Source organism: Cibotium barometz, chromosome 2 (genome assembly GCF_041138505.1).
Source record: "Cibotium barometz isolate CiBa-2024 chromosome 2, ASM4113850v1, whole genome shotgun sequence".
In the NCBI taxonomy this organism is placed as follows: domain Eukaryota; kingdom Viridiplantae; phylum Streptophyta; class Polypodiopsida; order Cyatheales; family Cibotiaceae; genus Cibotium; species Cibotium barometz.
In genome coordinates, this window is record NC_141047.1 from 54,168,856 (window position 1) to 54,313,034 (window position 144,179).

Below are 144,179 nucleotides of genomic sequence, written 5' to 3' on the forward strand. Positions count from 1 at the left end.
CCATTTCTTCATGGACTCTATCACCAAAGTTATCCACCACACCAATTAATACTCACTGGTAGTGGGTACCCAAGAAGGTCCTCATTACGCAAGGTTACTATGAGGGTGCTACTACCATGTGGATTTCTAAGAGATCCCAACTTACCTTTCCCGCCTCGGTGCCACGAAAGGCTCCAACACACAGATACACTATCTAGACCTCTCACGATGGCCTTCACTAACATAACCATAAACCCATAAGGCCACGAATAACATCCAAAGGAGGCCACAACCGAAGAAAAGACATTGGAAAAGCTCACCTCGTCCTCCTTAAGCCACAACCACACAAAGATGGGTACTAAGGATCTTCTGAAAACCGTAAAAATCCCTATCATCTCTTCATAAAACATGGTAAGAATATTATTTTTTGTAAATCATAATGCGTAACATCTTTGATATAAAATCCAACACTAAACTAAATCATTCACCATGTTTCTTTAAATTATTATCATAAAACACAGAATCTTCATAATAAAAAGCCATATCATCTCTTCATAAAACATGGTAAGAATATTTTATGTTGTAAATCATAATGCATAACATCTATGATATAAACGTCAACACTAAACTAAATCATTCACCTTTTTTTCTTTAAATTTTAATCATAAAACACATAATCTTCATTAATTAATAATTAACAAAACGCATGCAATAATTAACAGACATTCAACATAGATCTTTACATCAAAGATCTCTGCATCATGGTCCCCCGTAATGATCAAGTCATCTACATAGATGACAACAAGCACAACTCCTTTATGACCATGTCTCACATACAATGAGAAATCTGCATTGGCTACATGAAAGCCAATAGTGACAAGATATTCAGAAATCTTTTCACACCATGCTCTTGGTGCTTGCTTTAAGCCATACAAGGCTTTCTTCAACCTGCAAATATGCTCGGGGTGACCCACATCCTCATAACCAGCTGGCTGCAACATATACACCTCTTCTTGCAAATCCCCATGCAAGAATGCAACATATACACCTCTGTAATTAGTGAATATTGATCTTTTCTATAATTTCTCAATGATTCTCTCTTCTCAACCCCTCTCAAGCTTGAGAAGCTTAATTGGTATGGTTTTTTTGAATACTATTGAAGTGAATTGATGAATGTTAGTGAAGAGTTACATAATTTAATAAATGCTATTGAAGTTAATTTCCATTTATGTTTAAATTCTAATAGTTTTTATGTAATTTCTCTCTCTCACTCAAGAAATGGTCATACTCATGACCCATTCTCAATCCAAATCAAGCTTTTCATAAAGCTTTTCCTTAACCCAAGATTAAGCTATACTTGAGGCCAAATTAATGGTTTTTTTTTCTATGCTTTTAGTTTATGTATATTAATGATTCAATCCATTATGGATTAATGATCCAATTAGAGATCATTTTAATTATTTCCTTAATGATAAGCTTTATCCCTTAGAAAAATTGAGATTTATCAGTCATAGCAGCGGAGCTATGGCAAAATTTTTATAAAAATTATGCATAAAATAATTTCATTCAAAGCATAAAAAGAGGACTTCCTACCATATTCTAGGAATTATCATCCTAGATTAATTGAGAGATATTCATTGTAATCATAGAGAAATTGATTTTTCTATTATGCATAGTTGATTTTCATGCATAGAGCTATGCTTAAAAGATTATTATTTTAACATAAAAGTGTTATTTTTATCATATTTGGGTTTCATGCATAGAGGTATGCATAAAGGATTATTATTTTAACATAAAAGTGTTACTTTTATCAAATTTTAATTTTCATGCATAGAAGTATGCATAAAGGATAATTTTTTTATATTAAAAGTGTTACTTTTATCATTTTTAATTTTCATGCATAGAAGTATGCATAAAAGATAAATTTTTTTATATTAAAAGTGTTACTTTTATCATTTTTAATTTTCATGCATAGAAGTATGCATAAAGGAAAATTTTTTATATCAAAAGTGTTACTTTAATCATTTTTAATTTTCATGCATAGAAGTATGCATAAAGGATAATTTTTTTATATCAAAAGTGTTACTTTTATCATATTGGATTTCATGCATAGAGGTATGCATAAAAGATGATTATTTTAATGTAAAAGTGTTACTTTTGTCACAATTGAATTTCATGCATAGAGGTATGCATAAAAGTTGATTATTTTATTATAAAAGTGTTACTTTTATCATAATTGGATTTCATGCATGGAGGTATGCATAAAAGATATTCTTTTTATACTAAAAGTGTGATTTTCATCATAAATGGATTTTATGCATAACTTAGATGCATAAGAGAAATTCTTTTATTCTAAAAGTGTAATTCCTACCAAATTGACTTTATGCATAAGAAGATGCATAAAAAAATTAATTTTTAATTCAAAAGTGTCGTTCTCATCTAAATTAAATTTATGCATAGGAAGATGCATAAAAGATTGAATTTTTAATTCAAAAGTGTCATTCTCATCTAAATTAAATTTATGCATAGGAAGATGCATAAAAGATTGAATTTTAATTTAAAAGTGTCATTTTCATTTAAAATGAATTTATGCATAGGAAGATGCATAAAAGATTGATTTTTCTTCGGAAGTATTAATCTCCTTAAATGGAATTTATGCATAAGTAAATGTGTAAAGAAATCTTATATCAAATATAAGAATTCTCTTGTATTCTATAAATAGATATGAGATGTGATAGGATGTGATAAGAGGTGTATAAGAGGTGATAAGAGGAGATAAGATGAATTAAGATGTGATAAGATGTGTATGGGATGAGGTAAGAAGTGTATGTGATAGGATAAGATGTATATGAGTTGTGATAGGGCGAGAATGGATGTGATGTAAAAGATTAGTTGTGAAGGTATATGGGGTTATATGAATGCGAATGTGGAAATGGATGTATGTATGTGGATGTGTGGATGTGGAGATGAGAGTGTGGATGTATAAATGTGAAAATGGATGTATGTATGAAGATGTATAATGTGGATGTAGATGTGGATGTATAGATGTGAATGTGGAATGTGGATGTGGATGTGGATGTATAGATGTGAATGTGGAATGTGGATGTGGATGTATGTATGTATGTGGATGTAGATGTGGATGTATGTATGTATGTGGATGTAGATGTGGATGTATAGATGTGAATGAAAATGTGTATGTGGATGTATGTGAATGTGGATGTAGATGTGGATGTATAGATGTGAATGTGGAATGTGGATGTGGATGTATGTATGTATGTGGATGTAGATGTGGATGTATAGATGTGAATGGGAATGTGGATGTGGATGTATGTATGTATATGGATGTGGATGTATGAATGAAGACGTGATAATGGATGTATGCATGTGGATATGGATGTGAATATATGATATGTGATGTGAAAGAATCTGAAGTGAAGAGATGGAAAATGATGTGATTGGATGAGTACACATATAAATGGAATGTGGAATAAGTAATGTGGATTAATGAGGGATAATGTGGAAAAATGAGAGTTCGATTTAGAAACTGTATTTTGTGACTGTTTGTAAATGACTGTTTTATGTCAAGAATGCTGGGGAAGCATTTTGACCATCTTATGGATTAAGGTCATGAAGACCTAACTGTTAAAGTTGCAACTGCTGACGGAGAGTCAATGGAGGACGTCTCGCATAGCAAAGTCGGCCGAGGTCTTGACCAGCCTCGGTTCGATTAAAATGGTGAGCTTCCGGTACGGTGGATGAGGGACCAAGGAAGCGGCCTATGAGTGAAGCGCTAGGTCACATGCGAAGGATCCTAGAGGGTGCTGACCATACGGTGCTCGGGCTCTGGGTCGCCTAGGATACCCACGCGTGCGTCGAGGAAGATATTGGAACAAGGAGTAAGAGTTGTTTTGTGAAACCGGGCATGGATCTGGTTGATTGACCTTGCTGGTCTTTAATGGATGAGTCCATGGCTCTTTATATGGATCTGTTGGTTGATCTTGCTGATCTTCAACGAGAGTCCATCTTGATTTTTATAAGTGATTATATTGTCGAGTATTATGGGCTAGGAACTATTGAAAAGGCCCCTGTGTGGACAGGTGGTGAGCGTTCTAGTTGCCAATGATGCCATAGATACTCTGATGAAGGAATGATGGGAAATTATGAATCAACTGGATAAATTGGAAGATTGTGATCAGTGGTACTATGGTTTCATTAAAGGATTGTTTTAAAGTTAGCTGATGCTAAGAAAAAGGCAATTTCATATTGGGTGTGTAAGTGGTGTGGCTAGTTTTATGTTTGCATGAACTTCCGGCTAGGGGGCCTTGGAACTTTTTTCCTTGGTACCCGGGACAAAACCTAACCAAATTCCAAATTGGATCCCATCACTACAGTGGTTGGGCGGTTGGCTAACCCATGGGATCGGATGGGGTTAGGCTGGACTGATGGATCCGTAAATCGAGATTTAATTTCTATTATTACGATAGATGAAGTAAATCCCGGATAGAAATTGTTCTATGGATAGGAATCAACGGCTGTGCCTCTTGATGGGAAAAAAAGCGTTGATCCCAATGATCCTAGTGCAAGTTCTTCCTTGATTTGACCAAGTACCGTTAAAGGTGCAGTCAGATCAGTTGATCCGTAATGATCTTGACTACATTAGAGTAAAGAGTTATCCTGGTGGAATCGCCCATGCTTTTCGGGTAAAGGAAGTTTTTTCGGTTTCGGTTTTGGACAAACCGACGGATTAGTCTCTTGTCCGGATATCCGTGGGCGAGGCCTCGAGTGTGAGACCCCTACCCATGCATGATGTGCTACTTCTGCTGCTAGTACCAAATCCGTTGCGCGGTGGAGATTGGGATCTCATAGTTGGTATCAGAGCTTTTTGGTTAATAAGGATCAATCGAGAAGCCAAATATATCAAGAATCAAAAAGGTTGTAATTGTGTGATATAATTCATACAAATTGATATTCAATCTAAAAATTCATAAATTAGTAATTGGGTCTTCAAATGGAAGTACCGCAATTATATAGAATCTTGACTTCTTGAGGCCTAGACATGATGGTATTTACCTTATAATTCCAAGGGCCTTGACTACCCGTATATACCGAGAGTATACTACAGCTCTTTACTGACAGTATATACGAGTAAATCTAAGACTTGAAATTATAAGCGTTAATGCTATCTAGATGATGAATTCGAATGTGGTTGATATGATTTTTAATTCTATTTGAGAATCGATGAATTGAGTTGGATTCTGATTGAAAAATGATGATTTCCAAAATTTAGTTGAAATGTAATAAGCTGAGTGAAACCACAATGAGGATGAATGGGACGAGTCCCAGTGATGATATTCATAACTGGAATGATGATAATGATTTCAGCAAATCACTATGAGATTAGTGGGTTGTGCTGTCAGATTGCTACTGTTAACACTTGACCCGGTAGATCAAGTTAAGGGATGACAATTTGAGAACTTGCTTAACTAAAATTTCCCGTGGTGGAGGAATGTTCAGAAGGTATTCTGTTGGGTTGACCAGAATGTAAGGAACCCCAGAATAATTTGGGTCGTAAGAAAAAGAGTTGTTCTCTTCCTACGAGATGAGGACATCTCGTGCTTTTTTTTGTGGGGTAGAATGTAAGAATTTTCCCCAGTTTTTGAGGTATTCAAAAATAAGAATCTCCTCTCTAATCTTATAACTATTCTCTCTCTAATATATAAACTTTTGACAGAATCATGAGACGAGGAAATCGTAGCCATCAGCAGCCAGACCCTGTCATTCACTGAAGATAACGAACTTGATCCTGATGTTCGCAAGGCTCTTCATAGGACTCAACCAGGACCCTTCAAAGGAGAAGGGGAGAACCTGGGTGAGACTGTGGAGAAATGGGTGGAAGCCATGGAAGAGTATTTTGACGTCACAGGTTATAATGAGCTGAGCAAAATAGCTCTTGGCCGGTTGAAAATAGTGGAAACAGCCAGGGTAGCATGGAGGAACCACTGTGACACCAACCGTCTAAATAGAAATACCCAATCTTGGAATGACCTAAAAACCTATTTGAGAAAGAGATTTTGTCCCCCTAGATTTTTGGAAACCAAAATGAATGAATTTTTAGAACTAAAGCAGGAGAACAAAACCATTGAAGAATATCACCAGGCCTTTGCTCTTCTACTCAAATACTCACCACTTCTAGATGAAGAACAACTCATGGCTAGGTTCATTCGGGCAATGAACGAACCTTTGGACACACTGGTCAAAAATGCCAAACCAGTGTCCATGGCTGAAGCAGTAAAAATGGCAAAGGATTTTGCCAAAGCCTTTGTAGTAAAGGTCCCGCCAAAACCTGCACCCTCTAACTTTAAAAGATTCCAAGCCCAGGAAGGTACTTCAAACTTTCCACCTCCAAAGAGGCAGCAAGGACCGATTCAGAATCAAGATGCAGGAAGACTCCAAAGTGAAGGAAGATCCTTCCCCCAAAATACTTTCTCAGGAGGACCATCTATTTTAAGGATGCAGAACAATGAGCCCAGAAGTGAGAACCGGTGTTTTGGATACCAAGGTTTTGGTCATCAGTTAAAAGACTGCCCAACTCCTGCCATGTCAAGGGGACAGGGAAGTCTAGGACCCCGAATTCAGAGACCAATTTCTTCATACTAGTCTAATCAGGGTCCGTCTCACCCAAGCAAGGGTAACCCCAGAAGAACTCCAAATTAACCGTCTGCCTCTACCCACCAGAGTAACCTCAGAACTCCTTTCCAGAACAGGGGCAACCAAAGAGAAAGAATTCCACCTCAGATTGCAGCAGCCAGAGCAGTCACAATTTCAGAAGAAGTAGAAGAGGAAAGAAGGGCAGATCTTTACTGCAATTGAAAAACCAAGGGCTTAACCGACAGTTCTCAAGTCATCCATACTCCAGCAGAATACCAGGGAAAAATCGACCGTTCACTTCCAAGGCGTAAAGTTGAATGTGATTGAAGAAGAAGAAGATGATGAAAGAAATCATACTCCAACTGCGAGATGAGGACATCTCGCGTTTTTTAAGTGGGGTAGAATGTAAGATTCCTCTCCCAACCCCTTTTTGATGTCTAGTATCTTCCCCTGTAATCAACCCTCTTCAGAAATATAAAGACCTTGTTGCTAACTATTTTAGCCTAGAGAGAGAAAAATTATTCTAGAGAGAGAATATTCAGATTTTGAATATTTTTGGATAGAAAAATATCTCTTATAATTCAGATGAGTTCCCCTGAAACAAAAATTCAAAAAGAATTTTCCAATGTGCAATTGGAATTAATTGGAAATAGGTATAAAGAACCTTAGTCTAAGGGTCTAGATTTTTAGAAATCTTTAGACTATGGTCCAATTAAGGTTCCTATGGGCCAATAGCATCAATCCATGTGTAGGGAGGAGATAAATCCAATTTGTAAAAAGAAGATACCCAAAAATGAGTAAATGCTCACATAAGGTGAAGAGTTGAAAATGTACAAGGTTTATTAGTAAAAAACTATGAGCAATATGAAAAATATGAGATATTTTGGGTATCCAAAAATGAGTAAATGCTCACATAAGATGAAGAGTTGAAAATGTACAAGGTTTATTAGTAAAAAACTACGAGCAATATTAAAATAATTCCATTATGACACATATGTAAGGAAGGGGAATTCTTTAAAGGAGGTGCATATTTCACATAAGATGAAGAGTTGAAAATGTACAAGCTTTATTAGTAAAAAACTATGAGCAATATTAAAATGATTCCATTATGACACATATGTAAGGAAGGGGAATTCTTTAAAGGAGGTGCATATTTCACATAAGATGAAGAGTTGAAAATGTACAAGGTTTATTAGTAAAAAAACTTTGAGCAATATTAAAATGATACCATTATGACACATATGTAAGGAAGGGGAGTTCTTTAAAGGAGGTGCATATTTCACATGCTTGAATGAGTTTTAAACTCATAAAAATTGAGATATTTCATCTCTCCTCTCTCCTCATTCAAGTCTAGTTCCAAAAAGTTAGCTTAACTGACCTAAAAATGGTCAAATATTGACCAAACTGATTTAGAAAATTCTAGAATCAGTTTGTTTGGTTAGGAGCTCAATTTTTCCTATAAATAGAAGCCTCCCCCTTGTTGAAAAATAGATAGTGTTTATGCATCGTTACTCTACTCCACCTAAGCCAAGAACTGTGAATTCATTTAATAATTCACTAGTTTTTGGAGCTTCCCTCTTTCTTCAATCCCCATTAGTGGCTCCATCAACATACTTAACCAATTGATTGGTTGGGGGCCTCTACCGTGAACAAAGAATCAAGCAATTTGTAAGGTAATTAGTGAATATTGATCTTTTCTATAATTTCTCAATGATTCTCTCTTCTCAACCCCTCTCAAGCTTGAGAAGCTTAATTGGTATGGTTTTTTTGAATGCTATTGAAGTGAATTGATGAATGTTAGTGAAGAGTTACATAATTTAATAAATGCTATTGAAGTTAATTTCCATTTATGTTTAAATTCTAATAGTTTTTATGTAATTTCTCTCTCTCACTCAAGAAATGGTCATACTCATGACCCATTCTCAATCCAAATCAAGCTTTTTATAAAGCTTTTCCTTAACCCAAGATTAAGCTATGCTTGAGGCCAAATTAATGGTTTTTTTTTCTATGCTTTTAGTTTATGTATATTAATGATTCAATCCATTATGGATTAATGATCCAATTAGAGATCATTTTAATTATTTCCTTAATGATAAGCTTTATCCCTTAGAAAAATTGAGATTTATCAGTCATAGCAGCGGAGCTATGGCAAAATTTTTATAAAAATTATGCATAAAATAATTTCATTCAAAGCATAAAAAGAGGACTTCCTACCATATTCTAGGAATTATCATCCTAGATTAATTGAAAGATATTCATTGTAATCATAAAGAAATTGATTTTTCTATTATGCATAGTTGATTTTCATGCATAGAGCTATGCTTAAAAGATTATTATTTTAACATAAAAGTGTTATTTTTATCATATTTGGGTTTCATGCATAGAGGTATGCATAAAGGATTATTATTTTAACATAAAAGTGTTACTTTTATCAAATTTTAATTTTCATGCATAGAAGTATGCATAAAGGATAATTTTTTTATATTAAAAGTGTTACTTTTATCATTTTTAATTTTCATGCATAGAAGTATGCATAAAAGATAATTTTTTTATATTAAAAGTGTTACTTTTATCATTTTTAATTTTCATGCATAGAAGTATGCATAAAGGAAAATTTTTTATATCAAAAGTGTTACTTTAATCATTTTTAATTTTCATGCATAGAAGTATGCATAAAGGATAATTTTTTTATATCAAAAGTGTTACTTTTATCATATTGGATTTCATGCATAGAGGTATGCATAAAAGATGATTATTTTAATGTAAAAGTGTTACTTTTGTCACAATTGAATTTCATGCATAGAGGTATGCATAAAAGTTGATTATTTTATTATAAAAGTGTTACTTTTATCATAATTGGATTTCATGCATGGAGGTATGCATAAAAGATATTCTTTTTATACTAAAAGTGTGATTTTCATCATAAATGGATTTTATGCATAACTTAGATGCATAAGAGAAATTCTTTTATTCTAAAAGTGTAATTCCTACCAAATTGACTTTATGCATAAGAAGATGCATAAAAAATTTAATTTTTAATTCAAAAGTGTCATTCTCATCTAAATTAAATTTATGCATAGGAAGATGCATAAAAGATTGAATTTTTAATTCAAAAGTGTCATTCTCATCTAAATTAAATTTATGCATAGGAAGATGCATAAAAGATTGAATTTTAATTTAAAAGTGTCATTTTCATTTAAAATGAATTTATGCATAGGAAGATGCATAAAAGATTGATTTTTCTTCGGAAGTATTAATCTCCTTAAATGGAATTTATGCATAAGTAAATGTGTAAAGAAATCTTATATCAAATATAAGAATTCTCTTGTATTCTATAAATAGATATGAGATGTGATAGGATGTGATAAGAGGTGTATAAGAGGTGATAAGAGGAGATAAGATGAATTAAGATGTGATAAGATGTGTATGGGATGAGGTAAGAAGTGTATGTGATAGGATAAGATGTATATGAGTTGTGATAGGGCGAGAATGGATGTGATGTAAAAGATTAGTTGTGAAGGTATATGGGGTTATATGAATGCGAATGTGGAAATGGATGTATGTATGTGGATGTGTGGATGTGGAGATGAGAGTGTGGATGTATAAATGTGAAAATGGATGTATGTATGAAGATGTATAATGTGGATGTAGATGTGGATGTATAGATGTGAATGTGGAATGTGGATGTGGATGTGGATGTATAGATGTGAATGTGGAATGTGGATGTGGATGTATGTATGTATGTGGATGTAGATGTGGATGTATGTATGTATGTGGATGTAGATGTGGATGTATAGATGTGAATGAAAATGTGTATGTGGATGTATGTGAATGTGGATGTAGATGTGGATGTATAGATGTGAATGTGGAATGTGGATGTGGATGTATGTATGTATGTGGATGTAGATGTGGATGTATAGATGTTAATGGGAATGTGGATGTGGATGTATGTATGTATATGGATGTGGATGTATGAATGAAGACGTGATAATGGATATATGCATGTGGATATGGATGTGAATATATGATATGTGATGTGAAAGAATCTGAAGTGAAGAGATGGAAAATGATGTGATTGGATGAGTACACATATAAATGGAATGTGGAATAAGTAATGTGGATTAATGAGGGATAATGTGGAAAAATGAGAGTTCGATTTAGAAACTGTATTTTGTGACTGTTTGTAAATGACTGTTTTATGTCAAGAATGCTGGGGAAGCATTTTGACCATCTTGTGGATTAAGGTCATGAAGACCTAACTGTTAAAGTTGCAACTGCTGACGGAGAGTCAATGGAGGACGTCTCGCGTAGCAAAGTCGGCCGAGGTCTTGACCAGCCTCGGTTCGATTAAAATGGTGAGCTTCCGGTACGGTGGATGAGGGACCAAGGAAGCGGCCTATGAGTGAAGCGCTAGGTCACCTGCGAAGGATCCTAGAGGGTGCTGACCATACGGTGCTCGGGCTCTGGGTCGCCTAGGATACCCACGCGTGCGTCGAGGAAGATATTGGAACAAGGAGTAAGAGTTGTTTTGTGAAACCGGGCATGGATCTGGTTGATTGACCTTGCTGGTCTTCAATGGATGAGTCCATGGCTCTTTATATGGATCTGTTGGTTGATCTTGCTGATCTTCAACGAGAGTCCATCTTGATTTTTATAAGTGATTATATTGTCGAGTATTATGGGCTAGGAACTATTGAAAAGGCCCCTGTGTGGATAGGTGGTGAGCGTTCTAGTTGCCAATGATGCCATAGATACTCTGATGAAGGAATGATGGGAAATTATGAATCAACTGGATAAATTGGAAGATTGTGATCAGTGGTACTATGGTTTCATTAAAGGATTGTTTTAAAGTTAGCTGATGCTAAGAAAAAGGCAATTTCATATTGGGTGTGTAAGTGGTGTGGCTAGTTTTATGTTTGCATGAACTTCCGGCTAGGGGGCCTTGGAAATTTTTTCCTTGGTACCCGGGACAAAACCTAACCAAATTCCAAATTGGATCCCATCACTACAGTGGTTGGGCGGTTGGCTAACCCATGGGATCGGATGGGGTTAGGCTGGACTGATGGATCCGTAAATCGAGATTTAATTTTTATTATTACGATAGATGAAGTAAATCCCGGATAAAAATTGTTCTATGGATAGGAATCAACGGCTATGCCTCTTGATGGGGAAAAAAGCATTGATCCCAATGATCCAAGTGCAAGTTCTTCCTTGATTTGACCAAGTACCGTTAAAGGTGTAGTCAGATCAGTTGATCCGTAATGATCTTGACTACGTTAGAGTAAAGAGTTATCCTGGTGGAATCGCCCATGCTTTCCGGGTAAAGGAAGTTTTTTCGGTTTCGGTTTTGGACAAACCGACGGATTAGTCTCTTGTCCGGATATCCGTGTGGGCGAGGCCTCGAGTGTGAGACCCCTACCTACGCATGATGTGCTACTTCCGCTGCTAGCACCGAATCCGTTGCGCGGTGGAGATTGGGATCTCACAAGTTTCATTTCCATATAGTGCATCCATCTCCTCATCCATAGATTTCTCCCAACACACATTTCCAATAGCCTCATCAATGCATGTGGGCTCTACAACCTGCACAACCTTTGCCATATATGCATAGTGATGTGCCGCATAACCATCATAGGTAAATCTCTGCACAGGATTTTTCACTCTCCGAGATCTTCGCAGCTTTTCATTCATGGCTTCCATAGCCTTCTTTACACCAGGTGTTCTCATAGCTGGGATCCCAAGCTCCTCATCAAGGCTCATATCTGAGCCACTAGACTCTCCATCAACATGAGAATGCCCTACAGAAATGTCAGGCATACCAAGGGGCTCAACCACTTTCTCTTTTCCTTTACGTGATGTAGTAATCATGTTTGCAGGGCTGGTATTATGACGCAGCCTGCCACTCCATGGTCTATCAACAGCCCCACTAGATGAGGACTCTCTGGTCCACTCAAAGACTGTGATTCCTGACCTGCATTCTGTGCAACCACACTTCCACTCACATCAGCCTCGACAGCTTCTTTTTCAGCAGCATACCAGCTGCTCATCTCATCAAAGACAACATCCCTGATTACCCTCAACTCACATTGTCGTGACGTGTGCGGTCTAGCCGAGAACACACTGGGTGTCTGGCTGTGAGAGTAGTGGTTGAACTTCAAGGGGCATCACCAGTAAAAGCTAGAACCATCATAAATCAAATACCAATTACAAATAGGCTTCACCAAAAAAGACAATATTAGATAATTTGGGAAAAATCTCATACTTTGGGAATTACCTTTTCAACATAGTTTTGGCCATATCTTGAGCATATTAACTCCAAATTTGTCGGACATTATAGATTTAGATCCTACTCTTCAAGATCTTTCTTATGATATGTCACATGATGGGGTTTTGACAAAAGCTTGGATAGGTTCACCATGATCCCATTTTTCAAATGGGAATGGGATTTTTCCCAAATTATCTAATATGGTGTTAAAAACCATCAAGGCACCTTGTTCACATATCTATAACCAAAACTAAAAACATCACAGCCTGCTGTCATGACATACCACACTTAGGCAACACACATACATCATAGCCAACATAGGCATGACATATACCATGTCTTCACAAATCCCAAAACCCAAAGAAAAACAACAGTTTATTACTCAAGACATGCTGCAGCTCTCCATCTTTATCCTCCATAGGCGGTCTTCTCATATAATTTTCCACTTGTCTGTCTTCATGATGCATTAATGGTCTTCAAACTGCTGTCCAAATTCTCCCACAAGACATTTCTCCTTCACGTAGAATTTCACATTGCTGCTATCCTCAGATCACTCACAAGTGGGTTCCTCTACACGCTGTGCCTGCATCTCCATGTCTTCATGCAGTTCTCTCTCATAGCACTGAGACGGTCTTCTGTATGCAGCTTCATGACAATTTCATCTTTACAAAAATTGGCCAGCCTTTCCTATAGACCATCTTACAGGCCATTCCATCTCCACACAGAATTCCACAGCACCTCCTTCCTTTCTGAGCTACCTGCAGGATTGCGCCTCTTCAAGATCTACACAATCGTGCTCTCCTCACGTAGCTATTCCATTGTTCCTTGTATGCCCTCTTGACTCCCATTTGGTCATCACTCATGACCCCGCTCTCTTCCCACTAGTCTCCGCAGATCTCTTAGCCGCAGTACTGCGCCTAAACCTGTATGCTACAGCCCGTTCAATCTCCACGTATTCTCATGCACATCCAAAGCAAAGCTCTCTTTCTCAATTACCTGCAGATCCTCACAGCATGCATAATATGGTGTCCATCTCCACGTAGCTATGCAGAATCCAGCCTGTTCCCTTCACAAATCCCAAAACCCAACAGCCTTCATGCAACCTATTCGGGCTCAAACAGAGAGAAGAATTATTTCACCAAAGTCGAGGGAAAAGGTGTTTGCAGACAGCTGCCTGAGAATCCACGATTCGCCAGCTTCTACAGTTTCTTAGAAGATGCGCTGGCGGCAGCTGAAATCTCCACGCCCATGTTTTTTTGGAAAAAAAAATAGCCACCATGCTATTCCTTTCACACCAATGTTCCTATGACTTTGGCCCATTACCTTTTATTGCCCATCATGCCTTCCACACTTTCAAATGCAATCTCCAAGTGTCCACTCATTTCTTGGATGTGCACATAATTCAAGGCGACCAAACAGCTTAAATCAACCCAGCAAACCTCTCACCGGACAGGCCTGCAACAAGCTCAAAGCCAACACCGTCCACCCTGTACTCCTGGCGACGCCCTCAAAAGCAAAACCCTCCACACGCCATACATCCCATATGTACACAGGAATTGAATCCCATGCATCTGGATTTGCATTTAATGGCCTCACATGCATGGTTTCACACCATAGACGTGCCGTGGCACGACAACGTGTAGCAGGGTTATAACACCTGTATCCCTTTTGATCAAGGTAATATCCAATAAACACACATTTTTCAGCTTTTGGATCCAGCTTAGTTCTCAGCTCATCTGGCACATGCACATATGCAATGCATCCAAAAACTTTCAGATGAGACAAATCTCTGGAGTTACATCATGTATGGCTGCAGTTGGAGTCCTGTTCATGATGTATACTGCTGTAGAAACAGCCTCAGTCCAATAGCAATACGGCATATTCTTCTCTTCCATCAATGCTCGTGCAATCTCAGCAATGTGCCTGTTTTTCCGCTCAGCAACTCCATTTTGCTGCGGAGTGTATCTGCATGTAAACTGTCTCCGAATACCATTCTTCTTCAAAAAATCAGAGAACTCATTGGAGAAGTACTCTCCCCCTCCATCTGACCTTAGGCACTTGACATATTTCCCTATTTGCTTTTCAACCAAAACTCCGAAATTCTGAAAGTGAGTGAACACCTCACTCTTCTCTTTCATGAAATATACCCACACTTTCCTTGTGTGGTCATGAATGAAAGTCACATAATACCTGCAGCCTCCCATAGATATGGTCTTTGTAGGACCCTATACGTCTGAATGCACAACATCTAGTGCATTTCTGCTGACATATCTGTTAGGTGGAAACACATGCTTTGTTTGCTTCCCAAATTGGCATGCTTCACATATTTTCTGCATACCTATACTTTAAATTTTGGCAGCCCTGTCACAATTCCTTTTGTCTGCATAGACTTCAATCTCTGCACATTTACATGTCCAATTCTTTTATGCCATATGTCTGTGTCTGCAACAACTCCTGAACCATTTGCAAACATCGCAGCACTCATTTCAAGCATGTCTACATTCAATGTAAACATTCTGCCCACTCTGTTGCCTTTTGCAACCAACCTGCACTTGTCTTTAAAATCTTCAACATAACACCCATCAGGGTTAAACCGAACCTGCAAACCCTGCTCAATCATCTGGCCAACTGAAACCAGATTCTTTGTTATGTTTGGTACATGAAGTACATATGCAAGGTACTTCACTTTGCCATCCTGCATAGACAATGGCACATCTCCAACATGGGCAATTGGATGAGTAGTGTCATCCCCTGCTGTTTCCACAAAACCTGGTCTTTCCGGGTTTTTCATCTCCTTGAACCACTCCCCATGACTCGTCATGCGGTTCAAAGCGCCTGAATCCACATACCATACATTATCTTTTTGTGCTGCATCAACATTTTTAGACATGGCATTCACAACATGCTGCATAACAAACAACCTTTCATTATCCTCATTATTTCTGCTTGAGGATGCATAGTTGTTTTGCTGCACTTTTCCATTTTGCATGTGAGCCTACTTCTTATAACATTCTGACTACACATGTCCAGGCTTACCACAATAATAGCATTCACGTGCATCATTATATTGCCTTTGCCAATTTCCACGGCCTCTTTGACTCCCCCTGCCTCTGAATTTGCCTCTTCCACCTGCATGTTGTTGTTGTTGTTGTTGTTGATTCTGGGACTGTTGTTGCTGCTACTGCTGCTGGCCATAATTCTGATTACCTGTTCGGCCACCTCCTTGACCGCGTCCACGGACTCCTCTACCTCGTCCTCTTCCTGAACTCGTGTAGAAGGCCTGTTGCTCTGAACTGTTTTTGCTTTGTGAAGACTGTTGGTCTTCACCCAAGCTCTTCTCTTCGATTATCAGCATAGACACCAAATCTGTAAAGTTGGGAATGTTTTCCCGAGTCTGAATGGACGTCTTGAACGCCTTCTATTGTGGCCCGAGACCACTTAGACAGACTTCCACCTTGTCATCATCATCTACTGACACACCAATAGATGCAAGGGATTCCACAATACCCTTTATCTTCAGCGCATAGTCATTCACAGACATGCTCTTTTTCTCCACAGTATGAAGTTCATTCTTCAACTGTATCTTACGTGCCTTGGTGTTTGTTTCATAAAGCTTTACCAAGGTGTCCCACGCCTCCTTGGGGGACTTGGCATCCTGAATGTGCCCAATCATGGTGTCCTGTATACTATTGGAAAGCCAATACATAACCTTCTTGGCTCCTTGGTTCCAGTCTTTAAACTCTTTCACATCTGCAGAGCAGTCGGATTTATATCCGGTATCTCTAGTGCCTCTTCATGCTCATCTTCTATGTAGTCCCGATAGCCTTTTCCCATCAGGAAATTCATCAACCTGGACCTCCAAGCATGGAAGTTATTCTTATCCAGCTTCTCAGCCACAATCTGTGTTATGCTATCATTAGACATCTTGCCAAACACACAATTTTACCAAAAACTGCACTCTGGTTTTTCTGCACAAACTGCTGTATTTTCTGCACAGCGGTACTGTAGTACTCTCAAATGTCACAACCAGTGACTTCAATGTGCATACATACACCCAATGGAAACTGTAGACCTCTTTGCATCACCCACAATGTCTGCACAGTCAATCTGTCTTCCTGCAGTTCTTAAAACGGAGTTCTGCAGAGAATCGATGACTTACCCGCTGTGCTCAAAATCGCCTGCTTTCTGAAAAACGGAGGTCCAGACGCGCCCGAAACGCATTTTCGGCTCGGAAATTGTAGTCCGAAGGACTGTATAGTTGCCCTATAGCTTTACTCCCGCGAAGAAAGCTCCTCAATCAGAGATCGTTTGCCGGTGCCTCCCGTAGAGCTCCCGACAAGGGTGTAGTCACCAACACAATAGGGAAGAGTAGTTGAAGCTCTTACCCTCGTACCGTTCCTGTGGTTCTCTTGCTTGCAGCTCAGCCCTTAGCACGAACCAGACTCTGATACCATGAAAAGATGCAGGGGGGAAGAGAGCTTGAGCTCTTGCAAGCACACACACACACTCACAAAACCCTAATAGAGAACACACAAGGTGAGAGGCTGAAAATCTTCTTCTTCTCTACTCAACACTCAACACACCATATAAAAGAATAAGAGTACACACTATATGAAAGGTACTCAACTAAATACATACACGGGTTCTCTATAGTGTGAACCCGACTAAATGAGCTAGCGCTATAACTATGCCAGTCTCTAGAATGGCTGTCACACAGCCTGTCATCCCACTGGCCGCATATCACCCAAGATCTCACCAACCATGCCAGTGGTGTAAGAGTGGGGCCTATCCCCCAGGCGGGTCATCAGTGTCCATCGCCTCACTAGATGAGCTCGATATCTCAACATACCCCAATCCACATCACATCAAATTACATTCATTCACATCACATCTCATTCATTCACATCCCGATTCACATCACATCTTGATTCACATCACATCACATCCCGATTCACATCACATCACAACAAATCCATTCACATCTCATATTCATTCACATCCCGATTCACATCTCATCCATTCACATCCTGATTCACATGACATCACTTCTCATCCATTCACATCACATATCATTCATTCATACTTGTCTGACTCACATCACATCTCATCACATCTCATTCATTCACATCTTGATTCACATCTCATCCATTCACATCTCATATCATTCATTCACATCCTATTCACATGGGATCACATCTCATCCATTCACATCACATATCATTCATTCATACTTGTCCAACTCACATCACATCACATCCACCCAGTCACATCCATCACATCACTGTGATGAATATGAACGAGAATAGAGGCGATGAGATGTGATGTAAATTGGATAGATATGAATGATAAGAAATGTGAATGAATGATATGGGATGTGAATGAATGTGATGGCATGTGAGTTGTTAGGATGTGTTAGTGGACATCATTTCTAAGCTAATGAATGCCTGGTTGCTAAATTTGGACAAGGATTGAAGAAATTAGAGCAAATTTACTACTGGTTTTTTTGGTTTTTCTGGTTTTTCTCAAAACAGAGAAGGGGGTTTGACAAAATTGATATGTACACATGTTGGTTGGTGTTGATACTCAACATTGAGTTTGTTTAGGTGCCAATGCAAGTTACCCACACTTGATTGAACCACTACATTGTAATTTGGAGCCTTGGAAAGCGTATCAAAACAGGGTATCTTGGGCTGTGTGAGCCAGTTCATTTTGGATGCATGCAGGTTGATTTTCTACATCAAAATTGAAGTTTGTTGACTACTTTGGAGTATCTGGAATACTCATTGGAGTGTGGTTGAGCTGAGGAAGGCTCGTTTATAGATTTGGATGTGTGTGGAAGGTGTATTTGCATTGAGCAATATGTCGGATAATCCAATACAAATTGTTGGTGAAAAGTTGGATAGGAAGAACTTCCAGGCATGGAAGTACAGGTTCAAAAGTTTTCTGAAGGGAAAAGGTTTTTGGAACCTCATTACAGGTGCTGAGCCAGAGCCGGAACTACCTCGCCAACTTACACAGCAACAGGTCAATCCTACAATAATATTTTGGACCTGCGTAGACTTCAGTCGGCTATATATTCAGATGACTAATGTGCTTATGCCATATGTCAATATCTGCCAACAATGACACATATTCCATACGCAAACATGGCTTCCTTTACCTCAGGTATGTTCACATCCAAAGTAAACATACTTTTGTTTATGTTACCCTTTGTTGCAACCAAGCAAAAAAAAATTTTGAAGTCTTCCATAAAACATCCTTGAGGATCAAACCTCACTTGTAGACCCTACTCAACCATTTGTCCAACAAAAACCAGGTTCTTTATAATATTTGAAACATGAAGTAAATCTTCCAAGTACTTCATTTTGCCATCTTGCATAGACAATGGCACTTTACCAATTCGCACAATGGGATGCGCAATATCATCACCTCTTTCTGCATAGCGTGGGTCTTTCATTTTTTGCATGTCTCTAAACCACTCAACATGACTGGTCATGTGGTTAGAGGAACCAAAATCCACATACCATATGTAAGATTCCTCCTCAGCCTGAATATCAAATAAGTCTCTCTTTAGTCTTCCTTGGTGACTTCTACAACATACCAAACCAATTGATTATTTGGGGGCCTCTACTGTGATGATCAAACAATCAAGTAAATTAGAAGGTAAAATGTGGATTATTATCTTTTTCTTATTAAAACTCCAAACGCTTCTCTTCTCAACCCCTCTCAAGCATGAGAAGCTTTAATTTGAATGGATTTTGATTACTATTGAAGTTCTTTTATGAATTGTAATAATGAAACACATAAATTTTTATTTATGCTTAATTTTAATGGTTTTTAAGCATTTCTCTCTCTCCCCCCAAAGAAAGGTCATTCCTATGACCTATTCTCAATCCAAATGAAGCTTATCATGAAGCATTTCTCTAATCCAAAAGTAATTTCTATGCTTGTCTAATTGGAGGCCAAAATAATAGCTTTTTAATGCTTTTATGATATTTATTTCATAGAGAAATTACGAATCATTCCATAATTGGATAATGATCCAATTAGTGGTCATTCTAATCATATCAATAATATTAAACTTCATTCTTTCAATTAAATTGAGAATTATCAGTAATAGCAGTGGAGCTATTGTAACGTCCCTCCCAAGCCATGTATGTATGTGTCTCTTTTAATATAGATTTCAATAAGAAAAGAGAGTGTAATGAGAAAGAGTGAGACAATAAGGCTAGAAACATTAGAAAAGTGTTAGAATAAAAATATTAGCTCCAAAAATCCTAAAAGAAATAAGAACATAAGAATAGTTCTATTAAGAGATAAGTATCCCCATTGTAACGTCCCTCCCAAGCCATGTATGTATGTGTCTCTTTTAATATAGATTTCAATAAGAAAAGAGAGTGTAATGAGAAAGAGTGAGACAATAAGGCTAGAAACATTAGAAAAGTGTTAGAATAAAAATATTAGCTCCAAAAATCCTAAAAGAAATAAGAACATAAGAATAGTTCTATTAAGAGATAAGTATCCCCAAAAATAGAATTTCGATTTTAGATGATAAGAGGTCATGTTTAGAGTACTTTTACACATTTAGAGTCCATGCATACTAAAAATGTGGAAAAACAACGCGTTTCCAAAGATAGTGCGTTTGCGGCTATATACAGACGTTTTTGCCTATTCTGCCCGCGTTGGCTTATAGACCAGATACCTTCCCGTTCTTTTGACTGGTTACATGACCATATTCTGAGTTTTTATCAGAGAGTTATGGCCGAAACAGTTCGCTGTTTCTGTCAGGGTCTCTACATAGAGAAAACTGTGAGAAGACAGCAAGTAGCCTCAAGGTAATCCTAGAGTTTGAGATGCTTATATCCCTTCATTCTTATCTAATATCTCAGAAAAGAAGCTTAGATTGCTATAGTATTTCGGAGGAAGAGACCAAAACTCCATAGCATTTCTTTTAGAGAAAGAATAGTATGCCGTAGCCCTGTAAGAGAAGGCTATTTTGCCATAGATCTTAGAAAGAGAGAAGAGTCACAGTATGAGTAAGAGGAGATAAATCTTGGAGATGATTGGATGATTTCAATCATAAGAGAAGGTATTAGAAGACTCTATATTCTAAAGCTCTTGTTAATAACGAGCAACGGCAACGATAAACGATAAATTTCTATAAGGTATATACATATTTTATTTTTCATTTACATATCATTCTTAGGGGTTGAGGTATGGCCCCGGCTTCTCTATTGATTGTTACAGTAATCTATTTGATTGATTTACCATTTAAAGTTTGTATTCTTTTAAGCAATAGCATATGCCTGAATAAAGAATGTCTTATCGCAATCTCAAGTTGAAATGCTAAAATCTTTGTGAAAAGGATTGTTTTCTTGAGAAGGTAACATGGATTCTAGTACTATGGTTTAGTTGAATAAATGGATTGCTATCTTGGTTAAATTAAGGTACAGGTACAACTTCTCCCTGCCTTGACGCTGCCCCGTTCTTGTGCTTGTATAGCCAGACGGCGGAGACGTTAGTAAGGCCCGGAGTTGGCCCATGGTATCCCTCATACCATTGGGAGAATGAGGTTTGCCGATTGAGGCAAGTGATTGTGATGATGCTGCCTAGTTCTGAGGGCCCAGGCTAGTGCGGTGAATTAGCCCACCCTAGTGCGCAGACATCCCTCTGAGGGGCGGGAGGATCGAGCGATGGAGCCTGAGAGGGCGACAGGCCGGCTTGAGTCCTCGCCAGCGGCCGACGATGAGGTGTATGGTCCCGTAGGGTTTTGCCCAGCATGTGGAGGCTGGAAGGCCGAATTCTAGATCATCGGCGGTATAAAGGAAAAGAATAAGAGAGCCAGTTTGGCTTGTATGAAATTGATTCATGTTTAAACTTTGTTTTTATAAATATTATCTTTGGCATTATTGTATTGTGGAAAAAGGCAAAGGCTGTTTTAATAAACCTTGTGAAAGGGCCTTAATTAAGGAACATGTTTGTTTATGTCAAACAGTGTGGTAGGATTAATTAGAAAACAAATTGACGCGTGAGTAGGGTGGAAAGTGGGAGGATGGAATGCCCCGACGGCACCATCCTACGGACGGGTGGACCCGATTAGTCGGGTAGCTTTCCAACATATTAAGTGGAAGCCCTACGTTAGATAAATAGGTTCTCGAGCAATTCTATTCTAGAAGACTAGGCCAACGGCTGTGCCTTGCATGGATGAGGAAAAAAGCGTTGTCTCTAGGAATCAAGACTAGTAGTTGCCCAATTTATGATCAGTTTACCTATGGGTGATTTGATTTTAGAAGACCACGCTCCCCCTGCGGGATAGAACTAGGTCTTACCTATGAATCGTATCCTTGAATCTCTGTATGGTCAAGGTGTCGATGAGTAGGAAATTTTCTCTAAGATAAGACTTAGCAGACTATCTTAAGTGTTTCTCCCATTTTTAAAGGGAGGAACCTTACAAGTGGTATCAGAGCCGATCTTAGTTCCTAGGATTTGTTTTTCAAAGGTCAACTATCAAAGGGATTAAAACAAGTGATTGTTTATCATATGAGGACGAATCAATCATCTCTACTGGCCATAGAAGTGATTTGAATATCCTCACATGTTGAGACAATCATCCTATTAATTTGTGCTTGTATCTTGGGGGTGCACACGCAAGATATTTGTACAATAAATTTGAGAAATAAGATTGGGGAGAAAATCTTTTGTAAGGAAAAACATAAAGTGATCAAATTAAGAAACTAGTGAGAGACTGAATGACTAGAAGGATAGACCGAAACTTGTTTAGAGAAATTTTCAGGATATATCTCATCAACTTGCATATTATAAATTATTAAGATTATAAGTCCATTAAGGTTTGAATAGTTGACGTGTGAATGCCATCCATTGGATGCTTTACACTAGGACGATCATCCAAGATCTTGAACCCATCTCAGACAAACATGAGTTTAACTTCGGATGTGTAATTCCCAGAGGATCATGCTCTTAGATGTGTCAATCCTGATAATCTTTGGATGTGTTAATCCCAAGATACCAGATGTGTAATTCTCAAAAAAATGAAGATCTCAAATGTATTAATCCTGACTGCCTTCAAATGTGGTGCTATGATAAGTATTTGATAGTTTTGAACTTTTAATGGATACAATGAAAGAAGCAAGCTCACCCTTGCTCGCGTCTAAAAATCGTAAGAAATGCCGAATTAGTTGGAAGCACTATTGTCAATCTAACCACAGTTGGAGCTAGAATCAGTATGAGATGCCATGAATGTACACCTTCGTGAAAGGTTTTGTTCTCTAGGATTTCGAGAGGATAAAATGAACGAATTTTTGGAGCTAACCCAAGAAGGAAAGACCCTAAAAGAATACCACCAAACTTTTGTTAAACTTCTCCAATTTACTCCAGAGGAGATGGATAAGGTAACTCTTCTCCATCGATTCATTTGGAAGCTTAATCTACCTTTGAATAACCTCATCAAGAATGTGAAACCATCCTCTATTTCAAAAGCCATAATTATAGCCAGAGACTATGATAAAGTCTTTATATAGAAAGTGTCGAGAAGGACATGAGTCCTTCCATGTTAATCAAGAAGAGGTCCCCTAATTCAAGAGGAACGTCAAGCCCACCCTTGGCTACAAGGAATCATGAGCTAGAGCAAAAATTAGGTCAAAAAATAGAGATAGCAGGGTTAAAGATAATCGAATTCAACAAGTATTTCTATAAGTAAATCAAAGAGGATTGGTGTAAGATTCATGTGAAGTAATGTACATGATGAATAGAGGTATTCTACAAGACGATTCTAAGATTATGAAATTACTATCATAGGTTAGATTACGTAAAGAATTGATTCTCTTATATTTTTCTACCATGATAATTTGTTAAGTACCATATTACATGGGGGTACAGAATAAGGAATTCGAAGGTTCATATTATATGAGAGGTATATGGATGCATGAATTTAGGATAATAAGGCCAATTAACTTTAGAATGGTAGACATTTTGGAAGCACAACAAAATGAGCCAAGCACATGAAATAAATGACTCTTTAGGAACAAAGATTTTTACCTAGTGTGGGGACACCACTTTGAAAGAGACAAGAGGATTTACTTAGATACTACCCTGGCTCGCGAGATGAGGACATCTCGAATCTTTTAAGTGGGGGAGATTGTAACGTCCCTCCCAAGCCATGTATGTATGTGTCTCTTTTAATATAGATTTCAATAAGAAAAGAGAGTGTAATGAGAAAGAGTGAGACAATAAGGCTAGAAACATTAGAAAAGTGTTAGAATAAAAATATTAGCTCCAAAAATCCTAAAAGAAATAAGAACATAAGAATAGTTCTATTAAGAGATAAGTATCCCCAAAAATAGAATTTCGATTTTAGATGATAAGAGGTCATGTTTAGAGTACTTTTACACATTTAGAGTCCATGCATACTAAAAATGTGGAAAAACAACGCGTTTCCAAAGATAGTGCGTTTGCGGCTATATACAGACGTTTTTGCCTATTCTACCCGCGTTGGCTTATAGACCAGATACCTTCCCGTTCTTTTGACTGGTTACATGACCATATTCTGAGTTTTTATCAGAGAGTTATGGCCGAAACAGTTCGCTGTTTCTGTCAGGGTCTCTACATAGAGAAAACTGTGAGAAGACAGCAAGTAGCCTCAAGGTAATCCTAGAGTTTGAGATGCTTATATCCCTTCATTCTTATCTAATATCTCAGAAAAGAAGCTTAGATTGCTATAGTATTTCGGAGGAAGAGACCAAAACTCCATAGCATTTCTTTTAGAGAAAGAATAGTATGCCGTAGCCCTGTAAGAGAAGGCTATTTTGCCATAGATCTTAGAAAGAGAGAAGAGTCACAGTATGAGTAAGAGGAGATAAATCTTGGAGATGATTGGATGATTTCAATCATAAGAGAAGGTATTAGAAGACTCTATATTCTAAAGCTCTTGTTAATAACGAGCAACGGCAACGATAAACGATAAATTTCTATAAGGTATATACATATTTTATTTTTCATTTACATATCATTCTTAGGGGTTGAGGTATGGCCCCGGCTTCTCTATTGATTGTTACAGTAATCTATTTGATTGATTTACCATTTAAAGTTTGTATTCTTTTAAGCAATAGCATATGCCTGAATAAAGAATGTCTTATCGCAATCTCAAGTTGAAATGCTAAAATCTTTGTGAAAAGGATTGTTTTCTTGAGAAGGTAACATGGATTCTAGTACTATGGTTTAGTTGAATAAATGGATTGCTATCTTGGTTAAATTAAGGTACAGGTACAACTTCTCCCTGCCTTGACGCTGCCCCGTTCTTGTGCTTGTATAGCCAGACGGCGGAGACGTTAGTAAGGCCCGGAGTTGGCCCATGGTATCCCTCATACCATTGGGAGAATGAGGTTTGCCGATTGAGGCAAGTGATTGTGATGATGCTGCCTAGTTCTGAGGGCCCAGGCTAGTGCGGTGAATTAGCCCACCCTAGTGCGCAGACATCCCTCTGAGGGGCGGGAGGATCGAGCGATGGAGCCTGAGAGGGCGACAGGCCGGCTTGAGTCCTCGCCAGCGGCCGACGATGAGGTGTATGGTCCCGTAGGGTTTTGCCCAGCATGTGGAGGCTGGAAGGCCGAATTCTAGATCATCGGCGGTATAAAGGAAAAGAATAAGAGAGCCAGTTTGGCTTGTATGAAATTGATTCATGTTTAAACTTTGTTTTTATAAATCTTATCTTTGGCATTATTGTATTGTGGAAAAAGGCAAAGGCTGTTTTAATAAACCTTGTGAAAGGGCCTTAATTAAGGAACATGTTTGTTTATGTCAAACAGTGTGGTAGGATTAATTAGAAAACAAATTGACGCGTGAGTAGGGTGGAAAGTGGGAGGATGGAATGCCCCGACGGCACCATCCTACGGACGGGTGGACCCGATTAGTCGGGTAGCTTTCCAACATATTAAGTGGAAGCCCTACGTTAGATAAATAGGTTCTCGAGCAATTCTATTCTAGAAGACTAGGCCAACGGCTGTGCCTTGCATGGATGAGGAAAAAAGCGTTGTCTCTAGGAATCAAGACTAGTAGTTGCCCAATTTATGATCAGTTTACCTATGGGTGATTTGATTTTAGAAGACCACGCTCCCCCTGCGGGATAGAACTAGGTCTTACCTATGAATCGTATCCTTGAATCTCTGTATGGTCAAGGTGTCGATGAGTAGGAAATTTTCTCTAAGATAAGACTTAGCAGACTATCTTAAGTGTTTCTCCCATTTTTAAAGGGAGGAACCTTACAGCTATGGTAAAATTTTTGTAAAATAAACACATAAAACATTTTCATTCATAAGATGAAAAGAGGACTTCCTACAATATTCTAGGAATTATCATCCTAGATTAATTGAATGATTCTCATTCTAATCATGGAGAAATTGATTTTTATGTTTATGCATAATTAGTAAATTAGAAAAAAGAGAAATTTCTAGTAATTTATTTTTATGTTAAAAGAGTAATCCCCATGACATTGAAAATCCATGTATTCCAATGATTTAGAGAAAAAAAAATGAAACGCTAAAATAATGTATATTTTATGAAAGATTTTAGTTAAATATATCTCCTTGTATAGATTAATTTTTATGATGAAAGAGGAATTACCACCATATTGAAATTCAAATATTTAAATAAGGAAATTATAATTCCTAGTGCAAAGTAATTAATGAAGATTTTTTTTAATTTCTAAGAGAAAATATAGTTAAATTTTTCTTTTTGTATAGATAAATTTTTATGATAAAAGAGGGATTCCCACCATATTGGAATCCAATTAATTAAATGAAGAAAGTGTAATTCCTAGTGCAAAGGAATTAATGGAGATTTGTATTTAAATTTCAAGAGAAAAATTTAGTTAAATTTATCTTTTTGCATAAATAAGTTTAAATGATAAAAGAGGAATTTCCACTATAATGGAATTCAAATGTTTAGATGAGAAAAGTGGAATTTTTAGCTTAAAGGAATTAATGGTTATTTTTATGTAATTTTAGAAAGAATTTTAATAGATTTAATATATGGAAAAGAGGAATTCCCATGATAATTGGATTGCACTCATTGAAATGAAAAAAAAAGGATTTCAAGTTTATTCAAAAAAATAGGTATTGATATATTTAAGTTAAAAGATGAATTTCTATGATATTTGAGAAAAGATGGATTTGAATTGAATTCTAATGTCAAAAGATGGATTTGAATAAAATTCTAATGTCAAAAGATGAATTTCCATCATAATTCTACCTAATGAATTAAGGTTGAGAATTTATGTGGGAAAAAGAATATCTTGGATATTTGAGTTGGTAAAATCACTAAATGGATATTTACGCAAAAACTAGATGTTTAGTTGAAAGGAATCCTGGTGGTAGAACTAAACTGAATGAATTTAGTTAGACTACGAGAGGTCAGACAGTAAACCTTATTGTCCTTCTCTCTCGAACTGAAAGAAATATAAAAGCTTTGTGACCAATTCTAGTTACTAAATCCAAAGAAATAGACTACCAAAACTAATCCAGTTTTTCCCTGACCAATCTCACCAAGAATCTAGTTGGATAAATGGATAAAATGATGGGTAGATTACCCTCACTAGAGATCAAGGATCCTCATTATGAAACTGGGAATTATTGGAAAAAGGGTCTTTTTGGAACCGATCTCAAACTGGAATCTCACTTGCATTGGAAACTCTATTTTTCATTCAAAGGACTATTTTACGACAGAATGCTGGAGGAAGCATTTGGCTTATGTTTTTCTAAGAGGAGGCTCATTGGAACAGCAGGTAGGGAGTTGTCAACAAGGGACGTCGCCCGCTGGCGCGGCAAAGCCTGCGAAGGTCTTGACCAGCCTTGGTACGGTTAAAATGATGCGCTTCTAGTATGATGGGCGAGCGCCGACGAAGCGGTCCCTGGTGAAGTGCTAGGACACCTAAGGAGGATCCTAGAGGGTTCTGACCAGGCGATGCACGGGCTCGCAGTTTTTGCTAGGACACCCAGGCATACGTCAAGGAAGATATTTGGTGGACAAAAAGGAAAGGTTTTTGGGAACAAAAATTTGATACTGGATCTCGTTGGTTGGCCAGCTAGTCTTCAATGGAGAGTTCAGATGATGCATTTTTGTAATATAATGGAGTTGGAATTTTGGAAAAAAATGATCGAAAATATTATGATTTTATTCAAAGATAGTCTTAAAGCCAGTCGAATCTGTTATAAATGGCAATTTCATATTGGGTGTGTATGTGGTGTGCCTATTTGATTTTTGTATCAATCACCAGCTAAGGGGCCTGGGAACTCTTTTCCTCGGTCCCGGGCAAAAACCCAATCAAATCTTTATAAAGGAATCCCACCATTTCAGTGGTCGGCTAACCCATGGGCGGATGGGGTTAGGCTGGATCGGAGGATTCCTGAGAAACAACTAGATACGATTAGTTACGTTAATCAGTTTAAATCCTAAGAAGACCTTGTTCTATGGGAAGGCATCATTGATTGTACCTCAAAAATGAGGAAAAAAGCAGTGATTCCATGGACCAAGTGCAAGTCTCTTCTTGATCTAACCATGTGACTTCAGGATGCTTGGTCAGACGAGTTTAATTTAGTCATGACTTGACTCGTTAGAGTAATCTCCTAGTTAAAAGAATTTTCACCTTTGTGGTGGCAGAATCGCCCGTGTGCCTTCCGGGCGAGGGGAGTCTTCCAGGCCCTTCTAGGAGGGACCGCCTCCCGGGCGAGCCTCTCGTTTCCTGGACATCCGCAGGTGAGGCCTTGAGTGTGCAGGACCCCCACCCCACATGGGAGGACAACGCTACTTTCGTCGTCACAACAAGAGCTCTGGAGTGGGCGGGCAGGGACCTCAGAAGCTGGTATCAGAGCATTGTTAAAAGCTAATAAGGATAAACAAATTCTTATCCAAAATGGATAATAAAACTCATAAAAAGCATTTTTTCATAATGTATTTTCATTCCATAAGCTTCTTTAATGAAGTATTTTTTAATCAAAGAAATTGTTTTTATAAATGAAAGTTCCCTATTTATCTGGCATTCTCGACCTCACCCAGTCTCAAGATATGACTGTGTTTGCCTTCGAGCATCTCATCTCTTCCGCTTCAACTCGAACAAGTTAAGCAAGACTCGCACGCCATTTCAAGGATTTATATTTTCCTGACCCAACGGAGAGACAACAACATAAGTGGTTTGCAGGGCAGAATGTCCACGCCTCTTGTGACCGGCGTGCAATGCTGTGGCACAACCTCTCATTGTTGGCAATGATTCTGTTGAAGCTGAAAATGGTGCGTGCATGGTGTCATTCTATATCGTTCGATGCCTCAGAATTTCAGACTTTCATGCCAAGTCTATAGACTCCTTAGTTGCTTTATTCCTAAGGAGAAGATAATAGCTCCCTTGTTAGTAAGTGAGCGTTTGTATCAGGGCATGGCTATGGCCTAGTACCGTCGTCTTATGTGTCTCCCAAGGAGATTTTTAATTTTGGAGCCGAGCTGCTCTATGTACATATTGCAACTTTTATATAAATAAAGAAATGTTTTGTGGAGAAAAATTGCCTGTTGTATAAGTGATTGTTTATGGACGAACTGCTAAAGAAAAATCTGTTATCAGACATATGTCATAGACCTCCAATAAGATCATTGTCTTGTTTAAGAAATTATTTTTTGAACCTCTTAAGTCTTATGATCTCATGGATGATATCAAAATAAAAATTTAATAATATATAATTTTTAGCAAAATCATGAGACGAGAAAACCGTGGGCGTGAGCCAGACCCTCTCTCTGAAGATGATGAGCTTGACCCTGATGTTTGCAAGGCTCTTCATAGGACTCAGCCCTAGGACCCTTCAAAGGAGAAGGGGAGAACCTGGGTGAGGCTATGGAGAAATGGGTGGAAGCCATAGAAGAATATTTACGTCACAGGCTACAATGAACGGAGCAAAATGGCTCTTGTGAGGCTGAAAATAGGAAACAGCCAGGGTGTGGCATGGAGGAACCACTTTGACACCAGGTAGCACTATACGTCCATGGTCAGGACGCTTGAGACATGTTGAGAGTGTGAGCACTGGGAGTAGTGTTGTGGATAAAGGGAAAAAGAAGGTTGAAGGAATTGGCATTAGAGGTTATGAGATGTCAAGTTCACAAATTTTGGATGAGGAACTTGGCATACCAGTTTTACACACACCATATGCAAGGCAGGATAAATATGTGCCCCCACATGCTAGAGTGAAAGGTGTTCAAAGTGATCCGCATGCATTGCGGAGATCCCAAAGGGTTAGGTATCCAGTTGATAGGTTGACATATCGTGACTTTGCTATGCATTACGCATATATGATCTCTTTGGTGAATCATGTGAAACCTACATGCTATACAGAAGCTATTGGGAAGCATGTATGGGAGAAGGCAATGGATGTTGAGATGGATGCATTGGTCTGTTGAGATATCAAGCTCATCTAGTAAGGTGGTGGACACTGATGACCCGCCTGGGATATAGGCCCCACACTTACACCACTAGCATGGTTGGTGAGATCATGGGTGATATGCGGCCAGTGGGATGACAGGCTTTGTGAGTCGTGACAGCCATTCTTGAGAGTGGCATAGTTATACTGCCAGCTCATTTAGTTGGGTTCACACTATAGAGAACCCTAGTATGTATTTAATTGAGTACCTTTTCATATTGTGTGTACTCTTATCTTTGTATATGGTGTGTTGAGTGTTGTGTGAAGAAGAAGAAGATTTTTAGCCTCTCACCTTGTGTGTTCTCTTTTAGAGTTTTGTGAGTGTGTGTGTGCTTGCAAGCTCAAGCTCTCTTCACCCCTACATCTTTTCATGGTATCAGAGCCTGATTCATGCTAAGGGCTGAGCTACAAGCAAGAGAAACATAGGAAGCGGTACGAGGGTAAGAGCTTCATTTACTCTTCCCTATTTGTGTTGGCAACTACACCCTTGTCGGGAGCTCTACGGGAGGCACCGGCAAACGATCTCTGATTGAGGAGATTTCTTCACGGGAGTAAAGCTATAGGGCAACTGTATTATCCTATCGGACTGAATTTTTTGGGGCCAAAAGTGCATTTCGAGCGCGTTAGGACATCTGTTTTTTGGAAAGCATGCAATTTCGAGCACTGCGTGCGGGTAAGTCATCGATTCTATGCAGAACTCTATTTTAAGAACTGCAGGAAGATAGATTGGTTGTGCAGACATTGTGTGTGCTGCAAGGAGGTCAAACAGTTGCCATTGGGTGTATGTATGCACATTGAGGTCACTGGTTGTGACATTTGAGTGTAGTACTATACTGCTGTAGAAAATACAACAGTTTGTGCAGGACAAACCAGAGTGCTATTTCTGGTAAATTTGTGTGTCTGGCAAGATGTCAAATGATGGCATAAACTAGATTGTTGCTGAGAATCTTGATAAGAACAACTTCCATGCTTGGAGATTCAGGTTAACAAATTTCTTGATGGGAAAGGGTTACTAGGACTACATAGAAGGTGCGCAAGCATAAAGAGGCACCAGAGATACCAGAGATTAATCAGACTACTGCTGATGTGAAAGACTTCAAGGATTGGAACCAAGGAGCCATAAAAGTTATGTATTGGCTCTCTATCAGCATACAAGACACCATGATTGGGCACATACAGGATGCCAAGTCCCCCAAGAAGAAGGCATGGGACACCTTGGTAAAACTCTATGAAATGAATACCAAGGCACGAAAGATACAGTTGAAGAATGAACTTCATACTGTGGAGAAAAAGTGTGGAGAAAAAGAGTATGTCTGTGAAATACTATGCATTGAAGATCAAGGATATTATGGAATCCCTTACATCTATTAGTGTTTCAGTAGATGATGATGATGATAAGGTGGAAGTCTATCTACATGGTCTTGGGCCTCAATACAAGGCATTCAAGATGTCTATTCAGACTCGGGAAAACATTCCCAATTTCACAGATTTCGTGTCTATGTTGATTATAGAAGAGAAGAGCTTGGGTGAAGACAAACAACCTTCACAAAACAAAAACAGTTCAAAGGAATAGGCCTTCTACACAAGTTGAGGAAGAGGATGAGGTAGAGGAGGCAGTGGATGTGGCCAAGGAGGTGGCCGAATAGGTAATCAGAATTATGGCCAGCAGCAGCAGCAACAACAATAGTCCCACCAGAATTCACAACAACAACACGTAGGTGGAAGAGGCCAATTCTCAGAGGCAGAGGTCGTCGTGGAAATTGGCAAAGGTAGTATAATGATACACGTGGATGCTTCTATTGCGGTAAGCCCCTGGACATGTACAGGCAGATTGTTATAAGAAGCAGGTTGACATGCAAAATGAAAAATTGCAGCAAAACAACTATGCATCCTCAAGCAGAAACAATGAGGATAATGAAAGGTTGTTTGTTATACAACATGTCGTTAATGCCATGTCTGAAAATGATGAAGCAACACATAAAGATGATGTATGGTACGTTGATTCAGGTGCTTCAAACCACATGACAAGTCATGGTGGGGAGGGGTTCAAGGAGATGAAATGTAGATACACTCTGTAGCAAAATGGAGTTGCTGAGCGAAAAAACAGGCACATTGCTGAGATTACACGAGCATTGATGGGAGAGAAGAATATGCCGCATAGCTATTGGGCTAAGGCTATTTTTACAGTAGTTTACATCATGAACAAGGCTCCAACTACAGCCATACATGATGTAACTCTAGAGGAGAGTTTTACTTGCAGAAAACTTGATTTGTCTCATCTAAAAGTCTTTGGATGCATTGCATATGTGCATGTGCCAGATGAGTTGAGAACTAAGGTGGATCCAAAAGCTAAAAAATGTGTGTTTATTGGATATTCCCTTGAGCCAAAGGGATACAGGTGTTATGACCCTGCTACACGTGAGTTGAGGGGGCAAGCAAGGATGTTGTTTTTTATGAGATGAGCAGCTGGTATGCTGCCGAAAAAGAAGCTGTTGGGGTTGATATGAGTGGAAGTGTGGTTGCATAGAATGCAAGTCAGCATTCACAGTCTTTGAGTGGACCAGGAGAGTCCTCATCTAGTGGTTCACTTGATAGACCATGGAGTGACAGGCTGCATCGTAATACGAGTCCTACAAATGTAAGGGGTACATCACATAAAGGCAAAGAGAAAGTGGTTGAGCCCCTTAGTATGCCTGACATTTTTGCAGGGCGGCATACTCATGTTGATGGAGAGTCTAGTGGCTCAGAGATGAGCCTTGATGCACTATATGGAAATGAGACTTGGGATTTAGTGCAATTGCCTGAAGGCAAGAAAGCCATTGGATGCAAGTGGGTGTACAAAGTAAAACATAACAGTGATGGAAGCATAAGCAGGTACAAGGCTAGATTGGTAGCCAAAGGATATGCGTAGACATATGGCATTGATTATGAGGAAACTTTCAGCCCAGTTGCCAAGATGGCAATAGTGAGAGTTATGATAGTAGTGGCTGTGTAAAAGTAATGGTCTTTACATCAGATGGATGTAAAGAATGCATCTTGCATGGGGATTTGCAAGAAGAGGTGTATATGTTGCAACCACCTAGTTATGAGGATGTGAGTCACCTCGAGCATGTTTCCAGGTTGAAGAAAGCCTTGTATGGTTAAAACAAGCACCAAGAGCATGGTCTGAGATTTTTGAATATCTTGTCACTATTGGCTTTCATGTAGCCAATGCAGATTTCTCACTGTATGTGAGACACAGTGATAGAGGGGTTGTGTTTGTTGTCATCTATGTAGATGACCTGATCATTACGGGGGACCATGATGCAGAGATCTTTGATGTAAAGATCTTGCTTAGATAGAAGTTTGAGATGAAGGATCTGGGGGAGCTCAAATATTTCTTGGGCATTGAGGCGATTAGGTCACCACATGGTATTGGATTACTGTAGAGAAAGTATGGCTTAGACATGTTGTCCAAGTATGGTATGACCGGCTGTAAGCCTATCTCAGTGCCATTGGATCAGAATGGCAAGATGAAAGCAAATTCAGGAGAGATTTTGGAGGATTCTACTATGTACAGGAGCATAGTAGGAAGCTTGATCTACATGACAATCACCAGGCCGGATTTGAGCTATGCTGTTGGGTTGGTGAGTCAGTTTATGCAGGTTCTTAGGAAGCTGCATTCGGATGCATTGAGATGCATACTGAGATATGTGAGGTCTTCTTTGCATTGTGGACTATTTTATAAAACTGGGACAGAGATATGTGTACACTGGTACACAAATGCTGATTGGGCTGGTACTAGTGGCTTCATGTTTTCTTTGGGGAGTGCTGCTGTGACTTGGAGCAGCAAGAAGTAGCCTACGGTTGCTCTATCCAGTATACAGAGGCCGAGTACAGAGGTGCTGCTACTACCACAACATGTGAGGTAGCTTGGTTTGAGAAAGCTACTTGTAGATTTGGGTCTATCAGTGGTGGATAGACAAGTTGTCATTTTTTGTGACAACATTAGCAGTATACAGTTTGCCAACAACCCAGTTTTTCATGCTCGCACGAGGCATATAGAGGTCCACTACCATTTTGTGAGAGAGAAGGTTTTGGCAGCAGGAGACATTCACCTTGTTTATGTCAGCACACAAGATCAGGTCGCTGACATCTTCACCAAAGCGTTGTGGAGAGAAGCTCCAAATATTCAAGGCTTCACTTGGTGTACATGAGATGGAGTTGAGCTCGAGGGGGAGTGTTGAGATATCGAGCTCATCTAGTGAGGTGGTGGACACTGATGACCTGCCTAGGGGATAGGCCCCACACTTACACCACTGGCATGGTTGGTGAGATCATGGGTGATATGCCGCCAATGAGATGACAAGCTATGTGATAGCCATTCTAGACACTGGCATAGTTATTGTGCCAACTCATTTAGTTGGGTTCACACTATAGAGAACCCTAGTATGTATTTGGTTGAGTTCACACTATAGAGAACCCTAGTATGTATTTGGTTGAGTACCTTTTCATATTGTGTGTACTCTTATCTTTGTATATGGTGTGTTGAGTGTTGTGTGAAGAAGAAGAAGATTTTTAGCCTCTCACCTTGTGTGTTCTCTTTTAGGGTTTTATGAGTGTGTGTGTGCTTGCAAGAGCTCAAGCTCTCTTCTCCCTTGCATCTTTTCAAGGAGGGCATTTTCTTGACTTTGTGCACATGCTTGGCTGAATCTCGTCCCTCAAGTGATTGGAATCCTCCTTGCTATAAATTTTTCTTCTTTAGTTTGCTTCTAAACCTAATTAACCATGGGTTATTGAGAAAGTAGTGGTGGGGATGAGTTCTTGGTTGGAAGAGGAAGTGTAGAGGACATTTTGGTGTTTTAAAGGCTAAGGCAACACCATTCTTGTTGAAATATACAAGTGAATAGGGTGTGTGCGGGAACAAGTGAATAGGGTGTGTGCGAGAACAAGTGTAGAGGACATTTTGGTGTTTTAAAGGCTAAGGCAACACCATTCTTGTTGAAATATACAAGTGAATAGGCTAAGGCAACACCATTCTTGTTGAAATATACAAGTGAATAGGGTGTGTGCGGGAACAAGCCCTTGGCTAGAGGCTATAAAAGAGAATCTGTAAATATGAGAGAACCTATAAAATGTTGAGAAGAATCTGCTGGGAGAGAATAAAGTGTAGCATGAGGAGATTTAGGAGGTGTGGAGATATTCTGGGAGAGGTGGAGAGAATCAAGCAAAAGAGGTGGAGTCAATCAAAGAGAAATCAGTGGGATTAGATGCTTGTATGTAAACTCTATAAATTGAGGCATTGGCCTAATGAGAATTTGGTGGTTTTTTATTATCCATGCCTACATCAAGCTATCAATTAATTGCTCATTAAAATCACATCTTAGTTATTGTCTAACCTCTTTGTTTTAATGATGTCGATTCTAGCATTTAATCCACCATAGCTCATCACATTGCTATAATTTTAACATGGTATCAGAGCCTAGCCTAGAATCTATCAATTTGTGAGCCCATTATCTTGCTAATCACTTGGCTAATTAGGATTAGTAGCTAATTAATATTTTTTTCTCTTTTTTCAACTAACCTCTCCACCCCTAGCCAGTGGAGGGGCTTGATCTCCCTCCAGGTGCAAAATTAGGGCAAGCCCTTCTAGGCATACATAGCTAACATCCTTGTGCTCTAGCCCATCCAAACAAAATTGCAAATCGCCAAGCATAACTGCCAATTTTTGCTAAACCGTTGGCACCTTTTTTCAGAAGAAGATTTGATATCTCTGCTGCTCCAGAACAAATTGCTCTAATTCCTCTTGGCCCTAGGGGTTTTCAAGGGTGCTCTACAAGATGGTCAAGAGAGAATTTGATTTGATCAAGTCTAAGCTCTTCATTAAATCTGCAAGTGACTTTGGTAAAACAAAGATTAAGCATTCAATGTTTGGTCAAATCTTATGTTTCTTTGCTTAATCCTCTACTAGACTAATTGCTATTGATGGACTTGAAAGGACTTGAGCTCATTTGAACTCTAAGGCCTCAGATCTGGACTCCCCACATACTCTATTTTTTGCACACAAAACAGAGGATTAATTTGCTAATCAATGATTAATCAGTGCTAATCGCTATATTTTGGTGCAATTGAGGGTTTAAATTAACCATTAGGTATCTGATACAGATCCCTATACCTTTAGATTGCAATTCAAAGATGGTTTGATACTCCAACCATTCCGTACAAATTGGTTAACCTTGATTTAATGGTGATTTTATGCTGATAAATCTGTTGTAATCATCTCCTAAACACCAGATTAAGTTGTAAAAGGGTAGACACTGCCATTGAATCTTGAAATTGGATCAAGAGGTAAGACCCCCTTTCACATTATCATGAGTACCGCACAAGGAATAGCCAAATTTATTGGGGAGCAGTTTTACACATGGCAGAGAAAAACCATGTATCTGCTCATGAGGAAAAATCTGTGGGGGCTAGTTGAGGGAACAGATGAATGCCCAGAGGTGAGAGGGAAAAATGAGTGGAAGAGCAGGAATGAAAAAGCATTGGGACTTATCGCACTCAGTTTAAATGATGAAATCATTCATCACATCATAGGGATACAATGGGCAAAAGATGCATGTGATGAACTCAATAAATTATTTGGCACACAAGCTAAAAATTCAAAGATAAATCTGTTGATGAAATTTTACAAATTGGATATGAAGGAAAGTGAGCCTTTAATCACACACTTGAACAGATATAAAAGCATTAAGGAACAACTGGCAGCTATTGGCAAAAAGGTAGAAGATGATGAGGCACTAGCTCTGCTTCTGAAGAGTGTGGACAGAGTTGAATATGAAAACATTGTAGCAACACTAAAGAATGTACCTGAATTGAAGCTACACGAGATATAAGAAGCTCTACTAGAGCAAGAGAGTAGAGGCAAAGAGAAGAAATGGCTCGACTCAACAACAGGAGAAGAAAATGCATTCTTCACCCAAGGAGGATTCTCTTGAGGGCGAGGATGAGGAAGAGGCAGAGTAGGAGGAAGGACCTTCACTTGCCACAACTATGGAAAGCCAGGACACATGGCAAGAGACTGCTACAGCAAACCCAGTGGAGAAGGAACGACATCGGCAAACTTCATGGAGGCTCCCAAGGAAGTGGAGTCAGATCATCTTTTCAGAGAGAGAGAGAGAGAGAGAGAGAGAGAGAGAGAGAGATACCCCACAACCCAATGTAACCTGCCCCAATAAAGGAAAACCACCTCTAAGCCACTGATGATATAGGCCATGTGGTAAATGTATGTGTGAGCAATTTAGTCAAGGTCATGGGCACTTATAGTAGCCTTGGACACATAGAGAGAGAGAGTGTCAAGGATTATGAGTTTAGGGACTTGAGGCACTGGTCGCGAACTATCAAGTAATAAGAGGGAAACTTGGTATAGGGTCGAGGTGTGCTAGAAGTATCACTTGAGAGGAGGTGTTGAGATATACAAGTGAATAAGGTGTGTGCGGGAACAAGCCCTTGGCTAGAGGCTGTAAAAGAGAATCTGTAAATGTGAGAGAACCTGTGAAAAGGTGAGAAGAATCTACTAGGAGAGAATAAAGGCTAGCATGAGGAGATTTAGGAGGTGTGGAGATATTCTGGGAGAGCTGGAGAGAATCAAGCAAAAGGGGTGGAGTGAATCAAGGAGAAATCAGTGGGATTAGATACTTGAATGTAAACTCTATAAATTGAGGCATTGGCCTAATGAGAATTTGTTGGTTTTTGATTATCCATGCCTACATTAAGCTATTAGTTATTTGCTTACTAATTGTTCAAATATACAAGTGAATAGGGTGTGTGCGGGAACAAGCCCTTGGTTAGAGGCTGTAAAAGAGAATCTATAAATGTGAGAGAACCTGTGAAAAGGTGAGAAGAATCTGCAAGGAGAGAATAAAGGGTAGCATGAGAAGATTTAGGAAGTGTGGAGATATTTTGGGAGTGGTGGAGAGAATCAAGCAAAAGAGGTGGAGTGAATCAAGGAGAAATCAATGGGATTAGATGCTTGGATGTAAACTCTATAAATTGAGGCATTGGATATATTAATTTGCTAGTTTTTGATTATCCATGCCTACATTAAGCTATTCACTAATCACATCTTAATTATTTACTAATCACTTTGTTAATGATATTGATTCTAGCATTTGATCCACCTTAGCTCATCACATTGCTGTAATTTTAACTTGGTATCAGAGCCAAGCCTAGAATCCATCAATTTGTGAGCCAATTATCTTGCTAATCATTTTACTAATTAGGATTAGTAGAAAATTAATAATTTTCCCTCTTTTTCAAGTAATCTCTGCACCCCCAGCTAGTGGAGGAGCTCCCTCTCCCTCTAGCCTTAACAATAGGCTAAAAGCTGCTAGCCTCATCTAGCTACAAGACCCATGCTCCAGCCCATCTACTCAGCTCGTGGAATCGCTGTCGAAAATCGCCGATTTTGCTGATTAAGAAGTGCCATTTTTCTGTAGGAGATCTCAGATCTACACTCACTCAAGGTGAATCAGCCTAATTCCTCTTAGCCCCAGGGGTTTTCAAGCATGCTCTACAAGCTGGTGAAGTGAGAATTTGATTTGATCAAGTCTACAGTGAGATCCAAGCTCAGGTGACTTTGGTAAAACAGAGATTAAGCATTCAATGTTTGGTCAAATCTTGTGTTTCTTGGCTTAATCCTCTACTAGACTAATTTCTATTCATAGCCTCCTTGTTGAAAGGATTTGAGCTCATTTGAACTCTAAGGCCTCAGATCTGGGCTCCCCGCATACTCTGTTTTTTGCACACAAAATAGAGGATTAATTTGCTAATCAATGATTAATCAATGCTAATCACTATATTTTGGTATAATTGAGGGCTCAAATTAACCATTAGGTATCTGATATAGATCCCTATAACTTCAGATTGCAATTCGGAGTTGGTTTGATACTTCAACCATTCCGTACAAATTGGTTACCCTTGATTTAATGTAATTTTTGATGATTTTATACTGATAAATTTGTTGTAATCATCTCTTAAACACCAGGTTAAGTTGTAAAAGGGTAGACACTACCCTGGAATCTTGAAATTGGATCAAGAGGTAAGACCCCCTTCACATCATCAATCATGAGTACAGCACAAGAGAGCCAAATTTAATGGGGAGCAGTTTTACACATGGCAGACAAAAAACATGTATCTGCTCATGAGAAAAAATCTGTGGGGGATAGTTGAGGGAAGAGATGAATGTCCAGAGGTGAGAGGGGAAAATGAGTGGAAGAGCAGGAATGAAAAAGCATTGAGACTTATTGCACTCAGTTTAAATGATGAAATCATTCATCACATCACAGGGATACAATGGGCAAAAGATGCATGGGATGAACTCAATAAATTATTTGGCACACAAGCTAAAAATTCAAAGATAAATCTATTAAAGCAATTCTACAAATTGGATATGAAGGAAAGTAAACCTTTAATCATACACTTGAACATATATAAAAGCATTAAAAAGGTAGAAGATGATGAGGCACTAGCAGTGCTTCTGAAGAGTGTGGACAAAGGTGACTATGAAAACATTGTAGCAACACTAAAGAATGTATTGAAGCTCACGAGATAGAAGGAGCTATACTAGAGCAAGAGAGCAGAGGCAAAGAGAAGAAATGGCTCAGGAAAAGAAAAAGCATTCTTCACCCGAGGAGGATTCTCTCGAGGACGAGGATGAGGAAGAGGTAGAGTAGGAGGAAGGACCTTCACTTGCCACAACTGTGGAAAGCTAGGACACATGGCAAGAGACTACTACAGCAAACCCAGTGGAGAAGGAACGACATCGGCGGCAAACTTTATGGAGGCTCCAAAAGAAGTGGAGTCGGATAATCTTTTCTACTAAGAGAGAAAGAGAGAAACCCCACAACCCAATGTAACCTGCCCCAACAAAGTAAAACCACCTCTGAGCCACCGATGATGTAGGCCACGTGGTAGATGTATGTGTGAGCACTTAAGTCAAGGTCATGGGCACTTGTAGTAGCCTTGGACACATAGAGAGATAGAGTGTCAAGGACTATGTGTTTAGGGACTTGAGGCACTGGTCGCGGGCTATCAAGTACGAGAGAAACTTGGTATAGGATCCAGGTGTGCTAAGTTAACTTGAGGGGAGGTGTGCTAGACACTGGTCGCGAGACTATCAAGTAAGAGGGAAACTTGGTATAGGGTCCAGGTGTGCTAGGAGTATTCACTTGCGGGGAGGTGTTAAAATATACAAGTGAATAGGGTATGTGCAGGAACAAGCCCTTGGTTAGAGGCTGTAAAAGAGAATCTGTAAATGTGAGAGAACATGTGAAAAGGTGAGAAGAATCTACTAGGAGAGAATAAAGGATAGCATGAGAAGATTTAGGAAGTGTGGAGATATTTTGGGAGAGGTGGAGAGAATCAAGCAAAAGAGGTGGAGTGAATCAAGGAGAAATTAGTGGGATTAGATGCTTGGATATAAACTCTATAAATTGAGGCATTGGCCTAATGAGAATTTGCTAGTTTTTTATTATCCATGCCTACATTAAGCTATTTGTTAATTACTCACTAATCATGTCTTAATTATTTGCTAATCACTTTGTTAATGATGTTGATTTTAGCATTTGATCCACCATAGCTCATCACATTGTTGTAATTTTAACACTAATCATGTCTTAATTATTATCTAATCTCTTTGTTAATGATGTTCATTCTAGCATTTGATCCTCCATAGCTCATGACATTGCTCTAATTTTAACAATTCCTTTCCAAATTTCATTAAAATCTAGGAGGTATTCTTCTTATTTTGATTGAAAATGATAGTAATTAGTGTGAGTATTAGTAGTTTCAATGCATGATTAGTGAAGTGTTTAATGTCAATGAATTAAACATGTTAAGACGTATTGAATATTAAAATTTGGTTGAAATATAATCATGTTTAGGAAATTAATTAAGTATTTTACCTAAACACGTTAGATTATTAGTTAACAAAGGAACTTATTTAATTATGAATCATTTTTGAAATTGTATTTTAAAAAAGGGAACATAATGAGCAAAAAAACTATGTTGAATGGTTGGTAATTATTGGATGAGTTTTGTTATTTATTAATTAATTATGAAGATTATGTGTTTTATGATATTAATTTAAAGAAAAAAGGTGAATGATTTAGTTTAGTGTTGACATTTATATCATAGATGTTATGCATTATGATTTACAACATTTAATATTCTTACCATGTCTTATGAAGAGATGATATGGCTTTTTATTATGAAGATTCTATGTTTTATTATGATAATAATTTAAAGAAACATGGTGAATGATTTAGTTTAGTGTTGGATTTTATATCAGAGATGTTCCGCATTATGATTTATAGAATAAAATATTCTTACCATGTTTTATGAAGAGATGATAGGTATTTTTAAGGTTTTTTAGAAGATCCTTAGTGCCCATCTTTGTGTGGTTGTGGCTTAAGAAGGACGAGGTGGGCTTTACCAATGTCTTTTCTTTGGTTGTGGCCTCCTTTGAATTTTCTTCGTGGCCTTGTGGGTTTACGGGTTATGTTGGTGGAGGCCATCGTGAGAGGTCTAGATAGTGTATCTGTGTGTTGGAGCCTTTGCTGTCACCGAGGCAGGAAATCCACATGGTAGTAGCACCCTCATAGTAACCTTGCGCAATGAGAACCTTCTTCTTGGGTACCCACTACCAGTGAGTATTAATGGGTTTGGTGGATAACTTTTGTGATGGAGTCGATGAGGAAATGGTTTAGGGGGCAGGACCTATGGCACTGCTGGCAGTTAGTAGTGTTAGCTAAGTTAGCAAGGTTAGCAGGTGCCATTGGCATGACTTGGCATGTTGTGGAGTTTGTTAATGATGAGGGTTTGTTGGAGAGGGGTTCTTGATAAAATATCGGCCTCTTTTTTGTGATACAGTCTTATCTTTTCAAAGCATCATGGAGGTTGGGTATGGTGAAGAGGATGATATGCCTTGTTGCGATGGGATCTGTGGATTCAGCTCTTCCTTTGTCATCATGAGAATCGTAACTTGCTCTAAGGCAAGTTGTAGTGTGGATGTCCTTCCTTCCCAACAATCAATGTGACACCGATTGTGGCCCATTCATCCTCTTCCAAGGAGGATTTCTTCTCGCATTGTCTCTCAGGCATGACATAGAACTTTATTTCCAAGGGGTTATTTTCGATGTGACATTGAGGCATTTAACATAATTTGAAGCAATGCTAGTGACTATGGTCGGGTGTGGAGTAGAGTCGGTTGACCTAGAGAGTCCCATGTGTCATAGGACATTAAGTTATGATTATCACCCATCGATCCTAAGGTAGTAAAGAGCGTGTTTTTGGGTTATGCACAGGAAAGAAAAGCCTATAAATGCTATGTGCCATCTACACATGAGACACTGATAAGTAGAGATGTTGTTTTTGACGAGTTAGCTTTCTGGTATGGGAATCTCATTGCTGTGCCTACTGATGGATCAGCCAACACAAGTAATGCTGAGAATACCCCTGCAGTTAGTACATCCATGAGTGGTCAGCCAGATGATGTATCATCTACAGTGAGTCCTTAGTCTGGTAGATTACGAAATCGCACTCCTACGTCCACTGACACGGACATGTCAGTGGGGGAAATTGGATAAGGGAAAAGAAAAAATGTTTGAAGATGTAACAGGACCACTTACTGCAGGTTATGAGTCGTCCAGCAGTGATAGCTTGGACAGTGAGTTGGGGATTCTGTCTGTCATAACGCCAAGTGCTAGGCAGAATTGTTATGTGCCGCCTCATGAGAGGCAAGCTCAGAGTGAGCCACAGTTGAGGAGATTTGAGAGGGTCAGGAGACCCGTTGACAGGTACTCTTACACTTGATATACAATGCATCATTATGCTTACATGACAAAAGTGACAGGTTTTAAAGAACCCAGTAAGTTTGATGAGGCAGTTGTTGCAGATGAGAAGTGGTGTGCTGCCATGGATGAGGAGTATTCAGCTTTGGCTAAAAATGGAACATGGGATTTAGTGCAGTTGCCTGAATGGCAAAGTACCCACTGGTTGCAAATGGGTGTATGAGGTTAAGTGCAAATCAGATAGGTCATTAGAGTGCTACAAGGGCAGGCTGGTTGCAAAATGGTATGCGTAGCAGTATGGTCTTGACTATGAGGAGACTTTCAGCCCTGTAGCTAAAATGGCTACTGTCAGAACTGTCATTGCATTGGCAGTAGCTAAAGGCTGGAAGTTATGGTGGCAGATGGATGTGAAAAATGCCTTTCTAAATGGTGAGTTGCAGGAAGAGGTTTATATGGAGTAGCCTGAAGGCTATGTGCATCCGGATTTTCCAGCACATGTATGCAGGCTGAAAAAGGCATTATATGGGCTGAAACAAGCACCCACAGCATGGAATGCTCCAATTAGCAGTAGCTATTTACAGTGCAACATGGGTTTAAGTTGGGTGATGCAGATCACAGTTTGTTTGTGAAGAAGACAGATCATGGCTATGTATTTCTGGTTGTCTATGTCGATGACTTAATCATTACTGGAGATGATGAAAGCGGGACTGCTGAAATTAAATCATGGTTGCAGGCTGAATTCAAAGTCAAAGGTCTTGGTGAGTTGAAATATTTTCTAGGAATTGAGGTAGTGTCATCACCTCAAGGCATATGGTTGCTATAGAAGGAGTATGCTCATGACATGTTACAGAAGTATGGTATGGCTGCAAGGCTATGCATACACCCCTAGAGCAAAATGTCAAGCTGCAGATTGATGTTGGAGCTGAAATAGAGAATGTAACCATGTATCGTCAGATGGTGGGCACCTTGATTTACCTTACTATTACATGTCCTGACTTGAGTTATGCTGCTGGGCTGATTAGTCAGTTCATGCAGAAGCCTCGCAAACCGCATTTGGATGCTATTAGGAGAATCATGAGATATGTAAAAGCTACGACAGATTATGGGCTGTTTTATGCATATGGGAAACCCCTTAACTTAACAGGGTATACTGATGCTGATTGGACTGGTCGTGCCTATGACAGAAGGTCAACCAGTGGCTATGCATTTGGATTGGGCAGCAGCATGATCACTTGGCAAAGTAAGAAATAGCCTATAGTTACATTGTCTAGTATAGAAGCAGAGTATCGTGGTGCTGTTTTAGCAGCATGTGAAGTTACAAAAGCTGTTGATGAATGATTTTGGGATTTACTTGGATAGCAAAGTGAAGCTATATTGTGACAATCTGAGCAGTGTTATGCTTGCGAGCAATCCTGTCTACCATGCACGCTCGAAACACATTGAGGTACATTACCATTTCATCAGAGAAATGGTACTTGCAGAGCAGATTGACTTGCTGCATGTGAAGACTGAAGACTAGGTAGCAGACATCTTTACCAAATCACTTGGTAAAGATAAGTTCATCTATTTTCGACAGCTACTTGATGGTTTGAGCTTGAGGGGGAGTGTTAGAAGTCAAGCTCAGTTCCTGTGTGTCTTTATGTTGTGTGATCATGATCGACAACAGCTAGCTACTTGCAGATTTGGGTCTATCAATGGATAGACAAGTTGTCATTTTTTGTGACAACATTAGAAGTATACAGTTTGCAAGAAACTAGTTTTTCATTTTTTGTGACAACATTAGCAGTATACAGTTTGCAAGAAACTAGTTTTTCATGCTCGTACGAAGCATATAGAGGTTCATTACCATTTTGTCAGAGAGAAGGTCTTGGCAGGAGATGTTGACCTTGTTTATGTTAGCACACAGGATCAGGTAGCTGACATCTTCACCAAAGCATTGGGTATAGAGAAGCTCCGTAGATTCAGGGCTTTGCTTGGTGTACATGAGATGGAGTTGAGCTCGAGGGGGAGTGTTGAGATATCGAGCTAATGGGTGATATGCGGCCAGTGGGATGATAGGCTATGTGACAACCATTCTAGAGACTAGCATAGTTATAGCGCCAACTCATTTAGTTGGGTTCACACTATAAAGAACCCTATTATGTATTTGGTTGAGTACCTTTCATATCTGAGCACTCTCATCTTTGTATATGGTGTATTGAGTGTTGAGTAAAGAAGAAGATTTTCAATCTCTCACCTTGTGTGTTCTCTATTAGGGTTTTTAGAGTGTGTGTGTGCTTGCAAGAGCTCAAGCTCTCTTCTCCCCTACATCTTTTCACAAACTAATCCGACCGAACTTGTGAGTCACTTGGTCAGATCAAGGAAGGAGCTCGCACTTGGATCATTGAAACCAATGTTTTTTTCCCCATCGAGAGGCATAGCCGTTGATTCTTTTTCCATAGAACAATTACTATCTAGGATTTGCTTCATCATCTATCGTACTATAATAGAATTGAGTCTCATTTTACGGATCCATCACTCCAGCCCCATCTAGTCCCTTGGGTTCGCCAACCGCCCAACCACTGTAGTGATGGGATCATTAGGAATTTGGTTAGGTTTTGTCCCGCGTACCAAGGAAAAGAGTTCCTAGGCTCCCTAGTCAGATATTCATGCAAATTTAACGCCAGTCACACCAGTTACACACCCAATATGAAATCACCTTTTTTACAGATTCAGCTATCTTTAAAACAATCATTTAGTGAAACCATAGTGTCACTGATCATAATCCTCCAGAATATTTGGTTGAATCCTAATTTCCAATCATTCCTTCACTGGTGTACCTATGGCATCATTGGCAAACCAGAACGCTCACCACGTGTCCCTCAGGGGCATTTTTGATAGCTCCTAGCTCATAGTACCCGACAATAAATTCACTTACAAAAATCAAGATGGAATCTCTGTTGAAGATCAACATAAGATCTCAACCAACAGATCCATATAAAAGAGCCATAGAAAACAACTCTTACTCCTTCTTCCAATATCTTCCTCGATGCACATGTGGGTATCTTCGGTGAACCAGAGCCCGAGCATCGTATGGTCATCAGCACCCTCTAGGATCCTTTGCAGGTGACCTAGCGCTTCACTCATAGGCCGCTTCCTTGGTCCCTTATCCACCGTACCTGAAGCTCACCATTTAAATCAAACCAAGGTTGGTCAAGACCTCGTCTGACCTTGCTACGTGAGACGTCCTCCATTGACTCTTCGTCAGCTATTGCAACTTTATCAGTTAGGTCTCCATGACCTCATTCTCAAGATGATCAAAATGCTTCCCCAGCATTATTGACATAAAACAGTCATTTAAATTAGGTCATAAATACAGTTTCTATAATGAACTCTCATCTTTCACATTGTTCCACATCTCATCCACTCGCATATCTACCCATCTCCACATCACATTCATTCACATCTTATCCATTCATATCTACCCCAATCCACATCACATCACATTACATTCATTCACATCCCGATTCACATCACATCTCATCCATTCACATCTCATATCATTCATTCACATCCTGATTCACATGACATCACATCTCATCCATTCACATCACATATCCATTCACATCTCATCCATTCACATCACATATCATTCATTGATACTTGTTCAACTCACATCACACCTCATCACATTACATTCATTCACATCACATCTCATTCATTCACATCCTGATTCACATCACATCTCATCTCATCCATTCACATCTCATATCATTCATTCACATCCTGTTCACATGACATGACATCTCATCCATTCACATCACATATCATTCATTCATACTTGTCCGACTCACATCACATCACATCACATCCACCCATTCACATCCATCACATCACTGTGATGAATATGAATAACGAGAATAGAGGCGATGAGATGTGATGTAAATTGGATATATGTGATGATAAGATGTGATGTAAATTGGATATATGAATGATAAGGGATGTGAATGGATGATATGGGATGTGAATGAATATGATGGCATGTGAGTCAAGTCAATGGAGGACGTCTTGCAAAGAAAGGTCGGCCGAGGTCTTGACCAACCTCAGTTTGATTTAAATGGTGAGCTTCTGGTACGGTGGATGAGGGACCAAGGAAGCGGTGATGGCACGGAAGCGGTAGAGCTATCTACGCCCTTATAGCATGCCACACTTCCACACACGCATGCAGACACACCAGAACACCGGACCAAAGAGCATGAACAAGACTTATATTTCAGAAAGGACCTTGACCTTTACAGAATTGGATATCCGAGATATCCCAGACACCAGCTTTATCAGCACCCACTCAAAATCAGCCCGCTCTAGCTCCTGGTTGCTCCCAAATTCCTTCGCTCCTTGCTTCTCTGCAGAGCCGACCTCTTCGTTCTCTGCTCTGCTCCTCAGCTGAAGGTCTCTCTGCTACACCACCAGCACACTGCTAGCTCTCAAAGCAAAACCACAGTAACCTCTTCCTTTGTCGCCAACCTGACAACCAGCCCAATATCCAGTCAAAGCAAAAGAACCTGCTTGCGTGCTACCAGCCCTTGCCGGCTTCACAACAACCCAACTCTCTCTCTCTCTCTCGCCTGCACACAGCCCTCAATTCCTTGTATTCAAAGCTTTTTAACAAAACCTCCCAACTCTCTCCTTTGCACTCTTCCTTTGTGTACCAGCCCGTCACCTTACAGCCGGCGCCTTCTACACTAGCTCCTCTGTGCTCCTGGCTGCACACGTCACCCAAACACAAGGGTCTCCACACCTCAGCTTTCAACAAGACCCCCTCTTTACTATCTTCCGCTCTGGAGCGCCCCCAGCAGCCTTTGCAAAAGCGGCCCCTTCGCTCGTCTTCCAGCTGCGCCAACCCACTGCGCCCATCAACCCATAGGCGGCTTCCACACGCATCACCACTTCTTCTCTCCTCGTCGCGCAGGCCTGCAGCACCTGCGCCCAAGAAATCCCCCTCAAACAAGACCGCCTACCTCTCTGCTTGTTCCACAAGCGGCCTCCTCCCCCCGTCTGCTTCCAGCAGAATCACCTGCGGCTGCTCCAGCCACCACACACAAGGGGCCTTTGTCCTCTGCGTTCAATGAGACTTCCCCCCTCTTGCAACAACTCGGCGGCCTTCTCTTTTCCAATTGCGCCGACTCACCAGCTTCGCCAGCTTCTGGATGGCATGCGTTGGCAGCCCCTCATACCTCCACATAGCTATACCACATTATTCATTGTTTTTATTTACTTTATTTTGAAAAAAAAAGGTCACCATTGCTTTTCACACTCATGCCCAAAGCACATGGCCCCTCATTACCTTTTTCTGCCCTTCCTTCCATACACGCTTCAAAAAAGTTTCAAGTGCCCGTTCTTTTCTTTGACGCGCCCACACATATTCAAATACTTTCTTCAGCAGCTTCGTTCCGGACGAGCCTGTGCTTCCAGAATTTCAACATTGTCTCTGCACATACACCTCCATCAAAGCCCATAGCCTGATTGCCGCATCCACAATGCCCACACCGAGTCAATGGGTGCTCCCACGACTTTACCACAACACAAACAGCACTCATGTACACATGTACAAGTTGAGTCTGAGGTTCTCCAAAAACTTCACACATATTTAGCAACCCCCTTTTTTCTGCTGAGACATTTATGTCCAGCAGCTGCACAATCAGAAACCACTTATCCCCCTGGATCAAACAGAAACCTCGGTGCATCTACCTTCCAATCCTTCAAGCATTTTCTTCCATCAAACAACCATTGATACACCCTATCATAATCCTCCGCTTTCAGCAACCCCCTTTGCTCTTTATATATGGCATCATCACCATATTCTACTGTTGTACTTCCTCCTCCATACCAGCTCACACAGTTTTGTGACGGGAACATCCATCCCTCACCTATACTCCCCTCTGACACATCTGACTCCCACTCATAATCATATGCCGAAATAACACACATCTGATGATCAACTCCCACCTCACGGTCACTCAATTTCCAACCCACATCATTGGCTTCCAACCCTTCCTCTGGACTAACTGCCAGACTCGAACTATAACCAAACCACTCATCCATATGCTGAACATCAACATGCAGCGTGTCCACCATACACTCACTCCCCTTCAGCCCATCAACGTCACACACAGCAACTTCATGCACTGCAGACTCATCGCTGTCGCTTTCCTGTAGTTTCTCCAGCTTCAAGACCATTGGCGATCCTTCAAGATTCTCCACATCTTGCACAGGCATCTCTACCAAGTCCAAGCTCCCCAAACTGCCAGGCAAAGTATCTTGGTCCCCCTGACCAACAACAATAGCCTCACATGCATCCTTACCACTCACAACCGACTCATTCTCTTGGGCATGACAAGGAACACACACCTTATGATCAGTATCCGCACCTGCGAAATCTCTCACACCATCAACCAAAGGAGCATCCAGCTCACCATCAGTCATACCATCACTCCCTTCTTGCTGCACAACTGGCATGCAAGTAATCTTCTCCAAGGAAGCCAACTTCAACAGATCATCTAGTGCACTATCAAGTACACTATCCAGCTCACCATCCACACTCTCACCACAGGCTGCAATATCCAACTCATCACCCGGATCATCCATAGATACTCCACCCATAGTATCTTCACTAGTAACACCTTGATCATCACTCTCTACCTTGACTGGCTAAAGTACTGGCACCTGCAAGTCATTACCCTTCTCTAAATCAAAGAGATCACCCAAGCCAAATCCATACTCAAACTCATCAGGCTCCACAGCACTAGCAGCATCACCTTCACAATCCACAGCATCTTCAATACTTCCATCCTTCTCCTCCTCACCTTCTGAAAGCTCTTCAGGGCTGATTCCAGAAACCTTACTCTTCTCCATTCCTAACAGATTAATCTGTCCCATACCCTGCTCTGCAAATGTGACCTTATGGGCTTAACAAACACTGGGCTGGATTGCATCCTTCATCTGCATATTAGGGCCAATCACCTTATCACTCATTCCCAAAGACAATTGATATATGCCACCATTAGCTTTGGCTGGTCTCTCACATTGTGGATTGATATGACCCCACTCACCACAATTCCGGCATTGCACATCACACGGATACCCTCTCCCTCTTTCAATATCTGCTGAATTTCTTTCAGAACCAGATGATGCATCAGTCTTGCTTCCCATAACACCCATGCCTCGTCCTCTTCCTGTGGACTCTATCCAATTCACGCTTAAAGACTTCATGAGGTCCACTGCTTCATGAACCTCCCTCTTCAAAGAGTCCTCGTGTTTTGGAACAACAGCAGCTTTTCTTCCAGGATGCATACTCTCAATCTCTGGCACTTTCACAAACCTCCTTGGCTCTTCCTGCATTCCCATCTGCCTCAGACGCTTCACCTTCCACTCCTTCTCACGAGCAACTCTGACAGCCTCCTCAAAGCTATCCAGGTTCTTCAGCTCCACCTTCAAACGGATCGTTGGCTCCAAACCAGCCACAAACCGCTCCCTCTTTATCATCTGCGGGGGTACTTCAGGAATCAGAGCCTCACACCATAGACTCCACAGTCTACCAAACTCTATCAGATACTAATCCACATCCTGACTGTCCTTCTGCTGAATGTTACACAACTCCTTCCATACTTCATTCGGACTCTTCACATGGACAAACTGTGCCAAAAATGCAACTCTGACTACACGGTACTCAAGACCCTGTCGATGAACATTCCTGTGTGTAGTCACAAACATCTGCAGCCATACTTTTGCATCACCCTGTAGGCAATAAGCCAAAATCCGAGAAAGGATCTCCGGGGTTGCCCTGTCTTTCATCAAGGCTGTAAATTCCATTTTCTCCAGAAACCTGGTTGCATTCTCCTGTGGCAATCCCCAATACTTCGGAAAATCCTGAGCCATTTCCAAATCTTTCTTCACACAGCCCTGTTCTCTTTCACAAACCAGAGGAAATCTGCTCCTCTGTGGAGGCACCAAAAAGTGATGGCACGGAAGCGGTAGAGCTGTCTACGCCCTTATAGCATGCCACACTTCCACACACGCATGCAGACACACCAGAACACCAGACCAAAGAGCATGAACAAGACTTATATTTCAGAAAGGATCTTGACCTTTACAGAATTGGATATCCGAGATATCCCAGACACCAGCTTTATCAGCACCCAGCCCGCTCCAGCTCCTGGTCGCTCCCAAATTCCTTCGCTCCTTGCTTCTCTGCAGCAGTCGACCTCTTCGTTCTCTGCTCTGCTCCTCAGCTGAAGGTCTCTCTGCTACACCACCAGCACACTGCTAGCTCTCAAAGCAAAACCACAGCAACCTCTTCCTTTGTCGCCAACCTGACAACCAGCCCAATATCCAGTCAAAGCAAAAGAACCTGCTTGCGTGCTACCAGCCCTTGCCGGCTTCACAGCAACCCAACTCTCTCTCTCTCTCTCGCCTGCACACAGCCCTCAATTCCTTGTATTCAAAGCTTTTTAACAAAACCTCCCAACTCTCTCCTTTGCACTCTTCCTTTGTGTACCAGCCGCCACACAAGGCTTCCTCCACTATTTGTTGCTCCAGCCCGTCACCTTACAGCCGGCGCCTTCTACACTAGCTCCTCTACGCTCCTGGCTGCACATGTCACCCAAACACAAGGGTCTCCACACCTCAGCTTTCAACAAGACCCCCTCTTTACTGTCTTCTGCTCTGCTCTGCAGCGCCCCCAGCAGCCTTCGCAAAAGCGGCCCCTTCGCTCGTCTTCTAGCTGCGCCCATCAACCCATAGGTGGCTTCCACATGCATCACCACTTCTTCTCTCCTCGTCTCGCAGGCCTGCAGTTGCGCCCAAGAAATCCCCCTCAAACAAGATCGCCTACCTCTCTGCTCGTTCCACAAGCGGCCTCCTCCCCCCGTGTACTTCCAGCAGATGAAAGATCTGGGGGAGCTCAGATATTTCTTGGGCATTGAGGTGATTAGGTCACCACATGGTATTGGATTACTGCAGAGACAGTATGGCTTGGACATGTTGTCCAAGTATGGTATGACAGGCTGTAAGCCTATTTCCGTGCCATTGGATCAGAATGGCAAGTTGAGTGCAGATTCAAGAGAGATCTTGGAGGATCCTACTATGTACAGGAGTATAGTAGGAAGTTTGATCTACATGACGATCACCAGACCAGATTTGAGCTATGCTGTTGGGTTGGTGAGTTAGTTTATGCAAGCTCCACGAAAATCGCATTTGGATGCAGTGAGACGCATACTGAGGTATGTGAAGTCTACTTTGCATTGTGGACTATTCTATGAGACTGGGACAGAGATATGTGTACATGGGTACACAGATGTTGATTGGGCTGGTAGTATCTCAGATAGAAGATCTACCAGCGGATTCATGTTTTCTTTGGGGAGTGCTGCTGTGATTTGGAGTAGCAAGAAGCAGCCTACGGTTGCTCTATCGAGTACAGAGGCCAAGTACAGAGGAGCTGCTATGGCAGCATGTGAGGTAGCTTGGTTGAGAAAGCTACTTGCAGATTTGAGTCTATCAGTGGATAGACAAGTTGTCATTTTCTGTGACAACATTAGCAGTATACAGTTGGCCAAGAACCCAGTCTTTCATGCTCGTACGAAGCACATAGAGGTCCACTACCACTTCGTCAGAGAGAAGGTCTTGGCAGGAGACCTTGACCTTGTTTATGTCAGCACAGAGGATCAGGTAGCTGACATCTTCACCAAAGCATTGATGGGTACAGAGAAGGTCCGCAGATTCAGGGCTTCGCTTGGTGTACATTAGATGGAGTTGAGCTCGAGGGGGAGTGTTGAGATATCGAGCTCATCTAGTGAGGCGATGGACACTGATGACCCGCCTGGGGGATAGACCCCACTCTTACACCACTGGCATTGTTGGTGAGATCTTGGGTGATATGCGGCCAGTGGGATGACAGGCTGTGTGACAGCCATTCTAGAGACTGGCATAGTTATAGCGCCAGCTCATTTAGTCGGGTTCACACTATAGAGAACCCGTGTATGTATTTGGTTGAGTACCTTTCATATAGTGTGTACTCTTATTCTTGTATATGGTGTGTTGAGTGTTGAGTAGAGAAGAAGAAGATTTTCAGCCTCTCACCTTGTGTGTTCTCTATTAGGGTTTTGTGAGTGTGTGTGTGCGCTTGCAAGAGCTCAAGCTCTCTTCCCCCCTGCATCTTTTCAGGGTAGGTATGAATGGATAAGATGTGAATGAATGTGATATGATGTGTGGAGATGCGTAGATGCGAGTGGATGAGATGTGATGAGGGTAAATGAGGAAAGATATGATGAGATAGAAAATAATGTGATTGGATGAGAATGGGTATACATATGAATTGGACGTGGATTCAGTAATGTGGATTGATGTGGAACAATGTGAAAGACGAGAGTTTACTATAGAAACTGTATTTATGACCTATGTTAAATGACTATTTTATGTCAATAATGCGTGCGAAGCATTTTGACCGTCTTGAGAATAAGGTCGCGGAGACCTAACTGATAAAGTTGCAACAGCTGACAGCGGAGAGTCAACGGAGTACGTCTCGCGTAGCAAGGTCGGCCAAGGTCTTGAGTGACTAGCCTTAGTTCGATTTAAATAGTGAGCTTTGGGTACAGTGGATGAGGGACCAAGGAAGCAGCCTGAGTGAAGTGCTAGGTCACCTGCAAAGGATCCTAGAGGGTGCTGACCATACGATGCTTGGGCTCTGGGTTGCCAAAGATACCCACACGTACATCAGGGAAGATATTAGAACAAGGAGTAAGAGTTATTTTCTGAAACCGGGCATGGATCTGGTTGATTGACCTTGCTTGTCCTTAGCGGATGAGTCCATGTGTGAGATCCCTCTGCCCTGTCCACGCACTAGACTCCGATAGCTGATAGCAGCGGAAGCAGCCCCCTCACGTGCGGGGTAGGGTTTCTCACTCGAGGCCTCGCCCACGAATGTTCGGGCACGAGACTAAGCTGGTGGTCACTCCGAAAACTAAAACTAGGAAAATTTTCCATGCTTGGAAAGCGGGGACGATTCCACCTTTTTGAAAATAACGTTTTTTTCTAACGAGATCAATTCTAAACTATCCTTCACCTGAATAAACCAGATAGAAGGAAACTATCATCACTGATATAATTTGATCATCTGAGTAATTTCAACGCTTTTTTCCTGATCCAGATCAGGCACAACCGTTGATCCACTCAATTGAGAAATTTATCAGGGAATTAACTAGCTAATCGAATCCTAGCGTAATCCTAAGATTTTTCAATTTGATTATTAAAACTCCACTGACTCCAGCCTACCCCATTCGGCCCATGGGTTAGCCACCACCCTACCACTGGAATTGGTGAAACCAAATAAGTACTCACCCACCCATAATTGAAATGCCTTTCTTAACTTTAGCTTTAGAAAACACATACGCACACACCCCTCTTTAAAACTTTAATATAAAAATAATCCATTCACAAAATAATATGGTCACAAATTTCATAATTCAAAATTTCCATTCATTTCCTTGTTTCACAAAAATAGTACCACTCTGGACTCTCCGTTGGGACCAACTGGTCAGCAACGAGATCTAGTAAGAGATTACAATAATAACTTCGTCACTCACCATACATATATATATCTTCCTCGACATACGCATGGGTGTCCTAAGCACCGCAAGCCCGTGCGTCGCCTTGTCAAAACCCTCCAGGATCCTCCTTAGGTGTCCTGGAACTTCATAAACTAAAACAAAGTAAAGGAATCTATGGTACTATAAGTAGAGCCCTAACACTGGTACAGCCCGGTGGCCTGAGCCTAACCAGGCGGACCCGTTTCCCATAATCCCTTGATCTGACCAAAAATTCTCTATTGATTTAGGATAGCAGCTTCCTACTTGATAGCAAATGGTAGTGTCTGGAGCAAAATCCAAGGTACCGAACATACGATTAAGTAGAAAAACCACCATCCCCCTCCTAAAATGCTCCATCCCCTTCATCCTCTGTTGCTGTATTTATTTCTCAAAATCTTTGCAGCATCAGCCAAAGGTCTTGACGTATGTACTAACCATCAAATTTTGATGCTTAGCCATATCACCTCTCCTGCTGCTGCAACCACAAGCGACAATGCCTCTTGTCCTCCTATCTGCATATCCACTGCAAACACACCAGATTCCACTGGAACTGCATCCTTAACCTCCTGCAATGTCTGCTGTAACAATTGATTAGACAGCTTCATATTCTCTGCCTCAAGCTCTTTAATCCGCATGACATATTCCTCATCCAGTTCAGAAGTAAACATAGCCTTCACCTCCTGAGATAAGGCTTTGAGATCCATTCCTCCATTTTCAATAGCAAACCTTCCCACAATTCTAATGCATGCTTTGTCACTGCTTTCTTCATCACTTCAACTTGAACCTGATTCTCTTCCAAGATTTCCCCTTCTAACTCTGATAATGCAACAATCCGAGACTGTAAAAACTCATTCTCTGCTTGAACTGCTGCCACTTTGTCCATTGTCTGAGTCCACTCAGACCTGCATTCTTGCTTAAACACCTCTGTCCACTGTCTGAACAATGCTGTGGAATTCCACACACCCAACAACTCCTCCTTATGTTGCTTCCTGAGCTCAACATTCTGCTCCTTCAAGTCCTCTATTTCCTTGCGCATGTCATCCAATCCTGCTGCTTCATTGTCAGCTACCTGCTTTTCCAAAACCTCCATAGCAACCTTTTGTCTCTCTCCCTGCTTAGCTTGCTACCTTATATAATGCTGTACTAAGTATAACTTGGTGATGACCTCTTCAGGTCTCATGGCTACATCCAACCCTGTGGATATGATCATCTGAACTGCTGGTGCTACAGGAGTAGATGGTATAGAACTCCCTAAAGCTTGTAGTGCCAATCCGCCAGCGCCCTTTCATTTTGGCATCTTTAACTTATGTCCGCCGATAGCCGATTCAGGCTTGCTACCCACTGCTTTATCTCCATCAAACACCACTAAAGAAGGCTTCTTTTTAGCCACTACCTCTAACACCTCCTGCTCTAAATATCCGGCAGCAAGCAGATCCGCTTCATCAGTTGCCTTCAGGCTTGACCCTGCCATGTATTGCAGCTTTCTCTTGAGGTTTCCACCATCCACAGGCTCATTCATCGTCGCCTTCGGCTCTGCATGAGTAGGATTGGAACGAAGCCAATCCCTATATGTAAATAACACGGCCATGTATGGGGCTAAACGGTCCACCGAAACTTGCCTTCTTTTATCCCGAAGCCCTGCATAGAACTGCAATTTCTCATGAAGAAAAGAACCCCAATCAATACTCAATTCTTTTTCTGCACTGTGCAGCACTGCATAAGATTCCTTACTCATATACAAACTTTTCACCAACAGGCACACCTTGGATAAAAACTAGGTACATTGCACTTGCCTCTGTGGAGATGCATTCCCAACCATGAAATACCCCTTTGTACCTTCGGGAGAACCAAACTCCACCCTCATCATCTGGTCGGTCACTTTTAGGACACTAGAATCCTTTGTATAAGGTAAATGAAATGCTGCTGCTACATAGTCTGGTGTTACCTGCACCTGTTGTGTGACAAATCCGCTGTTAGATTTCAGGTAGTCAAACTGCTCCTTAAAATCAAAATCCAGGTGCACACTAACCTTGACAATCCTTGGATTGTCCACTGTACCCAGATCTAAATCTTGCAATTCATCTTCTTTTACTCTAGAACTCTTTCCCAGAGTATGTTAATACAACGCCTCTGCCTGCTTAATAGATTCTCCAGCATCCTTTTTCGGAGTCCTTGCTTTGAACATCCAAAATCTGAGAAGTTGTTTCATCCCTTGAGATTTCCTTCAGGTCGGACCCTCTTGGACCTTCCAACTCCACTTGAGCACACTGAAGATTAGATTTCCCTGTGAACCAGTACCTGTCCATAATGTCAATGACATCCACTTCAAAAACAGGCACTACTATCGGATTTGCTTGAAGATAATCCTCTTCCTCATCATCTGTGACTTTCGATGCCAACTTGATTGCTTGAGCATATAGAGGCTTAATTTCCTTTGCTAAAACTGCTTTATCAGTCATGCTAACCTTCTCTGTTTTGTAGCCTTTCTTAAGAGCAATTTTATCCTTCTCTTAGTCTTGCTTAAGTTTTGCTGTGTGGAACTAAGGTCTCCCCAATAACATTGGGTAAGCTCCTCGTGTGTCTTCCAATTTTAAGACCACAAAATTTACTTTGAATGAAAAACCAACACCATATTGGGGAATATGGGAATTTCCTACAAGTTTGGGACACGTGGTCAAAAGTTTGGATTAACCATAACTTGAACACCACTAATCCAAAATGAGCGCTTTATAGCTCTTTAGATTCCATTTTTCAAGCGCTTTCCAACGATAGGTCATATGATAGGGTTTTGAGAAACTTACAAACATGTTATCTATGTCCCCTTTTTTAAGTATTCAAAAATGGAAATTGAGAAATTCCCAAATTCACTAATATGGTGCTAACGAGAAATCAGTACCTCTTGGTGTCATAACATCCCGATAGGCCGGACCTTCCTCTCATCTGCCTTTCCGCACTTGGAAAGAAGCTGGTTGCAACTCCATCTGCTTCAATTTTAGAAACTCCCCTTTAGGTAAGATGTTCACTCCGGAGCCTCCATCTAATAAAACCTTAGTAAAGCCCTTCCCCTAAAACTTCAGATTTATGGTAGGAACTCTCCAGTCCACATCTCCAGGTGACATGTTGCATACTTCTACCTCTAATGCTTCTGGCCTCTTCCTTGCAGTTATCACTTTGTCTTTAGTAAATATTGGCACTATGTTGAGCAATTGATCCAAAGTGATATTTAAAGGAGTATGCAGTAATTCTTCAAAGAGTGAAAGTGAACCAACCTCATCCTTCTTCTTTTCATCTTCCCAAGCTTCTTGTTTCTTCTTCTGTATCTTCTTCAACTGTTCTGATGAACTGCTCTCGGACATCCTTTTGTTCCTCCCAATCTAATGGAGACTTCAACTTCTGAGATCTAGTTACTCCCATCACGAGACTTCAACTTCTGAGATCTGGTTACTCCCATCACGTCAACATTATCTTCTTTCTCTATGCAATTGGAACAGTCACATGCCATTTGCATTGCTGACACTGATTTCTCTTGTAAACACTTCCTTCCTTCACTCTTTGGGATATTCAATGGCAGACTCACCACATGCTGAATTTCTGTTAACACAAGGTTAACCTGTGGAGCAGGATTCTCTTCCTGACTAGGCTGTTGGTGTGGAGCCTAATTTTGATTATCATACTCATTCCAATTATTCCCCCATTCATTCCGCCAAGGAACTCTTCCTCTTCCTCTTGCCCAGGCAAAGAAAATGTGGTAGTAGATGCCCTCAGTAGAAAAGCCTCCTTGCTTGCAATTACTGTGATATCAAATCCTTTAATTATTGATGCAAGAGAGAAGATCATGCAGGATAGATTCTTTGGCCCTATTGCTACCCTACTTATGTAGGAAAGCAAAACTCTAGGAGTTGAACAGAGCTCAAGGGTATAGCCTGGATGATGGCATTATGTATTATAATCGTAGGCTATGCATTCCCAATGATGAGGGAACCAAGGATCAAATTCTGAATGAAGCCCATGACAACCTTATAGCAAGACATCCAGGTTTCATCAAAACCTACATGTCTGTAAAGAAAAGCTTCTTTTGGCTTGGTCTGAAAAAGGATGTACTGAATCATGTACGTCAATGTCTGACATGCCAGAAAGTCAAAGCTGAAAGAGTAAAAATGCCTGGGAAGTTACATCCATTGGATATCCCCCAAATGAAGTGGGAATGTATCAGTATGGACTTTATTACTGGATTACCTTTAGTGCAATCAAGTTACAACTCCATTTTCGTGGTAGTTGACAGACTAACCAAAGTTGCCCATCTAATCCCAGTAAAAGAAACCTACACTGCAGTGGATGTGGCCAGAGTGTTCCTCAAAGAAATCTTCAAATTGCATGGCTTACCCACCAGGAGAATAGTAAGTGATCGAGATCCCAAGTTTACTTCAAGGTTCTGGACTGCCTTTTTCGAAGCAGTGGGAACTTTTTTGGATCTCAGCACAGCTTATCACCCTGAGACTGATGTGGTCAAACTGAAAGGGTAAACCAAGTAATCAAAGATATACTTCGGTCATGGTGTGGTAGGGAACCCAAGAAGTGGCTAAGCTATCTGCACCTAGTTGAGTTGGCCTACAATGCTTCTTATCATTGAAGTATCGGGATGAGTCCTTTTAAAGCTCTGTATGGACAAGATTGCTTAACTCCATTAAATTGGTCTGACCCATTGATTAGGGTCGAGATGTCTAGACAGATGCTTGACGACATGGAGCAGCAGATGCAGTCAATTTGTAAAGATATAAAGGCTTCCCAAGATAGACAAAAGCAATATGCAGATAAGAAGAGGATAGATAGAGAATTCAAAGAAGCAGATATGGTCTTCATTCGAGTTCGGCCCAAAAGAAGTTCTTTATCTCTTGGGAAGTACAAGAAGTTATCCCCCAGATATTGTGGACCATATCTGATTTACAAAGAAAGTAGGTGACTGAGCCTACGAGCTTCTTCTGCCTCCTCATCTCAAAGTTCATAATGTATTTCATGTAAGCCTTCTAAACAAATATGTGCCAAGCCCAAATCATGTGCTTGATGATGAAATCCTAACTTCTTCAACCCAAGGGCAGATGGAACTCCAACCTGAAGAAATTCTTGATGTTCGAGAGAAGATTCTCAGGAATAAAATTCTCAGAATTATTGGTAAAATGGAAGTTCTATCCTTTTGAAGATACCACCTGGGAGAATGAAACCGATCTATTGCGAGATTACCCCCAATTTGCGAGATGAGGACATCTCGCGTTTTTCAAGTGGGAGAGAATGTAATATTCCTCCCCAACCTCTCAAGATGTTCAGCATCTTCCCTTGTAATCAATTCCCTCTTCAGAAATATAAAAGATCTTGTTTCTACCTGTTTTAGCCTAGAGAGAGAAAATATTCTAGAGAGAGAATATTTAAATTTTGAATATTTTTGGATGGAAAAATATCTCTCCTTATTAAAATAAGCTCCCCCAAAATAGAAGTTCAAAAAGATTTTTAGAAGGTGCATTAGAAATTAAGTATAATTTATTCAAGAGGCCCTAAGGATCAAAATTTTTAAAAAATTTCAAATTAAGGTTTTAAAGGGCCAATCAAATTCATCCAAATGTATGAATAAGATAAATAGAAGAAATAAAGAAGATCACCCCCAAAAATGAGTAAATACTCACATAAGATGAAGAGTGGACTAAGGACCAAAGGAAAAGCTAAAAAAAAGGACTTTTGACACCTCACAATGGGGATTCTCCCCTCATGAATGAGGCACTTACTTCACATGTGCAATTGAGTTTTAAATCTTCAAAAATTGAGATATTTCATCTCTTCTCTCTCCTAATTCAAGTCTAGTTCCAAAAAGTTAGCTCAACTGACCTAAAAATGGTCAAAAATTGACCAAACTAATTTGGAAAATTCGAGAATCAGTTTGTTTGGTTAGGAGCTCAATTTTTCCTTTAAATAGAAGCCTCCCCCTTTGTTGAAAAATAATAGTGTTTATGCACTGTTACTCTACTCCTCCCAAGCCAAGAACTGTGAATTTATTAATAATTCACTAGTTTTTGACATTTCCCTCTTCCAAAGATTGCTGGCCACTCTTGTTACAAACAAGAGTAGAACCCTCAAACCATCAAAGCAAAAGGAAAGCTCCAAGAAATTATGTAAGTAGAGATCTTGTAATTTTCTTATTGATTTTTATGCTTTCCTAATTTTTATGATTGTTTGAAGTGAATAAATGGACGAATAAATGGACACTATGCCTTGATCGAAAGGCTTTTCCCCTCTCTCTTCTTAGGATCAACCCTTCTTTATCCTAGTTAAGTGATAATTGTTGGAATTAAACTTTTTATAATGTTTTCTTTTTTATAAGTGAATTTTGATTAGTCTAGATTACTTTAAATCAATTAGAGTTAATTTTTAAGACAAATTAAGTATGAAAATTTGAAAAATGGTCAGCCATACAAAGGAGGTTATGGCAAAAATTTCTGGAAATAAATATTATCTTTTATTATGCTAAAAGAGTATTCCCTATCATTTCTATACTCTAAAAGTGTCATTTTCATGCATAGAAGATGCATATTGATTATTATCACAATTAGAGTTAATTTTTAAGACAAAATTAAGTAGGAAATTAGAGTTAATTTTTTAATTTTTTGAAAAATGGTCAGCCATACAAAGGAGGTTATGGCAAAATTTTTGGAAATAAGTATTATCTTTTATTATGCTAAAAGAGTAATTCCTATCAATTTCATACTCTAAAAGTGTCATTTTCATGCATAGAAGATGCATATTGATTATTATTATTTTTATACATAAAAGAATAATCTTTTTATTATGAAAGTGTTACTTTCATCAAAATAAATTTTATGCATAAAGGAATAATTTTCTTTTATTATGAAAGTGTTACTTTCATCAAAATAGATTTTTATGCATAAAGAAATAATTTTCTTTTATTACGAAAGTGTTACTTTCATCAAAATAGATTTTTATGCATAAAGGAATAATTTTCTTTTATTATGAAAGTGTTACCTTCATCAAAATGGATTTTTATGCATAAAAGAATATTTTTTTATTATAAAAGTGTTACTTTTATCATTATTGAATTCTATGCATAAAAGTATGCATAAAAGATTTTTTTAAATTATAAAAGTGTTACTTTTATCATAATTGATTTTCATGCATAAATTTATGCATAAAAGATTTTTTTTAATTATAAAAGTGTTACTTTTATCATATTTGATTTTCATGCATAAAAGTATGTATAAAAGAATATTTTTTTTATTATAAAAGTGTTACTTTATCATTATTGATTTCTATGCATAAAAGTATGCATAAAAGAATAAATTTTTTATATTAAAAGTGTGATTTTCATCATAAATTATTTTTATGCATAAACATATGCATAAAAGATGTTTTTTTTATATCAAAAGTGTGAGTTTCATTATAAATGATTTTTATGCATAAACATATGCATAAAAGAAATTCTTTTATATTAAAAGAGTGATTTTCATCATAAATGATTTATATGCATAAAAGAAACTCTTTCATGATAAAAGAGCAATTTTCAACATAAATGATTTTTATGATGATGATAAAAGTGTGACTTTCATCAGAAATAGATTTAATGCATAAATAGATGCATATAGAATCTTTATAATAAAATAAAGGTTCTCCTTAATCCTCTTGTTAGGGCTCTACTTACAGTACCATAGATTACTTTACTTTGTTATAGAATCTTTATAATAAAATAAAGGTTCTCCTCTTGTTAGGGCTCTACTTACAGTACCATAGATTACTTTACTTTGTTATAGTTTTTAAGTTTAGCAATTCCTTTTTGTAAGTCTTTTTGCAAAATACCTTAGTAAGACTTTCATTATGTCTTGGGACATTCCAATGAAGGAATGCGGTTATAACTACTTATTAACTGATGCAGGCTTTTAATCAGCCACACTATTGTGTTTTGGATATGATGAATTAAGGAGTTTCGTCTGCGTTCTGTAATGGCATTCGGAGTCAATTCTGTCATCCACATGTATATTTCTGATTTCAGTCTTACTTCCATGTATCCGAATTAGGTTTAGTGAAAGTCTGATTTGAGTCAGGAATATACACTAGCGATCCTGCAGGTTGAGTATTTGTTTTTATCAAGGCATTCTTGAAGCTTGGGGTGATGCATGGAATGCATGAGTGAAGAAAGCAGAAGGGCTTCTAGGGTTTATTTCACAAGATCACGATCCAGAGGTGGACAGTAAGAAAATTATTCAGAGGATAATGATTCAAGTCAGTTAGGAGGATAATGATTCAAGTCAGTTAGGAGGACAGTCTGCAAGAACACCGGAGGACTGGGCAAGGGGTGTTGCTCAATTGGTGGGTGTCGCTGCAGTACGACCATTGATTTCAAGAAAGCAGTTACAGCTTGATCCTCTTCTGGTAAAAAGGAAGCCTAAACCTAAGGTAGTTCCAACAGCACTCGGAATGGCACATCGAGGGCGCTGATCTCAAAGTCAAGTTCAAAAAGTTCAAGGGGCCGAAAAAGAAGGACCCCGATTGTGTCATGTTGCTGAATTTGAAGCAGCTTAGCAGGCTAGCGGATTGGTCTGATTCCCACTCCATAGCTCTGATGATGAAAAGAGCAAATCAAAGAAAAAGAAATCTAAAAAGAAGAATAAAAAGACAAAGAGGAAGAAAGACAAGAAGAAGAAAAAAGAGGAGGAAAAGAGCAAGACAAAGAGAAAGAAGCAAGACAAAGGGACTCAGGAATTGGATAAGTTAGTACCCCAAAAGATAAAAGAAATGGGGATTTCATCATCTGATAAACCTCACTATCATATTTGTGAGAGGGATGGTCATATAACATCAAACTTGGTATAATCCACAGTATAGAGGTCTAGTTCTAGATCGGATTCAGAAGCAAAGACAGGAGACTCAGGCAGCAGTGGTGCAAGTTGCTCCATAAGTCCAACAGAGAGGAAATCAAAATTGGTATCCTCCAACTCAGGATTACAGAAATCAATGGAGACCTCCAAACAGACAATGGAATATATCTCTATCCCAGTCTCATAGAATAGTCCACAATGCAAAGTAGACCTCACATACCTCAGTATGCATCTCACTGCATCCAAATGCGATTTTCGTGGAACCTGCATAAACTGACTCACCAACCCAACAGCATAGCTCAAATCTGGTCTGGTGATCGTCATGAGGATCAAACTTCCTACTATGCACCTATACATAGTAGGATCCTCCAAGATCTCTCCTGAATCTGCACTACTCAACTTGCCATTCTAATCCAATGGCACGAAAATAGGCTTACAGCCTGTCATACCATACTTGGACAACATGTCCAAGCCATACTGTCTCTGCAGTAATCTAATACCATGTGGTGACCTAATCACCTCAATGTCCAAGAAATATCTGAACTCCCCCAGATCCTTCATCTCAAACTTCTGTCTAAGCAAGATCTTTACATCAAAGATCTTTGCATCATGGTCCCCCGTAATGATCAAGTCATCTATATAGATGACAACAAGCACAACCCCTCTATCACCATGTCTTACATATAGCGAGAAATCTGCATTGGCTACATGAAAGCCAATAGTGACAAGATATTCAGAAATCTTGTCAGACCATGCTCTTGGTGCTTGTTTTAAGCCATACAAGGCTTTCTTCAACCTGCAAACATGCTCGGGGTGACCCACATCCTCATAACCAGATGGCTGCAACATATACACCACTTCTTGCAAATCTCCATGCAAGAATGCATTCTTTACATCCATCTGATGTAAAGACCATTGCTTTGACGCAGCCACTGCTATCACAACTCTCATTGTTTTCATCTTGGCAACTGGGCTGAAAGTTTCCTCATAATCAATGCCATATGTCTGCGCATATCCTTTGGCTACCAATCTAGCCTTGAACCTGTTTATGCTTCCATCACTGTTATGTTTTACTTTGTACACCCACTTGCATCCAATGGCTTTCTTGCCTTCAGGCAATTGCACTAAATCCCAAGTCTCATTTCCATATAGTGCATCCATCTCCTCATCCATAGCTTTCTCCCAACACACATTTCCAACAGCCTCATCAATGCATGTGGGCTCAACAACCTGCACAACCTTTGCCATATATGCATAGTGATGTGCCACATAAATCTCTGCACAAGATTTTTCACTCTCTCAGATCTTCGCAGCTTTTCATTCATGGTTTCCATAGCCTTCTTTACACGAGGTGTTCTCATAGCTAGGATCCCAAGCTCCTCATCAAGGCTCATATCTGAGCCACTAGACTCTCCATCAACATGAGAATGCCCTGCAGAAATGTCAGGAATACCAAGGGGCTTGACCACCTTCTCTTTTCCTTTACGTGATGTACTAATCACATTTGCAGAAGACTGGTATTATGATGCAGCCTTCCACTCCATAGTCTATCAACAGACACACTAGATGAGGACTCTCCTGGTTCACTCAAAGACTGTGATTGTTGACCTGCATTCTGTGCAACCACACTTCCACTCACATCAGCCCCAACAGCTTCTTTTTCAGCAGCATACCAGCTGCTCATCTTATCAAAGACAACATCCCTGCTTACCCTCAACTCACGTGTAGTAGGGTTATAACACCTATATCCCTTTTGCTCAAGGGAATATCCAATAAACACACATTTTTTAGCTTTCGGATCCAGCTTAGTTCTCAGCTCATCTGGCACATGCACATATGCAATGCATCCAAAGACTTTCAGATGAGACAAATCTGGTTTTCTGCCAGTAAACCTCTCCTCTGGAGTTACATCATGTATGGCTGCAATTGGAGTCCTGTTCATGATGTATACTGCTGTAGAAATAGCCTCAGCCCAATAGCTATGCGGCATATTTTTCTCTTCCATCAATGCCCGCGCAATCTCAGCAATGTGAGTGTTTTTCTGCTCAGCAACTCCATTTTGCTACGGAGTGTATCTACATGTAAACTGTCTCCGAATACCATTCTTCTTCAAAAATTCAGAGAACTCTTTGGAGAAGTACTCTCCCCCTCCATATGACCTTAGGCACTTTACATATTTTCCTGTTTGCTTTTTGACCAAAACTGTGAAATTCTGAAAGTGAGTGAACACCTCACTCTTCTCATTCATGAAATATACCCACACTTTCCTTGTGTGGTCATCAATGAATGTCACATAATACCCGCAGCCTCCCATAGACATGGTCTTCGTAGGACCCCATACATCTGAATGCACAACATCTAGTGCATTTCTGCTCACATATCTGTTACGTGGAAATGCATGCTTTGTTTGCTTTCCAAATTGGCATGCTTCACATATTCTCTGCATACCTTCCACTTTAAATTTTGGCAGCCCTGTCACAATTCCTTTGGTCTGCATAGACTTCATTCGCTGCACATTCACATGTCCAATTCTTTTATGCCAAATGTCTATGTCTGCAACAATCCCTGAACCATTTGCAAACATCGCAGCACTCACTTCAGGCATGTCTACATTCAACGTAAACATTCTGCCCACTCTGTTGCCTTTTGCAACCAACCTCCTGCACTTGTCTTTAAAGTCTTCAACATAACAACCATCAAACCTGTAAACCCTGCTCAATCATCTGGCCAACTAAAACCAGATCTTTTGTTATGTTCGGTACATGAAGTACATCTGTAAGGTACTTCACTTTGCCATCCTGCATAGACAATGGCACATCTCCAACATGGGCAATTGGATGAGCAGTGTCATCCCCTGTTTCCACAAAACCTGGTCTTTCTGGGTTTTTTATCTCCTTGAACCACTCCCCATGACTTGTCGTGTGGTTCGAAGCACCTCAATCCACATACCATACATTATCTTTTTGTGCTGCATCAACATTTTTAGACATGGCATTCACGACATGCTGCATAACAAACAACCTTTCATTATCCTCATTATTTCTGCTTGAGGATGCATAGTTGTTTTGCTGCACTTTCCCATTTTGCATGTCAGCTTGCTTCTTATAACATTCTGCCTGCACATGTCCAGGCTTACCACAATAGTAACATTCACGTGCATCATTATACTTCCTTTGCCAATTTCCACGGCCTCTTTGACTCCCCCTGCCTCTGAATTTGCCTCTTCCACCTGCATGTTGTTGTTGTTGTTGTTGTGTATTCTAGGACTGTTGTTGCTGCTACTGCTACTGTCCATAATTCTGATTACCTGTTCGGCCACCGCATCCATGGCCTCCTCTACCTCGTCCTCTTCCCGAACTTGTGTAGAAGGCCTGTTGCTCTGAACTATTTTTGCTTTGTGAAGACTGTTGGTCTTCACCCAAACTCTTCTCTTCGATAATCAGCATAGACACCAAATCTGTAAAGTTGGGAATGTTTTCCTGAGTCTAAATAGACGTCTTGAATGCCTTGTATTGTGTCCCGAGACCACGTAGACAGACCTCCACCTTATCATCATCATCTATTGACACACCAATAGATACAAGGGATTCCACAATACCCTTTATCTTCAACGCATAGTCATTCACAGACATGCTCTTTTTCTCCACAGTATGAAGTTCGTTCTTCAACTGTATCTTGCGTGCCTTGGTATTTGTTTCATAGAGTTTAACCAAGGTGTCCCATGCCTCCTTGGGGGACTTGGCATCCTGAATGTGCCCAATCATGGTGTCCTGTATACTAATGGATAGCCAATACATGACTTTCCTGGCTCCTTGGTTCCAATCTTTAAACTCTTTCACATCTGCACAGCAGTCGGATTTAGGTGTCCCATGCCTCCTTGGGGGACTTGGCATCCTGAATGTGCCTAATCATGGTGTTCTGTATACTAATGGATAGCCAATACATGACTTTCCTGGCTCCTTGGTTCCAATATTTAAACTCTTTCACATCTGCAGTAGTCGGATTTATGTCCGGTATCTCTGGTGCCTATTCATGCTCACCTATGTAGTCCCAATAGCCCTTTCCATCAGGAAATTCATCAACCTGAACCTCCAAGCATGGAAGTTATTTTTATCTAGCTTCTCACCCACAATTTGGGTTATCCCATCATTTGACATCTTGCCAAACACACAATTTAACCAGAAACAGCACTCTGGTTTGTCCTGCACAAACTGCTATATTTCTGCAAAACGAAACTGTAGTACTCTCAAATGTCACAACCAATGACCTCAATGTGCATACATACACCCAATGGCAACTGTAGACCTCTTTGCAGAACCCACAGTGTCTGCACAGTCAATCTGTCTTCTTGCAATTCTTAAAACAGAGTTCTGTAGAGAATGGATGACTTACCCGCAGTGCTCGAAATCGCCTGCTTTCTGAAAAACGAAGGTCCAGACGCGCCCGAAACGCGTTTTCGCCACAGAAATTCAGTCCGATAGAACAATATAGTTGCCCTATAGCTTTACTCTCGCGAAGAAAGCTCCTCAATCAAAGATCGTTGCCGGTGCCTCCCGTAGAGCTCCCGACAAGGGTGTAGTCACCAACACAAATAGGGAAGAGTAGTTGCAGCTCTTACCCTTGTACCGCTTCCTGTGGTTCTCTTGCTTGCAGCTCAGCCCTTAGGCTCTGATACCATGAAAAGATACAGGGGGGAAGAGAGCTTGAGCTCTTGCAAGCACACACACACATACTCACAAAACCTAATAGAGAACACATAAGGTGAGAGGCTGAAAATCTTCTTCTTCTTCACTCAACACTCAACACACCATATACACAATAAGAGTACACATAATATGAAAGGTACTCAACCAATACATACATGGGTTCTCTATAGTGTGAACCCAACTAAATGAGCTGGCGCTATAACTATGCCAGTCCTATCATCCCACTGGCCGCATATCACCCAAGATCTCCCCAACCATGCATGTGGTGTAAGTGTGGGGCCTATCCCCCAGGCGGGTCATCAGTGTCCACCGCCTCACTAGATGAGCTCGATATCTCAACACGACTGAGTATTTCTGTCCAGACGGTTGGTGTCACAGTGGTTCTTCCATGCTACACAGGCTATTTCCACTATTTTCAGCCTGGGAAGAGCCATTTTGCTCCGCTCATTGTAACCTGTGACATCAAAATATTCTTCCATGGCTTCCACCCATTTCTCCACAGCCTCGCCTAGGTTCTCCCCTTCTCCTTTGAAGGGTCTTGGCTGAGTTCTATGAAGAGCCTTACGAACAGGGCCAAGCTCGTTATCTTCAGAGAGAGGGTCTGGCTGACGGCCACGGTTTCCTCGTGTTATGATTCTGTAAAAAATTATATATTATTAAATTTTTATATTGATATCGTCATGAGATCCTAATACTTAAGAGGTTCGAAAAATAATTTCTTAAACAAGACAATGATCTTATTGGAGATCTATGACATATGTCCGAATTTTTCTTTATCAGATCGTCCATAAACAATCACTTATACAACAGGGAATTTTTCTCCAAAAAACATTTCTTTATTTGTATATAAGTTGCAATATGTACATAGAGCAGCTTGGCTCGAGAATTCAAAATCTCCTCGAGAGACGCATATGACGACGGTACTGGGCCATAGCCATGCCTTGATACAAACGTCCACTTACTGACAAGGGAGCTATTATCTTCCATTTAGGAATAAAGCAACTAAGGAGTCTGTAGACTTGGCATGAAAGTCTGAAATTTCGAGGCGTTGAATGATATAGAATGACACTATGCACCATTTTCAGCTTTGACAGAATCATTGCTAATGAGAGGTTCTGCCTTAACATTTCACGCCGGTCACAAGAGGCATGGACATACTGCCCTGCAAATCACTTATGCTATCATCTCTCCACTGGGTCACAAAAATATAATTCCTCGAAATGGCTTGCGAGTCTTGCTCGGCTTGTTCGAGTTGAAGCGGAAGAGATGAGATGCTCGAAGGCGAACGCAGTCATATCTTGAGACTGGTTGAGGTCGAAAATATCGGATAAGTATGGAGCTTCCATCTATAATTTCCAATTCAATTTATAAGTTTTCAATTTTTTTAAAGTTTACTCAACATAATATTAGCAAGCAAAAAACATTATTTCTCAAAATTTTAAGCAATGTATGCTATTGTTACGTAAATTTTACAACAGTGCTCTGATACCAACTGTGAGATCCCTCTGCCCCCTCCGCACACGGGGACTCCCGATAGCTGATAGCGGAAGCAGCCCCCTCATGTGAGGGCAGGGTTTCTCACTCAGGGCCTCGCCCACGAATGTCCGGGCACGAGACTAAGCTGGTGGTCACTCTGAAAACTGAAACCGGGAAAATTTTCCATGCTTGGAAAGCAGTTCTTGTGATTATTATGGAAAATCTGATCATCCCTCTTCCATGTGCTTTAAGCGTCGATTTGATGTAGATCAAAATCAAGCATATGTAGTCGAGCATCATGATAATGGTGTGCCTGAAACAAGTTGTGTTTTATGTTCAGTTCCCCCAGACAGAATACTTCATGTACGTGATGGTTCACTTTTCATTATTGATTTTGGTGCTATAGGAAATATGACATATGAATCTAAGTGGCTACATAACTATCATTCTTTACCTGTTAAGCGTGTTGTTTATCTTGCTGATGATACAACTTGTCAAGTTAAGGGCATTGGAGATTTATATCTTGGCACCTTATCTTCTTCAACTCGAGTTTTACGAGGGGTTTTACGTGTCCCAAAACTTTAACATAATCTTCTTTCAGTTGCAAGACTTGTTGATCTTGGTTTGTTTGTTGGATTCGACCACACCAAAATGCCGCATTGAGAAAGACGGACATATTATTGCAACTTCTTCTCGTAATGGTAATTTGTTTGAGCTCGATCTTAATGATGATGTAGCAAATGTTGTCATTGAGAAAGATGGACAGATTATTGCAACTGCTTCTCGTAATGGTAATTTGTTTGAGCTCTCTCTTAATGATGCTGTAGCAAATGTTGTCACTGCTTCAGGTGATCATGATTGCAAGATATGGCATCATTGCTTTGTTCATGCTGATTTCTCAAAGCTTCTTGATCTTCATCATCAAGTTCTTGTACGTGGCATGGATCTTAAAGCTCATCCTCATATGGGAATCTGTGAGTTTTGTGATCTTGGCAAACACAATCGTAAACCCTTTCCTCTCTCGAATTCAGTTCATTCTCATGATTTGTTGGATCTTGTTCATACTGACATTTGTGGACCTTTTCCTCCATTGAGAACACAACATCGTTATTTCATTACGTTTATTGATGATTACTCACGGTATACAGTTGTTTTCTTGCTTCGACCAAAATCTGAGGCGTTATCTATTTTTAAGCAATTTCACAAGGCTTCCGAACTTCAAACTGGTTGTTGCTCAAGAAACTTCGCAGCGATAATGGTGGAGAATATGTGTCTTGTGAGTTTGAGAGTTATTGTACGGACCATGGTATTTCATGAACATACTATTCCATATTCACCTCAACAGAACGGTGTTGCTGAATGTAAGAATCGCACTATTATCAATGCTATACAATGTATGCTGATTCAGTCTAGGTTATCTCGTGTTTTCTGCAGTGAAGCTCTCTTGATAGTAGTCTTTGTTCAGAATCATCTTCCTAATACTGCTCCTTCTGGTAAGATACCCATCACAGCATGGACAGGTGAAATTCCTTCTGTATCTCATTTTCGAACCTTTGGATGTATTGCTTATATTCATGTTTCTAAAGAAACACGAGCAAAGCTTGATGCTCCTGGGCTTAAAGTTATTTTTATTGGGTATTCTGACACTTCCAAAGGCTACAAATTCTATGACCCATCCTCCAAGAAAGTGCTTGTGAATCGTGATGCTATTTTCAATGAACAGCTTATGGGCGATACATGGTCCATGGATGATTCTGATGATACTGAATCTTTGTTTCAAGCTTTTCCATTCTTGTGTGATGATGAATCTTCTTCTATAGAGCAACTTTCCTCTTCACAACCATCTAAAGAGCAACATTCCTCTTCACAACCATTGATTCCAACTACTGTCATTGATGATGTTGACATTTTTATTGATCTGCCTATTGATTTTGAGCATGGTTCTTGTCATGTTTATGATGAAGATTTTGATGATAATGTTTTCTCTACTTCTGAAGATCCTGCCACGTACAGTGATGCTATATGTTCTCCACAAAAGGATCAATGGCAAGAGGCTATGGAAGGAGAGTATCATTCTCTTATCTCTCAATGGCAAGAGGCTATAGAAGGAGAGTACCATTCTCTTATCTCTAAAGGTACATGGATACTCACTCAGCTGCCTCCTGGCCGTACTGCCATTAAGTGTAAGTGGGTATATAAGACAAAATTTAAAGCAGATGGATCCTTTGACAAATTCAAGGCACGTTTAGTTGCCAAAGGTTATTCTCAAGTTGCTGGCATTGATTATCATGAAACCTTTTCAACAGTTGTTTGCATTACTAGTATTCGGGTTTTATTGGCAGTTGCTATTCAATCTGACTTAGAAATTCATTAGATGGACGTGCAAACAGCTTTCTTGAATGGAGATTTGAATGAAGAAATTTACATGGAGCAGCCAGAAGGATTTGTTATTGCAGGTAAGGAAAATCTTGTTGCTCGTCTTCATAGGGCTTTATATGGTCTTAAACAAGCTTCACGAGCCTGGTACATCAAGTTTGATCTTTTTCTTACCTCCCATGGCTTTCTCTCTTGCTCTTCTGATCCCAACTTATTTACCAAACACCAAAATGGTAGTTTTGTAATCCTTGCCCTTTATGTGGATGATACAATCCTTGTTTCCAATGATTTTGGATTTCTACACCAAATTAAGCAATTGTTATCTTCGGCATTTGATATGGTGGATCTTGGAGAGCTTCACTTGTGTCTTGGCATTCAGATTCAAAGGGATCGCTGCAAAGGTATTTTATTACTTCGACAGTCAAAGTTTATTGAAGATACTATTAAAAAGTTTGGTTTGGAATCTGCACATTCAGTCTTGCGAGTTCCATGAAAAACACTTCTGATGGTGGTGGCCAGCTTGTTACAAATCAACCATATGCTAATTTGGTTGGATGTCTTCAAGTTGTTGGTTTGAACACTCGTCTTGACATTTTGTTTATTGCTAACTATCTCGGGCAACATCTTGCATGTCCTTCTCTTAAGCATTGGTCTTCAGCAAAGCGAGTGTTGAAATACTTGAAAGGCACTACAGATTATGGTTTGGTTTATCAACGACAATTCACATCCGACTCCATTCCATCTCTTTCTCTTTTGGGTTACACAAATGCAGATTGGGCCAGCTCACATTTATCTATGCGATCTACTAGTGGAAATTGTTTCTTCATTAATGGTTGTCTTATTTCTTGGACCAGCAAGAAACAACGTTGTGTTGCAGTTTCTACAATTGAAAATGAATATGTTGCGGCATCACTTGCAGCTCGTGAACTCATTTGGCTTCGACAAGTGTTGACAGATATTGGCCATTCTCCTCTTTCTAGTACACCCTTGCGGTGTGATAATCAAAGTGCTATTAGTCTTGCAAAAGACTATGTCCAACATAACAAGTCAAAACATATGTTCGATACGAAGTACGCAAAGGCACTATCATGATTGAACATTGTCCAAGTGACCAGATGATTGCAGATATTCTTACCAAAGGTCTCAATGAGTCATGCTTCATTCTCTTGTGCTCAGAGCTTGGAGTTGCCTCGGGCTCACTCTTTCTAGATTAGGCTTTTTACTATTATGGTAGCTTTGTACATATATCGTTGTAACCTTCTAGACACCATGCACTTTGCACATTTCACAATTGCACACTATGACCTCTTGGTCCTTTTGTATATTTATACATAGATGCACAATGCACTTTCACATCATTACTTCTGGTTCATATTTTCACATTTGTATAGGGGCTTGGGTGTTTCCCTTGTACTGTTATTTTCATTCTAGGCATAGAAAAATGCATAGTAGAAATATTTTTTATTATAAAAGTGTTATTTTCATTAAAATGGATTTATATGCATATCGGATATTTTTTTTAATTATAACAGTGTTACTTTCACCACTATTGATTTTATGCATAAATAGATGCATAAAAGAATTTTTTTATTATAAAAGTGTTAATTTCACCAATATTGATTTTTATGCATAAATAGTTGCATTAAAGATTTTTTTATTATAAAAGTGTTACTTTCATCAAGATTGATTTTTATGCATAAATAGATGCATAAAAGAATTTTTTAATTATAAAAGTGTTACTTTCACCAATACTGACTTTATGCATAAATAGATGCATAAAATAGTTTTTTTAATTTTAAAAGTGTTACTCTCACCAATATTGGTTTTTATGCATAAATAGAGGCATAAAAGAATTTTTTTAATTATAAAAGTGTTACTTTCATCAATATTGATTTTTATGCATAAATAGATGCATAAAAGAATTTTTATTATTATAAAAGTGTTACTTTCATCAATATTGATTTTTATGCATAAATAGATGCATAATATAATTTTTTTTAAATAAAAGTATTACTTTCACCAATATTGATTTTATGCATAAATAGATGCAAAAAAGAATTTTTTTATTATAAAAGTGTTACTTTCATCAATATTGATTTTTATGCCTTAATAGATGCATAAAAGATTTTTTTAATTATAAAAGTGTTACTTTCATCAATATTGATTTTTATGCATAAATAAAAGCATAAAAGAATCTTTTTTATTATAAAAGTGTTACTTTCATCAATATTGATTTTCATGTATAAATAGATGCTTAAAAGAATTTTTTCAATTATAAAAGTGTTACTTTCACCAAAATTGATTTTTATGCATAAATAGATGCATAAAAGAATTTTTTTAATTATAAAGTGTTACTTTCACCAAAATTGAATTTTATGCATAAAATATTTTTTTTAATTATAAAAGTGTTACTTTCATCAATATTCATTTTTATGCATTCATAGATGCATAAAAGAAATTTTTTATCATAAAAGTGTTACTTTCATTAAAATGGATTTATATGCATAAAAGAATTTTTTTATTATAAAAGTGTTAGTTTCATCAAAATTGATTTTTATGCATAAATAGATGCATAAAAGGATTTTCTTTTATATAAAAGTGTTATTTCCATAGAAGTTGGATTTTATGAATAAATAGATGCATATATAATTTTGTTTTATATCAAAATGAGAGTTCTCTTTAATCATTGTTTCAATCCCATTAATATTGGTAAATGAATAAGTAAACACTCTGTGAAAGAAAATTCTATTGTTTCATGTTCTCTAGGATGGTAATGAGAAAATTCAGAAGATCTATCAAAGTCAGAATTTTAGATAGATGATTAATTTATTCCTCATAGGAATACGTGTTTAGTTTTGAATTCAGTTAAGCAAAATACTCATTGAATGAAATTTAGTAAAGTAGTAATTGAGATATTACCCTTCGAGAAAGATAGCTCAGGGAGAACCTTTCCAGACGACTCAAACCCTAAATCAGAATATGACCACGACTTAATCTACTTCGAAGAAAAGACGATGTGACCAGTTCAGGAAAATTCAATCAAATCACCCGCTAAATCTAAAATTAAATTGAGACCTTTGATTTTTATCTGAGAATCAAGACTACAGAATTCGAGGAATTCCACTTGGGAATCCAGACATGTGATCTAGAAGTCTCAGAATTAAGATATACTCATCGTATTCAAAAGAAAATCAAAATTGAAAACTTGCATTGAAACCCTATTTTCTTAAAGGAGTGTCTTACACCAGAATGCTGGGGAGGGAGCATTTGGAATATGTGTTTTTCTAAGGGAAGTTCGGTTGCAATAGCTGGCCACCGGGGAGTGTTCAAAGGATAGCTCACGCGACAAAAACCTGCTAAGGTCTTAACCAGCTTGGGTATGGTTAAAAATGGTGTGCTTCCGGCATGATGGGTGAGGGCCGACGAAGCAGTCCCTGAGTGAAGTGCCAGGATACCTAAGGAGGATCCTGGAGGGTTCTGACCAGGTGATGCACGGGCTCGCAGTGCTTAGGACACCCATGCGTATGTCGTGGAAGATATATATATGTATAATGACGAGAAAATTATTGAACCAATAATTGTTTGTCAATGGATTGTTTTAAAAGTTTAAGTTTAAAGAGGAGTGTGTGCGTATCTATATTCTAAAGCAAAAGTTAAGAAAGGCATTCAATTATGGGTGGGTGAGTACTTGTCTGGTTCTACCGATTCCAGTGGTTGGGCGGTGGCTAACCCATAGGCTAGAATCAGTAGAGTTTTAATAATAAAATTGATCAATAGGAATACACTTAGACCTCGAGTAGTTAATTAAAAGCCTGAAGACTTCTCTAATGAATAGATCAACGACTGTGCCTAATTCAATTAGGAAAAAAGCATCGATTCCTTCAAGTTAAGTCTGTAATAGTTTCCCTTCCATCTGATTTAATCAGATGAAGGTTAGTTCAGTATCTTGACCTCGTTAGAGAAATTCGTTGAGAAAATAAAAATGGTGAAATCGTCCCCGTTTTCCAGGTAGGGGAAATTTTTCCGGTTTCGATTTTCGGAATGACCACCTGTAAGAAAGCATTATGGGCCCAAGGCCATGGACAACTAGTAAGTAGGTGTGAACTCTTGGGGTGAGTATAAATACCAATGTAAATGGGATTATGGCTCATTCATGATAATGTTATCTGTTCCAAGAATCAATGGTGAGCTTCTCCCGTGAGATGCTAAGTGGTGACTCCTTCATGAGCCACTCCCTTGGTGAGGGACTAACCCACCCTTGTTACTTTCTTTCATTGGTATCAGAGCATGGCTTTTGATCCATGATTTTTAATTTTTCTTTTCTTCTTCTCATTTCGTGAAATTTCTACTTCATTTGATTCATGGGGAAGGGGATATGGCTAAGGTAGAGTTTGTGGTTCAAATTTCATAGTTTGATTTTAAGCTTAAAAGCGGGACTACTATCATATTTTCATTACAAGCTTTGGGCACACGTGCGTGCATTCCCATCCTTGAGGCATCGGCATAATGCATAGAATTTTCCAAAAAAGAGGTATAAGAACATCCTTCCTTAAGTGCCATAGGAACAACCTCTTAAATTACTTTAAGGTTTTTAAACCTTAGTCTCATTAAATAGAGAATAAATCCTTTATTTTCAAATGAAAACGACAGATTTGATTCCACCGGCGAACCCGTTTATTGCTGCGCTGATTCCGGATCTATCCACGCTGCGCTCTCTGATCTGGTCAACTGCATCGCCTGCTTCTCTTCAAGCACTTCCTCTGTTTGTGTCCTCACTAGGAGCTGTGCAACCCAGTCCTCACGTCTGCTGCGGCTCTCTGATCTCACACCTGCGGCTGCTGCCACCTTCTCTGCGCCTGCTCTGCAGATCACCCCCGACGTCTCCCTCCAGAACCTCAGCAAGCCGGTCCCTTCTTCCGTTGTTGTCTACGCTGCTATCTGCTGAAGCTTCTCCTTCTCTTTTGTGTTTTCCACTCTATTTGCTCATGCACATTCGTTGACTACTTCTACTCGTAGGCGCTGATGCACCCTCTCTCTCTCTTCGCCAAGCTGAGCTGCTATTACCTCAACCAATGGACTGTTGCTCCTCTTGTTCTCGGTGAAGCTTTGCTTCTCTTATGCGGTGGATGAGGGTTACTATCTTTCTGATCTTCTGCCACCTCAAAGATCTCCACTATACGTGGTTGCCACTTTGAGCTGCTCTGAAATTCTCTCTGGAGATCTAGTGCAAACCTAATGAGAAAGCTATAGTGTGACCCTAATAACACATGGTGGAGAGACCTAATCTTGAATAGAGAAAAATGCTCTCTACTAATGCAAGAGGAAAACAATGGAAACCCTAAATGAAGACTAATGCAATCTTGTTAAGTACCGCTTCACTTATGGGCATCACTTCACAAGAGAAATAACCCTAATGCAAAGCTCTAAAACTAAGTAAGGTCTTAATCACCTCGTAATCCTAGACCCACCATTAATCTAAACACTAACCTAAGCTCTGATACCATGTTGGAAATCATGGATCTAGGACTAGGCTAGCCTATGGAGGCTCAAACATAATGCTAAACATGATTATAAACAAATGACAAAAGCAATACAAAGCAACACAAGATGCACTTACTTGACCAAGAGATTGTGTACTTGAGAATGAATTGTTGTGTGACATTACATTGAAATGACCCTTTATATAGGTCCAAGTACCATATGGGCTTTGCCTTTGCATGTGGGATAACTCCTAGCCTTCACCACATTCATCCACATCCCTTTGACCTTGTCTATGATATGACATAGATCACTTTTTCTAACACCCTTCCTTGATCATGGCATATCATAATGCCCTTCCTTGCTTCTAATATTACATGAAAGAAAAAGCTTAACTCATAAGGAGTATAGCTCTATAGTACATAAAAGAAATTAGCATCGCTCATAGGGAGCATAGCTTCTACATTGCGAAAAGAAAATGACATGACATGAAAAACATTCCTACATGAAAACATTCCTCTCCCATACCCCATCATCATCATAGCATCATCATCATCATATCCATGAACATTGTGCCTCATGTGCACCATCATGTGTCTCTCCAATACTCCATATCCATGAACATTGTGCCTCATGTGCACCATCATGTGTTGAGCATGGAAACCCAACTCCCATCAATCCCCCCTTGTGGGCTACATGGCCAACGTAGGAGAACTGTGAGCATACATCATATCACATGACCTACATCATCGGTGGTCAGAGGTGAACATACATCTTGAGTAAAGGAGTGCATCATCATGGCTTTCGAAAGCCCATTCATCATCAGGTACCTCTTCATCATCATAAGAGGTGGTTATATGATTACATTGTTCGGTGGTAGTAGTGTCCATACATAAACATTTGGGTAAGAGAGGGCATAAATCATTCGTCATTATGACATGTGAGCCATGACATAATAATCAACATAGACAGCATCTTGTTCATCTTCATTGACATCTTCGTCTTTGTCTTCATTCATTTTTGCATCTCTGTCTGCATCTTCATCTTGCATAGCATCTTCTTCGTCCTGACATTGCACACGTGCGTGCATTCCCATCCTTGAGGCATCGGCATAATGCATAGAATTTTCCAAAAAAGAGGTATAAGAACATCCTTCCTTAAGTGCCATAGGAACAACCTCTTAAATTACTTTAAGGTTTTTAAACCTTAGTCTCATTAAATAGAGAATAAATCCTTTATTTTCAAATGAAAACGACAGATTTGATTCCATCGGCGGTCGCGTTTATTGCTGCGCTGATTCCGGATCTGTCCACGCTGCGCTCTCTGATCTGGTCAACTGCATCGCCTGCTTCTCTTCAAGCACTTCCTCTGTTTGTGTCCTCACTAGGAGCTGTGCAACCCAGTCCTCACGTCTACTGCGGCTCTCTGATCTCACACCTGCGGGCTGCTGCCACCTTCTCTGCGCCTGCTCTGCAGATCACCCCCGACGTCTCCCTCCAGAACCTCAGCAAGCCGGTCCCTTCTTCCGTTGTTGTCTACGCTGCTATCTGCTGAAGCTTCTCCTTCTCTTTTGTGTTTTCCACTCTATTTGCTCATGCACACTCGTTGACTACTTCTACTCGTAGGCGCTGATGCACCCTCTCTCTCTCTTCGCCAAGCTGAGCTGCTATTACCTCAACCAATGGACTGTTGCTCCTCTTGTTCTCGGTGAAGCTTTGCTTCTCTTATGCGGTGGATGAGGGTTACTATCTTTCTGATCTTCTGCCACCTCAAAGATCTCCACTATACGTGGTTGCCATTTTGAGCTGCTCTGAAATTCTCTCTGGAGATCTAGTGCAAACCTAATGAGAAAGCTATAGTGTGACCCTAATAACACATGGTGGAGAGACCTAATCTTGAATAGAGAAAAATGCTCTCTACTAATGCAAGAGGAAAACAATGGAAACCCTAAATGAAGACTAATGCAATCTTGTTAAGTAACGCTTCACTTATGGGCATCACTTCACAAGAGAAATAACCCTAATGCAAAGCTCTAAAACTAAGTAAGGTCTTAATCACCTCGTAATCCTAGACCCACCATTAATCTAAACACTAACCTAAGCTCTGATACCATGTTGGAAATCATGGATCTAGGACTAGGCTAGCCTATGGAGGCTCAAACATAATGCTAAACATGATTATAAACAAATGACAAAAGCAATACAAAGCAACACAAGATGCACTTACTTGACCAAGAGATTGTGTACTTGAGAATGAATTGTTGTGTGACATTACATTGAAATGACCCTTTATATAGGTCCAAGTACCATATGGGCTTTGCCTTTGCATGTGGGATAACTCCTAGCCTTCACCACATTCATCCACATCCCTTTGACCTTGTCTATGATATGACATAGATCACTTTTTCTAACACCCTTCCTTGATCATGGCATATCATAATGCCCTTCCTTGCTTCTAACATTACATGAAAGAAAAAGCTTAACTCATAAGGAGTATAGCTCTATAGTACATAAAAGAAATTAGCATCGCTCATAGGGAGCATAGCTTCTACATTGCGAAAAGAAAATGACATGACATGAAAAACATTCCTACATGAAAACATTCCTCTCCCATACCCCATCATCATCATAGCATCATCATCATCATATCCACTTCAAGCACTTCCTTTGTTTGTGTCCTCACTAGGAGCTGTGCAACCCTGTCCTCACGTCTGCTGCGGCTCTCTGATCTCACATCTGCGGCTGCTGCCACCTTCTCTGCGCCTGCTGCAGATCACCCCCGACGTCTCCCTGCAGAACCTCAGCAAGCCGGTCCCTTCTTCCGTTGTTGTCTACGCTGCTATCTGCTGAAGCTTCTCCTTCTCTTTTGTGTTTTCCACTCTATTTGCTCATGCACACTCGTTGACTACTTCTACTTGTAGGCGCTGATGCACCCTCTCTCTCTCTTCGCCAAGCTGAGCTGCTATTACCTCAACCAATGGACTGTTGCTCCTCTTGTTCTCGGTGAAGCTTTGCTTCTCTTATGCGGTGGATGAGGGTTACTATCTTTCTGATCTTCTGCCACCTCAAAGATCTCCACTATACGTGGTTGCCATTTTGAGCTGCTCTGAAATTCTCTCTGGAGATCTAGTGCAAACCTAATGAGAAAGCTATAGTGTGACCCTAATAACACATGGTGGAGAAACCTAATCTTGAATAGAGAAAAATGCTCTCTACTAATGCAAGAGGAAAACAATGGAAACCCTAAATGAAGACTAATGCAATCTTGTTAAGTAACGCTTCACTTATGGGCATCACTTCACAAGAGAAGTAACCCTAATGCAAAGCTCTAAAACTAAGTAAGGTCTTAATCACCTCGTAATCCTAGACCCACCATTAATCTAAACACTAACCTAAGCTCTGATACCATGTTGGAAATCATGGATCTAGGACTAGGCTAGCCTATGGAGGCTCAAACATAATGCTAAACATGATTATAAACAAATGACAAAAGCAATACAAAGCAACACAAGATGCACTTACTTGACCAAGAGATTGTGTACTTGAGAATGAATTGTTGTGTGACATTACATTGAAATGACCCTTTATATAGGTCCAAGTACCATATGGGCTTTGCCTTTGCATGTGGGATAACTCCTAGCCTTCACCACATTCATCCACATCCCTTTGACCTTGTCTATGATATGACATAGATCACTTTTTCTAACACCCTTCCTTGATCATGGCATATCATAATGCCCTTCCTTGCTTCTAACATTACATGAAAGAAAAAGCTTAACTCATAAGGAGTATAGCTCTACAGTACATAAAAGAAATTAGCATCGCCCATAGGGATCATAGCTTCTACATTGCGAAAAGAAAATGACATGACATGAAAAACATTCCTACATGAAAACATTCCTCTCCCATACCCCATCATCATCATAGCATCATCATCATCATATCCATGAACATTGTGCCTCATGTGCACCATCATGTGTCTCTCCAATACTCCATATCCATAAACATTGTGCCTCATGTGCACCATCATGTGTTGAGCATGGAAACCCAACTCCCATCAATCCCCCCTTGTGGGCTACATGGCCAACGTAGGAGAACTGTGAGCATACATCATATCACATGACCTACATCATCGGTGGTCAGAGGTGAACATACATCTTGAGTAAAGGAGTGCATCATCATGGCTTTCGAAAGCCCATTCATCATCAGGTACCTCTTCATCATCATAAGAGGTGGTTATATGATTACATTGTTCGGTGGTAGTAGTGTCCATACATAAACATTTGGGTAAGAGAGGGCATAAATCATTCGTCATTATGACATGTGAGCCATGACATAATAATCAACATAGACAGCATCTTGTTCATCTTCATTGACATCTTCGTCTTTGTCTTCATTCATTTTTGCATCTCTGTCTGCATCTTCATCTTGCATAGCATCTTCTTCGTCCTGACATTGCACACGTGCGTGCATTCCCATCCTTGAGGCATCGGCATAATGCATAGAATTTTCCAAAAAAGAGGTATAAGAACATCCTTCCTTAAGTGCCATAGGAACAACCTCTTAAATTACTTTAAGGTTTTTAAACCTTAGTCTCATTAAATAGAGAATAAATCCTTTATTTTCAAATAAAAACGACAGATTTGATTCCACCGGCGGTCGCGTTTATTGCTGCGCTGATTCCGGATCTGTCCACGCTGCGCTCTCTGATCTGGTCAACTGCATCGCCTGCTTCTCTTCAAGCACTTCCTCTGTTTGTGTCCTCACTAGGAGCTGTGCAACCCAGTCCTCACGTCTTCTGCGGCTCTCTGATCTCACATCTGTGGGCTGCTGCCACCTTCTCTGTGCCTGCTGTGCAGATCACCCCCAACGTCTCCCTGCAGAACCTCAGCAAGCCGGTCCCTTCTTCCGTTGTTGTCTACGCTGCTATCTGCTGAAGCTTCTCCTTCTCTTTTGTGTTTTCCACTCTATTTGCTCATGCACACTCGTTGACTACTTCTACTCGTAGGCGCTGATGCACCCTCTCTCTCTCTTCGCCAAGCTGAGCTGCTATTACCTCAACCAATGGACTGTTGCTCCTCTTGTTCTCGGTGAAGCTTTGCTTCTCTTATGCGGTGGATGAGGGTTACTATCTTTCTGATCTTCTGCCACCTCAAAGATCTCCACTATACGTGGTTGCCATTTTGAGCTGCTCTGAAATTCTCTCTGGAGATCTAGTGCAAACCTAATGAGAAAGCTATAGTGTGACCCTAATAACACATGGTGGAGAGACCTAATCTTGAATAGAGAAAAATGCTCTCTACTAATGCAAGAGGAAAACAATGGAAACCCTAAATGAAGACTAATGCAATCTTGTTAAGTAACGCTTCACTTATGGGCATCACTTCACAAGAGAAATAACCCTAATGCAAAGCTCTAAAACTAAGTAAGGTCTTAATCACCTCGTAATCCTAGACCCACCATTAATCTAAACACTAACCTAAGCTCTGATACCATGTTGGAAATCATGGATCTAGGACTAGGCTAGCCTATGGAGGCTCAAACATAATGCTAAACATGATTATAAACAAATGACAAAAGCAATACAAAGCAACACAAGATGCACTTACTTGACCAAGAGATTGTGTACTTGAGAATGAATTGTTGTGTGACATTACATTGAAATGACCCTTTATATAGGTCCAAGTACCATATGGGCTTTGCCTTTGCATGTGGGATAACTCCTAGCCTTCACCACATTCATCCACATCCCTTTGACCTTGTCTATGATATGACATAGATCACTTTTTCTAACATGAAGGAAGCACTATGAACCATGTATTATGATATGAATGAGCATGACTCATGCTATAAATCAATTGTAAGTCAACTCTACTCATTCATTTGAGCTTGTAACCACATTCCACTCACGATTGTACCCCACTTTATTCCTAGAATCTAGAATGAAGTAAGGGTACCTTGGCATTTGGAGGAGAGGCCAAGGGGAGAATGTCTTTAATCTTCCTTGCCGTTAGTGCCGGGTAACGCGGTAAGGAAGAGGATTAGGTACTTGGTGGTAAAGAAATGGCCTCAACCTTCACCTTGGATGTAAACTTAGTCAAGGGGTGAGAAGTGCTTGGCCGGGAGATTGGCAAGCATCGACGCGCTTCATCGACCACTTCATTCGACTTGAGCAAACAAGCAAATCCTCTACATCGACTTCTTATGCAAAAGGACAAAATTGATGCCATAAGGTCACATGCTCAGATGGAAAAATGATTGAGGATTGATTTGCTTACAGTGGTCAAATGCATAAGGATTTTAATACTTGATTGAGATGCTTTGATTTGATTGAGATTTGGTGCAAAAAGAGCGGAGACTATGGCATTTTTACAAAATTTGCCTACTTGTAGCCACGACAAATCCTTGAATTTCTAGGGCTTTTCAAAAGCTTTTTAAATCTATCTTGAAATCCCTTCAATCTACCCAAAAACCTCTTTCAAACAAGCTAAAGATCACTCAAATCAGAGTAGTATTGAGCGGTCAAAGTCAAGAGTTGACTTTCAGCTAGAATAGTTGACTGGTCAAAGGATGTTGACTTTTTCAAATCTATTTTTGGGGATCCTTACTCGTCTCCAAGAGCTTCGCATCGATATAAAGATCACCCAAATCGGATAAGAATTGAGCGGTTAACATCAAGAGTTGACTTTCAGGCGGTACAATTGACTGGTCAAAGGCTGTTGACTTTTTCAGATCTATTTTTGGGGATTCTTATTTGTCTTGTGAAGAGCTTCGCGTCGATATAAAGATCACCCAAATCGGATACCGTTTGAATAGAGAAAAAAAAATCAAGTAAGTGGTCTTTGCAAGGAGGGATCAATTACGCGCATGGAAATGACTAGAGGAGGTCAAAACAAGGGAGCCCATAATAAAAATGATCAAAGACAACCAGAAGCAATGATGGCAACGAGTTCATCAACGAGGAATGAAGAAAGTCCAACCATAAAAGCACCATCTCCAGATGAATCTCAGCCAGTGGATGTGAGATCCCTGTTCCCACCGAGCAACGGATCCGGGGTACTAGCAGCGGAAGTAGCACTTCTCGTGCGGGACAGGGGTCCCACACTCGGGGCCTCGCCCACGGATATCCGGACAAGAGACTAATCCGTCGGTTTGTCCAAAACCAAAACCGGAAAAACTTCCTTTACCCGGAAAGCACGGGCGATTCCACCAGGATAACTCTTTACTCTAACGTAGTCAAGATCATTACTGATCAAACTGATCTGACTGCACCTTTAACGGTACTTGGTCAAATCAAGGAAGAACTTGCACTTGGATCATTGGGATCAACGCTTTTTTCCCCATCAAGAGGCACAGCCGTTGATTCCTATCCATAGAACAATTTCTATCCGGGATTTACTTCATCTATCGTAATAATAGAAATTAAATCTCGATTTACGGATCCATCAGTCCAGCCTAACCCCATCCGATCCCATGGGTTAGCCAACCGCCCAACCACTGTAGTGATGGGATCCAATTTGGAATTTGGTTAGGTTTTGTCCCGAGTACCAAGGAAAAGAGTTTCAAGGCCCCCTAGCCGGAAGTTCATGCAAACATAAAACTAGTCATACCACTTACACACCCAATATGAAATTGCCTTTTTCTTAGCATCAACTAGCTTTAAAACAATCCTTTAATAAAACCATTATGTCACTGATGACAATCCTCAAAGTCTCTGGTTGAATCCTTATTTCCAGTCATTCTTTCATCGGTATACTTATGGCATCATTGGCAACCAAAACGCTCACCACCTGTTCTCTCAGGGGCCTTTTCCATGGTTCCTAGCTCATAGTAACCGGCAATATATTCATATAATAGGATGGAGTCTCCGTGGAAGATCAGCAAGATCAACCCACAGATCCATATAAAAGAGCCATGGACTCATTTGTTGAGGACCAGCAAGGTCAATCAACCAGATCCATGCCCGGTTTCAGAAAACAACTCTTACTCCTTATTCCAATATCTTCCACGACGCACGTGTGGGTATCTTCGGTGACCCAGAGCCCGAGCACCGTATGGTCAGCACCCTCTAGGATCCTTCGCAGGTGACCTAGCGCTTCACTCATAGGCCGCTTCCTTGGTCCCTCATCCACCGTACCAGAAGCTCACCATTTAAATCGAGCCGAGGCTGGTCAAGACCTCGATCGACCTTGCTACGCGAGACGTCCTCCATTGACTCTCCGTCATCAGCAGTTGCAACTTTATCAGTTCAGTCTTCATGACCTTAATCCTCAAGACGGTCAAAATGCTTCTCCAGCATTCTTGACATAAAACAGTCATTTACAAACAGTTACAAATACAGTTTCTATAACGAACTCTTGTCTTTCCATATTATCCACTCTCGGACCACATTACTTATTCCACATTCCATTCAGTGTGTACTCGTTCTCATCCATTCACTCATATAGACTACATTATCTCACATACATCTTCATATTCATTATTCTACATACATATCCATGTTCGTACGTCCACATCATACATCCAATTTCACATTCATACATACGCATCTACATGCATACATCCACATCTACATTCATACATCCATACCTCCATTTCCACATCCACACATCCACATTCATATTCATACATCCACATTCACATGCATACATCCATTTTCACATCCTCATTCATACATCCACATTCACATACATACATCCACATCCGTATCTACATCCATACATTCACATCCACCTCTTCATTCACAATCACATCCATACATCCACATCTACATACATACATCCACATCTGTATCTACATCCATACATTCACATCCACCTCTTCATTCACAATCACATCCATACATCCACATCTACATACATACATCCACATCTACATACATACATCCATACATCCACATCTATATACATACGTTCATTTTTGCATCCTCATTCATACATACATATCCACATACATACATACACATCCGTATCTACATCCATACATCCACATCCACATCAACATTCACATTCATACATATACATCTACATGTATACATCCACATCACATTCATACAACCATATTACATCCATTCTCGTCCTAACACATCCCATATACATCTTAACACATCCTAACGCATCTTAACACATTCTATCACATCTCATACACATCTTATCACATCTTTTTATATCTCATATACCTCTTATCACATCCTATCACTTTCCATACGCATCTTATCAAATCTTATCACATCTCATACACATCTTATCACATCTTTTTACATCTCATACACCTCTTATCACATCCTATCACTTTCCACACGCATCTTATCAATTCTTATCACATCTCATACACCTCTTATCACATCCTATCACTTTCCATACGCATCTTATCAGTTCTTATCACATCTCATACACCTCTTATCACATCCTATCACTTTCCATACGCATCTTATCAATTCTTATCACATCTCATACACCTCTTATCACATCTTATCACATTTCATATCTTTTTTTAAAAAAGAGAATTCTTATATTTGATATAAGATTTCTCTACACATTAATTTATACATAAATTCCATTTAAGGAGACTAACACTTTCGAAATTAAAATCAATCTTTTATGCATCTTCTTATGCATAATTTCAATTTGGTAGGGAATTACACTTTTAGAATAAAAGAATTTCTCTTATGCATCTAAGTTAAGCATAAAGTCCATTTATGAGGAAAATCACACTTTTAGTATAAAAAGAATATCTTTTATGCATACCTATATGCATGAAATCCAATATGATAAAAGTAACACTTTTGATATAAAAATTTTTCCTTTATGCATACTTCTATGCATGAAAATTAAAAATGATAAAAGTAACACTTTTGATATAAAAATTTTTCCTTTATGCATACTTCTATGCATGAAAATTAAAAATGATAAAAGTAACACTTTTGATATAAAAATTTTCTTTTATGCATACTTTTATGCATGAAATTTAAAAATGATGAAAGTAACACTTTTGATATAAAATTTTTTTCTTTTATGCATACTTCTATGCATGAAAATTAAAAATGATAAAAGTAACACTTTTGATATAAAAAATTTTCTTTTATGCATAATTCTATGCATGAAAATTAAAAATGATAAAAGTAACACTTTTGATATAAAAATTTTCTTTTATGCATACTTCTATGCATGAAAATTAAAAATGATAAAAGTAACACTTTTGATATAAAATTTTCTTTTATGCATACTTCTATGCATGAAAATTAAAAATGGTAAAAGTAACACTTTTGATATAAAAATTTTTCCTTTATGCATACTTCTATGCATGAAAATTAAAAATGATAAAAATAACACTTTTGATATAAAATTTTTTCCTTTATGCATACTTCTATGCATGAAAATTAAAAATGATAAAAGTAACACTTTTGATATAAAAAATTTTCCTTTATGCATACTTCTATGCATGAAAATTAAAAATGATAAAAATAACACTTTTGATATAAAAATTTATCCACTATGCATACTTCTATGCATGAAATAAAAATGGTAAAAATAACACTTTTGATATAAAAATTTATCCATTATGCATACTTCTATGCATGAAATAAAAATGGTAAAAATAACACTTTTGATATAAAAATTTATCCATTATGCATACTTCTATGCATGAAATAAAAATGGTAAAAATAACACTTTGTGCGCTTTTGTCGCACAGGTCGTAGCTGGGGACTTGCCGGACACCGTATGCGAGCCACGAATGGCTGCAAGCATACAACCAGGGAAGGAAGCTCAAAACAGAATGCAAAAGGTGTGTCACTCACCGCTTAACCGCCGCCTTGAAGGATTCCCACGTCGCAGCCGTGAAGGAGGAGCCGCCGTCGCCACTCTACCGCCTCGCCGCCGCCGCCATGCCGCTTCACAGTGCGCTCGATCGCTCTCTCACTCTCTCTCTCTCTCTCACACACACACGCAGGAGAAGGAAATCAAGGAGATAAGGCAAGAGCCTTCTTGTATTCACAACACATGAGAATGAGGATTTTAGGGTTACATTTGACTCATATAGGTGACTTGGCCGTTCACACTTGGGCGCCCATACATGGCCCGCCGACCCTAACCATTATCCTACTGATATCCAAGGTGCGCCTCTCATCGGCGATCACCCAATCCCTTCATCCTTAACATATGGTGCCGACAAGCCCGGCCCATGACTCAGAATATTTAAATTAATGACGTAAAATATAGTACGTTGCCATGTCCGCCATGGGTTAACATGCCCCCCTTCCTGATGTAGATTCCGTCCTCGGAAGCTATGGTATGGTAAGCTCGAGAGGGTGTTGTGGTAGACCGTCTGCAAAACAGGGAAGTAGAGTGAAGGTATGCTGGAATTCAAAAGATATAAAGTGTATAAATTCAAGCATGTGAGACCACAATGGATGTTGCTATGAGAACTTAGTTTAAGGGTCACATGAGAGAGCTAGTGTAGCAAATTAATAGGAGTTTAAAATTATTGAAAGGAATTCAACAGTTAGCAAGGTGTCAAAGGTTAATCAAGGTTTATAACTGGCCTAAGTCAAGGAAAATAACCAAGCTTAATAAATAAACAGATGACCACACTGTGTCTACTCTAAGAACAAGTTAATACCACAAGCCTTGGGACACAAGAAACATCAGAGTTACAGGAGCTTTTTGCCTTCTTTTTTTTTTTAAATTAATGCACGTGACAATTTTTACACACAATGGCGACCTTCTAAGGCAAAACTAACATCGATCCTGGTACCATGTTTAACACAAGGCATTATCCAGGAATCTATTAGCTTACTTTAGGCAAGGCTACCCCCTACCAACCAAGGCATCGGTCTGGAGTAGAATACTCCTCGCCTACCAAGTATCAATAAGGCGATAGGCCAACATTAAAGCACATCATAGACTTGTATTGCCATTTATTGTAGGCTTTTTTTTTTCTATAATCTATTTCTTTTGATCTTCGCTCCTGAACTATAATTTGTCTTGCATCCTTTCGACAAAGGGGTAATAGCTATGTCCTAGAGGTCAACACACACATGGCCAGGTGTCAAACATTAAGATGGTTTGACCCTAGACCTAAGACAATTGTATTCCAAGGTTAACTAAAGACGTCATGCTGCCTAGGAATATTTCCAATAAAGTCAAGCTCATTAATGATTTACACTAGCATGCAAGCAACTTCAAAAACTAAGTAGTACATTGACAATTTCCACGTGGTCATGCATTATAGTTTATGCAATTGATTGAATAGTAAAAACGAAAGAGAGTGGGTATGGAAGAATTACACCTGTAATTGGAGATCTCCTTGATTTGACGAGACAGCTTGCAATTTGATGTAGATATATTTTGATGAACGTTGCAGCAGTCTCAGGACTTGAAAGCAAACCCACCTCAAACTTTTAACCTGTACAATCAACTAACAAGCACTATACCTCGAGAGGCACATCAGTGTGAAAATTTCAAGACTCGTTTAAGGAATCTAAACTAGAAAAATCTTGCAAACACTAACCTACCTACCAGTCACCACACTACTACTGAGGATACGGTAAGAGGATGTTGTAGAGTCCTGGCTCTAGCCCTAAGGCTAAGCCTCTATCCACATCATCCAAACAAATAAAGTCAACCTCAGTAGTGCCATGAGTTTCATCCGTCCATTCATCACTGTCAGATATTTCCTTTTCATTTTCCCATCCACATAAACTCATCAAAAATGTAACCATGCGAGGATAGTCATCTTGTGGAAAAGGAAAGCATTGGGCTATCGGGGATATGTCCTCTACGGAGTAGGGGTCAGTCATGGTCAATAGGCGAATTAGCCATTCTAATTCCTCAACATTTTCCTCTCTGGCTAGTACATCTATATGATCCCATTAAGTTTCAATTACAGGATAGCACATGTTGAATATCTGAGAAAGGTACAGATGATACCTCTCACCAAAGGTAGGAGTGGATGAAGTGTATGATGATCGGGCATCTGCCATATCTGCAAACACAGATATAGCATCAGTAGGTTTATGATAGATCAATCTAATTCTTGATTGTATACGGATATTTCTCTTGTTTTTGTGCTCTTGCTCTTTTTACTATTTTTTGTTTTTCTTTTCTTTGTTTTTCTGTGTATGAAGCTATATATATACATCCCCTTGAATTTGGCAATTACATGGTCAGGGGAGAAGGCTAAGGAGGAAGCATTAGAATGTCGAGCGTGAGTACATGCTCCCCCTTTCCTTGGGTAGATCATATTATTTGCAATGATGTTGCAGCCTCTTGGAACCAATTTGTCCAGTGGGTCATAGGTTGTGATGTGGGCAGATAGCTTTTTATGACCCTTGTGGCCACATCCAATTGTAGAGATGATAGTGTACGCTCCCATTGACGAATGGAGGAAATGGTTTCCGACGATACTATTACAAGGGGAGACGTAGACTCATCGGTTTTCTGTTGGGTGTTGGCAAGAGTAGGTATAGAGCATGTAGAAACTTCTATATCAGCGTGTGCCTGGCATGAGGAGCTAGAAGCTTCATGTGGCTCCCCCCTTCCTGAGCTAGGTGGTAATGATCGATATCGTTTGGGAATCCAAACTAACTCTGGAAGAAGTGGTGTGGAGCACTCTGTTACCTTTCCCTTACCACAATCTTGAATTATCGTTGGGGTGGCAACAATTGGTTTGCAAGGTTTTACAGGTGATGTAGAGGGATTCAGCTTATGTTTAGGGACCCAAATCTGGTCATTTCCCTCGTAGAACCCTTGGGCTACTAATAATTTTTTAGGGATCCATCGCGATGTTACATTGCCCTTTCTCGGGTGGGTAGCTGCTTTCCTTTTACGAGGCTTCTTGGTGGCTGAACGAGATTGAGCAAGGGAAGTAGCTGTTAACGACGCTTTGGGGACCCATTTGTATGTACTCTTTGGCATAGTAAACGAAGCTTTAGGGACCACCTTGCCTGTTTCCACTCTTGGCGTTGAAGCGTTAGAGTGGTTGCCAACAATCGAAGATGGTTTTGCCACTGGACTTGGTGATTTTTCGTTATCCATCATTTTGTCCAGAGTCGATGGCTTAGGAGCGAGATTTTGAGCGGTCAGACCTAGTGTTGGTTCTTGCGTCGTGACTCGTCTGGTTGCCCAATCGATATTGCATTTGGTGGCCATCATCCATTTGCGCCCTAAGTTTATAGTCCCTTCCATGGTACCAGCAGGCATAACCAAAAAGCTTTGAATTATGGTTCCCTTGTCATAAGCAACCGGAGTGTGCAGAATTCCTGAGACAGGGGTTTTCTTCTTGTTGATTCCTTGAACTTGGATAGAACTCTTGGTTAAAGGTGGTTTTCCCAGTTGACACCACACGCCATATGATAGCAAATTATGTTGAGCTCCTGTATCCAATAATGCATTATACAGCACCTCCCCGTAAGGACTCTGTAACTCAATTGGGTATCTTAGAGGTGGGTCAGATTCCAGTGCATCCTCCTCTGCTTCCTCAAAAAATACTTGCGTAATTCCCAAGTTGGCTTCTCGTTGTCGCCTAGCACGCTGTTGACGTTCTTTGGCTTCGACTCTCGCTTGTATCTTTTTAAGCTCAGCTTGTTCTTTAGCTGCCTTCTTTTGATGGATTGCATGTAACTCCTCTTGGCTCAGGGGGTCAAAGTATCTTTTGAACTTACTCCCATTAAGGAATCCAATGGTTTCAACTCCGTCGAGAGTCTCCACTCTGATGGTACCTTGCGGGGTAATTTCACATACTCTATACGGTCCCTTACCAGCATATTTGAGCTTCTTCTTTTCGTTTCGCACTCCATACATCAGGACTTTATCCCCAACCTTGATATCGTTGGCATTCATCGCAACCCTTCACAAAGAGTGATGCATCTTGGAACATAGTGGGCCACCAATACCCTGATTGTAAGATCTTTCACGCAGTTAAGTTGCCTGAGAAGTGACCACCGGCTATGCCCATATGTGCCTCTTGCAAAATGTATAGATACTCATCCTCTCGGGCACAACGCCTAAGAACGTCATCCTTTCCTCTTTTATAAAGAGTCCCGGCTATCAGGCAATAGGGTTCGCATTCTTTGATTAGCTTTCGAGCTAGATCTTTACGAAGCTCCTTGGGTGGAAAGCCATTAACCAAAAAGTTAACAATCTTCTCACTCCATTCAGGCATTGTCTCCACCATGAATAGGGAAGTGTCCGGTAAGTCATCATCAATCCCCGTAGGAGCCTCACCATTAGGTATGCGAGACAAATGATCAGCCATAACATGTTTTTTGCCAGGTCTCACAACAACAGTGAAATCAAACTCAAGAAGAATCAATAGCCATCGTGTAATTCTTCCTGTGGAGCATGGTTTGTTTACCAGATACAACAATGCTTGATGATCCACATAGAAAACAAACTTGGTGGCAAGGAGGTAATAACAAAATTTCCTTACTGCATATATCATTGCCAACCCTTCTCGCTCCGTAGTGGTGTAGTTCATCTCAGCATCATTCAACTGGCGACTGGCAAAGCTAATGGGGTAGTCTAGCTTGTGTTCTCCAGGTTGAGTTAACACACACCCAATAGCAAAGTTTGATGCATCAATATGCACATGGAAGAGTAAATCCCAGTTAGGCATTCTCAAGATTGGAGCACTCGCCAAGGCCTTCTTTAATAGCTCATAAATAAACTTGATGAGAAGCTTATACAATGGTCGAGCTATCTCGGCGAAGAAGAGAATAAACCTTCGATAATAACCAACGTGGCCCATAAAGTGTTGGACTCCCTTGTAGTTGGTGGGTGGGGGTAATTCCAGAATGACCTTGATTTTACTCTCGTCAGTGGAAATCCCATTTTTGGACACTATATGCCCTAAGATAACTCCGTGTTTAACCCAGAATTGGCATTTGAAAGGATTCAAGGAGATGCGATATAATCTACACCTTTCAAATATTTCTCGTAAACACATCAAGTGCTCGTCCCAAGAGGAATGAACACAAAGATCATCTAAGAAAGCTTCACAGAAGTCCCTTAGATATTCCTTAAAGGCCGTGTTTATCAATCGTTGGAATGTTGCAGGTGCATTGGTCAAGCCAAAAGCCATGACACGAAAGGCAAACACTCCAAACTCCGTGATAAATGCTGTTTTAGCTTGGTCCTCGACTGCAATTGTGATCTGATTGTAACCCGAGTACCCATCTAAAAAGCTATATGCCTCCTTGCCTGCCACTCTTTCAAGCACATGTTCAGAATATGGCAAGGGGTAATGATCCCTTCTGGTGGCTGCATTAACCTTTTTGAGATCAACGCACACTCTGAGTTTCCCATTCTTCTTTGGCACGATGACTATCGGAGAAACCCATTTTGAGTGCTCAATAGGATATATGAATCCACATTTTACCAGCTTTTCAATTTCCTCTTGTACAATCTTTGCGTACTTAGGATTCATTGGGTAGGGACGTTGCTGGACTGGTTTAGCAGTGCTAATCATTGGAATCGTGTGTTGCACCACCGAGGGTGGAACACCCTTCATATCATGATATGTCCAAGCAAATATGTCCTTGAATTCTTTAAGAAGCTTCGTAAGTGCAGCTTCTTCCGCCTTGGTGAGGTCTTGAGCAATAAAAACTGGTTTAGACTCCTTACCCGGATCTGCTAAGTCTATCTCCTTAACTACCGTAGGGCCATCGTAGACACCGCTACTCCCATTGGTAGGCGTTCGTTGGGCTTTTGTGTAGACTACTTTACGTTCCCCTGTGGTGAATGATTTGAAATGCTCGGGTGCGGGGTGTAAGTCTACTGGTTCTTGTTGTGCCAGGCTTTTTGCTTTCAATTCCGCTTCCTTTTGTTGTTGAGCCAACTCTTGGTTTTGCCGCCTTCTTGCAGTACGACTTAGTTTCGGCTTCTCTTCGATTTCTAATTGGGCGACGTCATGAGGTTGCGGAATACACCACATGACACTTTGGAGGTATTGTCCCCAATTATCCGCTATCTTCCGCCGATGAGCATCAATGGCTCCTACATAACTAAGCCATTCTGTAGTGGATCGCTCCTTGTTTATTGCAGTTCGTACATTAGCTCAATAGCGTTGGCGCTTATGTCTCGTTTTCTTCTTACCAAGTTTTTGATTTTTGTTTCTATCAGATTCGAACTCACTTGGTCGATCTTCACTTTCGGATGAACTGCAGGAGGTCATTGTCCTAGGCCTTGAGAACCTTGCTTCCACATTTGGGTGAATATTTGATTCATTTTTCCCATCAGGCTTAGGGTCAGTTTCTTCTTGAGATTCATACTCAGAGCTGCATTGGTCGTAGTCTTCGCTACTTTCAGTGTCGGTGGAGTTTGCCACGTTCTCGCCATCAGGAGTCAAGTGCATAACACCTATCATGTTTATTGGCACTAACGGTGGCATATCTTGCCCCTCAGGTGTTACCCAACTTGTGCCTCTATTTCCCCATGTGTCTATGGTTGCCGCTAGGTGTACCCAATCCACGTTATCCGACTCAGTCATACCCGGTAGGACATCCATATAAGGAGAATCTTTCCCATCATCCGTCTCTTTTTTGCATGTATAGCAATACCTTAATGGGGCGGAGTGAATAGTGGTATCCGATCGATTATCAATGATAACCTTGCTTCCTAAAGGATGTGCACGACCATTCTCAAGATCAACTCGAATGACAGAGTCCTGGAATTGTAGGTAGACATGGTTTTTCGACCAGTCATGTACCATTTGTGCTTCCCTCATGAAAGGAAGTCCTAAGATCATTTGATATGACATAGGATGCCTGGAGAAATCCATTACAATGAACGTATGTTTTACCTTGTATCCCAGGACCTTGATCTTGAGGTCCCTTAACATTCCAATAGGTTTAGCTATGGTTCCGTTTGCCATCTTAACCACTATGTTTGTGACTTCAAGGTGAGGTCTTCCCATGGATTCCCAACAGTTTTTAGTCACAATGCTCACTCCAGCACCACCATCAAGGATTCCCTTTAGAGTTAATCCCTTGGTAGTAATGGGGAGGGTGGTATTAGATTCGTCCCCTTCAAAGTACTGTCCCAACTTGTTAACAGGTATTTCAACGACCGAATCTTCATCTAAGTTGGGTTGTAGATCCCAATGTTCCCCTTCATCTTGAAGCGTGTCGGGTCTATCCATATTTGCAAATTGTGGTAGCCCCGCCTTAAGTTCTCCATTGAGAAATGCCCGAAGAGCTAAGAATAGCTCAGGATCTCTGTATAATTTGGATATGATCATGGTTCTGATTTCGGAGGACATGAAATCCATTAGCTTAGACACATTCAATGGTACTTTTCGAGATATCGCCCCTTGACAAGGGACTGGTGAAGATGGAATCACTTCCTCTTCAATGGGGTCAGGCATTCCCTCCCTAAACATTCTTTCCAGCAAGAAGGGTGTTTGCCCACTTCCTGATGTCCTATCCTCACTTCCTTCCCGAATGATACTAGGTATCGCTAATGGTTTATGGTTCCTGTGAGGTTGAACTTGCGTAGGAAACACTGTATCTGGAATTTTGACTTTTCTCGGGTTTGGTTCCAGTTCTCTTTGTGTTTCTTCCACCAAACCCCTTAAGTGTTGCACTTGTTCAATCTCCTCAACTGGGTTTGGGTAAGTTCCAATCTTTTTCTTGAGGGTTTTTGGCCCACGTGGTTTGTCTTGGGGAGTCTCAGTCAGTTTGGGTGGTCGAGAGGGCATTAACTGACTTGGTTGTGGGGCCGAGGAAGTTTCCTTCTGTTTCCCCTTATTTATGTACTCGCTTGATTCTCCTTCATTGAGCTCCCGAGTGGGTTCCTCCCTTAAGTTAGTGGCTTTGGTCCCCATGGTTTCTATTGAATCAGAATCATCTTCAGGATCATTCATATACACGGGGTCGTCTCCTGTCCCTATGTTAGTCTTTGAACTAGGCTTGGAGCTCATGGCATTAAGCGATCTCTTCCGCCGGGTTTTCTTTTTCTTTGCCTGAGCGATTGATGTGGTATCCCTCTCTTCAAGAATGTAGTTTTGATTTTGAAGCATTGACCGTGTAACTACATTCGCGGGTACAACGGGTGTGGATCCTCGTGCTTGGTTGGTGACCTCAACCAAATTCAATGGCGTAATCTTGGGTGCATTAGGATTATGTGGACATTGAGCGATCAAATGATCTATGCCACAACGATTACATGTAAGTACCGGCATTCCCGATGTGCTCCCTTGATTTGGTTGCATTTGAGTAGCGATCTTCTGTAGCCTATTAGGGCACTGTGCTACATGATGCGGTCCATCACAATCATAGCATTGAAGAGGTGGTCTCCTCGCCAAGGTGTTAAGGTTTTGCCCTCTTGTGGCAAGAGTAGCCGCTTGATATACAGGCTTGACTTGCCCGAAATGATCCTCCATGTAGTACTGGGGAATCATTTCAAATGTATCAATCCCGTATGGAGCAGTAGGGTCTATCTCCTCTTCATAATCCCCACATGCACTATGTGACTCACAACCCATCTGGTTTACAGGGGTAATCCTTGGTGGATGTGGAGGTTGTGGTCCTAGCACTGGCGGTGGTAACGGCACAGAATGGACTACATTCGGATTTCTTGGAACTATGTGCTGTGACGGTTGCTCGACAGGTTGTGCAGGCATTAGCGCGGGTACTTGAGGTTGACCAGGCTAGTGGTGCCTGGTTTGCCAACATTCGCTTAAGTGTTAGGCAATCTTTAGATTGATGACCGTACTTACCACATGCATTGCAATTCCCATTGAATTTAACCCTGAATGTGGGACATTCACTCGTGCTATGTGGTCCTAAGCACACCGAACACCATTGTTGCTCTCTCCTTGGGTACATATGGCTATTCTGAGGAGCTCGATTACCCCTAAAGTATTCTTGGAGAGCCTTAGTAAGGTCGGTCACAGACATTTCAGATATCTTGGGCTCCTTGGCAATAGGTTTCACCGTCATTGGCTCATGCCCAGATACTTGCGAACTAATGGATTTTGTTTCTGAAGACACCTTTTTACCTGCAATCATCAAGTTGTCTTCTAACTCGATTGCATTGGCAGTGACTGCTTCCCACGTTGTAAGACCTCTAATGACTAGGCCATTGTAAATGTCCTCGTGGCGCAATCCTCGGATGAATCTATCGAGGAGTTGGTTGTTATTGAAGCGTTCATCGGGAGTGCAGCGAGAATTTAGATGCTTCAATCGACTTATAAAGTCTCTCACTGACTCCCCTTCCTCGCGTTCAGCTTTTTGGAGTTGAGATGCTACTCCCCAAAGCACACCCTCACGTATGTATTCTTTCAAGAACAATCTCTTGAGAGTGGGGTAGTGAGTGCGCTCTTCAACCCTTAAGGTTCGATACCAATCTCTGGCCTTCCCACTCAAGGTTAAGCTTAGGGCTTTACACTTATGCAGCTCATTGTGCTCTTCCAAGGAATCACACACGTGTTCAAAGACTTCAATGTGCTTCCTAACATCCTCGTTACCACTGAAGTTTTGAGTGAGCTTAGCCACTTGTACTGCCTTGCTTCTAGGTTCTCTCTCAGGAATACCCCGCATGTTTTTTGCAATGGATCGTCCGATCGTCTGAGCAAATGCTGCGAGATCACCTAAGTGAGCAGGCATAGTTGGTGAAGGCACTTCTGGGATAGCCTGGCTGATAGGAGTTGACGTTGGTCTGAGTAGGTTGGCAAATGACGTAGGATATGATATGTGACTAGGCCTAGCTCCCCTTGGATAATGGTTATGATAAGGCGGTCGTGGAGCATACGCCATTGGCATACTAAGAGGCGTAGGAGCTACCTGAGCATGAGTAGCGATAGGTACATAGGGTCGATAGGCACTGGCACGCACTGTTGTAGGTACTGTTCCACTAGGTAGTGGTGTCGTACTAACTACAGCGGTAACAGGTGCACTTTCAGCTATGCTCATCATTGGGGTAGGCATTGCGGATTCCCTAATGGAAAGTTGAGCCAAGGTTGGAAAGCTAAAGTTACTACTCGTGGGCTCAACCTGCATTGAGACTCCAGGCGAAACAACATATGAAGGGTCTATGGGACTCACCGAGGGAGTCTCCAATTGTGATAGGGTTGGTTGTTTGGCCTTGCCCGTATCCAAAAACCTCATAGGGCCAGTGGAAACTAGGTTCACTCCCCTATTTTGCCTCTCAATTTGGATAATTCTATGAATCACCTCACATATCATGTGTTGTTGCTCCTCTAGATTAGTGGCGCTAGATGTAGATCGTAGGACTTCTAACCAACCTACATGGTATGTGTAACCTGTGTATAGGTCAGTTAGAGTCTCTGTGTGTAGATCATATTCCCAATTTTCATTGAGAAATATCCCATCTAGACTTGGTGTGCCAAGTGGTTCTCTTGAAGTGGACGCAATGTCACTTCTTATGGATTGGCTTCTAGGGACCTCTACTTTAGGAAGAGCATCGGAATGTGGTAGCTCAGTAGGGCCCTCATTAAACGAAGTGGGTAGAATATCCACATGGACACTCTTTGGGAGGGTAGGGTCTACATAAGATGTGAATGGCGAATCTACTACCCCTCCCTCCTCATTTACTTCACTTGTCGCATGTTCAGAGCGTGTAGCTCTACTAAAGGTCTCTATTAGACGACTAAACATGCTAGATCTGGGTTGTGGGGCCCACACTGGCATGTTTTGGCTTGTCTCCTCAGGATTCTTGGTAGGGTGCCCTTCCATGGCTTCTGAGTCAGAGGACGAGTCACTATCCACTATTCGTGGATCTTGGGTTGCACTCCCTTGGGTTCCAGCCAAAGGCCAAGATGCCAACGTGGAGGGATGGTGTGAGCCTGCGTAAACTGAAACACTTTCTTGTGGTTCAGGCTCTAGCACCCGACCAGAACGTAGATGCATGTGACGTGGGTACCCTACGTGCGTTGTAACTACCCTTGAAACTCACACAAGTGGTTTCTTAGGTGTTTCGCACCCCGTTTTTACTTGTTTTTGTGTTGTTTTTAACCTGTTTTTGACCCCCTTACTTACAGTCTTGGACTAGGGCATATGATAGCTCGAAACGAGCGTATCGTTCAAAGGATCCTAGTGTGCTTTACAGCACCGTGTTCGCCTATCTAGAGCTCCTGTAGTCCTCAAAACAGTCCGTTTCCCTTGGGGGGAAGGGGTAAAAGCCTATTTGCTTGTGGAGGAAAGGGTGAGGACTTTATCCCACATACTCACTTTACTCCTTGGGGAGTGGGCTACATTGAGGGCACAACTTCCCATAAGCTCTCACTTGAAAGAAAGCTATGGAGGCTCACTCTCCTATATATATATATCAAAAGACCGAGACCGAGACCGTGGCCGCCGGGGCCGGGGTCATGGGTCGTGGGTCAATTGGGGTTCTTTCTTTTCAAAATTTTTTTCTCCAATTAGAAAATCTTTCCTCTCCACACGTTCGGTTCTTTCTTTGAAAATAAAATTTAATTTTTTTTCTTTTTTATTTTTTATATTTTTTATATTTTTTATATTCTGTTTTTTTTTTAGATAAGTTTTCTATGGTTTCCTTAGGGTTCAGCCTTGGCCGCGGCGCAGTTCGCACACACAGCAGAGATGTGGGGATTCAAAAATCCCTCTCACGCGCAGAAACCAGATAACAGAACGCACGCCCACACGCGGAGCGAAAATATAACAAACGAAACAGAAATGCAACACAGAAGCGCCTTAACAACAAACACACAGTCGCTTTCCTACAGTGTAGATTAAACTTCACGCAGCAGCCGAGCTGCAAACTGGAGCTTGGTGCAGGGCAACTCCCCGGCAGAGCGGCGCCAAAAATGTGCGCTTTTGCCGCACAGGTCGTAGCTGGGGACTTGCCGGACACCGTATGCGAGCCACGAATGGCTGCAAGCATACAACCAGGGAAGGAAGCTCAAAACAGAATGAAAAAGGTGTGTCACTCACCGCTTAACCGCTGCCTTGAAGGATTCCCGCGTCGCAGCCGTGAAGGAGGAGCCGCCGTCGCCACTCTACCGCCTCGCCGCCGCCGCCATGCCGCTTCACAGTGCGCTCGATCGCTCTCTCACTCTCTCTCTCTCTCTCTCTCACACACACACGCAGGAGAAGGAAATCAAGGAGATAAGGCAAGAGCACTCTTGTATTCACAACACATGAGAATGAGGATTTTAGGGTTACATTTGACTCATATAGGTGACTTGGCCGTTCACACTTGGGAGCCCATACATGGTCGGTCGACCCTAACCCTTATCCTACTGATATCCAAGGTGCGCCTCTCATCGGCGATCACCCAATCCCTTCATCCTTAACATATGGTGCCGACAAGCCCGGCCCATGACTCAGAATATTTAAATTAATGACGTAAAATATAGTACGTCGCCATGTCCGCCATGGGTTAACACACTTTTGATATAAAAATTTATCCATTATGCATACTTCTATGCATGAAATAAAAATGGTAAAAATAACACTTTTGATATAAAAACTTATCCTTTATGCATGATATTAAAATTGAATTTCTCCATGATTGTAATGAAATTCTTTCAATTAATCTAGGATGATAATTCCTAGAATATGGTAGGAAGTCCTCTTTTTATGCTTTGAATGAAATTATTTTATGCATAATTTTTATAAAAATTTTGCCATAGCTCCGCTGCTATGACTGATAAATCTCAATTTTTCTAAGAGATAATGCTTATCATTAAGAAAATAATTAAAATGATCTCTAATTAGATTATTAATCCATAATGGATTGAATCATCAATATACATAAACTAAAAGCATAGAAAAAAGCCATTAATTTGACCTCAAGCATAGCCTTTGGGTTAAGGAAAAGCTTTATGAAAAGCTTGATTTGGATTGAGAACGGGTCATGAGTATGACCATTTCTTGAGTGAGAGAGAGAATTTACATAAAATTCATTAGAATTTAAACATAAATGAAAATTAACTTCAATAGCATTTGTTAAATTATGTAACTCTTCACTACTATTCAAACTTCAATAGCATTTAAAAAACCATACCAATTAAACTTCTCAAGCTTGAGAGGGGTTGAGAAGAGAGAAACATTGAGAAATTATAGAAAGATCAATATTCACTAATTACCTTACAACTTGCTTGATTCTTTGTTCACGGTAGAGGCCCCCAACCAATCAATTGGTTAAGTATGTTGATGGAGCCACTAATGGGGATTGAAGAAAGAGGGAAGCTCCAAAAACTAGTGAATTATTAAATGAATTCATAGTTCTTGGCTTAGGTGGAGTAGAGTAACGATGCATAAACACTATCTATTTTTCAACAAGGGGGAGGCTTCTATTTATAGGAAAAATTGAGCTCCTAACCAAACAAACTGATTCTAGAATTTTCTAAATCAGTTTGGTCAATATTTGACCATTTTTAGGTCAGTTAAGCTAACTTTTTGGAACTAGACTTGAATGAGGAGAGAGGAGAGATGAAATATCTCAATTTTTATGAGTTTAAAACTCATTCAAGCATGTGAAATATGCACCTCCTTTAAAGAACTCCCCTTCCTTACATATGTGTCATAATGGAATCATTTTAATATTGCTTATAGTTTTTTTACTAATAAACCTTGTACATTTTCAACTCTTCATCTTATGTGAAATATGCACCTCCTTTAAAGAATTCCCCTTCCTTACATATGTGTCATAATGGAATCATTTTAATATTGCTCATAGTTTTTTACTAATAAACCTTGTACATTTTCAACTCTTCATCTTATGTGAAATATGCACCTCCTTTAAAGAATTCCCCTTCCTTACATATGTGTCATAATGGAATCATTTTAATATTGCTCATAGTTTTTTACTAATAAACCTTGTACATTTTCAACTCTTCATCTTATGTGAAATATGCACCTCCTTTAAAGAATTCCCCTTCCTTACATATGTGTCATAATGGAATCATTTTAATATTGCTCATAGTTTTTTACTAATAAACCTTGTACATTTTCAACTCTTCATCTTATGTGAGCATTTACTCATTTTTGGATACCCAAAATATCTCATATTTTTAATATTGCTCATAGTTTTTTACTAATAAACCTTGTACATTTTCAACTCTTCACCTTATGTGAGCATTTACTCATTTTTGGGTATCTTCTTTTTACAAATTTGGATTTATCTCTTCCCTACACATGGATTGATGCTATTGGCCCATAGGAACCTTAATTGGACCATACTCTAAAGATTTCTGAAAATCTAGACCCTTAGACTAAGGTTCTTTATACCTATTTCCAATTAATTCTAATTGCACATTGGAAAATTCTTTTTGACTTTCTGTTTCAGGGGAACTCATCTGAATTATAAGAGATATTTTTCTATCCAGAAATATTCAAAATCTGAATATTCTCTCTCTAGAATAATTTTCCTCTCTCTAGGCTAAAATAGTTAGCAACAGGGTCTTTATATTTCTGAAGAGGGTTGATTACAGGGGAAGATACTAGACATCAAAAAGGGGTTGGGGGAGGAATCTTACATTCTACCCCACTTAAAAAACGCGAGATGTCCTCATCTCGCAACTTGTGATAATTTCGCAAGATTCACGAATATGAGACTTAGAGAAAAATTTTAATCAAGATTAACCACCAAGATAAGTCTTAAAGAGAGCAAGATTCAAAATACGAACAAGATTTAAACTTTATTCATTCTCGGAACTTATACAGTAAAGATAGAGGAACTCTTTACACTTCCATAAGCCCGTCCATCATATGGTCACAAAAGCAGCCCTCACAAGCTGCACAAGTATAAGGTAACTCATCTATGGGAATGATTCTGTGGGTTATTGTTGCGCCTATCTCAGTGGTATGAGGTGTTCTAACAAAAGGACCTCTGAGAGGCAAGCCAAAAATAGAGTAAAGGCATATCTTCTCATGAGGAAGAAAACACGCCAGTAAGAAGACCCGCTCAGAAAACCCAAGATGTCTTGATCTCATGACGCAGTAGTATCGAGGACCCAAACCCAAGGCTTCGATAACCATGGCCAAGCGGACATTGTTACGAAAGTGCTGCTGACCCCAGGGTGTTACCCTAGTTATGTCTTGATAGGTCCGCCATTTGGTCTGCGCTACAGAAGTTCCTAGGTGAGGAAAAAGTGAGCGCTCATACTGTTCTATAAAATCCTTCTTCACAGACTCACTTGCGTCTTGAAGGTGAGGAATCATTATGGATAAAACTAATTCTTGTTACCAAGCCATGAAGGAGATTAAGAAAGAAAGGAGATCGATGGGAGTAAGATTACTGTGAATGACAAGTAAAAGTTACGACTTATATAAAGGAAGGAGCTAGCGTAACTTAGAAGCCAACGGTAACTTGCCACTGAAGTTTTACCGTCTTTCCATGATTTGGGTTTGGCATATTTTTCTATAGAAGGCATTTAGAACTTTGAGATGAGGAGATAAAAGAAGTTCGTAAGTTAAATCACCTACTTTCTTTGGTCCACAATATCTGGGAGATAACTTCTTATACTTCCCAAGAGATAAAGAACTTCTTTTGGGCCGTACTCGAATGAAGACCAAAACCTTGATATCCAAAACATCGATTCACTTCTGAACTCATTGTTCTGAATCTTAAAACAGGTGGGACTCTTGAGAAGTATTTAGGGAAAAGGTTCTTCCTTTTTTAAACAGAATCTTTCTTTTATTTTAGAGAGAGAATAATTATAAGATCAGAAAGGGAGATTCTTACTCCTGAATACCTCGAAGGCTGGGGGAGAATCTTACATTCTACCCCACTTGAAAAGTGCGAGATGTCCTCATCTCGCAAGGTAGAGGACAACTCTTTTTCTTAAGATCCAATTTATTCTGGGGTTCCTTATATTCTGGTCAACCCAACAGAATACGGGGATAATTATCCCTTATATAGAACTCATCATTAAATAACAATTCATTCAGATCATATCATTCATATCTTTAACATGATAATGGTCCATTAGACTGAAAATTTTCCTTCTGAACATTCCTCCACAAGAATTTTAGTTAAGCAAGTTCTCAATTTGTCATCCCTTAACTTAATCTACCGTCTCAAGTGTTAACAGTAGCAATCTGACAGCACAATCCACTAATCTCATAGTGATTTGCTGAAATCATTATCATCATTCCAGTTATGAATATCATCACTGGGACTCGTCCCATTCATCCTCATTGTGGTTTCGCTCAGCTTATTACATTTCAACTAAATTTCAGAAATCGTCATTTTTCAATCAGAATCCAATTCAATTCATCAATTCTCAAACAGAATTAAAAATCATATCAACCACATTCGAAATCATCATCTGGATAGCATTAACGCTTATAATTTCAAGTCTTAGATTTACTCGTATATACTATCAGTAAAGAGCTGCAGTTATACTCTCGGTATATACGGGTAGTCATGATACTTGGAACTATAAGATAGATACCATCATGTCTAGGCCTCAAGCAAGTCAGGGTTCCATACAATTGCGGCATCTGAAAACCCAATTACTAAATTACAAATTTTTCAGTTTGAATATCAAATTGTATGAATTATATCACACAATTACAACCTTTTTGTGTTTCTTGATAAATTTTTGACATATTTGGCTTCTCAGTTGATCTTTATTAGCCAATTGCTTTGATGATTGTATCCTGTGACATCAAAATACTCTTCCAAGGCTTCCATCCATTTCTCCACAGCCTCACCCAAGTTCTCCCCTTCTCCTTTGAAGGGTCCTGGCTGAGACCTATGAAGAGCCTTGCGAACATTAAGGTCAAGCTCGTCATCTTCAAAGACAGGGTCTGGCTGACGACCACGGTTTCCTCATCTCATGATTTTGCCAAAATTTATATATTATTAAATTTTTATTTTGATATTATTCACGAGATCCTAAGACTTAAGAGTTCGGAAAACAATTTCTTATACAAGACAAGATCTTAATGGAGATCTATGGCATATGTCCGATAACAGATTTTTTTTTCTTTATCAGTAGATCGTTCGCCATAAACAATCATTTATTCAACAGGAATTTTTTAACCGAAAAACGTTTCTTTATTTATATAAAAGTTACAATATATACATAGAGCAACTCAGCTCTGAGTTCAAAATCTCCTCGAAAGACATATAAGAGGACCGTACTGGTCCATAGTCATGCCCTGTTACATAAGTTCTCTAACTGCGAAGGGAGCTATTATTTTCTCCTTAGGGATAAATCGACTAAGGAGTCTATAAACTCGGCAAGCACGTCTGAAATTTTGAGGCGTTGAAAGATATAGAATGACACCACGCATCATTTTCAGCTTTATCAAAATCATGGCCAATGAGAGGTTCTGCCTCAGCAATGCACGCCGGTTATAAGAGGCGTGGATATATAGCCCTACAACCCACTTATGCTGTTGTCTCTCCACTGGGTTAGGAAAATATAATTCCTCGAAATGGCGTGCGAGTCTTGCTCGGCTTGTTCGTGTTGAAGCGGAAGAGATGAGATGCTCGAAGGCAAATGCAATCATATCTTCAGACTCGGTGAGGTCGGGAATACCAGATAAATGGGAAACTTCCATCTATAAAAACAATTTCTTTGATTAAAATTTCTTCATTAAAGAAGCTTACGGAATGAAAATACATTATGAAAATGTTGTTTCTGAATTCTTATTACTAATTTCAGATAAGAATTTAATTATCTTTATTAGCTTTCAAAACCTGCTTTGATACCAACTGTGAGATCCCTGTTCCCACCGAGCAACGGATTCGGGGTACTAGCAGCAAAAGTAGCACTTCTTGTGCGGGACAGGGGTCCCACACTCGGGGCCTCGCCCACGGATATCCAGACAAGAGACTAATCCGTCGGTTTGTCCAAAACCGAAACCGGAAAAACTTCCTTTACCCGGAAAGCACGGGCGATTCCACCAGGATAACTCTTTACTCTAATGTAGTCAAGATCATTACTGATCAAACTGATCTGACTACACCTTTAACGGTACTTGGTCAAATCAAGGAAGAACTTGCACTTGGATCATTGGGATCAACGCTTTTTTCCCCATCAAGAGGCACAGCCGTTGATTCCTATCCATAGAACAATTTCTATCCGGGATTTACTTCATCTATCGTAATAATAGAAATTAAATCTCGATTTACGGATCCATCAGTCCAGCCTAACCCCATCCGATCCCATGGGTTAGCCAACCGCCCAACCACTGTAGTGATGGGATCCAATTTGGAATTTGGTTAGGTTTTGTCCCGGGTACCAAGGAAAAGAGTTCCAAGGCCCCCTAGCCGGAAGTTCATGCAAACATAAAACTAGTCATACCACTTACACACCCAATATGAAATTGCCTTTTTCTTAGCATCAACTAGCTTTAAAACAATCCTTTAATAAAACCATTATGTCACTGATGACAATCCTCAAAGTCTCTGGTTGAATCCTTATTTCCAGTCATTCTTTCATCGGTATACTTATGGCATCATTGGCAACCAAAATGCTCACCACCTGTTCTCTCAGGGGCCTTTTCCATGGTTCCTAGCTCATAGTAACTGGTAATATATTCATATAATAGAATGGAGTCTCCGTGGAAGATCAGCAAGATCAACCCACAGATCCATATAAAAGAGCCATGGACTCATTTGTTGAGGACCAGCAAGGTCAATCAACCAGATCCATGCCCGGTTTCAGAAAACAACTCTTACTCCTTATTCCAATATCTTCCACGACGCACGTGTGGGTATCTTCGGTGACCCAGAGCCCGAGCACCGTATGGTCAGCACCCTCTAGGATCCTTCGCAGGTGACCTAGCGCTTCACTCATAGGCCGCTTCCTTGGTCCCTCATCCACCGTACCGGAAGCTCACCATTTAAATCGAGCCGAGGCTGGTCAAGACCTCGATCGACCTTGCTACGCGAGACGTCCTCCATTGACTCTCCGTCAGCAGTTGCAACTTTATCAGTTCAGTCTTCATGACCTTAATCCTCAAGACGGTCAAAATGCTTCTCCAGCATTCTTGACATAAAACAGTCATTTACAAACAGTTATAAATACAGTTTCTATAACGAACTCTTGTCTTTCCATATTATCCACTCTCGGACCACATTACTTATTCCACATTCCATTCAGTGTGTACTCGTTCTCATCCATTCACTCATATAGACTACATTATCTCACATACATCTTCATATTCATTATTCTACATACATATCCATGTTCGTACGTTGTCGTGAAGTGTGCGGAGTAGCCAGGAAAGTACAAAACTTCTAGCTGTGAGAGTGAATGTCAAATCTAACAAGGAATTTCACGTACAAGATTTCCCAAGGAGTATTGAACACCATTATTTCCATTGACAAATACATGTGTCCTCTTCCCTCAATACATCCTTGAGTTCCTCCAGGTAAATGCACAGATTTGCATGAAATCCTTTGAACCATTCACATGTGGGCATAACAAAGATTTCCAATTATTCCAATATACATGTGGCCAGCTACATCCATTACATCCAGTGCCCTCAAAACTGTTATTTCGAGATGTACTTTATCACCTGAAAACCTGCCTTAATGTCCTAACATCTCACAAGCAAAAATATAGCATTTGGCATAGCTTTGACATACTCATAATTTTCAAAATCCATATGAGAAGAAAGTAAGGCAAATTTTCCTCAGCTTCAATGCATTTTTCACCAATCACCGAGCTCCAAATTCCTTAGCTTTTTCCCCAAAAATCCTTCTATTCAATTCCAAACTTCTTTTGATATATATATATGGGTTAAACGATTCTCTCAATTCGTATAGAATGAGAGTAACATTTAAGAGAATATATATATATATATAAAAAACACTTAGCTGTCGAGTTGCATGCGTGGAACTCCACCAATCGTATGCTTCATATCAATTAAGCGAGGGTGAAACAGCTGGAGAAGCATCGCAGAGTGTTGGTTTAGAAAATAGCTTTTCCCATAAATATATCATTATGTTGTGCTAGAATTACTCTCTAATTCTAGCACCTACAAAGCACTCACAGTATATATATATTTTAAATAAAAACGCGTGGTCTTTTTTGACACTGTTATCAGACGCTGCAGAAAAAAAAATCTCCACTCTGCTATCGCCGTTTCATTCCGGTGGTTTTCCCTTCTTTCCCCGCGGCGATCTCGGGCCTTACCACCTTTTCCCACTACTGATGCGGGAATTTCCTATTCCCAAAAGCTGCGCTCCAGAGTTTTCCAAATAAAAGAATCTTCTCTCTTCCACGTGCGCTGCGATTCGTTATTTGCTTCCTCTAACCTTAGCATTAAGGTTATGCCACCCATCATATGTTTCTTCTAACCTTAGCATTAAGGTTAGAAGTCTAATAGTAAGACATAACCTTATATTCGCTTCCATCATCCATAAAGGAAAACCACAATGCATGTGACTCTTGATATACACACAACATCATCTCTAAATAAAACCATTGCACCACTGTAGGCACACTTACTTTGGAGAGCATGACACAAGCCCATAAGGCATTTTAGCCAATAATACCTTGAATTTCCTGCTTTGGCACAACTCAAGATTCCCAAAGCATTCTCACACCTATGAAGACATTCAATGAACTCCTCGGCACTGTGATACTCATTAAGTCTCCATTTCTCTTGACACCTTCATAGTTTATAAATTATCATGTCAGCCTATATGATTTATAGAATCCCCATTTACTCATTCAAGTATTTCTCCATGCCTTCATAAATACATTCCTTTGTGCATTGGTATGCCCTCATGCCATCATATATATCTGGATGCTTCTAACTTGCCCATGAGCTCTGAGTAACAGCAAAAACATCATCCTCCATACTCATATACAAAAAACCCCTAAATCTGACTCAGCCTCAGCTTGTCTTATTGAACCTCATATACAATATGAACATATGTACATGGCATCATATAATGACTCGTCATGGCACTTAACCCATGCATCTGGATGTGTATTTGACGGCCTCACATGCACGGTTTCATATCATAGACGTGCCATGGCACGACATCCACCCCCTCTAAACCTGCACATCCTCTGGTATGTGCCAAATCATCATCAAGGTCCACATATAACTGGATGTCGTCTTCATCTTCTGCAGTTCCAGGAAGATCATCCTCTTCCTCTTCAATCATATCCATACTTCCACTGTCAAGCCTCTCATCCTGAATCTCTTGTGAATCAAAAGGATCACCATCATGCCTTCTTTTAAATATCTTGACTCTTTTACCAGCCACAAGATTCTTTACTTCTGTTCCATCAAGTTCACACAGAGTATACGTAGCATTCCCATGCACATGCTTAACAATGTAAGGGCCAAACCATCTTTTCGCAAATTTTCTTTGAACAGTGAATTGGTTGTCAAGGCTACTATCATACATTAGAACCCAATCACCTTCTTCAATAGGTTTTGGCCGGAGTCTCTGTCTACTATCAAATCTTTCTTTATTTTTCAACCTTGCATCTTTCAGGCGAGCTTTAGCAAGCTCTACATCTTCAGGCCTCCTCTCCAACTGTCTTATTCTCAATGCAAGGAGGTCATCTCTGCTCAATCCTTCCACCCAGGGCAATACATTCCAAGTTAGAATTACTTCTTCAACTGGCATCACTGGCTTCTGACCATACATTAATTCAGCAGGCATGTATCCTGTCACTGAGCTATGAGTTGTACGGTCAGCCCACAAGGCATATGGTAGCAACTTTGGCCACTCTCTCATCCTTTCTCTGCATGCCTTAGCCAAAGCTTTAATGATTGGAGGATGTCCTCGCTCACTTTTCCCATTGCCTTCAGGATTGTAAGCACATGTTAGAGACAGTTTGATACCAATTCTAGAGAAGAATTCCCTTGCTTCTTCAACATCTAGCTCTCCCCTATCAGCTGTTATTTTTCCAACACAACCATATCGGCAGATCACATCTTCCAAGAGAAATTTGCATACTGTTTCCGTACTCTTTGTTCTAAGGGCATGCCCTTCTACCTGATTTGTCAAATCTTCTCTTGCAAGTGCTATATACCGCATCTGCCAAATTCCCAAAGGCATTGTAACTAGATCCACTACCCATTTGTAGTGCATGGCAGGTGGGTAAGTTGGTTGTAAGCCATCACGATGCCTCACATTTGAGTACATTTGGCATACCATGCATGTTTCCACATATTGGGAAATATCTTTGTACATTCCTCTCCACCAATATTTTTCCTTTATTTTGGTAAAAGTAGCCCACACACTTCTATGTCCAGCCCAGAGACTCTCATGGAATTCTTTCACAAGCTTCCCTTGAGTCTCTTTATCACATATGACTCTCTGTGGCATAGCATTCCTCTGTTTAGGATGTTTCCAGAGATACCCATCCTTTAGAAAGTAACCATATGCTTTTCTGCGGATCCTCTTAAATTCTGAGTCAGACCAATTTTCTTGCCTTGTTAGAGTGCTCAAATATTGACCAATGAGCAACCAATCTCCTTCATATATTTCCTCAATAAAAGACTCAAGTGCATTTGATAAGCAAATATGATCCCCCTTTGCATATGCTGTGGTATAGAACTTTGTACCCACATCATCAATGTCACTAATCATCTCTTTCTCATCTTCATACCTGGCTCTTGATAGCATATCTGCAACTGGATTATCTTTTCCCGCAATATGCTCAAACTCAGGATTTAGTGACTTGATATAAGCAATCCACCTAAGCATAGCAATATCTGGAGTGGTACAACTTGCTATCATCCCAAGAAGTGGCAAGCAATCAGTCTCCACAAGTACAGATGCCCCAATAAGATATTCTTTTTCACATTTTAGAGCAGTGACTATCCCCCATAATTCTCTCTTGATCTGTGGATACTTTCGCTGCCGAAAGCTTAATACCTTTGCTCCAAATCTAATTACATACCTATGATCATCCTCATCATCTTGCCCTACTGCCCATCCAATCCTAGTAGGACTAGTATCAACTGTAACAATCACAGGCCTGCCACACTCATAATCTGCTTTTCTCAAAATGGGTGATGATTGGAGCAAATATTTCAGCTTCCGCATAGCTTTAATATGTACTGCACTCCACAAAAATTTTTGATTTTTCCTCAAAAGTTGATAAAGAGGATCTGCTACATGTGCATAATGTGGGATCCAAATAACATAAAAGACGCATGCTCCAAGAAATCTCCTCAGCTCTGTAACATTAATGCATATTTCCTTCATTCTTTGTATTGCATCTATCTTGGCTGAACAAGGACGGCGTCCACTAGTACTACAAAGATGTCCCACTATTAGCACTTCACCAACCCCAAACACTGATTTTTGCCCAGATAAAGTAAGATTCACTTCTTCAAGCCTGGATAGAATCATGTCACAATCCTTTATATGATCTGCCACAAACTTGCGGCACCCTTTTGAATCCAAATTCTCATCTTTGTCTTTCTCATCACAGCCCTTTATTGGCACATCATCCAAAAATGGCATAGTTTTTTGTGGTATGAAGTCACGTAAGACTTTATTCATTCCATTCATCATATGTGCCACTGAGTTAGTGGCTCCCTGTGGTAAGGTACACATCCTTACTAATCCCAAAGGAGTTCTCATTGTGGTCAAGTCCCTGCTTTGCATATCCAGCTGGAACTGATCATATCCCGAATACAGATCACCCATAGAGTATATAGCTTTCCCTGCAAATGCTTCTGCAAACTCATCCACAATTGGACCTGCTCCCACATTCCTGATTGTGACTTTGTTTACAGGTTGCATGTCTTGAATAAAGCGCAATGTCCCATTTTTCTTTGGTACAGTAAACCATCTGTTGGAATATGGGGCACATGAAGGCTCCAAGATTCCCATCTTGATCTTTTCCTTTAGTAATTCCATCAACTTTGGCAAGAGAGCCTTTGGTACTGGAATTGGCCGCAGGTTCCAGGGCACATGTGGAACAGTAAAGATCACCATTGGTGCTGTTACACTTGGATCAACACAACCAATCTCATGCGGCTGAAAGGCAAAAGCTTTCCCATGTTTTACAAGCATCTCCTCAAAGCATTCCCTTTCAACTGGCAACAGAAAATCCCTCTCACCAATCTTCAGCTCTTTCAGAGTTTCTTGAGTAAATTTATGCCCAATTTTCTTCGGATCTCTAAGATTTGGCTGCATAGAAGCTTCATCTATCTTCTCCTTGCTTCCTGGTGGCAAGGGCAAGGCAACTGGCTTCACCTTTTTTGCAACCGTTTTGTACTTTGTATCAACATGAGCATCCATCTCACAATTCATGTTTTTACATTCCACCCCCTCAAATTCCTGGATTATATCATACATCTCCACAGATGACACCCTTATCATTTCATTTCCACCCTGTAAGCATGCTCTTCTCATATCAAAAAGTACATCCATAGTATCTATAAATGACACCTCATCAAGCATCCCTGAAATAAACTCATTCTTCTCCAAAAGACCACACTGCTCAAAACTTTTTTGTTCATTTTGTATATGTTTTTGCATGCCACGCTTTAAATCCTTGCTTTTTACAAAAACCAGTAACCCATAGCTGGAGAATCCCTGAAAATTTACTGAAAAACTATTTACATTGATTGAGTCCTGCGAGAACTCATTTCCCCTTGTACCATTGGAATCCCGCTTTACAATGGCACCTGGCCAAAATCCCTCATCTCCCTGTAATTCATAAACTCTCTGTTTATCTTTGGGAGTGACTGTGCCCGAAGAGATTCACGATTCCTTTCATGATTAATGCAAACTGTCAAAAACTGAACAGCTTTTTTGCCATCTTTACTCCTTATTCTTGCATAAGCTGAACCATCATCCAAAACCTTTGTTTCCATCCTTACAGCTGTAATGTAGGGTTGCCCAAGAATGAGGGGATACGATGACATCTCCTGAACAAAGAAATTCTGATCATCCTTCACATCCCCTATAGTTACCCTTACATTTGGACATGCTGCATAAAGCTCTCCAGATGAATTATTAGCTGCTTTAATCATCCACCCATGATCCACATCCATTGGCCACTTACATTTGTTGTAGAGATTTTTAGCCATAAGATTTATTTCAGACCCATGATCAATTAGAGCGACATATGGCTCTTCCAAATCACCTATCTTGACAAGGGTTTCAGTGGTGGCTCTTGCCCAATGGCTCCTGGAGTAATGACTCTTTGTAAGAACTTCTTTTTCATCATCCTCTTCCACAAAACGCACTTGTCGTGCCCCATCAGCAGAGTGATTACATTCCACCACATTTTCTCTCTCTTCCTTCTTCTGTACCTGTACACCATGAGTCTTGGAAGTGCTTGCTTCCCCTTGTGATGGAATAGATTCAATTATGGACTGCCTTTTTCTTCGTATAATATCAATTATCTCATCATGAAATTCTTTCTTTGCAATCCCCAAGACTTCCCCTAATGTGAATTCCACCCTGCTGTTTAGAATTCTCTCTTCAAGCACCTTTTTGAGATCTGTTGCAACTTCAATATCAGATTGAAGCTTGTAGAGTGGACTTTTCCCTTTACCCTTCTCCTTCATTTTTGCTGGCACTTCTTCCATTGAAACATCATGTGGAGGTCTGCTATGCTGTGGAGGCATATGTGATGGCCCAGGATCCTTCTTTTCACTTCCACGTGTAACTCTTTTTGATGGCCCTCCTTCCTCATTTTCCCTTTTACGTTTCTCCTCTACCTGTGCCTCATTATTTTGGCATTTGGCAATATAGGCATGAATGGATAAAGAATCCACAGGCTCCTCCCAGCCAGTCTCAAGGCGTATACAATCACCTGCCTCATGCAAAGCTTGCTTTGACACTTTCTTTGATGCAATTAATTCCATTGTTGACGGCCAAAAATTCTCATTCTCATAATCCTCATCATTCTCAAATCCCTGCTTTTGTTGACCAACCTTTAATCCATAGGTTGCTGCCTCAACCATAGAAATGGCATGACTAGCAGCCATATCCTCTACCAGCTTTTTCATTCCTCCTTTCCCAAAGTTTGTACTCAGCGGAAGACCAGTCTCTGTAAGATGGATTTTCCCATCTTTGAAGAACACAAGTTGATTTTTAAGAGCTTCTTTATAGCTGGTACAATCCTTCTTTGCATGCTCTGGGTCATCACACCATATGCATCTATATGTAAACCCTTCTTTGATTTGAGGCCTTTGCATAGAAGCCTGCCCCAATGGTAGACCTTTTTCTTCGATTCTGGACATCTTCAATTTTAAATCACGCATACCCTTGATAAGCTCATCCATCGGCCCATCTATCTTAGGAGTTGTGGCAGCTGGCTTGGATAAACTTTCAGGGGTAACAGCAGCTATGGGGGTTGCAGAGCCCATCACCATTTTATCCCTCCTCCACTGCCGCTTTGCTAACATAGTGACTGCATCCTCAACATCATTCCAATCACTCTTTAATCCTTGCTCTGTATTTTTATCCTCAAGGAGGATTTCCAATGTCTCCTGGAGATCTTTCCCAGCTGCCTGCAAGAAGAGCTCTGTCTTTTCTCTGTCCAAAGTTGCACGCTCTATTCTTGACAACTGGGCATAATGCTTCTCAAACTCCCTTAGCAATTCTGTGGCAGAAATTCCCATTTTAGGTTTTGTGACCCATTCCAAAAAAGTTCGTTTAGTCACTCGCTCAGAATCCTCCATAAAGTATTCATCCTTTAAAGCAAGTTTGAATTCTTCCCAATTTCTGCCACCCTGTGCTGTCTGCAATCCCTTTATGCGCTCTCTTATTTCAGGAACGCATACCAACTCGAAACTCCGAACCATATCCTCCTCAGTTACCCTGTTTAGCTCCATCTCCTTTATATAATTGCGCAGATACTTTGTAATGTCCCTCCCATCAAATTGATCTACCTTTTTCACAATTGATTGTAAGGCTTTGGTCATGGAAATCTGTCCCCTCTCAGCAGCTTGTTGCTGTTGCATGTACATGGAAAACATTTGGAACATCTGCATAACTCCGGGGTCAAAATGAACCCCCTGGCCCTCAAAATTCTCAGCCATAGCTTCCCTGTATATTTCACCACACTCTCACCCCAGCAGTTTCACGTCGGGTTCACCAAAGTTGTCGTGAAGTGTGCGGAGTAGCCAGCAAAGTACAAAACTTCTAGCTGTGAGAGTGAATGTCAAATCTAACAAGGAATTTCACGTACAAGATTTCCCAAGGAGTATTGAACACCATTATTTCCATTGACAAATACATGTGTCCTCTTCCCTCAATACATCCTTGAGTTCCTCCAGGTAAATGCACAGATTTGCATGAAATCCTTTGAACCATTCACATGTGGGCATAACAAAGATTTCCAATTATTCCAATATACATGTGGCCAGCTACATCCATTACATCCAGTGCCCTCAAAACTGTTATTTCGAGATGTACTTTATCACCTGAAAACCTGCCTTAATGTCCTAACATCTCACAAGAAAAAATATAGCATTTGGCATAGCTTTGACATACTCATAATTTTCAAAATCCATATGAGAAGAAAGTAAGGCAAATTTTCCTCAGCTTCAATGCATTTTTCACCAATCACCGAGCTCCAAATTCCTTAGCTTTTTCCCCAAAAATCCTTCTATTCAATTCCAAACTTCTTTTGATATATATATATGGGTTAAACGATTCTCTCAATTCGTATAGAATGAGAGTAACATTTAAGAGAATATATATATATATATAAAAAACACTTAGCTGTCGAGTTGCATGCGTGGAACTCCACCAATCGTATGCTTCATATCAATTAAGCGAGGGTGAAACAGCTGGAGAAGCATCGCAGAGTGTTGGTTTAGAAAATAGCTTTTTCCATAAATATATCATTATGTTGTGCTAGAATTACTCTCTAATTCTAGCACCTACAAAGCACTCACAGTATATATATATTTTAAATAAAAACGCGTGGTCTTTTTTGACGCTGTTATCAGACGCTGCAGAAAAAAAAATCTCCACTCTGCTATCGCCGTTTCATTCCGGTGGTTTTCCCTTCTTTCCCCGTGGCGATCTCGGGCCTTACCACCTTTTCCCACTACTGATGCGGGAATTTCCTATTCCCAAAAGCTGCGCTCCAGAGTTTTCCAAATAAAAGAATCTTCTCTCTTCCACGTGCGCTGCGATTCGTTATTTGCTTCCTCTAACCTTAGCATTAAGGTTATGCCACCCATCATATGTTTCTTCTAACCTTAGCATTAAGGTTAGAAGTCTAATAGTAAGACATAACCTTATATTCGCTTCCATCATCCATAAAGGAAAACCACAATGCATGTGACTCTTGATATACACACAACATCATCTCTAAATAAAACCATTGCACCACTGTAGGCACACTTACTTTGGAGAGCATGACACAAGCCCATAAGGCATTTTAGCCAATAATACCTTGAATTTCCTGCTTTGGCACAACTCAAGATTCCCAAAGCATTCTCACACCTATGAAGACATTCAATGAACTCCTCGGCACTGTGATACTCATTAAGTCTCCATTTCTCTTGACACCTTCATAGTTTATAAATTATCATGTCAGCCTATATGATTTATAGAATCCCCATTTACTCATTCAAGTATTTCTCCATGCCTTCATAAATACATTCCTTTGTGCATTGGTATGCCCTCATGCCATCATATATATCTGGATGCTTCTAACTTGCCCATGAGCTCTGAGTAACAGCAAAAACATCATCCTCCATACTCATATACAAAAAACCCCTAAATCTGACTCAGCCTCAGCTTGTCTTATTGAACCTCATATACAATATGAACATATGTACATGGCATCATATAATGACTCGTCATGGCACTTAACCCATGCATCTGGATGTGTATTTGACGGCCTCACATGCACGGTTTCATATCATAGACGTGCCATGGCACGACAACGTCCACATCATACATCCAATTTCACATTCATACATACGCATCTATATGCATACATCCACATCTACATTCATACATCCATACCTCCATTTCCACATCCACACATCCACATTCATATTCATACATCCACATTCACATGCATACATCCATTTTCACATCCTCATTCTGAATATTCTCTCTCTAGAATAATTTTTCTCTCTCTAGGCTAAAATAGTTAGCAACAGGGTCTTTATATTTCTGAAGAGGGTTGATTACAGGGGAAGATACTAGACATCAAAAAGGGGTTGGGGGAGGAATCTTACATTCTACCCCACTTAAAAAATGCGAGATGTCCTCATCTCGCAACTTGTGATAATTTCGCAAGATTCACGAATATGAGACTTAGAGAAAAATTTTAATCAAGATTAACCACCAAGATAAGTCTTAAAGAGAGCAAGATTCAAAATATGAACAAGATTTAAACTTTATTCATTCTCGGAACTTATACAGTAAAGATAGAGGAACTCTTTACACTTCCATAAGCCCGTCCATCATATGGTCACAAAAGCAGTCCTCACAAGCTGCACAAGTATAAGGTAACTCATCTATGGGAATGATTCTGTGGGTTATTGCTGCGCCTATCTCAGTGGTATGAGGTGTTCTAACAAAAGGACCTCTGAGAGGCAAGCCAAAAACGGGGTAAAGGCATATCTTCTCATGAGGAAGAAAACACGCCAGTAAGAAGACCCGCTCAGAAAACCCAAGATGTCTTGATCTCATGACGTAGTAGTATCGAGGACCCAAACCCAAGGCTTCGATAACCATGGCCAAGCGGACATTGTTACGAAAGTGCTGCTGACCCCAGGGTGTTACCCTAGTTATGTCTTGATAGGTCCGCCATTTGGTCTGCGCTACAGAAGTTCCTAGGTGAGGAAAAAGTGAGCACTCATACTGTTCTATAAAATCCTTCTTCACAGACTCACTTGCGTCTTGAAGGTGAGGAATCATTATGGATAAAACTAATTCTTGTTGCCAAGCCATGAAGGAGATTAAGAAAGAAAGGAGATCGATGGGAGTAAGATTACTGTGAATGACAAGTAAAAGTTACAACTTATATAAAGGAAGGAGGTAGCGTAACTTAGAAGCCAACGGTAACTTGCCACTGAAGTTTTACCGTCTTTCCATGATTTGGGTTTGGCATATTTTTCTATAGAAGGCATTTAGAACTTTGAGATGAGGAGATAAAAGAAGTTCGTAAGTTAAATCACCTACTTTCTTTGGTCCACAATATCTGGGAGATAACTTCTTATACTTCCCAAGAGATAAAGAACTTCTTTTGGGCCATACTCGAATGAAGACCAAAACCTTGATATCCAAAACATCGATTCTCACTTCTGAACTCATTGTTCTGAATCTTAAAACAGGTGGGACTCTTGAGAAGTATTCAGGGAAAAGGTTCTTCCTTTTTTAAACAGAATCTTTCTTTTATTTTAGAGAGAGAATAATTATAAGATCAAAAAGGGAGATTCTTACTCCTGTATACCTCGAAGGGTGGGGGAGAATCTTACAGTGGAAATGTCTCAATCTTTGGGAACTACTCCGCTAACAGTGGACATGATGTTAATGGCTATGGAGAGTATGTTTCAAAAAATTGAAAATAACCCAACAAATCGGCAACAACAATTTGGTGAATACCTCATGGAACGGTTCGACAAGCGACACCACTACTTGGATGACGTGATGCAAAGAGGGTTAAAAGACTTGGAGAAAGCCATTAGTGAATTGGCTCCTCTCAAGCTCAACCAAGAAGCCGATATGAATGCAATGGATGGTGTACATTATGATTCCAAACATGATGGAAAGCCTTCTATGCCAGAAGAGAACAAAGTAAGACAAATGATGCCACCTCAAATGATGCCACATTCTTCTTACATGGACAAGGGCAAGAGACCTATGGGTGATGCTTCTTATGAGAGATCAAATGCCAGTATTCCAAGAACTTCATCCTTTATGCAAGATGCAAGAAGAGGGTATGAACAAAAGGGATTTAAATATGCAGGTGATTGGCAATTGGAAGATGAGCAAATGCATAGACACTTGGGTGAAGGAAGAGGATTTGATGATCCAAGAGCACGGCAGAGGGGTTCAAGAATGCATGGTGATTTTGACAATGCTGTGAAGGAAAAATCATATTTAATAAGTTCAAAGGAGAATCAAATTCTATCGAAGACTTTGAAGAGTGGGCAAACAAGATGGATCTCTACTTCAAAATCAGCCCAAGGAGCGAGATTGCCAAAGTCTACTTCGCCTCACTTCATCTTGAAGGTTTTGCTCACACTTGGTGGAGGAGGAAGCAATCTCATGGTTATGTCATCACTACTTGGGAAGAATTCAAGAATGACATGGCAGAAGAGTTTACTTCTCGCATGCAAAGGGACAATCACATTGTGGAATGGGACAAGCTAGAGCAAATCACTACCGTGAAGGAATATTCTCATGTCAAGTTTCTAAAGCTTCTATTATACTTGGATGACTTTGATGAGCATTATCTTGTTTTCAAGTATATAAGGGGCTTGAAAGCTCCTATTGGTGGTGATGTCAAGTCTCATGAACCCACCACTTTGAAGAAGGCAATGATGCTTGCAGAAATCCATGAAGAGAAGTACTTGACAAAGTGGGTTAGCAAAGGGAATATCAAAGGGGAAGTGATCACAAGGACTGAAATGGGTTCTCATGCAAACACAAGACCTAATCTTCCAAGATTTCCTACCGTGTATGGTAGAGGGTCTAATAGACTTCCATTTAAACCACCATTTATGTCCACCAAAGCTACATACAATGAGTCCAAGCCAGCAAATGGGGGTTCAAAAAGCAAGGTTATCAAGGAGGACCATTTGCATGAAATGAGGCTCAAAGGTCTATGTTTCAAATGTGGAGAAAAATGGAACAAGGATCACTTCAAAGTATGCAAATCTAAGGATATTTCCATAAGCTACATTATCTCTGAGGACAATGCTAATCATGAGGAGGAGGAATTCCTTGAATGCAATGATGCCTTAGGATGGGGAGATCCTCACATGAGGGTGGAGGTTCTCATGATGATGGTTTTGATAAAGAAAATCCCGAGTTTCCTTTTGATCCGGGTGGGAAACTAAAGTTTGCTCATGACAAAATGGATGATGGGATGCCTCTATGCGTGTGGAATGAAAACAATAGTGCACATACTACCTTGTGTACAATCTCTCATGATGCTTATGCGGGAAGTAAGGGTGCCAACACATTGAGATTGAAGATCAAGGTGAATGGAAGAACAGCATATGCACTCATTGATACTGGAAGCACGCATAGTTTTGTCAATAAAAGATCTTTGAACACTCTCAAAATGCAACCAACTTCTTTACCAACAAGCACATGGTGCAAGTGGCCAATGGTAAATCAATGGGTTGCAATATGAAGTGTCAAAGTACAGAATTGGAGTTGTCCAAGAACTACTCTTGCAAAGTTGATCTTTTGGTGATTGAGTTGGGACCAATTGACATAGTACTTGGATGTGATTGGCTGTCCACTTTGAACTCTTTTACCATGAACTTACAGAAAAGTTTCATGAGTTTTGTGCATCATGGAGGGGTTATTACATTGAATGGAATGCAAGGGTCCAAGCTCTTCATGATCAATGCTACTCAAATGAAGAAAGAGTTCAAGAAAGAGGGCTATGTTTATGTACTACAGCTTTGCAAAGAGGAAGATAATAGCAAAAAGGATTGCATCAAAAATGTGGACATGGTTAAGCTACTCAAGGATTATGAAGATGTGTTTACCATGCCAAAATCAATGCTGCCAAAGAGGAGTGTTGATCACGCTATTGATTTGGAACCAAATGCCAAACCAATCAACAAGCCTCCCTATCGTTTGTCAAAGGTTGAAAAGGAAGAGGTGGCAAAGCAAGTCAAAGAACTCATTGACATGGAATGGGTTGAACCAAGTCAATCTCCTTTTGCTTCTCCGGTGCTACTTGTTGTGAAGAAAAAGGATGGTACTTTCCGCATGTGCATTGATTACCGTGATTTGAATAAGATCACCATCAAAAATCGATTTCCAATACCAAGGGTAGATGATCTTTTGGATGAGTTGAAGAGTGCCACATGCTTTTCAAAGATTGATTTGCGTTCCGGATACCATCAAATAAGGATGAAAAGTAGTGATGAGTTCAAAACAGCATTTCATACGGAAAGGGGTCTTTACCAATTCATGGTTATGCCGTTTGGATTATGCAATGCACTGGCAACTTTTCAAGCATTGATGAACAAAGTGCTTCAACCTTTCCTCTACAAGTTTGTATTGGTCTTTTTCGACGACATACTTATCTATAGCAAAGATGAGGAAGTGCATTTGAAGCACGTGAAAGAGGTTTTGGAGGTCTTGAGGCAAAACAAGTTGTATGTTAAGGAGACAAAATGTACCTTCATGGCACATGAGGTGGAATATTTGGGTCACATTGTGAGCAAGGATGGCATTTGTGTGGATCCAAAGAAAGTCAAATGTATTAGGAATTTGCCGGTTCCTTCAAACACTACTCAATTGAGGGGATTTCTGGGGTTATCTTCATTCTATAGGCGCTTTATTGCCCACTATGCAGAAATTGCAGCCCCAATGATGGACAAATTGAAGAAGGAAACCTTCTTTTGGGATGCCATTGCCAACAAAATCTTTGAAGATATGAAGAAGATGCTCACATCAGCACCTATTTCGGTATGTCCAGACTTCACCAAACCTTTCACAATAAGGGCGGATGCAAGTGGAAGAGGGATTGGTGCGGTACTTTACCAAGACCATGGAGTCATTGCTTATGAAAGTAGAAAGCTGAATGACAAAGAAAGAGAACTCCATGTGTATGAGCAAGAGATGATTGCTATACTCCATGCTATCAAGAAATGGCACCATTACTTATATGGGAGTCATTTTTATGTGAGAAGTGATCATAGGGTGCTGAAGTATTTCCTCACACAACCCAATTTGTCTCCTAAGCAAAGAAGGTGGGTAGCAACACTACAAAACTATGATTTTGAAATCACATACACAAAGGGCAAAGAAAATGTGGTTGCCGATTCCTTGTCTCGTATGTGGGCCTGCTCATTGTATGCTATTTCTGAGGTGCAGAAAGATTGGATCATGGAGATACAAAAAGAGTACTTGTTTGATAAGGAAACCTCACAAATAGTGCAGAAATTACAGCAAGGTGTATGTGAAGAGTTACCCCATTATGAGCTAAAAAATGGTCTCCTCTACTACAAAGGAAAAGTCTCCTCTGTGGGCCAAGGAAGCCAGGGTCCTAGAGTTCCAAGACAGACTCCTTCTTATCAGTCCAATCAGGGTCCCTCGTGCTAGAATCAGGGAAATCCCAGGAGAACTCTAGCTCAACCGTCTGCCTCTGTCCAGAGTAGCCTCAGAACTCCTTCCCAGAACTGGGGCAACCAAAGAGAAAGAGTTTTGCATCATACTGCAGCAGTAGCCAGAGCAGTCACAATAGCAGAAGTAGTGGAAGAAGAAAGAGGCCAGATTTATGCAGCAATTGAAAATCAAGGGCCAAATCGTCAATTCTCCGTCATCAATACTCTAGCTGAGTATCAGGGTAAGCCTTTTAAGCTTTTGATTGATTCAGGCAGTACTCATTCTTTCATTTCCCCTGGATACTTGCATAAGCTACTCATTCTTTTCACTCACCTTGAGATAGATCTTATCCAGTTCAATCTAGATGGTAATGTAACCGATTGTTAGTTTAAAGTCTTACCTCTGGGAGTTTTTGACGGGATCCTTGGAATGGACTCCCGACCATGTTGAATACTTGGGCTTTCTGGTATCCAAAGATGGAATTTCTCCAGATTTCGCAAAAGTCCAAGCAGTCATAGATTGGCCTGAACCAAAGATAGTGAAAGAAGTCAGAGGATTCTTGGGATTGACTGGTTGGTATAGGATTTTTAAACCAAAGTATGCTCTCATAGCTTCCCCCCTGACTAACCTTCTCAAAAAGAATACCCCATTTCAGTGGTCTGCCAGGCGCCAGAGTGCTTTTGATAAGCTGAAGACCGCCTTGGTAACCAGACCCGTTTTGAAGCTGCCAGATTTTCTCTACCCTTTGAGGTAGTAACTGATGCAAGTGGTTTTGCCCTGGAAGGTGCACTTATGCAGGAAGGTCATGCAGTGGCTTATGAATCCCGAAAGCTCAGAACGCATGAGAGGAATTATGCTGTCCACGACCTCAAATTACTTTCAGTAGTCTATGCCTTAAAGTTGTGGAGACATTACCTACTGGGAAAAAGATTCACTTTGATGACAGACCATCAGAGTTTAAAGTGGATCTGCACTCAAAAGGACCTCAACATGCGCCAAAGAAGGTGGATGCAGACCCTACAGGAATTTTATTTTGAAATCAAGTACCGCCCAGGCAAAGAAAATGTGGTAGCAGATGCCCTCAACAGAAAAGCCTCCTTACTTGCAATTAATATGATATCAAATTCTTTGATTATTGAAGCAAGAGAGAAGATCATGCAGGATAGATTATTTGGCCCTATTGCTACCCTACTTATGCAGGAAAGCAAAACTCCACAAGAGTTGAACAGAGAGGATACAGCTTGGATGATGGCATTATGTATTATAATTGCAGGCTATGCATTCCCAATGATGAGGGAACCAAGGATCAAATTCTGAAAAAAGCCCATGACAGCCTTATAGCAAGACATCCAGGTTTCTTCAAAACCTACTTGTCTGTAATAAAGAAAAACTTCTTTTGGCCTGGTCTGAAAAAGGATGTACTGAATAAATGTACATCAATGTTTGACATGCCAGAAAGTCAAAGATGAAAGAGTAAAAATGCCTGGGAAGTTACATCCATTGGACATCCCCCAGATGAAGTGGGAATGTATCAGTATGGACTTTATTACTGGATTACCTTCAATGCAATCAGGTTACAACTCCATTTTCGTGGTAGTTGACAGACTAACCAAAGTTGCCCATCTAATCCCTGTAAAAGAAACCTACACTATAGTGGATGTGGCTAGAGTATTCCTCAAAGAAATCTTCAGATTGCATGGCCTACCCAAGAGAATAGTAAGTGATCGAGATCCCAAGTTTACTTCAAGGTTTTGGACTGCATTTTTCAAAGCAGTGGGAACTTTCTTGGATCTCAGCACAGCTTATCACCCTGAGACTGATGGTCAAATTGAAAGGGTAAACCAGGTAATCGAAGATATACTTCGATCATGCTCTAGTAGCAGGGAACCCAAAAAGTGGCTAAGCTATCTACACCTAGTTGAGTTCGCCTACAATGCTTCTTATCACCGAAGTATTGGGATGAACCCTTTTAAAGCTCTGTATGGAAAAGATTTCTTAACTCCATTAAATTGGTCCGACCCATTGATTAGGGTCAAGATGTCCAGACAGATGCTTGACGACATGGAGCAGCAGATGTAGTCAATTTGTAAAGATATAAAAGTTGCCCAGGATAGACAGAAGCAATATGCAGATAAGTAGAGGACAGATAGAGAATTCAAAGAAGAAGATATGGTCTTCATTCGAGTACGGCCCAAAAGAAGTTCTTTATCTCTTGGGAAGTATAAGAAGTTATCCCCCAGATATTGTGGATCATATCTGATTACAAAGAAAGTAGGCGACTTAGCCTACGAGCTTCTTTTGCCTCCTCATTTCAAAGTTCATAATGTATTTCATGTAAGCCTTCTAAAAAAATATGTGCCAAGCACAAATCATGTGCTTGATGATGAAATCCTAACTTCTTCAACCCAAGGGTAGATGGAACTCCAACTTGAAAAAATTCTTGATGTTCGAGAGAAGATTCTCAGGAACAGAATTCTCAGAGAATTATTGGTAAAATGGAAGTTCTATCCTTTTGAAGATGCCACCTAGGAGAATGAAACCGATCTATTGCAAGATTACCCCCAGTTTGCGAGATGAGGACATCTCGCGTTTTTCAAGTGGGAGAGAATGTAAGATTCCTCCCCAGCCTCTCAAGATGTTCAGCATCTTCCCCTGTAATCGATTCCCTCTTCACAAATATAAAAGATCTTGTTTCTACCTGTTTTAGCCTAGGGAGAGAAAATATTCTAGAGATAGAATATTCAGATTTTGAATATTTTTGAATGGAAAAATATCTCTCCTTATTAAAATAAGTTTCTCCGAAATAGAAGTTCAAAAAGATTTTCAAAAGGTGCATTAGAAATTAAGTATAATTTATTCGAGACCCTAGGGGTCCAGATTTTCAAAAAATTTCAAATTAAGGTTTTGAAGGACCAATCAAATTCATCCAAATGTATGAAGAAGATAAATAGAAGAAAGAAAGAAAATCACCCCCAAAAATGAGTAAACACTCACATAAGATGAAGAGTGGACTAAGGACCAAAGGAAAAGCTTAAAAAATGGATTTTTGACACCTCATCATGGGGATTCCCCCCTCATGAATGAGGCGCCTACTTCACATGTGCAATTGAGTTTTAAATCTTCAAAAATTGAGATATTTCATCTCTCCTCTCTCCTAATTCAAGTCTAGTTCCAAAAAGTTAGCTCAACTGACCTAAAAATGGTCAAAATTGACCAAACTGATTTGGAAAATTCTAGAATCAGTTTGTTTGGTTAGGAGCTCAATTTTTCCTATAAATATAAGCCTCCCCCTTTGTTGAAAAATAACAGTGTTTATGCACTGTTACTCCACTCCTACCAAGCCAAGAACTGTGAATTTATTAATAATTCACTAGTTTTTGACATTTCCCTCTTCCAAAGATTGGTGGCCACTCTTGTTATTACAAACAAGAGTAGAACCCTCAAACCATGAAGCCAAAGGAAAGCTCCAAGAAATTATGTAAGTAGAGATCTTGTAATTTTCTTATTGATTTTTATGCTTTCCTAATTTTTATGACTGTTTAAAGTGAATAAATGGACACTATGCCTTGATCGAAAGGCTTTTCCCCTCTCTCTTCTTAGAATCAATCCTTCTTTATCCTAGTTAAGTGATAATTGTTGGAATTAAACTTTTTATAATGTTTTCTCTTTTATAAGTCAATTTTGATTAGTCTAGATTTTTTTAAATCAATTAGAGTTAATTTTTAAGACAAATTAAGAAAATTTAAAAAATGGTCAGCCAGACAAAGGAGGTTATTGTAATTTTTTTTGGAAATAAGTATTATCTTTTATTATGCTAAAAGAGTATTTCCTATCATTTCTATACTCTAAAAGTATCATTTTCATGCTGCATAGAAGATGCATATTGATTATTATCAATTAGAGTTAATTTTTAAGACAAAATTAAGTAGGAAAATTTGAAAAATGGTCAGCCATACAAAGGAGGTTATGGCAAATTTTTTGGAAATAAGTATTATCTTTTATTATGCTAAAAGAGTAATTCCTATCAGTTCTATACTCTAAAAGTGTCATTTTCATGCATAGAAGATGCATATTGATTATTATTTTTAATGCATAAAAGAATAATCTTTTTATTATGAAAGTTTTACTTTCATCAAAATAAATTTTTATGCATAAAGGAATAATTTACTTTTATTATGAAAGTGTTACTTTCATCAAAATAGATTTTTATGCATAAAGGAATAATTTTCTTTTATTATGAAAGTGTTACTTTCATCAAAATATATTCTTATGCATAAAGGAATAATTTAATTTTATTATGAAAGTGTTACTTTCATGAAAATGAATTTTTATGCATAAAAGAATATTTTTTTATTATAAAAGTGTTACTTTTATCATTATTGAATTCTATGCATAAAAGTATGCATAAAATAATATTTTTTTAATTATTATAAAAGTGTTACTTTTATCATTATTGAATTCTATGCATAAAAGTATGCAAAAAAGTTTATTTTTTTATTATAAAAGTGTTACTTTTATCATATTTGATTTTCATGCATAAAAGTATGCATAAAAGATTTTTATAAAATTATAAAAGTGTTACTTTTATCATAATTGATTTTCATGCATAAAAGTATGTATAAAAGATTTTTTTTAATTATAAAAGTGTTACTTTATCATTATTGAATTCTATGCATAAAAGTATAAATTTTTTATATTAAAAGTGTGATTTTCATCGTAAATGCTTTTATGCATAAACATATGCATAAAAGATATTTTTTATATCAAAAGTGTGAGTTTCATTATAAATGATTTTTATGCATACACATATGCATAAAAGAAATTCTTTTATATTAAAAGAGTGATTTTCATCATAAATAATTTATATGCATAAACATATGCATAAAAGAAACTCTTTCATGATAAAAGAGAGATTTTTCAACATAAATGATTTTTATGATGATGATAAAAGTGTGACTTTCATCAGAAATAGATTTTATGCATAAATAGATGCATATAGAATCTTTAATAAAATAAGGGTTCTCCTTAATCCTCTTGTTAGGGCTCTACTTACAGTACCATAGATTACTTTACTTTGTTTTAGTTTTCAAGTTTAACAATTCCTTTTTGTAAGTTTTTTTGCAAAATACCTTAGTCGGACTTTCATTATGTCTTGGGACATTCCGATGAAGGAATACGGTTATAACTACTTGTAACTGATGCGGGCTTTTAATTAGCCACACTATTGTGTTTTGGATATGATGAATTAAGGAGTTTTGTTTGCGTTCTGTAATGGCATTCAGACTCATTTCTGTCATCCACATGTGTATTTCTGATTTCAGTCTTAATTCCATGTATTCGAATTAGGTTCAGTGAAAGTCTGATTTGAGTCAGGAATATACACTAGCGATCCTGCGGGTTGAGTATTTGTTTTTATCAAGGCATTCTTGAAGCTTGGGGTGATGCACGGAATGCATGAGTGAAGAAAGCAAAAGGGCTTCTAGGGTTTATTTCACAAGATCACGGTCCAGAGGTGGATAGCAAGAAAATGATTTAGAGGATAATGATTCAAGTCAGTTAGGAGGACAGTCCGCAAGAACACCAGAGGACTGGGCAAGGGGTGTTGCTCAATTGGTGGGTGTCGTTGTGGTATGACCATTGATTTCAAGAAAGCGGTTACAGTTTGATCCTCTTCTGGTAAAAAGAAAACTTAAACCTAAGGTAGTTCCAAGAGCACTCGGAATGGCATATTGAGGGGCAATCGCTGATCTCAAAGTCAAGTTCAAAAAGTTCAAGGGGCCAGAAAAGAAGGACCCCAATTGTCATGTTGCTGAATTTGAAGCAGCTTGGCAGGCTAGCGGATTGGCTAGAGTATATGGTGATGCTGACAAGATGCATCAGTTCTCGAGGCTACTTTTGGAGGAAAAGCTATTGAATGGTTTAGCCATTTTGCCCCAAATCACTTTGCAACATACAATGATTTGAAGGGAGCATTTTTGGCTAGGTTCAGAAAGGAAAAGACACTGAATGATGTGTTGTGCAAGATAAAGAGAATTGAACAGAAGAAGATGTTGGTGCAAGATTATGCTCAGAAATTTACCCAATTAGTTAATAGATTGGAGGTGGTAGAAAGACCAACCCCAGAAATGTTAGCTGGATACTTTTTGAAGGGTTTGAGGAAAACCATAAGGTCTACAGCAATAGCCAGTGTGGATGTGGCTGCACGAATGGATGATCTAGTAGAAACAGCTGCTAGAGTGGAGAAGAGATATGGTACATTGAAGGATGACTCCGACAGTGATTTGGATAGTGATTCAGAGTCCGAGTCGGATTCTGATTCGGATGATTCTGAGGATTCAGAATCAGATTCAGATAGCTCTGATGATGAAAAGAGCAAATCAAAGAAAAAGAAATCTAAAAAGAAGCATAAAAAGACAAAGAGGAAGAAAGACAAGAAGAAGAAAAAAGAGGAGGGAAAGAGAAAGACAAAGAGAAAGAAGCAAGACAAAGGGACTCAGGAATTGGATAAGCTAGTATCCCAAAAGATAAAAGAAATGGGGATCACTACTACATGATAGCCTAATACCGGCGCTTATACACCGACGTCATTGAACGGGGTCTAAAAAAGCCCCGTCACATCGGTATAAACGCCGGTATCTGCGCTAGAACGACGACGTCGGTATAAGCGTCGGGAAAAAATACCGGCACCTATACCGGTATCTATACCGACGTTACACCGGCGCCTATACTGACGAGCATACCGGTGTCTATACCGGCCTCTATACCGGCGCCTATACCGGGGTCTATACCAATGTCTATACCGACGTTACACCGGCATCTATACCGACGACAATACCGGCATGTATACCAGCACATATACCGACAACTATACCGGCATGTGTACCAATACCAATATCGAGGAATATACCGACGCTATAGCAGAATTTTTTTTTAGATAGAATAGTGTTGCCTGGCTGCCTGCAATGAACAAGACTCAACAGCAGTAAACAGACAACACCATTCTGTCTAAAATAGAGCACAAAAGACAACCGTGCTTGTTTTTTTATTTTTCAGATAAACAAGAAATTAAATTAAACATTAATACTCAAGAATCTTTTGATCATATACCAATAGTTTGAAGGTCATCTTACATTATGGTAATGCCTCCCAATTGACGGTCTCTCCTTCTTCTTCAAGCATCTCAAATAAGGCCACAAGGCCATGTTTGTGAGCGTACTTCTCTTCTCACCTACTCGGTTCATGGCCAACTCCTACATAAATGATTAACAATTACAACTTTTAGAAATCAACATTTAGCCCACATACATACATTTAGATAAATAAAATTACTACAAATACTTACGAATTCATGGCGCATGGTTTCGTAACCACCACTCCCAAGATGAGAAGCCCCTACTGTTTGAAGTCTTGCCCTTGCTGCCTCTCTTTGTTGTTGAAACCTCTCTGGTGTCTCTATGAGCTCCTGAGCAATGGCTTCCCACTCCCTGTCATCTAGCCAAACAGGTTTCTCTTTCCCCTCTCTAAATGCATCCCTCGTCTCTGACCTACTATGCCCCATCAAAATGCGAGTTGTATACTGTATCCACTCATTAGAGACGACATTCATAGGGTCAGATGGCTGAAACTCTTGCTTTATCTTTGTATTTATGTAATGTTTCTTCTCCTTATCTTGCTGATCCCATTTAGTCATGACAGAGTTGTGAAACTGTATAGTGCACAATTTTCGAATGTGTGTCTTCATTGCCTTCCCTGCACTATTCATTATTTGTGCCCCATCCCTAATTGTGTATATCTTGCTGTTGTCATGGTCATGTGCACCTAAGCGAGTAGAAGGTGAACCTATGGGTGTGCTATCAATAGATGAGAGCAAAGGACGACGCTCATGTGGTGGTGGTGTCACAGCATCTGTGGCACTACCACCACAACAACCTCCCCTTGAAGACCTACTACGTGAGCGACGTCTATGTGAAGAGGTGGTAGATCAAGCTGTAAGAGGAGTGGAAGGCTATGTGGTATGAGGTTTGGGAGTTGCTGTCATATCTACGGGTGTGGGAACTGGCGTCGGGAAGCCAGATGGTGAGGCAGATGTCCCTGCTCCACAATAACTCTGAGCCATGGCTCTCTGCTTTGGAGTCATGGACGAGAGAAAACCATATATCTCCTGGGGACTCATGCCCTGCGGTGTAGGGTTAAATGAGAAATCAAGACTGTATAGTCGAGTGAGTCATCACCCATGGCCTGTTGGACAAAAAACCATATGACAAACTTGTGCGAAATGAAAATTACACGGTAAACAATGAAAGAACCATATGACAAACTCATCCCTTTGGCCTTTAGTCTCCTTTTTTCCTATCATGGTCTTCCACAGAATGTCAGCTACATTCTTGAAAATATGCATCGGGTCAAGCAAATGGTTTATAAGGAGATCACCCCAATAGGGGAGTTGGTGAAAGATAGAGAGCCTCTTCATCCCAGGACATGCCAAGCTGCCACATTCCTCCCTTTTGATCTTCCAATCGCTTGCCTTCAGTGCACTTGGAGGAGGTCTTCCTAGATTACCATCCCGCAATTCATGATTTTCTGGAAGATACCTAACATGTCCTTGGTAGACATTCTTTCGTAATGCTTTTGAGTATCTTGAATCAAGTCGAGGACCACATACAGGACATGCATTATAACCCGATATAAACAAACCTGAGCATTCTCCATAGCCAGGCCAATCATGCATTGTCCACATGAGAATACCTTGCACAGTTGCAAGTCTTTGGCCACTGTGCTGCTTTGGCATGTCCTTCACTTCAATTCCGTCCCACAAGGTGTGTAACTCATCAATAAGTGGTGCCAAATATACATCCATGTTCTTCACCTTGTACTTTTCTGGAACTATTAATGAGAGCAACAAATGACCTTTCTTTATTGCTAACCATGGTGGAAGATTATAATTCACAAGGCAAACAGGCCATGTGCTCCATGAAGAGCTCCTTAAACCAAAAGGGTTTACACCATCCATTGCTAGGCCAAGACGGAGGTTACGAGGATCTTCCTTAAAAGCCGGCCATGTCTCTTCAATGTGTCTACATGTGGGTGAATCAGCAGGCACACGTATCACTTCATCTGTGGATCGAGTTGTGGCATGCCATGTCATCAAGATTGCTATAGATTTGCACCTGAACATGCCTTTTATTCTTGGGATGATTGGAAAGTGCCTAAGAACTTTTATCGGGACAGCTTTCCCTTGAAAATCTTCTCTATATCTGTTAGAGCCACAATGGGGACATTCTTGCAAATGCTCATATTCATGGCGGAAGAGGCAACAATCATTGTGACAAGCATGAATATTATTGTAATCCATGCCTATGGATTTCAATAACTTCGTGGCATCTGCATGAGATGGAGGCATCTCGTTGTCGAGGAGCAATATCTAGTCTTTCAAAAGCCTGCAAAGTATGGCAATATCTGATCGTTACTATTAAGATTTAGTCAAATACAAGTTGAAAATTTATCATTTCAACATTAGGTGTAATCTCCAAAAAATCCTTACTTGAAGAGTTCAGTGACACTTGTATTAGACCATCCAAAAATTGACTGTAAATTTAGCATCGTAAGAGATGCACGCAATACAGATATGCTGGCACCATTGTATAGTGGAAGGCGTGCAAGTTTACGCATGGCCTCTTCCTCTGGTTCATAATTTGACCGTTGAGAATGTCGTGGTTGATGATCTTCATGTTCATGCTCCTCGAAGAGAGCTTCTGAAGGCATCCAACATTTTCTCCATTGGACCTTCTTCCATTTCCTGACCTTCTTCCATTCCCTCGGGTGCTGTTAATTGAGCTCCATCTGTCACTCCCTCCTTCGATATTCTCATCCTTTGTTGGGGACGAGAATTCATAGGCACAATGTTATCAAGATGCGGCTGCACACTTGCTTGGTTGTACGATTGAAACCGTAAATTTTGCAAGCGCTCCATTGGAAATATGCCAGCATCATGAATATGCTGGTTGCAAATCCTTCGTTTTTGAAAGATTTGGTACTTACATCGCATGCATGGACATGCTATTCTCTCTTCAAGATTGAGAGGCTCCATCTAGTAGGATAACATGTATATGTAGCTCATTAAATACAAATCATTATGCATTACACAAAGCATTATGTAAACCATAAAACAGGGCTTCTTTTCCCCAGCCCCGTTAGGAAGATTTTAAAAATAACATTTAAAGCGTCAAACGGGCTTCTTTTCCCCAGCCGTTGAGGGAGATTTTAAAAATATTAAAAAAAGCATCAAACGGGCTTCTTTTCCCCAACCGTTGAGGGAGATTTTAAAAATCTCTCCATACATTAGCTTATCTTCTCTCCATACAAAATTAAGAAGGTAATTAGAACAAGGATGGAGAGAGGGGATATCTCTATTCATAAATAGCTATTTATAAAGGCCTTATGCAAAAATCTATATGCATAGATTCTGCAAATAGAGCCTACACATTGAGCTCTATGCATAGAAGCCTACACCTAAAGCTGAACGCATAGAGCCTTATGCATAAAGCCTATGCATAATGATCTATACATAAGCTTATGTGTAATGCTCTATACGTAAGTCTTATACAAGCTTTATGAATAAGGTTTATGCAATCGTATGCATAGTAAGGATTGCAAGCCTTAAGTATAAGCTTGCATAATAAGGCTGCAAGACTTATGCATAAGCTCTATGCATAAGCCATATGCATAAGTCTTATGCATAAGCTCTATGCTATAATCCTTATGCACTATGCTAACCCTTAAACCCATCACCCAAGGGTGTAATAAACATGATCTTATCTTACATGGATAAGAGATCTTACCTTGATAACATATATAAACTCTATGAATAAAGAGAATACCTTATGCATAGAAAAACAGAGCATAAGAAATATATGTTATATGTATAAGAGAGTATAAACATTCAAAAAGCTTATGCTCTCCATCCATGCAAGGCACTCTACATCAAAAAAAGCTTTATGCATAAAAACATAACGCATGAAGCCTTATGCATAAAGCTCATCCATAAGATTTATACATAAAACATTATGTATTAAGCTTTATGCATAGATCTTAATTCATAAAACCTATCATAAGCTTGCAAGAAGGCTATGCATAGAGATTGCAAGCTTATGATAGGTTTTATGCATAGATCTTGCAATAATCCTATGTATAAGCTTGCAAGAACCCTAAACTAACCCTAAACCATAAAACAGGGGTGCAATAATACGTAGAAAAAAGCATAAACAAGGAAAATCAAAAGAGGGACTACCTCTTTTTTGCGAAGCTGAAGGAGAGGATTAGTGAAAGATTGGTGAAAGACCTGCAAAACAAAATATTAAACAAAGTAATTAGTAAATTAAACATAACAATAAGAACTAATACACAAGTAATCAAAACCCTAAAATCTCTATGCATGCATTAGGAGATCTATGCATACATAGAGAGCTCTCAACATGCATAGGGAGCCAAAAAAACACAAAACCCTAAACACCCTATATCCTAAAAAGCAAAAGCAAGAGCATATTAGTAAAAGCAAGAGGATAAGTTAAAGTGGAGAAGGAGAAGAGGAGAAAAACACACAACAACAACAAGGGTTGAATGTAAAAAGAGGAAAGCTTGAAGGAGATGGACGAACGCATACCTTCTCTGGATGCAATTCGACGCCGCGGAAAACAGAGAACAATAGGTTCTCGGCTGTAAAAAACTTACGAGCGTCGGCATACGCATCAGTATACACGTCGGTATACGCGTCGGTATACGCGACGGTATACGCGTCGGTATACACGTAGATATACGCATCGGTATATGAAATTTTAAAAATTGCCCGCCCGACTTGTCGCCTCCAAGATTATGACGGGCATACTGATGTTCGCGACATTTGCGTTGGTATTCTAACGTTGGTATGCCCTAAACCTCTAGTAGTGGATTTCATCATCTGATAAACCTCACTGTCATATTTGTGAGAGGGATGGTCATCTAACATCAAACTATTGGTATAATCCACAATATAGAGGTCTAGTTCCAGATCGGATTTAGAAGCAAAGACAGGAGACTCAGGCAGGAGTGGTGCAAGTTGCCCTAGAAGTCCAACAGAGAGGAAATCAAAATTGGTATCCTCCAACTCAGGATTATAGAAATCAATGGAGACCTCCAAACAGACAATGGAATAGAGGAAGAGGAAGAGCTCCTTGGCGGAATGAATGGAGGAATAATTGGAATGAGTATGATAATCAAAATCAGGCTCCACACCAACAGTCTAGATAGGAAGAGAATCCTCCTCCACAGGTTAACCTTGTGTTAACAGAAATTCATCCTGTGGTGAGTCTGCCATCAGATATCCTAGAGAGTGAAGGAAGGAAGTGTTTACAAGAGAAATCAGTGTCAGCAATGCAAATGGCATGTGACTGTTCCAATTGTGTAGAGAAAGAAGATAATGTTGACGTGATGGCAGTAACCAGATCTCAGAAGTTGAAGTCTCCATTGGATTGGGAGAAACACAAGGATGTCCGAGAGAGCAGTCATCGGAATAGTTGAAGAAGATACAGAAGAAGAAACAAGCAGCTTGGGAAGATGAAAAGAAGAAGGATGAGGTTGGTTCAGTTTCACTCTTTGAAGAATTACTGCATACTCCTTTAAATATCACTTTGGATCAATTGCTCAACATATCTAATCTTCAGTGTGCTCAAGTGGAGTTGGAGGTCCAAAAGGGTCCGACCTGAAGGAAATCTCAAGGGATAAACAACTTCTCAGATTTTGGATGTTCAGAGCAAGGACTCCGAAAAGGATGCTGGAGAAGCTATTAAGCAAGCAGAGGCATTGTATGAACATACTCTGGGAAAGAGTTCTAGAGTAAAAGAAGATGAATTGCAAGATTTAGATCTGGGTACAGTGGACAATCCAAGGATTGTCAAGGTTAGTGTGCACCTGGATTTCGATTTTAAGGGAGCAGTTCGACTACCTGAAATCTACCGGTGGGTTTGTCACACAACAGGTGCAGGTAACACCAGACTATGTAGTAGTAGCATTTCATTTACCTTATACAAAGGATTCTAGTGTCCTAAAAGTGTTTGACCAGATGATGAGGGTGGAGTTTGGTTCTCTCAAAGGTAGAAAGGGGTATTTCATGGTTAGAAATGCATCTCCACAGCGGCAAGTACAGTGTACCTAGTTTTTATCCAAGGTGTGCTTGTTGGTGAAAAGTTTGTATATGAGTAAGGAATCTTATGCAGTGCTGCACAGTGCAGAAAAAGGATTGAGTATTGATTGGGGTTCTTTTCTTCATGAGAAATTGTAGTTCTATGTAGGGCTTCGGTATAAAAGAAGGCAAGTTTCGGTGGACTGTTTAGCCCCATACATGGCTAGGTTATTTACATATAGGGATTGGCTTCATTCCAATCCTACTCATGCAGAGCCAAAGGCGACGATGAAGGAGCCTGTGGATGGTGGAAACCTCAAGAGAAAGCTGCAATACATGATGGCAGGGTCAAGCATGAAGGCAATTGATGAAGTGGATCTACTTGCTACTGTCGGATATTGAGAGCAGGAGGTGTTAGAGGCAGTGGCTAAAAAGAACCCTTCTTTAGTGGTGTTTGATGGAGATAAAGCAGGGGTAGCAAGCCTGAATCGGCTATCGTCGGACATAAGTTAAAGATGGCAAAACGAAAGGGTGCTGGTGGATTGGCACTACAGGCTTTAGGGAGTTCTGTACCATCTATTCCTATAGCACTAGAAGTTCAGACAATCATATCCACAGGGTTGGATGTAGCCATGAGACCTGAAGAGGTCATCACAAAGTTATACTCAGTACATCATTATATAAGGTAGCAAGCTATGCGGGGAGAGAGACAGAAGGCTCCTATGGAGGCTTTGGAAAAGCAGGTAGCTGATAATGAAGTAGCAGGATTGGATGACATGCGCAAGGAAATAGAGGACTTGAAGGAGCAGAATGTTCAGCTCAGGAAGCAACATAAGGAGGTTTGGATTTTTTTTTGGGTGCATTCCAACATCCACCAGAGGAAGATTTAAGACAAGAACAGCATGAATGCATACATTGTCAATACACGATTCAAGATAGACATGAATGCAATATTATCAACTCACGATTCAATATTACTATCAAAATTTTATGTGTACACATGGTCTCATGGCCATCTCAAACTGCACATCCGTAATACGTCCCTCGGCTCTGAAGAGGGCCCACGTGTCATGTCTGCTATGCCGGCGAGCATACCCAGTATCGTGGGCTATGGGCTTCCTCCCCATAACCCATCGTTGTATCATAATCAACACAATTTGTAAGATTAAAACAATCATAGAATCAATGAATTAAGTAAACAATCAAATAAAGTGGCAAGATACTTATGAACTCTGCCTCCCATGACTCGACGCCGCCAAATCTAAAATGCAAAGATCCAATGGTCTCCATCTGGATCCGTCGTGCCTCCACATGGTGCTTGCTCTTCACGCCACCCTGTGCTCGTTTCTTTGCCTCCTTCCACTCGCGTTTGTGTGCCCTGGCAGGTTTCTCGGCAGGATAGCCACCCGCAGCTACATTTAGCCCATCATCATACGCGAGTTTCTTAAGGTGAGATCTTTTATTACTTAAGATCTCCCTTATTCACGTCCTTCCCCATACATCCGAGAATGTCGCATGTGGGGGATTGGGGTACCGACTATGTACATCATCTATCACCTCCCCAACTAATCGGCTATTTTGATCTTTAAATCTAATAAAATAATTTCTATACAAGTTTGAAACTACCCCACGCATGTACTCCATTACCTCTTTCCCCCTCGCATCCATCACTACCCCGCCCCTATCCGTCACATCATAGTAGATCACTCCCTCCAGCTCTCTCGCCTCCTCCTCATCCTCACTGTCTCCTCTAACTCTTCTCCCTCTATCTCCTCTCTCACCGCGTGCCCTACTACCTCCCCCACCAAAGCACCCGCCGCATCCTCCACTCCCACTCTTCCTACTGCGGCGTTTGCTCTCCTCTATACTGCGTGTGGTCATGATTGGGGGATTGTCTACGTGACTATGGCTGTGAGGGAGTACGTGATGGTGGCTGTGAGCCCTGATGTGACGGTGCCTGGGAGGGTGTGCGTGAGTGTCTGGGGGACAGGGTATGTCTCCTCAGTGGGCGTGGAAGAGGAGAAGCTACATGCCGTCTCGTCGGACTCGTAGGCATAGACGGGAGTGGAGTGGCATGGATACTCGAGGGCGGGGTATGGATACCAGGCAATCCAGGAGGGGGATGGGCATACATGTACTCTGTAAGCTCAACTGGACCTGGATGGCACCCAAAATGATTTAGCATCTCTATCATCCAAGTGTCGTACACAAATGGATCGGATGAAGAACCTAGATCCATGAAGAATTTGTAAAAATAAAAGTATATACATGATTGCATCAAAGCACAAATGCAAGCTAGCACAAATGCACAGTCGCATGTATACACCCGTCCAAAAATGCGTGTATATGCGCATGAACGTCTGTGTAACCAGGATACATGCAGACATTCACGCATTCCTACACGCGGACTGCGCAAATTTTTTTTTGAAAGCGACCGACCTCCGATACATCGTCCTTATAAAAAAAGCCCACTGTCACAATCATTCACAAAAGTACTACCAGAGAAGGACGGATACAATCGCATAAAGAAAAGAGACAATAGCATAAACAAATGGAAGGAAAGAGACAGGACAAAGGACAAACAGACTCACCTCTGAAAAAGTGAGTCTTCTTTTTGGCTCGTTTCCTTCACCCGTGTGTGCTCCTTGTCTGCTCCTTGCACTTAGGTTTAGTGCTCTGTTGGAAGAGGCAGCGACGAAGAAGAGCAAATCTTAGTTTGAAAATGTTTATTTGAAGAAGGCGAGTTATTTTAGGTATAGAGAGGTCGTTGCGTGTAACAACGCATGTATTTTTGTGTTTATAATAAATCAACCGCGTTTATACATGCAATTTTAAGGATGTAGCCACATTTACACATGCGATTTTTAGGACGTTTATACACGCAATTTTAAGGATGTAGACGCGCTGATACACATAATTTTAAGGATATAGACGCGTTGTTACACACGATTTATAGAAATTTTTATACTTTCATTAAAAATTGATTATGATTTTGTGTTTGCTCTTTTGTACATAGGATGTCATCAACCTCCTCAAGCAATTTTGGTGAGGATGAGACAATGCGTCATCATAATCGCGATGTGTGGTTGGGACAAAGGATCAAGTGTATGTGTAATTGATGTCAAGGATGCATTGTAGCGTGTCGAATAACCTTGAATCACATCTCCATGTATGGAGAATGGAATCAAACAGGTTTAGAGGTGAGTAGATGTAAATTGATAGTATTCAAATGACTCATTGTATCCAAATTAAATTAATGGAGTTGTAATATATATACTCTAATTGATTGCATTCTCTTTCGTGGGATGCATAAGGAGGCTCGACATTGTCCCACTTGTGGTGAAGCAAGGTATAGAATAGATGTACCTCGTAAAGTCTTGCGACACTTTCCTATAATTCCTCGCATCAAACACATGTTCAAGTGTAAATCCATAGCAGAGCTCATGTCATGGCATTCCTCACATTGATCGGATGATGGCATGTGGAGAATTCCCACAGACACTCCTGCTTAGAAGCATATTGAAGATGAGTGGCCCATCTTTAAAACAGAGCCCAGAAACTTGAGACTTGGCCTAGGTATGGATGAAGTGAATCCATTTGGTTTCAAAAGCACCACATACAGCATGTGGCCAGTTGTGTTGGTGAATTACAACCTTCCACCATCAATGGTGATCAAGAAGGGACATCTTATGTTATCCCTTCTAATTCCAGGGAAACATAAAGTCAAGCATATGGATGTTTACCTCGAACTATTGATTGATGAGTTGGAGGAACTATGGAGAGGTGTTGTGGTGGTGGACATTAGTAGGCCTCCTTCCTCTCGACACTTCGACTTAAAAGCAGTGTTGATGTGGACAATGCATGACTTTCCAGGATACAACAATTGTTCTGGTAAGAATTCTAATTACCTCCCTACTCTAATACTATTGGCTATATTAATTAACTATTGACTTTATTATTCTAACTTTTATTTATATTTTAACAGGTTTGAAAACATCGGGTAAACATGCATGTCCTGTTTGTGGCCCTTCGTTAGTACATGAAGTCCCACGATTGGCACAAGATGCTCCAAGTAAGTGTTTTCCAAGTCTTGTACATTGAAATTAAATTTTGTAATGCCATAAACCATACATACATGTGCTCTTATGTGCATAGTTCATACTACCTACTAGCATCGACCATTGTGCAAATAAGAGTTTGAAAAAATGTATTTATAAGATGGGCGAGCTTGTGAGGTATGTAAAACCCATGTCAGGTCACCCTTCATTATACCTTGCAAAATGAACGTGCATGAGGTTCCAAAGCAATGGATCCAGCCACGTTGGATGATGCGCGTGTTATGGCAGTGGAGGTGGTTTGTTTGGTAGAGGATACTTTTTTGCGAACCATTCTCACAAGTCAACTACATCTCATTGTGCATTTAGTGGATGAAATTGCTTTATGTGGCACTGTGCATGCATGTTGGATGTTCTTCCTAGAGCGCTTCATGAAGACCTTAAAAGACTTTGTGAGGGAAAGTGCAAGGCCCGAAGGAAGCATGGTCGAGGGTTGGTTGATACAAGAGTCTCTTGTATATATTTCAGAATTTCTTGGTCAGGTGGACAGCTCTTTGCCACGACTATGGAGTAATGAAGAGGACTTGAGGATGACCTCTATTGTGCCTCAAGGAAAAGGACAGAGTAAAGTAATTGACAGAACATTGATTGATGATCTCAATTTCACTTGCATCCTTAATAGTGATGTGATGAGCAGATAGGTTACAAGATATGAGGATGCAAAGACAAAAAGACAAGCAAAAAGAGCTCTCTTTCGGAGGCAACATGGCTCTCGTAAGGCATACCCTAAGCATCTAGCAACACTTACGAATGATATCCATGTTGATTGGCTGCATGAGGAAATGGAGAGAACAGAGAGCGGCGAGGGGTTGCATATCACGGCGGAAGAATGGGAGTATGCATGAGGATGCATGTTAAAGGTACATAGAACTAATGTTTTGCATTAGTTGTAAGTGATTTACTTTTAATATTTATTCACATTTCTTACACAAATATTGCTTCTATTTTGGTCCAGTGCACTATGCTCAATGCTATATGGTGTGAAGGCAAGCATTTTCAAACACAAAGAATTGATGAAAAGAGGAATACACAAGATTGCGGTGTCATTAGTAGCTTTGAGGGAGCTAATGGAAAAATGGATGATTATTGTGGCACAATCCAAGACATATTTAGGCTTGACTTTCGTCGCTTCTTTGTGTATGTTTTGGATGTCAAATGGCAAATGAATGTGGTGGAAAAAGGGCCTAATGCAACGATAAAATGCCATGCAAGTGGCTATGTAACTATTGACTCTACAAAGTTTTGGCAAACAAAGAAAGATAGGCTCGTATTGCCACAACAATGTGAACAGGTATGCATTTTTTTACTAATGTGTTTCATGTACATATATATCAAAGTTCGCATACCCCTTGACTTTTGATATGCTAATTAATTACTGCAAGATGTGTATTTGAGTAGGTTATCTATCTGCCAATGGTGCATGACATTAAATGGTGGTACGTCATCCCTATTGCACCACGTTTCAAAGTGATGTATAATACATTCACTTATATAGAGCATATGGAGGATGTAACAAGCCACAATGAAGATGATGTCGAACATACCAATGAAGATGTTGTGATCGATGATCAAGAAATAAGAGATGATCATGAAAATGAGGATGAGCGTGACATTTCTCATGATCATGAGAATGACCCTACCATTGAGGATGATGGTGATGTTGATGAGGATGATCAGGGCATCGATACCATTATCAATGGACAGAATATCGATAGTGGAATAAATTTAATCGTAGTCTTAAAAATTGATCAAATCGATATTGATGTTGATCATTTGGCAAGGATGGATCTTATTGAAGTTGAGATCGAACCCTAACCAATCCATCACTGTATCGTTCTAAATTGATGACATTTCTATTGTATATGTTGTCTTTTAATTATCATCTCATGATTTATTTTTGAAAATATTTCATTGTTGTAAATGCATGTAGTGGGATTGTGTAATGATATATACTATAATGTACTATGAGATGGTTTAAAGAAAATAGTTTTTAATTTTGTAAAGGAATGGAGTTTTTCTTTTAATAAAGTTATTGCGTGTAATAATGCGTGTATAATTGCGTGTATATACACGCACTGATACACGCATTTCTGAAACTAGTATACACGTGAATTTAGATGCAAATATACACGTGCTGGTAGACGCGTTTCTAAAACTTCAATACATGCGAATGTGCCCGATACTACTTATATACATGCGCAGCCATACACGCGCCCGTCACTTATCGCGTGTATTGAACGCGTGTATGGCAGCAGTGTCTTGTAGTGTGTTCGGTACCTTGGATTTGGTTCTAGGCACTACCATTTACTATCAAGTAGGAAGCTGCTATCCTAAATCATTAGAGAATTTTTGGTCGGATCAAGGGATTATGGGAAACGGGTCCGCCTGGTCAGGCTCAGTAGGCCACCGGGCTGTGCCAGTGTTAGGGCTCTACTTATAGTACCATAGATTACTTTATTTTGTTTTAGTTTTCAAGTTAAGCAATTCCTTTTTGTAAGTCTTTTTGCAAAATACCTTAGTCACACTTTCATTATGATTTGGGGCATTCTAATGAAGGAATGCGGTTATAACTACTTGTAACTGATGCAGGCTTTTAATCAGCCGCACTATTGTGTTTTGGATATGATGAAATAAGGAGTTCCATCTACGTTCTATAATGGCATTCGTACTCATTTCTGTCATCCACATGTGTATTTTTGATTTCACTCTTACTTCCATGTATCCGAATTAGGTGTAGTGAAAGTTTGATTTGAGCCAGGAATATACACCTCTGTTTAATTTCCACAAAAATTGGAAAAATGAATAAGTAGATAATTCACTAAGATGGTAATGAGAAAGTTCAATTAAACTATCGAAGTCAGAGATCGAGATAAATGATTATTTTATTCCTCATAAGAAATTCATGTTTTAGAAATCTGTAAGTAAATATTCATCGAACAAAATTTAGAAAAAGAGAAATTGAAATAGTACCTTTCGAGAAAGATAGTTTAGGAGGAACCTTTCCATACCCAAACTCTGATTCAGACTATTGACCAAGACCTGATTCCTTCGTCAAATTCAATCAATGGCGATGTGCCCAGTTCAGGAAAAATGTACTCAAATCCCCCCACCGAATTTGAAACTAAGTTAAGACTTTTGATTTTAATCTGAGGATCAAGTTAACAGAATTTGAGGAATTTTGTTTGGAATTCAGACCTGGATCTAGAAGTATTGGGATACGGATTTAAGATTATTCATGGTTTTCAAACAAAATCTAAACTGAAAACTTGCATAGAAACCTTGTTTAGGCTTAAAAGACTATCTTACACCAGATTGCTGGAGGGAGCATTTGGTATTGGATCCCTAAATTGAGACTCAATTCTGTTATGGTACGATAGATGAAGTGAATCCCAGACAAAAATTATTCCATGGAAAAAAAGAGTCATTTGTGATGTGGCCAGGGCGATGCTCAATGAAAAGAGCATGCTAGATTATTATTGGGTCATGTGGCACAGTGGTGTATGTACTTAATAAGATACCCACAGTAGCCATACATGGAAGTATGCCCAAAGATTCGGCTTACAGGTTTTAGGCCACACATTGGACACCTCAAAGTGTTTGGTTGCATAGCTTATGTGCATATGCCTGATGAGAGAAGAAGGAAGTTGGATCTGAAGGCAGAAAAGTTGGGTATGCACAGGATCGCAAGGCATATAAATATTACAATCCACAAACTAGGCAAGTAGTTATCTCACGAGATGTGGTGTTTGATGAACTTGCTAGTTGGTGTTAACAATCCAAAAATGGGATTGATCATGGTGATAGACATAGATTAAGCAACATAACTAAGGTGGATTATACCACACTAAAAACTCCATGAGAGAGAGAGAGAGATTGCACACTCAACACAAGTTCTATTGCTCTATTGCATTCACAATGAACCATACAATGATATAGGCTTTCTAGCCTTATCCCACTTTACATGTCATCATCCATGTGGCAACTCCTTTTCTACTCTTTTGGTCAACACTCACACACCATACAATATTACATGTGGCATTCTT